Genomic DNA, 144,179 nt, shown 5'->3' on the forward strand with positions numbered 1-144,179 from the left:
AGATTTTAGCCTAAGTTGTTGCAATAAGGTGACAGTCTCCTCTTTGGAACTAGATGAGCAAGGGACAAAAGGGTTTTAATAGTTTAGCCAAATTTATTGCAATAAGGCTACATCTCCTCTTCAAAACAGGATTAGCAAAGGGCAAAAGGATTTTATCATAGGATGCTACATTTGGGATTCCATTATTGCACTATGGGAAGGCATAGAGCATATGTTAGGGAAGAATGGAATTTCATGATTCAGCCCTTGAAGGATATGCGTTTAGATCCATATTTGAATTTGGGAATCTCAACCTTAATTAAGTAATGTGAATTCTAAAGTATACATTACTGGAGTCATAACCAATCAAATAAAATTGTCAAGGCTACCCACCCCTTTTTGCTATTTTCATGGAGGTTTAAGCAGCTCAATTTAAATGTGTCAAGATGTGTGGGACAATAATGGTGTCAAGTTTCTTTCTTAAAGGGAACTTATTGCTAAGTTTGGCCGTTCAATATGTGACTCAATGCTTGTCCATTGGTGTATCCTATTGTTTCTAGAGGGGCACACTTAGCAAAATCGATTGTAAAGGGGGCCTTGATCTACAATGACTTCAATGGCCACACGAGCTCCCTTTAACCAAAATTCATCGATTGCAACTACCCACGTCAATATCTCTGCACAATAAGCTAAACGAGTGATGGGGCCTTAGCACAACAAAAGGCAATGGAGATGAAAATTCACTATATTATGAGTCAAACCTCTAATTCGAAAAAAAATATCTTGCTTCTTGGGCTTATTCCCAACAAAAATTTGTGGACAAGGGATAAAGCACTAAAGTTAGGGTTGGTAATCAACCGTACGAAAATCTAGAGGGACGTCCAGAGGTTCTAGGGTTCATGCATGCTAGTGAGTGACTTCAACATGGTAGAATTCAAAGAGGATCATGCTCATTGCTATGTATTGTTGGGACTTGATGGATCACCCTCCACACTATCTCACACGGGCGGCTTCAAATGGGATCTACTGTTGAGGTGATTCGGACCGTCAGATTCTTCAATTCGAGCAGACTAGTAAATTCGGGGCAACTCTTGTGATTCAATCGTTGCACCAATTCAATTGTTCCTGGTCTACCTGGTGGTGTGGCTATGGATGGCAAGTTGTTGGGGCCTGGTCACAAACTCGGCGAGCAATATCATGCCTTAAAGCACAACCAAAGAAAAGAAAGGTCAGATATAAATGGGTCAGTCTGTAGCAACAATTGATCCATGCAGACAAAAATTTGGGCAACAGGCTTGCCACTCAACTGCTTGGGATGTTGCAAGGCATATTGTGGTTAAAAAAAATTTTGAATAAGCATTGCCTTAAGTACTCTTTACATCGCAAGTGTGCTGCATGAACCATGTTGCTGCGAACCCATCAAAAAATGTCCTCACCTCCATTGCTTCTGGTTGTCATGCCATATTGGTAGCTGTGTATGTTATCAATAGGATCAAATCAACTTTAGTTGGTAGGCTAGAATAGAGTTTAGGTCTAGTTTAGGGCTCTATTTTAGGTAGTAATTGAGTGATTGGTTTGTATAATTCACCTTTACCAGAATGTCGGCTAGCATAACCTTGGAAGACGGATTCTATGTGGCTGATTTGCGAATTCAGGACATATTGAGGCAACTTCCTAATGCAAAGAGCTTGAGAGGATGTCATGTTGTGATCTTCTTGCAACCCAAGGGTTGCAGACAAAAGGGCAAGATGAGAAGAGAGGGCAACTAAGGACCCCGTCAACTCCACCAATGTAAAGTAAACACTCAAGATATGGCCATATGACCAACACCATCTGCCTCTAACAACACACATAGCCCATGGTCGAGATATAAAAAATCAAATGATCGCAAGGCAATACAACTTTGTGGTGGTGCTTGTGTATGTTGGTTAGGATGTCATATAAGGAATAAATTTCATCGCGCATGGCAAATGATCTAGCAAAGCCAAAGAGTTTTGGTCACAATCTGTTGTTGATGAACGTAGTTTTCAAAGATATAGACAACCAGCAGAGTCCCGTAGCATACACAGAGATTGTGGCAAAGATTTCTCAATTCCTGTGTAACAAATCAAGCCCCACAGGAGGACAGACCCTTCAGCTTGGAAAAAGACAGCCTTCGCGATTATTGAACCGGCACCCCGACCAATGATGATCAAATACCTGAGCTAAATCATCCACTGGCAGCGTTGTATACTAGGTCTAGGACCGCAATGTACTCATTTTTTGCCCTTACATTGGGCGTCGACCACATGTTGGGGCTTTTACCCTAGTGTGGGCATTATGTTCAAGCAGTTGCTGGTGCAATAATGGCATAGTTAGTTGGAGCCGTTGTTTGCAATAAATGTCAGCTTAAGCTTCTAGTTTCAAACGATGAGAGGAGGGAACAAATATTCCCAAAATTTTCAAAGACAAGTATAGACATTGAGAACTAGGTCAAGTTTGACAAATTGCTTTCTAGGAAAGGCAAGGTTAGGGGTAGTGTTGTTTAAGGAAAAGGAGTTTTCCTTCAATTCCCCTTGTAAGCTAGTTCATGGGCAATCCTTCAGCTACCCTAGTAAAAAGCTGATAAGAGGCTCACTCAAGTGAAGGCCTCAACCTCAAATCCCTCGAGACATTGATGCGTATTTCAAGTGTGAAGATAATCATTGGTTGGGAAACTTGTACGATAAAATAACAGCAAGTAGGATCTTGTAAAGTAGAGAAACATTGCACAATAGAAACAATTAAAAATTCCTTACAAAGGCCTCCAAAAATCATTCGCACGCGTGAGGAAGGCTTCTCTTAAAATGCAATTTCACCTTGAAAGCCTCTTACATTATGGAAGATATCGGCATGGTTGGGAAAATTCACTATGTTGGAGAAAGCATTCATTTTTGGTGTGAATCGAACAAGAACGTCCTGGCGGTGGTCTCATGGATATGTATGACAAATGTGTTGCCATCACGTAAGTAGAGAGTTCTAACATTTTGAGCATTTTTTAGCAAATGCAAAGCAGAGGTCTTTCTCTATTCAGAATTCATTTACACATGCACCTTTTAAGGCCTGTGGCCTCACACAATACCACCTCCACGAGGTGGTTCACTCAAGCTGAGCTGAGAGACCAGCACTTGTTGCAAATCCCACTTAGCACATAATCTTCAGCATTGTTTACCGAGTTAATCTCACTTCCATAAAATATTTTCATTAAACTGTGGTTGCTACCCATTATATACAACCTCCATTTACCATAATTGGATGCAAAGCTGTGAATGTTGTTTTCCACTTTGCAAAGCGATAATTGTTGTTTTCTGCGAACTCCAATCATTTTAGCACTTCTGAATTCCAATAATGCATTGCGTAGCATCTTGAGAGTCGAAAAACACTTATCCACTTTACTTGTAAGATTCATTTAGCTGGAGGTAGATTATATACCATCAATTCAGTCAGTCAATAAAATCCAATCGTGCTTACAAGAAAATAAAATTAAGGGTGCAGATATTTGAGAGAAATAAACTTCACAGACAGATGTATTTCAGAAAATGAGTCATCACAAACCTTGGACAATGTTGACATTTATCAAAAACTTGAGAGCAAGCATATTCTGCAAGTATCCATGCAGGAAGTTGGCAAGAAGGCCATCACTCACTATGGAATTGCGAGTACTCGGGACTCCAAAAGTGAGTCATGAACCAATCAACTGAAACTGCTGCAAGGAACACCATTTCTTCAGGTAGGCTTCAAAACATATCTTAAAAAAATCTCATCCAAAGCAAGCTATATATGTCATTTTTTGGTATATAAACTTGGAAAAATATCGACAATGCCAAATCGGCTGTAACAAAAATATTGTCTCAAGAATCGATGATAACAAAACCACCAGCCTTAAAGAAAGCATTCACAACAAAGGGCGACAACTGTTTTAAAGTAAAGTGGGTGACAAAGCTGTTTTTAAGGTATCAACAAATTAACAAAAACCACTCTACAAGGTTTCCAGAAGGTATGCTTTTGATGGGGGGCCCTCGATGGAAACAATGTAACCAAACTTGCGACTCCAAAACAAATGGACAAATAGAACAAAGTTGAGAACTTCACTGCCTTCCACATCAGAAAAAATTACAATGCTAGGCATACTACCTGGCACCTTTAGAGGTGATACCGAAAACAAGCCTCGTTGAGCTGTAAGGCTTGCTTGCATTACAATCAATGGGCATACTGCAGATGCATTGCTGCCTGCCTACCAGAAGTATAACTGCATGTAGCCCCGTCTTTAGCAAAAAATTGTTGGGATAATGAATCGTGTCACCAATACCCCCCTCTTGATCGACCCCGCCTGCCACCACGAGAACCTCGAAATGCACCCCGGCTACCTCGCGGGAGTCCTGCTAGTGCACGATTAACAAGAGCGGGAGGCGCATCATCACCACGACCTTTCTTTAAACCTGCACCATTTTCACTTGTGGCAGTTCGCTTTGTTCTGAAAACAAGAGAATACAAGGAGTCAGAGCAGAAAATCTTAGCAGATTGCAGCAAGCCATAGAATCTCTGGAATACCCTGCATTTTCATTGCCGGCCGCAGCAGCCTTCGGAGACTCTTTCCAAGACGGGCTTATTTTCTTGTCTTCATTAAAAACAGGAGATTTCTGATGTAGGGGCTGGTGATTTAAAACAGCAAGTTAGCCTAAAAATGTAGCATATTTTTATAAATCCTCAAAAGATCAGCAAAGTCATTGACCTTCGTCAAGGCTAAAATGTTGTTGCAAGTTCTCAATCCTGCATTTGTCTTCGCTTTTTTGGCACTCTGCACGTGCATACAAACTCAGTTACATGTTGATCAGAAAGTGATCATCACAAACAAATTGAAGGGCACTAACCACTTCATTTTTTGCTGCTTCATCCTTTGCAGCAGACATGGCCTTCCCAAACTCACCAACCCCTTGTGTCAACTTCTTGTTTGTGGCTATAGCCAACTCTTCAACAACTGTTAGTCTGAAGTACAGAGATTATTCAAAATTAATATATGAATCACTCCTTTAAAGATCATAACCCTAGCTCCCCTCAGTGTTCGTAGGTATACTTTAAAAGACAACCATGCGGTTGCAAACGCCAATGCTTCTTTTCCCAGTCCCAAACAAATGAGCTATTTGGCTTTCTAAAACAAGAATAGTGAAGGAGGGAGTTGGGCATACATTTGACTTTTGCATGTGAGCATTGAAATCTTTTTTGGCAATTTAGTTTGTAATGGGTCCTTTCATTTAAGAGCCTCATATGGGTCCTTTTCATTTTAATTGGTTTAGAATACCATCGTGACCTTTGCCTTGTTTCAATTGGTGAGGATTGATTGTGCCGATCTATGTGAAGAAGATTCCATTAGCTAGCATGTCTAAGTTACGAGCCTCTTTGCTTCGTCAAGCTCATAAATGTTATCATCTATTTCAGCATAGCGCTGCCTCCACGTGACCAGACACTTCAACATCAGATACTATTTGCAAATTTCTTAGCTGAACCCCCTTGAGCTGCCGAACTTTCCATCCCAACAAAGATGCAGGAGACCAAGTAAATGTAAGTGATACCTTTCAGTAAAATCCTTGAAAAGCTCTGAAAAATCTTCTCCCAACCTATCAGATGGTTGACCAGTTACAATCTTATAACCACACAAGCTGTTCGTCGTGTTAGAAGTCTGTCAGAGTGACAACAAGGATCTAGATAAGTTCAGAACCTTATCCAGAAGAAGCCCTAAAAGCCGGCCAGTAAGAACCTTTAACAATTCAAGAAATTAAAATTGTGGTATCAGCAGCCAGATAACAATAGACAGAGGCTTTAGGACAGTCACCTTACTGGCAAGCTGATGAAAAGTATAAAGCAGACACTCCACAAAAGAGTAATTGAATTCCTCATTTGTCTTCTTCCTGGGCATGTATTTCTGAAACCGATATATATGTGACAGTGATAAGATTAAGTATGTTTTGTTTCTCACGTCTAATGAACCCTCAGAAACAACCCAAAAAGAAGTAAAACACAAGACCTTTAAAAGCTGTAGAACAGGAGGAAGTAACTGCCTTGCATCTTGTGCAGTCGCGTGTGGAGAGCTTTCGGCAAGATTCTTTAGCAAATCAAGCTTTTTTTCTTCCGAAAGCTGCAAGACCAGCCAAAGAAAAGTGATGGACCTTCCAGAAGTTCTTGTTTGCAGTTCAGGCAATAAGGATGCTTAGGCCGCAATCACGTCTTGAAAGTGACGCAAAAATAGAATCTAGTAAAGAATTTCAAGTAAAAGCTGCTCACCTTGTCAAATACAGGCAGTAGATGTTTGTTGATATAGTTTAAAAATTTGCTATTTGAGGCACCACGCTGCAAATCATTGCCACAATTTTAATAAATCCCTTCAGTTCAACAACAATATAGCACAAGTTGCCATGTCTTACCATATAAATTGGAATAGCCAAATATAAACAGGACATAAGCCTGTCTAAATGGTCCGTATCAGAAACCTATTAAAAAAATCACAACTTAGTCAACATAACTAAATGATATAGCAGTTGACATCGAGATAATTGGTATTTACATTGAACTGTGCATCTAAATCGGCTTGACCCTCTACTATTTCTAAAAGCTCTTGAATCCGTTCAGGCGGTGCGCCCTCCCCAAAAATGGAAAGGCCTTTCAGAAAATCCATGAACATCTTGAATTCGGCTCCTGTTACATCCTGCAAGCTCTGCACATGAAAAGTAAAATTGAGAACATAATGTATGTGTATATACAAGGGATATAGAGAAAGTACCATCTCCCTTACTTTCTTGATTAAGTCTGTTATATGCTTCTCCATCTCTTCTTGTGGTTTCAGTAACTCCGTCTTCAATGGAAACACCTGCCCAACAGAGCCGATAATTACAGACAATGCCGTAATACATGGACTAGTAAGACAGGATAAACATAATGGGCTACGACCTTGTCCCTTATGAATAGAAGTACTTTCTCTCGAACATTTTCATCGGAGCTTTCAATATGCTTGAACAACACAGTCAAGGAAGCTGTCAATGTTAGAAAAAAGTCTTCAGTTATGAGGATTCTGCCCAATGTGCCTTGCTACCCACTCCTGCCTGTCTTCAATGTTGATCGCAAGACAAATTTTCCTCATATGCATGTGCACGAGCGCACCTCTCTCTCTCTCTCTCTCTCTCTCTCTCTCTCTCTCTCTCTCTCTCTCTCTCTCTCTCTCTCTCTCTCTCTCTCTCTCTCTCTCTCTCTCTCTCTCTCTCTCTCTCTCTCTCTCTCTCTCTCTCTCTCTCTCTCTCTCTCTCTCTCTCTCTCTCTCTCTCTCTCTCTCTCTCTCTCTCTCTGTGTGTGTGTGTGTGTGTGTGTGTGTGTGTGTGTGTGTGTGTGTGTGTGTGTGTGTGTGTGTGTGCGTGCGCGCGCGCGTGGGAGCACATGTGAACCATGTTGTACGTATTCTCGTAGTTTGAAAAAATTCAAGATGACCTTTGGAATCTTGACGAAGAACAGACATCAGTGCCTTCTGGACAGCATCTTTCTCCAAGCTCTCCTCTGAAAATCGACATCATCCTCCAATCAAGTTAATACGTTGGAGTTCATTAAACCCATGTTCCCACACAACTACTATTTTTGAAGTTTAAGTTGCAAACACAATCAAGCATACAGGAATTTCTACTAGAAAGAAATTTCAATTAACTTTCTATCCCAGGTTGAAACCATTAGCTGAAACCGCCGCTTGCACATCTCAAAACATATAGGCCCAGAGTTACTGCTAGCCAAGATTAAGGGCAAGAAGACGAACATCGCAAAGCGAGACATTCCCACTCAGGGCCCACTACAACATCATTGCCCAATAGAGGCTAAAAGATTCAATACATGCCCCCCCCCCCCCCCCCCCCCTTTCTCTCCCAAAAATCACACGAACACATGAGCATATATCAACACAAAGGTCTGCAAACAAAGTCTATTTTAGAACTTCAGGGTGCTTGGGGGTCGCCACTACCAAGTAGGCGAGTTCCATAGCGAAGGAGTGCGTAAGGAGATCGTTTCCATTGCATCAATCTGCTGTTTTTCTCTGTTTTCAGCCCATAAACATCGTAGACAGGGCTGATTTATGAGAAGGAACCCAAAAACACATCTCTTTTCTGTGTAGGATTGAAAGAGAGGGTTCTTTCCATAGAGATCAGAAAAGGGCTTTGTGGGGACACAGCCAGATCGGCCCAAGGGTTTCGCACCCTAGGTTTCGGGAGTGGGTCCACACATCTAAGAATGGTCGACTCTTGTGAACAAGTAGTGTAACAAACTCCCAAGTCGGGAATCTGGCACGACGAGAAACTGAAAATCACTTAATACTTTAAATCACAACTGAGAGAGACAACACGGCCTAGCGTAGTTCCATGCCTAGAGGTATGGGCCCCAAAGTTTGGCACCCCTTTTTATATTAATTCTTGGCTCCAAGGGTCCTCTCTCTCTTAGTGCTCCCAAGCCAATATGAGGAGAGGAGACCCTGGCAATTCATTTAAAGGTCTCGTGCCCAAAAGCAATACATGAAAAGCTTCAAGTTCCAAAAGTATTGAACCCAAAAGCATCAGTGAGAAGCACCACAAATCGCAGAAATTCTGTACGTTGTGCAACGTCAGCCGTCGGCGTGCTTTGAGGGATCAAACATAAGCCAGGGACCAGTTCAGTAGACATTGACGCACTAGACAACACATATCCAGCACTTGCACAAAGACGACAACCACTGAATATTCAAATCACATTCACATCACTAATTCCGTCGAGATCTCGGATCATGATCATGATCAATCGGAAACGTACATAGCAATCACATTTAGATCTATCATTGATCTCCACAAATGTTTCGATTGACTAAATCTTGTTACTACCATGTTCATCTCATCTCTCCGGAAAACAAGACCAAAATGCTGCAGTCATTTCGTCTTTCAAACATGCACTCAAACACTATTCACATGAAAGAGCACATGTTATCAGATTCATTTCGGGAATTCCTAGTTCGAAGTACTTCTTTCATAAAGGCTTACATAACGGCATACAGCACAATACTATCAGCCCATCAGTATCCCTGAAATCCAAAGGAAAATCAGTGACTTTATTCTATATGGGTAATCTGTGACAAAGACGACAGCCACTAAATATTCAAACCACATTCACATCACTAATTCCGTCGAGATCTTGGATCATGATCAATCGACAACGTTTATCAATCACAGCTAGATCTATCATTGATCTCCACAAATGTTTCGATTGACTAAATCTTGTTGCTACCATGTCCATCTCATCTCTTCGGAAAACAAGACCAAAATGCTGCAGTCATTTCGTCTTTCAAACATACACTCAAACACTACTCACATGAAAGAGCACATGTATCAGATTCATTTCGGGCATTCCTAGTTGGAGGTACTTGTTTCATAAAGGTATACATAAAGGCATACGACACAATACTATCAGCCCATCAGTATTTCTGAAATCTAAAGGGAAATCGGTGACTTTATTCTATATGGGTAATCTGTGACAAAGGAGCAGAGTAACTCTACTCTTGTGCAGTCCCGTCTGCATCAGATTCAACCCTGCTGATCTCCAAGATCTCTCGAAATAGTCGAAGCTAAACCGAAAGCCTCAAGGTAAAGTTCTAGTATCTAAGGAGTATCTGCTAGGCCCTCCTCCTCCATCCACTTCGCATCCAATGCCGGAATGTTCTTGAATTTAACTAAGAACGCCGTGTCACTTTACCTTTAGCTTTCCTTTCCTTGTGAAGCCAGTATCTGTCATGAGGCTGTGGCCACCACTAACCTTAGTTGTTGGTTCTTTTCCTTGATTTTTATTTAATTTTTGGGACCCTCTTTTTGAAGTCACAAATGGCCGGACATTGTGTGGCCAGTGTGAAACAACCGACAGCCGAGAGTTTCGCCCGCAGTCGGGAAGGGCAGGTCGCCATGAGATGGTTAGGCACGACGGCACTGGAATCCGGGCAATAAAAGGGTGTCTAGGCTCAGTTCAAAGTTAGGCCCCTCGCTACACTTAATAAGTCGGTGGGTACTAGGAATTTAACTCAAAAGAGGCAAAGTGGACACTTGGTGGCTACAGAGCAAATTCCAAGTCAGCATGAAGAGGGCACCCAAAATGAGAGAGGGGGCTCATTTGACTTTAATAAGTGAACTACTGTGTGTGTGAGTAGTGGGTGCAGGTGATCACAGCTTTAATGGAAAGCTTGCCTTCTCCCTTGTCTTATGTAGCGCGATGATTCCGCTCTGGTGCATCTCTCTCCCCCTTTCAACACAAAAATGTCATGCCCCACTCGAGGGCTTTTCATCTGTATGTACAGTTGTGTGGGTTCATGCACGATTGCCAAGGCAAGAGCCTCTTGCACAAGTATTGGATTAGCTAGCTGTTAATCCTCCACAGGTACGGGTGAATTCGGAGAGATCTCACGCGAGAAATCTTGTCAGATTCAAAGGGCAAGTAGCCCTACAGGTGAGGGAGCTCGAGGGCTTGCTACGGATGCGACCGGCACGAGAAACGGAGTCAAAAACAGAAAAATACAGCCTGCTGTGTATTTTTGCGAGTTTAGGGTTTTGACCCTAATTGATCCCTAATACCCCTAGGACCTTCGGGGAAGCGTTGGGATCAATGTACAAATGATTGGGTGCATTTTCAGGACAGAAAACAGAGAATTCAGCGTGCTGCAGAGGAAAGTGCCCGTATGCACCGAGAAAGTCACCTTTGGCATGGGGATTTTGTCTGTGAAGCCTCCTACTGCGGTTATGCTACCGAAATCGGGTTAGAGTAAGCCATTTTCAACCCGGTAAAAGCGGGACTGCGCGTGAGAACTTGCAGGTTTTCTCCAAAGTTTTATAATAATAAAGAAATACCGAACGGGGCGCCAGCCTTTGGGGCCTACACGGTGTCATTGTCTACTTGGTAGCACTCTAGCTGCCAAGCCGTGCTTTGTTTAAAGTGTTAATTCCGGTCAAGGTTTATTTGTGAAGTGTTCCTCTGAGTCGTAAAGTCAAGTAAAGTTATCAAGTAAAGAATCGGGTGAAAGCGCCCTACGGGCCGGTTTCATGGTTCCGTTGTCACAAGGCTGTGGCAACCACTAACCTTAGTTGTTGGTTTCTTTTCCTTGATTTTTATTTAATTTTTGGTACCCTCTTTTGAAGTCATAAATGGCCGAACATTGTGTGGTCAGTGTGAAACGGCCGACGGCCAAGAGCTTCACCCGCGGTCGGGAAGGGCAGGTCGCCACGAGATGATCAGGAAAGTCGGCACTAGAATCCGAGCAGTAAAAGGGTGTCTAGGCTCAGTTCAAAGTCATTTAGGCCCTTCACTACACTTAATAAGTCGGTGGGTACTAGGAGTTCAACTTAAAAGAGGTAAAGTGGACACTTGGCGGCTACAGAGCAAATTTCCAAGTCAGCATGAAGAGGGCGCCCAAAATGAGAGGGGACTGATTTGACTTTAATAAGTGAACTACTGTGTGTGTGAGTGGTGGGTGCAGGTGATCACAACTTTAAGGGAAAGCTTGCCTTCTCCCTTGTCTTATGTAGCGCGATGATTCCACTCTCGTGCATCTCTCTCCTCCTTTCAATACAAAAATGTCATGCCCCGCTCGAGGGCTTTTTATCTGTATGTACAGTAGTGTGGGTTCATGTGCGATTGCCAAGGCAAGAGCCTCTTGCACATGTACTGGATTAGCTAGTTGCTAATTCGCCACAGGTACAAGTGAAGAGAGATTTCACGCGAGAAATCTCGTCGGATTCAAAGGGCAAGTAGCCCTACAAGTGCGGGAGCTGGAGGGCTTGGTACGGATGAGATTGGCACGCGAAACGGAGCCCAAAACAAAAAAATACAGCCTGCTGTGTATTTTTGCAGGTTTAAGGGTTTGACCATAATTGATCCATAATACCCCTAGGACCTTCGGGGAAGCATTGGGATCACTGTATAGGTGACTGGGTGCAATTTCGGGGCAGAGAACTGAGAATTCAGCGTGCTGCATTCTTGCCAGCTTTGGAAAAGTGCCCGTATGCGCCGGGAAAGTCACCTTTGGCATGGGGATTTTGTCTGTGAAGCCTCCTATTGTGGTTATGCTGCCAAAATCGGATTAGAGTAGGCCATTTTCAGCCCGGTAAAAGTGGAACAACGCGTAGGAACTTGCAACTTTTCTCCCAAGCTTTATAATAATAAAGAAATACCGAAAGGGGCGCCTGTCTTTGGGGCCTACAAGGTGTCACTGCTTCTTGGTAGTACTCTAGCTGCCAAGTCGTGCTTTGTTTGAAGTGTTAATTCCGGTCACAGGTTTATTTGTGAAGTCTTCCTCTCTGTCGTAAAGTCAAGTAAAGTTATCAAGTAAAGAATCGGGTGAAAGCTAAAGTCTATCGCCCTATGGGCCGGTTTCAGTATTTGTTCTAGAACGAGAATCTCCTCGCTCTCTTCTACTTCAAGTTGCTCCTTAGGCTCCTTGTCCACTAGCACCTCACCTTTGAAAGGTTTCAACAAACTCACAAGAAAAGCATTATGAATCTTCCAAGTATCTGGCAACTTTAGTCTGGCAAGTATCATTGATCTTCTCTTGAATCTGGAAAGGGCCATAGTATCGCATACTTAGCAATGGAAAAAGCCGCTCCTTCCCTTTTCGTTTCTGTAGGCGTGCCTTTTCAAACCGTAAGAGCACCCAATCATCTTCCTTCGGCTACAAGTCGCATCGATGCTTGTTTGCTGCCTTCTTATGCCATGCCTGAGACTTCTCAAGAGGCTCACGAGCCTTGGCAAAAGCCGTGTCCAGATTTGGAGTGTATTGGTCTGCTTCAAAAATCTTATCCCTTGGTGCTTAGAAACGGTGGTACCTTCTTAGCACCCTCAATTACCTCGAGTGGTGCCTTCCCTGTCGATGAATGATTGTATTGTTGTAGGCAAGGCAAACTCCACCAAGGGCAAATACTTGTCCCATTGAGTCTTCTGATCTAAAATATAAGACTTCAATAAATCCAAAACCACTCAATTGGCTATCTCCGATTGTCCGTCTCTCTGTGGGTGGAGCGAGGATGAGAATTGCAACCGCGTGCCAATGTGCAAATGTTCTCCACATTGCCCTCCAAAACAAACTAGTGAATTGAGAATCTCTGTCTGAAACAATGGACTCAAACATACCATGTAATCGGATGATCGGGCTTAGCAGTCTTCTTTACCAGAATGAAGTGGGCCTGTAACAAGCTTGGACACTCCAAGTGAAGATTCTACCGCGACACAGCAGAGATTCACTTCAAAACAGTTCACAATTCACAATTGATTCGACACGGCCTGGCGAAGTTCCATGCCTAGAGATATTGGCCCCAAGGAATGGCGCCCCTTTCGGTATTTCTTTTTGTATTAATCTGAATTCAAAGTACAAGGGAGTGGGAGGGTTCTCACTCTTAGACTTTGCGTCCAGATGCTCTGCAGGGTGGGAGCCCTGCCCACACTTATAAAGGTTTACAAGGAATGCTATAGCAGAGCCCCAAAAGTTGCCATACTTTAAAAGCTTAAAAGTAAAGCAAATATTCCAAAGCTCTCTCTCTCTCAAGCATTGCGTAGAACTTAGGTAGCCAAAAGCTGCAAATTCAAAAGCTTCTTTCTTTAAAAATCCACTTCAAATAAAGCAACTTATTCCAAAGCCTCTCCCAAAAGCTTGCATAGAAATTCAGGATCGCTTTATTCCGTACAAATCAGCCAGCTTTTCCGTACGTACTGCCACGTCAACTGCCCAGCGTAGAAAGCGCCGTAAATCACGAGATTTTGCACGTCAGCATGTCAGCGGATTTTTCGGGATCTAGCCAGCTGGGGAGGGTGTGTGAATCTGCTGTTGAGCCATACCGTGCCACATCATGCCACGTGACCAGTTTGTGATATACCCCCCTCTTGAAAGCATTGTAATCGACGCCTGCAAAACAAACAGAGGCAATAAACTGCCGTAGCAAACACTGACTGTTAGTACCGACGCACTAGGAACAACACATCTAGCACATGTACCAATCGACAGTCACATCACAGGACATCACTTGACATCACAGGACAAATCACATTCAACAATCATTCCAATCTCAGACCATGATTAATTGGCAACATATTTAGCAATCGCATCTAGATCTACTCGGGACCTCATAGATGCCCGATTAACTAATCCTTATTGCAACCATGTCTATTGAAATCTTTCAGATCGAAATGCTGCAGTCATTTCGTCTATCACTTCTTGCACTTAGACAAGTCAAGAACAAATCAGTATCATATTATCAAGAATTCCAGTTCATAAAGTCATACAGCAGAATATTGTCAGCTCACATTATCCCTAAAACTCAAAAGAGACATCAGTGACTTCAGTATCAAAATCGGAGCAATCTGTTGACAAAGGAGTGGAGTGACTCCCCTCTTGTGCATGCCCACTGCACCAAATTCGCCCAGCTGAGTTTGGGGTTCTATTTTTTAATACACTATGCTAAACCAAAAGCTTCAAGGTAAAGGTTCACAATCTGAGGAGTATCTGTCAGGTCCTCCTGCTCCATCCACTTCGCATCCAATGCGAGATCATTCTTGAATTTAACCAAGAATGGCCTTATCATTTTACCTTTTACCTTTCTTTCTTTATGTGCCAAAATCTGTTCTGGAACAAGTATCTCCTCATTTTCCTCCACTTCGGGTTGCTCATCAGGCTCTACATCATCGGGCACATCGCCTTTAAAAGGCTTCAAGAGACTCACATAAAAAGCATTGTGAATCCTCCAAGTATCGGGCAGCTTCAGTCGAAAGGAGATATCATTTATCTTTTCAGAAATCTGACATCATTTATCTTTCAAAAATCTGGAAAGGTCCATAGTATCTCATACTAAGGTTTGAAAAAAGCCGCTCCTTTCCCTTTTTCTTTCTCAGGCGTGCGTTCTCAAAACGTAAGAGCACCCAATCGTTCTCCTTTAATTTCAAATCGGGACGATGTCGATCTGCTGCCTTTTTGTGTCTTTCTTGAGATTTCTGCAAAGCCTCCCGGACCTTGGCAAAAGCTGTGTCCAAGTCTCGTGTGTACTCATCGTCTTCAAAAATCTTATCTTTCTTGCTTAGGAAGGATGGAACCTTCGTAGCACCTTCAATAATCTCAAATGGCGCCTTCCCCGTCGAAGAGTGTATCGTGTTATTGTAGGCAAATTCCACCAAAGGTAAATAGTTTTCCCATTGAATCTTTTCATCCGAGATGTAAGACTTCAATAAATCTAGTACCACTGAATTAGCATATTCTCTAATTGCCCGTCAGTCTGCGGGTGGAACGATGACGAGAACTACAACGGTGTGCCAATGTTCTCCCAAATTGCCTTCCAAAACAAACTCGTGAATCTAGGGTCTCTGTCGGAGACAATCGTCTCAAGCATGCCATGTAATCTGAAGATCTAGGCCATAAACAGTCTCGCTAAGTGATCCGGCTTAATTGTTTTCTTCACTGGAATGAAATGAGCTTGCTTGCTAAATCTGTCAATAACAGTCCAGATACCATCGTGCCCACTCTGTGTGCTCGGGAGATCAAAAATGAAATCCATTGCAATACTTTCCCGAGGGCGGTTGAGTATGGGTAAAGGGAGTAACAATCCCTGTACTTTATGCCTGTCAAACTTGACCTTCTGGCATACCAAGCAATTGCGTACAAAATTGTCCACGTCCTTCTTGAGTCTCGGCCAAAAGAAGTATCTCTCCACACCTTTCAAGGTGGTAGCAATACCGCGGTGACCCATAAAAGGTGCACAATGGCATTCGGTTAAAACCTTTTCCCTCAACGGCTGTGTAACGTGTCACAAATTGGTGACGTGTCCTGCTTGGGCGACAAAGGACACCCCGGTAGAAAATACTGACATGGCTGCGGATTTCCGAAGGGGCTGACACGTGGCACTGTTGTACGCAATCCCGTGATTTCCGACAACTGTACGGACTTCCGTGGTAGGCGGGCTTATCAACGACAGCTTTTGCTACTTTATGCTACGCAATTGAAGAATGAGAGAGAGAGAGAGAGAGAGAGAGAGAGAGAGAGAGAGAGAGAGAGAGAGAGAGAGAGAGAGCGCTTTTCTTTGCTTTATTCCCTCTCAAGAGAGAGAGAGAGAGAGAGAGAGAGAGAGAGAGAGAGAGAGAGAGAGAGAGAGCGCTTTTCTTTGCTTTATTCCCTCTCAAGAGAGAGAGAGAGAGAGAGAGAGAGAGAGAGAGAGAGAGAGAGAGAGAGAGAGAGAGATGGTGAAAAGCAAAAGGCTTTTGCTTTATTTTTAAAGCTTTTGATTTTCAGCTTTTGGGCTCTGCTTTTAGCATCCCTTGTAATCTATAAATAAGCAGGTAGGCCTCTCACAACTCAGAGCATCTGGACGCGAGTCTGAGTCTAAGTGCCTGCCCGCACTCTTGTACATTGAACACAGATTAATACATAAAGAAATACCGAAAGGGGCGCCAGTCTTTGGGGCCAATATCTCTAGGCGCAGAACTCCGCCGGGCCAGTGTCGAATCAGTTGTGAACTCTGAATTGTTTTGAAGTGGTTATTTGTGCTGTCGCGGGTAGATTCTCGACTTGGAGTGATCAAGTCTGTTACAGTGGTATCAGAGCACGGCCGATTTCTCTTCTACAAGAAATCCGATCCCTATTTTTTTTCCGCGGCACCTATGGCTTCAAGCAAAGATCAATCGACTCCCTCTGCATCCGGAGATGCGAGAAGGGATCACAACGAAGATTCAAGCAAGGAGTATGGCCCGCCTCTGCCTACTCAGGAGGAGCGTCGAGAGATGGAGCGTCGATGATTGATCGGCGACGCAACAAAGATGATGCTCAATTTTGAGAAGGACCCAAAATTTGCAAAATATATGAGCGAGACCTCTTTCGAGGAGGTGTACGCGTAGTCGCGGCAGACCACAAAACCACCCAAGAAACCTCCTACTCCCAGGATGTACACGAAGCAAGAATTAGAAGAGGTGGTTGATGCACGAATTGCTCAGCTTTTTCACGCACAAAACAAAGCTAAAAAGCACGACAAAAAGCAGAAGAAAGGCGCTGACTTCTCGGGTTATTTGGATCGTCCGTCTACTTTTGAATCGGCAAAGAAACAGAAGAAGCGTGTTCAATTTGAAGGAGTACCCAGTTCTTTTTCTTCTTCTTCTTCTTCTTCTTCTTCTTCTTCTGACAGTTCTTCTAGCTCATCTGACTCGAGCGAAGAAGACTGAAAAGGCAAAAAAGCGAAGCAAGAAGCAACACTTCGGAAAGGGTAAGAAAAAAGGCAAAGAAGCCTAAATTTCGCCTCGTGATTAACAGTTCTACAGAGGACTCGTCTACAGATAGTTCGGACTCTGATGACAGCAGCTTTTATGCAAAGAAGAAGAATTTTTGCAAAGCCAACCAATATGACTTTCTGGAAGACAAAAGCAAGAAAGTTCAAGAGTTTAAGGAAGGTGGACAATCAATTAAATTTGACACATTTTTTGGTTATAGAGATGCTTCGAGGGCTTTGTCTTTTATACAACATTTTGACATCCGTTAAAGCACTCTAAGATTCGGAGAGCTGCCTCTTACTTCAAGGGGAATGGTCGAACTTGGTGGTCCGCGCTTCAATTAAACAAGACAGCGCCAATTAAATGGCTGAAATTCAAAAGGCTTTTTATTTCTTCTTGGCTAACTCAAGAGTATGAACGCGATATACGCACTGCTTGGAACCATCTACGGATGACCACGAAAGATACGGTGGACGCTTATTGCGAGAGATTCTGGAGCTCTTTTCTACTTGCCTCTTCATTTAAGAAAACCTCATGCAAGGAGCAGATTGAGCGGTTTACCTTGGGTCTACCTACAGAGATCCGAGATCACTGCTTAGAACAAAAGTCAGCTTCCATTCAAGAGTTAATGAGTCATGCGAAACGAGGTGTTGCCATTCACTCTGGCAGTCTGACCTACCCCACAGATGAGATCATGACACAAAGAGTCGAACAAACTTCGAAAAATGAAAGTAGAAAGAGAAAGAGCAACCCAAAACAGAAAGATAAGGATGCACGACCCAAGCTTACTCCTCGAGAGAGGGCTCTCTACATAAAAGAGGGGAAGTGCTTTGAATGCATGGAAACTCGGCATATCTCCGCGAAGTGCCCAAACAAGGCACCGAATGAACAGGATGAAGAAAGGCCAAAAAGTACCAAAGCAACTGAGAGATGTGGCACAAAAAGCAGATAAAAAGCAGAACTGGTACCACATTGCGTGGGGCCAGAACCGAATCAATGAATGAAAGTACAAACTTTGCCGCTTTTGGGGCAAAGTGAAAGATCATGAAGCTCTTTTGAAAGAGCCAAGGCCAACTTCTTTTCACTTAGATTGGCAGCTCGATTTGGAATTACGCCCGATAGGCTGAGGCCACAGGCGGAGGTAGTTCAAGTGGCACCTGGACGGGATGTTGCCATTACACCGAGCATTGGCAAACTTCGTTTGCAATGACAGGGGTGTTTAGGGCACGAAGAGTTTTATGTATTTGCCTTGGAAGGTTGTGATGTTCTACTCGAAATCCCTTGGTACCACAACAACAACGCCGTGGTTGACTACCGGGCCGAGAAAGCGACTTTGACAAATGAAGAACTCAGAGATTGTACTTGATGAACTTCAGTTTCTTTACTCACTTTTTGCGGAGAGAACAGAACAATGGATGAAGGTCGAATCTGTTTTGACCTGAACAAAAGAACGCCAAGATTTTTTGTCACAAAAATACGGAAGCGTAAACTGACTTTTAATTGTACTTCAGATACTCAAGAGAATTAGAGAGAGAGAGAGAGAGAGAGCGAGAGAGAGAGAAAGCTTGATGTAACCGGCCTGTTAACTTTCCAAAAGGGCGGTAGACTTTACTTCAAACCTTGATTTAGCTTTCACCCATTATTAGTCGTCTATTCTACCTGTACTTTCAAGACACAACACGGGGGAAAGGGATACAGGCTGCTAGAATGCACCTGTATGAGAAGACCGACACCAAATTGGGGCCCCTAACTTAGGCGCCCCTTTCGGTATTTCTTTATTGCTTAAAGAAGGGAATAAACGTTGTGGTTCCCTACAAGCTGCCCCGCACAAACTCGGCTGAATTTCAACTGTTCCAGGCCGATTTCGACAGCATAACTGTACTAGGACCCTTCACAGTCAGTATTCCTACGCATTGAATGACCTTCCCGACGCATACGGATGAGAGAGCCTTCTTCCTATCATCAAACCCTGTAAAGGTCGTGAATGTCACACCTTTGCCACCTTCTTTGTACGGAGTTGGCCTCTCCAACAGCGTTAAATTGTCATATGGCAGTGACTGGAACATGGGAACACTGTTAGGGTTCATTTGTGTTCCCTCACCGCAATTAAGTTGACCTGGAAATGCCATATTTGGCTGCTGATTTGTAATTCCAACCATACCAAAATTTGCCTGTGGCATCCCAAATTGGCCCTGAGTGCTTTGAAATCCTGGTACCATGCCCGTGACACCATACATGGGGTTAGGCATCATCGTTTGAGCACCCCCAAACATTATTCCTGGCATGTAAAACTGATTTCCAGGTACATGACCAACCATGCTCTAGAATACTGATCCACCTCCAAAATAGCCAGGGTGTACTGAAGGTGGCGGGAAGACCTGTTGCATAGCCTGTAGGTTACTTCCCTGCCCATTAGAACCAGCTATAGCCTGCTGAAAAGTGGCTGGCTGAACTGGTACAGCTTAAAAGACTGGCATCTCAGCCACCTGTTCTTGCACCTTAGGCACAGGTTGTGGAGACTGCATGTTCTCCATAAAGTGTACAGGTGTTTCCATTGATTCTGCAGCATGAATTACCTGTGCTTGAGCCTTAACAGGCTTTTGAATACAATCCAGTGACCCAACTTGCTGAGACGGAACAGGAGGTTGCAGAAAGGCTAAAAACCTCAGATTCTGCATTACTTGTGTGAACATAGCCACAGCAGTAGCCAACTGGGTCCTAAATATATCATCATCCGTCTGTGGCGGTCTTGAGGACTCACCCACTTCATGTGGCTGTTGGCCCTGTGAAGAGGAAACCTCTTCAGTCACATCATCTGGTATGTCAGCCATAATTGCAATTCCTTGTGTCTGGGCTATGATCCCCTGTGACTTCAAGCCCAAACTGACCATGGCTCACTTCAATGGGAAAAAGTGAATTAATCCCGTCGATGGAACCATGTAACCGGCATGTTAACTTTCCAAAAGGGCGTTAGACTTTACTTCAAACCTTGATTTAGCTTTCACCCATTATTAGTCGTCTATTCTACCTGTACTTTCAAAACACAACACAGGGGAAAGGGATACAGGCTGCTAGAATGCACCTGTATGAGAGGACCGACACCAGATTGGCCCCTAACTTAGACGCCCCTATCGGTATTTCTTTATTGCTTAAAGAAGGGAATAAACGTTGTGGTTCCCTACAAGCTGCCCCGCACAAACTCGGCTGACTTTCAACTGTTCCAACCCGATTTCAGCAACATAACTGTACTAGGACCCTTCACAGTCAATATTCCTACGCATTGAATGACCTTCCCGACACATACGGGCACTTTGCAAAACCTGGCGAGAATCTGCAGCACGCTGAATTCTCTGTTTTCAGCCCCGAAAATGCGCCAGATCACCTGTACAGCGGTCCCCTCACGTCCTCGAACCTCCTGGGAGTATTAGGGACCGTTTAGGGTCAAAACCCTAAACCTGCAAAAATACACAGCAGGCTGTAATTTACTGTTTCGGGCTCCGTTTCGCGTGCCGGTCGCATCCGTAGCAAGTCCTCAAGCTCCCGCACCAGTAGGGCTACTTGCCCTTTGAATCGGATGAGATTTCTGGCGTGAAACCTCTCCGAATTCACCTGAACCTACGGGGGATTAGCCGCTAGCTAATCCAGTACCCGTGCAAGACGCTCTTGCCTCGGCAATCGCGCATGAACCCACACAACTATACATTGGTCAACTGAAAAGCCCACTAGAGGGGCTTAACATACGACCATAGGGGCGAGAGAGGGCAATGCGTAGCGTGCAGGGCATCACTCCTGGCACCGCACTGTACATAGGAGGGAAAGCAAGCACTCCATAGCTCTTAACCTGTGACAAAATCTGAAAATGAGCCTCTCCCAGCTTAAAATTCAGCACCACTTCTTGTTGCATGAGGAAAGTGCACCAAAAGGTGCCACTTGGCACATTTACAAGCATTTTCCCGTTTCGGGGTTGCCGCCTAAAAATCTCCCAACCGGCTGCCCAGTTGACTTCATGGCAGAGTAAGAAAATGTTCCCTTTGTCATTCCGGAGGTAATGACGTCAACACATTTTCAGGTCCCAAAATAGGAGTTCCCTAAATTTTAGGAGATGCTGCCATTGTATCTTTCTAGGTCATCTGACCTCCTTTGTACATTGCAGCCACACTCAGAACTGAAATGTAGGCTTTGTAGCAAAGGATTCCACTTTGGCTAGTCAATGACCCCACTTTGGCTAACCATAGTCCTTGTCCAGTCTTAGTGCTCTCTTGCCCTCAGGCCTGGACTCCCTCTGGACAGTTCCACACTAGCTATGCAATGCAGGGCAGTTAGATTTCTGGAGGGGTGTTTCCAAAAAGTGAAAATAAATAGATAATAAGAAAGAAATTAAAAAAAAGGATAGATAGTAGTCACACGCTGGTGACACTTGACACTTCATTGGGGACCAGAATATGGGTTGGTCCCCTCCCCCCCCCCCATAGAGAGATTATCCTTACTACTAAGGGAGAATCTTTACAGCACAGGAACGGGGCAATTGCCCGTCCTCTATTCTTTCTTTTCTGCTTCTGATTGAGAGAGTGAGAGAGCTACTCTCAGAATACTGAGAGGATTTTCCTCTGCTATGAGATTTTGGGAAGCTCTCAAAAACGAGAGTCTATCTTCCACAAAAACTCAACGGAAGCTCTTGAAAATGAGAGTCTACCTTCCGCTGTGAGCGGGATGAAAACATACACAGCGCCTCTATAACGACCCGACACACACTCTTGGGAAGATACACACACACACTATGAGGCACCACTCGGCTTAGACAACACAACTGGCCGAGACAGGGAACACACCTCTGGAGTGAGGAGAGAGACTATCCACTTGCCCACTCCACACAGACACACACACACACACCCAAAAAACTCAGCTCAAAAGAGGAGAATTTCTGATGTTTAGATACAATTGAGCTTGGGCCAACACCAATGGGGCAAATAGCTCACACAATATGGGTAAAATGAGCCAGATACAATCACAAACTAGAGCAGAAACTTCGCTCATAGGAGAAACTTACACAGAAAAACGGCAGGAAAAGAGTGAGGAATTTGGCAAAATGGACAGCGCCATCGCGTCCGGAACGGCCCAAAACCCCAGTCTACAATGTCAAAGTGCTCAAATCCGACCTCGGATGAGCAGTTTACGGCCAAAACAGGCTCCAAAAACCCCAAAAACACACCGACGGCTGTTCCTCCTCTCTTCTCCACGTTTTTTCTAGTCTTCTCTCAGTTTTTTCAGTTCCCACACTTAGCTTTATTAGTTGGGCACCCTTGGCCTTTTAGATGACCTCAAACGGACCCCGAACAGGCCAAAAACTGACCTCGCAGTGCATAGTTGTCACCTTTTTGCATCATCCGCACACCTGGCACTCATTTCTTTTCAATAATGCGTCTCGCAACCACGTGAAGTGGCCCCAAAAAGTGATCCTAATGATGACCTTTCTGCATAACTCTCACAAGAAAACACCACTTTGTGTCCCTATTCATCCACGTGCAAATATTGACCCCATTCGGCCTCCTGACGCCACTCGATGCCATCTGCCGCACCTGCTTACCTCATGTCGTCGGCCCGCGGATAGCTTCCTCAAGAAGTTTTACGCGCTACCAACTCCTCCTTATTGTAGAAAAAACACAGTGGTACTGGTAATAGTGAAAATCGATGCACTATGTACACCCTGTCCTACCTGTACACATGTGGGCCCCACGTAACCACCTGGCTCTGAAAAATGGGCAATTCTTTATTTGATGCACCATGCATGTATATGTACATATGCGCAATCCCTTGCTCCAAAAAACTCCTGACATAATTTGCCCATCCCCTAGCCTGCTAGATCATTCATGATCAGCAGCAGCAAAGAGCGATATGAGACTCGCCGCATCACAGGTCTCCTCATCCTTCACCAACATTGCTTGCTCCACAGACAGTTCATCTTGCTCCACGATCATCCATCTAACATGATACAATTTAAGACGCAATCCATTTACCCTTGACTTATGTAGAACATCATCCAGGTTAGCCAGCTGATATGTGCCATTTGGAAAACACTCCACTACCTTGAAAGGGCCTTCCCACTTAATTTGAAACTTCTTTTGGAAGGTGTTGTCCAGCTTACTGTTGTAGCGCAAAACCAAGTCATGCTTCTTGATACCCTTACTTTTGACATTTTCATTTATCTTTGCTAAAGCCCTATCTTGCATCTCCCCATAATGTTCCAATGCACTCATCCTATCCAGCTGAACCTCTTGTAGCTGTAAGAGCCTCTCTTCGAAAGCATCACTAGGCGGCCCAAGCAACTTCTCTAACATCTTGACCGCAGGCAACTCTACTTCCACAGGCAATAGTGCTTCTTTTCCATACACCAAATGAAATGGAGTAAACCCTGTACCTGTCTTCACCGAAGTACGGTAAGCCCATAATGCACTAGGCAATTCCAAATCCCAATTCTTTCCTTGGTGCTCTGTCACTTTCGAAAGAATCTGTACCAACTCACCATTGAATCTTTCATTTAAGCCATTACACTGTGGGTAATAAGGAGTGGTATGCTGGTGCCTAATCTTCATCTTTGCACATAAAAAATCTAGCAGTTTAGCTCTAAAGCCAGGCCCCTTATCTGAAAGTAGCTCCAGTGGCACCCCAAACTTGCAACATATTTCATCATACACAAATTTTGCCACATCCTTTGCAGTGATCTGTTTTACTGCTATAGCCTCTGCCCATCTAGAAAGATAGTCCACTGCCGTCAAAATATAGCTTTTGCCCCTGCTTGTGATAGGTAACGGGCCTATTGCATCAATCCCCCACTTTTCAAACACATCAAACGCCATAATGGTTTTTCGTAGCTCTGGCTTCAACACTCTCTTCCCAAATGCTTGACACCTATTGCAAGACCTACACCAATGGTGAACATCCTTGTGCAAACTAGGCCATACATACCCCTCTTGCAAAATCTTATGCAAGGTGATCTTTAGAGCAAAATAGCCACCACATGCGCCTCCATGATTCTCTTCCAACACTCTATAAAGCTCCTCCCGCCAAGGTACACGTCTCAACACGAGATCAGTCCCTTTCATGTATAAGACATCACCAATCAATTTGTACCTGTACGCTCTACGCACAAAGCCGTACTTCTTAGACTTCTGAATCTCCTTTGGAATGATTCTTGTTACCAAAAACTCCTCTTCTTGATCCAAACTTTCCCGGCCATGATAAAGAGGTAAAGTGGTCCTCAACACAAATAGCTCCCCAATCATGCCTTGAGCTGCTTCATGTGCCTCTCCATTTAGAGCACGTTCAATGTGTCTGATGATCCATGCTTCGAACTTTTTTAACAGGCCTTTAATTCTGAAGCACATTTCCTTTAATGAGGTGTTCTTGCTCTTCCACACACCCAGCACTTGCTTCACCAGTAACAAGGCATCACCTTTTATGCTCAACCTTCGAACCCCATGCTTCAAACAAATGTGTAATCCGACTTCCAGAGTAGCATATTCAGCCTCATTGTTACTATGAGCATCTAATTTCAACCCTCTCTTTCATACTAGCTTCCCCTCTGGATCATAAAGTGCTATACCCCCTGAAGCTACATCATGGCTCTTTCTGTATGAACCATCAAAGAACAACACATGTGCATTGCTGATCTGTGGCACTTCTTCAACTACCTTTCTCACCACCTCTTCCTTAACAATAAGGGGATTCTCCTTGTAGGTCAACAAATCAGCTAGGGTAGCCCTTGTACTATCTTCCACTAGAAAAGAGAACTCAAACTCTTGCAGCTCAATTACCCATTTCTTCACCACATTTGACATGTTAGTACCATTAATTAACTGTGGCAAAAAAGCATAACTCGTCAAGAAAACAAAAGGCCGTGGTAGCAAGTAATGACGAAATCGTCGACAAGCAAATATTACACTGGCCATCACTAGCTCTACTTCCGAGAACTTTCTCTCCGCTACCAACTTCACTCAGCTTGCACAATACACTGGCCTCATATAATGGCTGCCCTTCCCCTTTTGCAATAGCATGGCTCCAATGGCATCATCCCCTACTGAGGGATTTACATAAAAAACTTTCTCCCAATCAGGAGCCTGCATGGCTGACAAACCCCCTAACACCTCTTAAAACACTTCTTCACACTTGTCATCCCATTGCAATGGATCATGCTTTGCCACTTGTTGTAATGGATAAAGAATCTGAGAAGACAATGGAATAAACCTTGCCATGTACTTCACTTTGTGTATAAAGGTTACCAATTGCTTCGTACTCGTAGGTGATGGAAGAAGAATAATAGACTTAACCTTGTCTGGATCAGCCTCAATGCCATTTTCTGACACCATGTGGCCCAATAACTTCACCCTTGGTTGTGCTAGATGACATTTCTTTGGATTTAGTTGTCCTCCACATTCATCATATCGAGCCAATACCATCTGCAGCTTCTCATGGTGTTCAGCCCTACTGCTATAAACACAGAAGTCATCCATAAAAGCTATAACACAACTACCAATGAATGGTTCCAACACCCAATTAGCTCTCTCTTGATAGAAGGAAGGTCCATTTGACAACCCAAATGGCAATACTGTGTAGCAATAGCAGCCCCATGGCGTAATAAAAGTTGTCTTTGTGCGGTCTTTAAGAGCAATCTTCAATTGAAAATAGCCTGAAAAACCATCACACACACTGTACCTCTCATAACCTGCCACTGAATCCAAGATCTGATCAATGAATGGAAGAGGATATGGGTTCTTCTTAGTGGCTGCGTTTAAGGGTTTAAAATTTACACAAATTCTCCACTTCCCATCCTTCTTTGGACTGACTACAACTGGACTCACCCATTCTGTGGTCTCCACAGGGACTATGAACCCTGCCTTCAATAACTTGTCCACCTCTTCTCGCAAGGCTTCCATTTGCTCTTGACCCATCCTTCTTAGCCTTTGCCGCACTGGCTTAGCACCTTCTTTCAGCTCTATATGCATCTCTTCGCCCTTGAACCCTCTGATCTCTTCATATGAAGTAATGAACAAATCAGGAAAACTAGACAACATGTGCAAATATATATCCTTTCCATAGTTGAGAGGTCTCCACTGATCATTTGTGTCATCAATTCATGCTTCTTTGACAACTCAACCTTGGCTTGCATCACCCCTTCAATCACTTCATAAGGCCCTTCACTTTCATCTTCAACCTCATTCGCAAATGCAACTAAACCAAAATCCTGGATTTCTTTGTCCATCAAAAGAAATGCAACATCAGCATCCTCATCACTGCTGGTAGTGCTATCACTGTCCTCATCTGTCACCGTGGAAGAGTCTTCATCACTAGCCTCATCCTCATCTTCATAAAGCTCCTCTAATCATTTCCTTGTGTCCATATTATAAAGCTTCTTGGTACCTGTCTTTCCATAGAGGCTAATCGTACCATGTCGCCAATCTTGAACAGCTCCCACTGCACGTAACCATGGTCTGCCCAGTATAATAGGATATGCTCCCAACCCTGCTGGCATCACATGAAAATCAACCACTGCCTTTGCATCATATGCCTCCACTTCTAAGCTCTTTACAACACCCAAGCATTTTACTTTTTGATGGTTTGCAAATCTGATCCGAAAACTTGACACCCCAGCCACTGTGAGACCCATCTTCTCAACGCATGAGTGTGTTATGACACATATTTGCGCTCCGCCATCCACATAACCTTGTCCCAAATTTTTCCTTTTATGCCACACATCTACTATTGGACAAATGTCTGGTAGCTCATCCATTGCCAACACCTTTACTGAACCTCTCTCTGGCTCTTTCTCCATTGGGTTAACCATCCTCTTCCACTGTCGCTTTAGCTTAGGCACCATCTCTATAAGCTGCCCAAAAGTAACATCTGCCTTCCTGCTCGTCAGATCCTCCTTCAAGTCATAGCTTAATTGACCATCCCCTAGTGGAAAATCTGAAACATGAAACTTTCGACGAGCTCTCCTTTTCCTCTTGGCCTTGACATCCTCGCCTTCATGGCTCTTTTCTTTCTTCTTACTAGGACCTGGGCCACTTCTTCCTTCCTTATCCTCTGTGGTCCTCTTCCCAATAGGCATCACTAATGTATCCTCTAGCTTTGATGCCTTCTCTAAGGTGACTACACTTAGCACTTTTGTCTTTCCCTTTTCCTCCTGGGTCAGTCCATTGGTTCCTTCGTCTCCCTTAATTTCGATGCCATAATCATTTGACCTAGTTAGCACCTGTCTTGGCAATGGATATATGTCTCCCTCCATCCTTGGTGGCTTATCACATTGCGGGCTGATGTATCATGTGACCCAACTCTCCACAATTATAACATGTGGGCGTATGCCTCCAAAACCTACCATTGCTTTGTCCAACACCATTCCTAGGCCTTTCTTCACCTCCTGGCTGATTTGCAAACCTCCCTCGACCTCGATTATTTCCCACTTGACCTAGCATGTTTAGGCTGAGATTCTTCATCAAATCTACCATTTGCCTCATGTCTTGCCTTAGCCCATCATCTTGCACTGTTGTAGTGACCACTGCTCGCATAACCTGAGTAGTAACAGGAACCACTGGTTCGTGATGAACCCCTGACATGCGACCTTGTAAAGACTCTATAGGCTGAAATTCAGACCTCATGGGCAAAGACTCCACCCCTAACTGGCTCATTTTCCTCAACTTCCACTCTTTGTTCCTTGCTACCTCTAGTGCATCTTCATATGTCCTAGGCTTCTTTAGCTCCACTCTCCAACGTATATTCTCCCAAAGACCGGCTAAGAACCTGTCCTTCTTCGTCATGTCAGGCGGGGGTACCTGTGGTGCTAAGGCCTTGCACATTCACTCCCATGCCAATGAAAACTTACGTATGTACGCATCTACTGGCTCACCTTCCTTCTGCACCAAACCTTGTACTTCTTGCCACACTTTGTCAGGATCTTCTATCTTCACAAACTCCACTTCCAATTCATGCCTTAGATTGTCCCAACTCAATCTTACAGATGGATCCGCTGCACGCAACTCCTCTTTAAATACCTTGGACCAAACTCGTGCATCACTCTTCAAACAAATTTAGAGAAGGCGTAACATTTGCGTAGGGTCATGAATCTGGTTGCTAATGTAGGCAACCTCCATCTTTTCCAAAAATTCTTCCACATCTTCATCACTTCTTCCATGAAACTCCGGATAAGAGAAAGCCATGGCTACCCAAGTTTCAATGCTTTGAGAACCCCTTTGAACACACGTGCAAGAACCCAAAACTTTTGACTACCCAATCCCCAGAAACTTCAATGGAGCTCAACTTTAGATAAGGACAAACACATGTACATCAAATGAGTTTTCATAGTTGATCATCGGAATTACAACAGGCAAAGGACATTCCAAGATCTCTCGTAATCTTCTTGGCCCAAACATAAAGACTATGCGCTGCTGGAAAAAAATCTTCCTCGACACATGAACATTTATCTGGATTCTTTGAGTTAAATAAAATGGAGTGAATTGAGGGCCATTTTGATCATCCATTAAAGCCAACCATGAAGCTCCCAAGAAGGCACACCTGACTTAACTTCTGATTTTGCCAAAATTTCAATAGCATAACAGCATAAATGGCTCAAAAGACCAAAAAACCAACCATCATAACTTGGAAAAATTTTGGCAGAGTTTCCCCAGAAATAGAGCAGTAGGAACCCAAAATATAGACTGTATATGTATGCATAAATTGTCAACAATAGAACCCGAGCATCAAGTAGGACTCACTAGTACATAGCCTATGGCGAGGTCACAAAAAGGGTGCTCCAGCTACCTGTATCACCGAAAGGATCTCTACATTTGAGAATCCCCCAGCTCAATAAAAACCTCACGCTATCGACCCTCACACGAAGGCTAATGCAAATCGCGTATAGTCAAGTCTCAGAAATGACTATCTTCCAGACCAAGTCTCAGAAATGGCTGGGACTGCCAAATACAACCAAGTATGGCTCCACAAATGCGTACAATGGCAGTTTCCACAAGTAACGTACAATCCAGCAAACAATGCGCTCAAACAGGCGCCAAGTGATGCATACCCACAACAACTGCAAGTGACACCACTGCTAGTATATCACTGTACTCCAGCTACCTGTACCTGTGTCAATCACCTGTACCTGTCCCTGTAACCTGTAACCTGTAACCTGTAACCTGCAACCTGTAATCCCGAAGCTCGAAGCAGAAGGTACTCGAAGAAGATCCTCCGTGGGGGCGCCAAAAGAATGTGAGCGGGATGAAAACATACACAGCGCCTCTATAACGACCCGATACACACTCTTGGGAAGATACACACACACACACTATGGGACACCACTCGGCTTAGACAACACAACTGGCCGAGACAGGGAACACACCTCTGGAGTGAGGAGAGAGACTATCCACTTGCCCACTCCACACAGACACACACACACACACCCAAAAAACTCAGCTCAAAAGAGGAGAATTTCTAATGTTTAGATACAATTGAGCTTGGGCCAACACCAATGGGGCAAATAGCTCACACAATATGGGTAAAATAAGCCAGATACAATCACAAACTAGAGCAGAAACTTCGCTCATAGGAGAAACTTACACAGAAAAACAGTAGGAAAAGAGTGAGGAATTTGGCAAAATGGACAACGCCATCGCGTCCGGAATCCCAAAACCCCAATCTACAATGTCAAAGTGCTCAAATCCGACCTCGGATGAGCAGTTTACGGCCAAAACAGGCTCCAAAAACCCCAAAAACACACCTGCGGCTGTTTCTCCTCTCTTCTCCACGTTTTTTCTGGTCTTCTCTCAGTTTTTTCAATTCCCACACTTAGCTTTATTAGTTGGGCACCCTTGGCCTTTTAGATGACCTCAAACGGACCCCGAACAGGCCAAAAACTAACCTCGCAGTGCATAGTTGTCACCTTTTTGCATCATCCGCACACCTGGCACTCATTTCTTTTCAATAATGCGTCTCGCAACCACGTGAAGTGGCCCCAAAAAGTGGTCCTAATGATGACCTTTCTGCATAACTCTCACAAGAAAACACCACTTTGTGTCCCTATTCATCCACGTGCAAATATTGACCCCGTTCGGCCTCCTGACGCTACTCGATGCCATCTGACGCACCTGCTTACCTCATCTCGTCAGCCCGCGGATAGCTTCCTCAAGAAGTTTTACGCGCTACCAACTCCTCCTTATTGTAGAAAAAACACAGTGGTACTGGTAATAGTGAAAATCGATGCACTATGTACACCCTATCCTACCTGTACACATGTAGGCCCCACGTAACCACCTGGCTCTGAAAAATGGGCAATTCTTTATTTGATGCACCATGCATGTATATGTACATATGCGCAATCCCTTGCTCCAAAAAACTCCTGACACCGCTAACTATGTCCCTTTTTGCATAATCATTCTTGCAACAAAAACAATGGAGAAACACGCAAAATGCACGCACATATGCTTGCTGTAATTTTCTGCACATAACCTGAAAATGTTACCTGAGCACCTTCCAAAGCCGAAATAGAGACCTTTTTCGCGATGGAATCGCACCAAACTTTGTGTATGTGTAGTGTAGGTAGAGAAGAACAAGATTCTATGTGTTTTGCTGAAATTCACCCTAAAAGAGATGATTAGGGGCTGAAAACATAGAATTTACAGCCACCACACTCTACAAAGAGAGTGCCCGCTGCAACTTCTCGCGATGAAACTTTACCAAAAGCTGGCTATGGCTATGAGAACCCTTGTTCTAGACAATGGGAGCACGAGGCCACCACATATGTCGCAAGGGGCTGCTCTCAAGCTTCCATGGAGGGCTTCAATGCATAGAGCATACTCACAATAGGGGGGGTAGGAGCACTGTCAACACTGAGAAATGGGGGAGGGGGTGCTCCTAAATAGCCATCAGGGAGAGGGGGCGCTAGGAAGAGAGAGAGGGTGAGAGAGGTAGTTTGCATTGTTGAGTGTGCCACTTGGCACACTTAATAGCTTTAAAAACCCTTCAACTTTCACTTTTAAAAGTCATTAGGCTATTAATGAAATGTGCAAATTAACTCACAACTGCACACACAGATGCTACTAATGAAATTGTTAGCTGCTCCCCAGCGCAATGCCGTACCGACACAACTCTGGCATTACCTGTTCGCACTTGTCCGGCCATTTGGTCCAGCATAGACAATTTAAAATAATTTAATTGACTTATCCTAAGGCCGTAAAATAATTCAGGCCTTAAGGTTATTATTCTAAGGACCCCATCTAATTCTTGTGCTTGCACTAGCGCGCGTATTTTTCTGAGCCTGAAATCTCAGGCTACTATCTATCCGTTCATTGAAGACCCAATTTCCCAATCACTAGGGCTTCAGGGTATTTTCTGCTAGGGTCTCTCTGAGATGCTCTGGCCCAAACTTGGACGCACCTGAGGTCCCAGAACTGCTAGAACTATTCTGTTGTGTACACAACTAATTAGATAATTCTTTTCTCGTAAATACATTAATTATTTACAAAGTCTGACATAGTTACATCCCTCTTGGTTCTAAACAGTTGACCTCAACTGTAGAACGTCAACATAACTGTGCAAGATGTTTGGGTAGTCCTTAAGATCGGACTCAGTCATCCACTTTGCATCTAAAGGGGTGTAATTCTTAAACTTGACTAAATACTTTCGATGTAGGCTCCTCGACTTTAGTTGTCTCTCCGAGTTTAATATCTGTTGAGATTGAAGGATTTCCTCAGTCTTGTCGACTTCTGGAGGATCTTCTTGTACTGGCGCCACTGGAGGAGGTCCAACATATGGTCGGAGGAGACTTACATGAAAAGCATTATGGATGCGCCAGTGAGAAGGCAAATCCAATCTGAAAATCACGTCATTGACTTTATCTGTAATTTTAAAAGGACAGTAAAATCTATGGGAAAGTTTTACAACTTTCTCTTTTCCGACCCGCTTTTTCAATCAGCAGGACATATTGCCCTTTTTCAAGATTGAGATTCCTTCTATGCTTATCTGCTTTTCTCTTCTGTTGCTCTTGAGTACGAAGAATCGCTTGCTTTACTTGTTGAAGGGCAATATCAATATTGCGCACAAATTCATCTGCGGCGAAGATGTTTTCTTTGGTAACCATAATAGGAAGTAAGAGTGGCTTCCCATAAATAATTTCGAAGGGAGCTTTACCAGTTGAGGAATGGATGGTATTATTATACGCAAACTCAACTATCGGTAAGTACTGTTCCCATTCGGATTGTCGTTCCGAAACATAGCACTTGAGAAGATCTATAACAATGGCATTAGCGATTTCGCTTTGACCATCTGTTTGAGGATGATAAGCTGATGAAAAATCAAGCTTGGTTCCCCAGTTTTCGATCAATGCTTGTCAAAACAGACTAGTCATGCGGGGATCTCTATCGCTGACAATAGTCTTTGGCAATCCATGGTGTTTAAAAATCTGAGCTAGAAATATTCTAGCCATGTGATCAGCTTTGATCGTCTTCTTTACTGGAAGGAAATGTGCTTGCTTACTGAATCTGTCTACTATAGTCCAGATTGCATCATTTCCATTCTTGGATCTAGGAAGATCTGAAATAAAATCCATGGCAATACTTTCCCATGGCGTGTTAGGCACAGGGAGTGGTTGAAGCTTGCCATAAACGTTATGTCTGTCATATTTTACTTTTTGGCAGATTAAACACTCACGTACATGTATTTCAATGTCCGCACGGAGTGTTGGCCAAAAGAAATACCTTTCGAGGACACTAGTGGTAGCAACAATTCCCTGATGCCCGACATAAGGAGAATTATGTGCTTCATCCATCACCTTTTTTCGTAAAGGATGAGCTATGCATATTACTTGTTGACGATAGAGCGTATTATCCCTAATGGAATAAGGTGGCTTTGAGTGACCAGCTTGAAGATCTGCCCAAATTGTAGCGAAGTCTGGATCTTGAGAATACATCTCAATGAGAGATTCTAGTTCCTCATGATAAATTGTTGTTAGTGCATTGATCTTTGGACGCCTGGAGAGAGCATCCCTCATTTGCTTTTCTGATTACTTTCTCTGTGTGAGAAAGTAGCGAAGACTTTGATGATCTGTCTTGATAATAAAATCAGCTCCTAACAGATAGTGTTTCCAAATGGAAAGAGCATGAATTACTGCCATTAGCTCTTTCTCGTATATGGAAACATGCAACTCTGCATCTTTAAGGCGCAGACTTTCGTAGGCTATGGCGTGACCCTCTTGGTTCAAAACTGCTCCGACACAAACTCTAGATGCATCGCAGTATACCTCGAAAGGTTTGCGAAAATCACGGACGGTGAGAACAGGTCCGTGACTGAGTAGATACTTTAGCTTTTCAAAAGCTTGTTGTTGTCTAGACCCCCAATGGAATGGAATGCGCTTCTTAGTCAGGTCATGGAAGGGACCTGCTATCGCGGCAAAAGCTCGAATGAAACGCCGATAATAGGAACAGAGGCCAAGGAAACTTCGTGCATCATGTACAGTAGTTGGCGTAGGCCATTCTACAACTGCTTGAATCTTATCAGGGTCCATTCTCACCTGGTTGTGAGATACTATATGGCCCAAATAGTGGATTTCTTTTAAAAAGAACTCACTCTTCTTAGCATTCACAAATAATTTGTGTTTGCGTAATTCTTCAAACACTAATGCGAGATGCTTATAGTGTTCATCTTCCGTCTCTGAGAAGATTAAGACGTCATCAAAGAAAACACCTGTAAAGCTTCTATATGAGTGGAAGATTCTATCCATCATTCTATTGAATGTGGCTGGTGCATTAGTGAGTCCAAAAGGCATCACTAGAAATTCATACAACCCGAAGGTTGTTCTAATGAAGTCTTATGCACATCCTGAGGAGCTATGCGGATTTGATGATAACCGCTCTTTAAGTCTATACAACTAAAGATACTTGCTCCTTGTAACTTGTCAAGAATGTTGTCAATCCGAGAAATTGGAAATCGATTCTTGATTGTGATCTTGTTTAGAGATCTATAATCTATGCACATGAGAAATGTGCCATCCTTTTTCTGTACTATTTTTCTGTACTAGCAAGACAGGTGAACAATATGGAGAAGTACTAGGCCTTATTAAGCCCTTCTCCAAAAGTTAGTTAACCTGCTTGAGAATTTCCTCTTGCTGCATTAGACTAACTCGATAAGGGGGCTGATTTAGAGGAGAACTTCCTGGGATCAAATCAATTGTATGATCCTCAGGTCAAGGGGGTGGGAGTTCATTTGGAAGTTCATCTGCAAAACAATCTTTATAACTTTCTAATAACTTAAGTCTTTTTTGCTCTAAAGAGGAAGAAAGTTGTAAAGCAGACACATCTCTCTCTCTCTCTTGCAAAAATCAAATACGCTGAAACACACTTTTTCATTACTTTCTTGATGGCAATGTGATTGGCGATAGGGATACGCCAATCACCTGCATCTGCAAGTACAAGATACTCCTTTCCTTCATGATCAAAGGATAAGGTTTTCTGAACATAGTCAGGAATGGGATGCATCTTGTAGTGCCAAGGCATTCCCAAGATAACATCACATCCTTCAAGTGAAGCTAGTAAGAAAGACTCTTGATCTTTGTAGTTATCGACCTTTAAATTCAGCTTCCCTATGATTGGAGTAGAGTTAGAGTTCTGTCCTTTGAAAGCAGATTGTGCTTGAATAGAAACTCCAAAACGGTTGGGCTATAAATTCAGATCATCGGCTAACTTAGTAGAGATGAAGTTGTTTGTACTGCCAGGATCAAACAGAATAAGAGCCCGTTGGTTATTGATGCTACACCATGCTTTGAGAAGAGCTCTTTCTTTTCCATCCTTGGTTGTATTTCCCTGTACATCTGGGACTGCATTGGACGAGAGTGGTTGCGGAGTTTTGGTAGGACAATCACCCTTCATATGTCCAACTTGTCCACACTTGAAGCATCTTCCATCGTTGATGTAGGTTCTCAATTCAGCACGAGAGAGTATCTCCCTTTCTTGGGCTGATTTGGCTTTGCTTCTGCTTCGGAGGCGGTTCGTGTCTTCTGTTGAGAAGAAGTAGAGGTAGGCTGCTCATGGAGAGTCTTCTGCTTGGCATGATAAGTGCTTTGCTCCATCTTCTTGGGAGTACCCTTGTCATGTATTCCACCAGCTATGCGAGCTGATTCCATAAGTATCTGTAAGTTACCCCGAGGGTAAAGCTTCATAGCCTTTTGCAAGGCTTCATGCAATCCTGCTTCAAACTTGCGCATCTTTTCCGAATTGTCAATCTTCTTGAATAAAGTGATTTTCAAGAGAACGTCCCAAAACCTATCCACATAGCGTGGAACAGTTTCGTTCTTTGACTGTGAGAGTCGATCCCATTCTTTCTTTACCTCTTCCTCATAGTCTGGAGGAAGGAACTGTGCGTAGAACTCCTTGAAAACAGTCCAGTCTTGGGGTTTGCGATCTTCCAGGATAAGGGTTAACCACCAACTACTGGCGGTGCCTTTCAGGTACATATTGACATGGCAAAGCTTGGATCTTTCTTTAAAATTCCCTTCTGCAAATGCAACTTCAAATTGGCGGATGAAAGCCAAAGCTTTGTCATTATTATGCAGTCCATTGTAGGTGTCGAATTTCACATCTTTGTCTCCCGACTTGAATGTTTTCTGCCTGTGGTGCTTCTTCATATGGTGCTCCTTCTTTCTATGCTTAGACTCCTTGAGTACAGGAGTCCTTTCCCTTGAATGCACTTCTTGCTGCAACAGATCGTCCAGAAACAAAACAAGTCCTGTGGAGCGACGATGTCATCCAGATCCTTCATGAAAAAAAACTGAGGAGAATCAAGAGGATCCTGCTCTTGAACCTTCGGGTTAAACCACACATGTCGTTCTGGAGGTTTCCTCTGCCTCTCGTGCATGCGGGAGGTTCCAATCAAAGGATCTTTCCTTGGTTCTGGTACCTTTGGGTTCTGCGGGATTTCTCCCGACCCCATCGGCATTTTCTCCTTCCCTTTCTCAAGAGTATGGAGAATCTTTTGGACTTCTGGATGGGAGAGAGCTTTTTGTAACTCTTCCACCTGCTGTTGAAGGAGAGAGAACTCTATCTCGCATCCTCCCATTTCTGCAGTCTGCCAAGAGTCGTCAATCCCGTAAGGAAGAGAGAGATGACCTTGCTCTGATACCACTGTCACAAAAATACGGAAGCGTAAACTGACTTTTAATTGTACTTCAGATACTCAAGAGAATTAGAGAGAGAGAGAGAGAGAGAGAGAGAGAGAGAGAGAGAAAGCTTGACACTTGATTGGGGACCAGAAGATGGGCTGGTCCCCCCCCCCATAAAGAGATTATCTTTATTGCTAAGGGAGAATCTTTACAAGCACAGGAACGGGGCAATTGCCCGTCCTCTATTCTTTCTTTTCTGCTTCTGACTGAGAGAGTGAGAGAGCTACTCTCAGAATACTAAGAGGATTTTCCTCTGCTATGAGATTTTGGGAAGCTCTCGAAAACAAGAGTCTATCTTCCACAAAAACTCAACGGAAGCTCTTGAAAATGAGAGTCTACCTTCCGCTAACTATGTCCCTTTTTGCAAAATCATTCCTGCAACAAAGACAAGGGAGAAACACACAAAATGCACGCGCACATGCTTGCTGTAATTTTCTGCACATAACCTGAAAATGTTACCTGAGCACCTTCCAAAGCCGAAATAGAGACCTTTTTCGCGATGGAATCGCACCAAACTTTGTGTATGTGTAGTGTAGGTAGAGAAGAACTAGATTCTATGTGTATTTTGCTGAAATTCACCCTAAAAGAGATGATTAGGGGCTGAAAACAGAGAATTTACAGCCACCACACTCTACGAAGAGAGTGCGCGCTACAACTTCTCACGATGAAACTTTACCGAAAGCTAGCTATGGCTATGAGAACCCTTGTTCTAGACAATGGGAGCACGAGGCTACCACATATGTCGCAAGGGGCTGCTCTCAAGCTTCCATGGAGGGCTCCAATGTGTAGAGCATACTCACAATAGGGGGGGTAGGAGCACTGCCAACACTGAGAAATGGGGGAGGGGGTGCTCCTAAATAGCCATCAGGAAGAGGAGATGCTAGGAAGGGAGAGAGGGTGAGAGTGAGAGTAAGAGAGGTAGTTTGCATTGGTAAGTGTGCCACTTAGCACACTTACTTAATAACTTTAAAAAGCCTTCAACCAAGGTTGCATCCGTACGTACGTACGGATCCGTACAGTACGGTACAACCGTATGGTACGGTTCCGTACGTATAGATAGGTAGTGTACGTTTTTTTTTTTATTTCCACAAATTTATTTTTTATTTTTATTTTTTTTAGGGACATCTTGCCATTAGTATCTAGATTTTAGACGTATTCAATCAAATACAGAATGGAGAGGTAGTAGCGGGGTATTCCATTCGGGATGGCTACTTGATGAAGAAAACGTTGTTGTGCGTTTCACAGCCGTTGAGATTGTTTTTAGGAACCAGATTGAAACAGTATCTAATGGATGTTTGAAGTAGTATCTATGTCTATGCTCTATGTAGTTCCTAGTATGTATAGGCTAAAAAAGGCTAAAGTCACTATTCTTTTTGTTGTTACAAATGTTATGTACTGGTCACATACCTTAAAGGCCGATTCGTACAGAAGTACATACCTTACGTACTGATTACGTACCGTACACTCCGTACCTTTCCACCTTGCCTTCAACTTTCACTTTTAAAAGTCCTTAGGCTATTAATGAAATGTGCAAATTAACTCACAACTCCACACACAGATGCTACTAATGAAATTGTTAGCTGCTCCCCAGCGCAATGCCGTACCGACACTGCTCTGGCATTACCTGTTCGCACTTGTCCGGCCATTTGGTCCCGCATAGACAATTTAAAATAATTTAATTGACTTATCCTAAGGCCGTAAAATAATTCAGGCCTTAAGGCTATTATTCTAAGGACCCCATCTCATTCCTGTGCTTGTACTAGCGCGCGTATTTTTCTGAGCCTGAAATCTCAGGCTACTATCTACCCCTTCATTGAAGACCCGATTTCCCAATCACTAGGGCTTCAGGGTATTTTCTGCTAGGGTCTCTCTGAGGTGCTCTGGCCCAAACTTGGGCGCACCTGAGACCCCAGAACTGCTAGAACTATTCTGATGTGTACACAACTAATTAGATAATTCTTTTCTCGTAAATACATTAATTATTTACAAAGCCTGACATAGTTCCATTTTCTCCACACTCATGCCGATTGCTTTTCAGAGTGCCTGCCAGGCAAGTTACCATCCACTCGTCCTGAAGATCATACTATTGATCTGATATCTCGAAGCACACCACCGAACCGGCCACCTTACCGTGTAAGCCGAGCCCAGAACGAAGCGATTATAAACCAAGTGAAAGACCTCTTGGAAAAGAGTCTTGTCCAGCCTAGTACTTCACCGTATTGCTCTCTAGTGTTGTTGGTTTTGAAGAAAGATGGATCTTGGAGAATGTGCATCGATTATAGAGTTCTCAACAAAATCACCATCAAGAACAGATTTTCGATTCCTAGGATCGATGATATACTCAACAGATTACAGGGATCCTCGTAATTTAGTAGGATTGATTTGAAGAGTGGATATCATCAGATCCGAATCGCACCGGAAGACGTCTACAAGACAGCCTTTCGGACTACTTTTGGGTTATTTGAGTTTTTGGTGATGCCTTTTGGCTTAACCAATGCTCCTACGACATTTAACCGGATGATGGACAGGATTTTTCGAGAGTATAGACTATTTGTTGGCACTTTCTTTGACGACATCATTGTTTTGTCCAAGGATGAGGCACAACATAGAGATCATTTGCTTCAAGTCTTTCAGGCATTACGAGATCACAAGTTAGTGATTAATGCAAAGAAAAGTGAATTTTTTTCCTACCAAAGATACAGTTTTTGGGACACATTGTGTCAGCAGCAGGAGTGCAAATGGATCCGGCCAAGATAGAGACTATCCGTGATTGGCCCGATTGAAGGATGTCCAGGAAGTTAGAAGCTTCTTGGGACTGTGTTCGTACTACAGGTGGTTCATTCGAAAGTTTGCACAAGTTGCTTCCCTTTTGCATATCTTGACGCAAAAAGGAGTCCCTTTCTCGTGGGGACCCACAGAGTTGACTACCTTTCAGACTTTGAAAGAGAAATTGACTACGGGACCAGTTTTGACTTTGTCGGACTTGCAGAAGTCGTTTGAAGTATATTATGATACTTGTGGTCGTAGTCTAGATACCGTCTTAATGCAAGAAGGCCAATGTCATTGCCTACAAGAGCCAAATTGTTCTCAAGGCCAGAATTGACAGCACAGATTTGTGAGAAAGAGCTTTTGGCGACTATCCATGCTCTTATTCAGTGGCGACATTACCTACTCGGAGCCGATTTTACGGTTTTCACAGATGATGGGAGTTTACGCTGCTTCTTGTCACGGAAGCAGCTATCAGAAAAACCAGATGCGGTGGGCAAACATCTTGTCACGATTTACTTCCAAATTGTCCATGTGCAGGGACAGAAGAAATTGGTGGCAAATATTTTGTCCCGAAAGCCGTTGGTTCTGGCTATTTCCGCGATACATCATAGGCACTTCGAGGATATGGTCGGTCAGTACGCCACAGAACAGATTTTGCAGATGTATTCAGTTGAATACAGAAAGGGGAGATAGTAGCGGACTATTCCATTCGGGATGGCTACTTGATGCAGAAAACCATGTTGTGCGTTACACAGCCGTTGAGGAAAAAGGTTCTAACCGAATGCCACTATCCGCCTTTTACGGGTCATCAATGCATTGCTACCACCTTGAAAGGGGTAGAGAGATACTTCTTTTGGCCGAGACTCAAGAAGGATGTGGACGAGATTGTGCGCAATTGCTTGGTATGCCAGAAGGTCAAGTTTGACAGGCATAAAGCACAGGGAATGTTACAGCCTTTTACCCATACCCACCCGCCCCAGGGAAAGTATTGCAATGGATTTCATCTCCCGAGAACACCGCGTGGACACGACTGTTTATTGCCCAGGTCTTCAGATTACATGGCAGTCTTCAGATTACATGGCATGCCTAAGACGATTGTCTCCGACAGGACCCCAAGTTCACAAGTTTGTTTTGGACGGCTATTTGGGAGAACATAGGCACGCGGTTGCAGTTCTCGTTCCACCCGCAGACTAACGGGCAATCAGAGATTGCTAATTCAGTGGTACTCGATTTGTTGAAGTCTTCTTTGTTGGATCAGAAGACTACTTGCGAAAGGTTTTTACCTTTGGTCGAATATGCCTACAGAAACACGATTAACTCTTTGATGGGGAAGGTGCCATTTGAGATTCTTGAATTTGCTATGATTCCTTAGCACGAAAGATAAAGATTTTTCTTTGAAGCCGACCAGTTCAAGAGTGACTTGGTCCGGAAGGCTTTGCAGAAATTTTAGGAAAGACAGAAAAAGGCATCAGATCGCCATTGTCGCGATTTGAAATTGAAGAAGAATGATTGGGTGCTCTTACATAATGGGAAGGCACTCCCGAGAAAGGAAAAAAGAAAGGGAAAGAAGCGACTTCTTTGAAAGCTTAGCATGAGATAGTGTGGACCTTTCCAGATTTTCCGAAAAGATAAATGATACCTCCTTTGGACTGAAGCTGCCAAAATACTTGGAGGATTCACAATGTTTTTCATGTGAGTCTCTTAAAGCCTTTTGAAGGCGATGTGCCCGATGATGGGAAGCTAGATGTGCAACCCGAATTGGACGAAAACGAGCAGATACTCGTTCCAGAACAGAAATTGGCACAGAAAGAAAGAAAGAAGGTAAAGCAAACTGACGGTTCTTGGTTAAATTCAAGACCTACTTCGCAATGGATGCGAAGCGAATGAAGGAGGAAGACCAAGCAGATATTCCTCGGAATGTGAATCTTTACCTTGAAACTTTTGGTTTAGCATAGTCTACTCAAAATGGAACCCAGAATTCAGCTTGGCCGGAGATCTAGTGCAGTGGATTTGCACAAGAGGGGAGTTACTCCGCTCCTTTGTCAACAGATGCCTCGATTTTTTAATCCTAGAGTCACTGATGTCTCTTTGAGCTTCAGGGATATTGAGAGCTGATAGTATTCCGCTGAATGACTTTATGAAATGAAATTCCGAAAAAATATGAAACTCACTTTTCTTGACTTGTTTAAGTGCAGGAGCTGATAGACGAAATGAACTGACAGACGAAATGACTGCAGCATTTCGGTCTGAACGATCTCGAATAAACATGGTTGCAATAGGGGTTAGTCACTCGGACATCTGTAAGGTCCAAAGTGGATCTAGATGCGATTGCTAACAGCATTGCCGATAAATCATTGTCTAAGATCCAAATGAATGTTGAATGAGATTTGTCATGTGATGTCCTGTGATGTCTAGTGATGTCCTGTAATGTCGTGTGATGTGACTGTCGATTGGTACATGTGCTAGATGTGTGTTCCTAGTGCATAGGTACTAACAGTCAGTGTCTGCTAAGACAGTTTATGGCTTCTGTCTGTTTTGCAGGCGTAATTGAGGGCGATTACAATGCTTTCAAGAGGGAGGTATGTCACAAATTGGTGACGTGTCCTGCTTGGGCGACAGAGGACACCACGGTAGAAAATGCCGACGTGGCTACGGATTTCTGACGCGGCTAACACGTGGCACTGTCGTACGGAATCCCGTGATTTCCGGCAACTGTACGGACTCCTGTGTTTGGCGGGCTGATCAGCAATAGCTTTTGCTGCTTTAAACTACGCAATTGAAGAAAGAGAGAGAGAGAGAGAGAGAGAGAGAGATGGTGAAAAGCAAAAGGCTTTTGCTTTATTTTAAAAGCTTTTGATTTTCAGCTTTTGGGCTCTGCTTTTAGCATCCCTTGTAATCTATAAATAAGCAGGTAGGCCTCTCACAACTCAGAGCATCTGGACGCAGAGTCTGAGTGTGAGCGTTTGCCCACACACTTGTACTTTGAACACAGATTAATACATAAAGAAATACCGAGAGGGGCGCCAGTCTTTGGGGCAAATATCTCTAGGCACGGAACTCCGCTGGGCCAGTGTCGAATCAATTGTGAGCTGTGAACTGTTTTGAAGTGGTTATTTGTGCTATCGCGGTAGATTCTCGACTGGAGTGTCAAGTCTGTTACATAACGCAAACATCGTTTTCTTCATCAAGTAGCCATCCCGAATGGAGTATCACGTTACTACCTCCATATTCCGTATCCGAGTGAAAATATCTACAAAATCTGTATCTGTGGCACACTGATCGACCATATCCTAGAAGCTCCTATGATGTATCGCGGGAATAGCCAAAACCAACGGCTTCCGAGACAAAGCGTCTGCCACCAAGTTCTTATGTCCCTGCACATGGACAATCTGGAAGTGAAACTGTGACAAGATTGACAAGATGTTCGCCCACCGCATCTGCTTTTCCGATAGCTACTTCTATGACAAGAAGCAACGTAAACTCTGATGATCTTAAAGACCGTAAAATCCGCTCCGAGTAGGTAATGTCGCTACTGAGTAAGAGCATGGATAACCACCAAAAGCTCTCTCTCATTAATATGTGTTGTCAATTCCGGCCTTGAGAACAATCGGCTCTCGCAGGCAATGACATGGCCTTCTTGCATTAAGACCCCACCCAGACTTCAACCACAAGCATCACAATATACTTCAAATGACTTCTGCAAATCCAGCAAAGTCAAAACTGGTCCTATAGTCAATTTTTCTTTCAATGCCTAAAAGGCAGTCGTCTCTGTGGGTCCCCACGAGAAAAAGGACTCCTTTCTGTCTCAAAATATGCAAAGGGGAAGCAACCTCTGCAAACTTTCTAATGAACCGCCGCTAGTAAGAACATAAGCCCAAGAAACTTCTAACTTCATGGACATTCTGCAAATGGGGCCAATCATTGAAAGTCTCTATCTTGGCCGGGTCCATATGCACTCCTGCTGCCGAGAAGATGTGTCCCAAAAAGTGTATCTCTGAGCTCGGCTCACACGGTAAGGTGGCTAATTCGATGGTGTGCTTCCAAGTATCAAATCAATGGTATGATCCTCAGGACGAGCTGATAGCAACTCGCCTGACAGGACCTTTGAAAAGCAATCGGCATGAGAGTGGAGAAAATCTTGGCGTTCTTTTTTTTTTTGTCGAGGTCAAAACATATTCGACCTTCAATCATCATTCTGTTCTCTCCAGAAAATGAAGTAAAGAAACTGAATTTCATCAAGTACAATGGTTGTGCCCTTCATTTGTCAAAGTCGCGTTCTCGGCCCAATAGTCAACAACGGCAATTGTTCTTGTGGTACCAAGGGATTTTAAAGAGGACATCACAACCTCTTTACGTAGAAGTCCTCGTGCCCTAAACACCCCTAACATTGCAAACGAAGTTTTCCAATGATCGGTGTAATGGCAACATCCCATCCGGGTGCCCCTAGAACTACCTCCACCTGTGGCCTCAGCCTGTCGAGCGTAATCCCAAATCGAGCCGCCTATTCAAGCGAAAAGAAGTGGGTCTTGGCTCCTCCATCAAAGAAAATGAGGGCTTCCTGATCTTTCACTTTGCCCTAAATGCAGCAAAGTTTTGTACTTTCATTCATCTGATTCGGTTCGGGCCCCACGGAATGTGGTACTAGTTCTGCTTTCATCTGCCATTTCTTCCACGTTCCTCAACTGCTTTCGAACTCTCTGGCCTTTCTTCATCTTGTTCTTTCGGTGCCATTTTAGGGCACTTCGCGGAGATGTGTCCTTGTTCTCCGCATCCAAAACACTTCCCCTCTTTAATGTAGTTGGCTCTCTCCCGAGGAGTGAGTTGGGTCGTGCATCCTTATCTTTCTAATCTTGGGGTCTCTTCTTCTTTCTACTTTCATTTTTAGAAGTATGTTCTGTTTTCTGCGTCATGATCTCATCTACGGGGTAGGTCAAACTGCCCGAGTGAATGGCAAAGCCCCGTTTCCCATGACTCATCAATTTTTGAATAGAATCTGACTTTTGCTCTAAGCAGTGATGGATCTCCATAGGAAGTCCCAATCTGATCTTTAAATGAGATCTTCTTAAATGAAGAAGCGGGTAGAAAAGAGCTCCAAAATCTCTCGCAATATGCATCCAAGGTATCTTTCTTGGTCATCCGAAGATGGTTCCACACAGCTCGTATGTCGCGTTCGTACTCCTGAGTCAAACAAGAAGAAATAAAAAGCCTTTTAATTTCAGCCATTTAACTGGCGCTTTCTTGTTCAATAGAAGAGTGGACCACCATGTTCGAGCATTTCCCTTGAAGAGGTAGCCCTCCGAATCTTGGAGTGCTCTGAGTAATTACCTCCAAAGAAAGCTATATCAAACTGCTATATGAAGGCCAAAGCCCTCGAAGCATCTCGAAATCCATATATATAGATGTATATGTATATATAGATATACATATCTGTATATATACATATACATACATACATACATATATATATATACATATATATATATATATATATATATATATATATATATATATATATATATATATATATATATATATATATATATGTGTGTGTGTGTGTGTGTGTGTATATTAGAAAAGACATGCGCACAATAAGTTGACATAGCTTACTTGACTAAAACTTAAAACAAGTACTCAACTTTAAATAAAAAAGGATAAGACATCTTAAAAACTTAATCTTAGAAATCAAACTTCACAACAACTTCTAAAGGAACAAATTCTTCAGTCCTAACGCAAGCTAAATACGAAATCGAAAAATGAATACTACTACAAAACATACGAAGAAAATGCTGCAAATAACCAAAGAAGTACAAAGATCAAAACTTGACAATATGTAACCTCAACTTCGCTGCTTGTCTAGACAGGAAGAATACGATATATCCTCTCGCTTCAGTATTAGATGATAAATTCTATTTATCCAAGTATATTTTATATTGTTATGCGCTCTCGTTTCTGACACTGCAAGTTGGTACAGCTTATTCTGCATCTCTGAGTAGGATTCTGACCCTCTTTGTCCGTCCTTTAGGTCATGCCACGTCATCACTTTGTGACATACCCCCCTCTTGAAAGAATTGTAATTGTGGAGTACACCTACAAAACAACATAAGCCAAAAACCAGCTCAATAGACACTGACTCTAAGTACCGACGCACTAGACAGCGCATCTCGAGTACTTACACGAAGACGACAACCACTGAACATTTACATGGCATTCACATCACTATCCGCGTCAAGATCTTAGATAAGAATCATGATCATTGTAACCTATTTAGCAATCACATCCAAATCTCACCGATCTCTCGCGGATGTCTTGATTGACTAAATCTTGTTGCTATCATATCCACATCACTCCTCAGGTGAGCAAGACCCAAATGTTGCAATCATTTCGTCTTTCAAACATGCACTCAAACACAACACACATGAGAGAGCACATATAACAAATTCATTTAAGGAATTCCCATTTCAAAGTACTTTTCATAAAGTCACACAGCAAAATACTATCAGCTCATCAGTACCCTTGAAATCTCAAAAGAAATCGGTGACTTTATTCCATCTTAGTAATCTCGGACAAAGGAGTGGAGTAACTCCCCTCTTGTGCAGTACGCACCCCACCAGATTCAACCTGCTGATCATCGGTAACTCTTGGAATAGTCAAAGCTAGACCAAAAGCCTCAAGATAAAGCTCTAAAATCGGAGGAGTATCTGCTAGGTCCTCCTCCTTTGTCCATTTTGCATCCAATGCCAAATAGTTCTTAAAACTTGACTAAATATCGACATATCAGCTTACCTTTCACTTTCCTTTCCTTGCGAGCCAGTATCTGTTTTGGAATGAGAAACTCCTCTATCTTTTCCACCTCGGGTTGCTCCTTTGGCTCCCTATCCATAGGTACCTCACCTTTGAAAGGTCTCAACAAACTCACATGAAATGCATATACTTTCATAAGTTCAGAATAGTCTGAACTCACGAATTATAAGAGGGACTAAAGCACTCATAAAACTATAAAAGCAAGGGACGCAAGAAAAGAAAAGAAAAAACAAAAACAAACAAACTAAATCACTTTGTTTGCTACGAAACAAAACTAGATAAATACGAAACATTATTAACTTAAAAAAGTTTTTAGCAAAGGCATGCGTAAAATAAGTTGACGCAATTTACTTGACTTAAAATAAGTACTCAACTTGAAGCAAAAAAGGATAAAACATCTTAAAAACTTAATCCTAGAAATCAACTTCACACAACAATTTCTAAAGGAACACCTCAAGTAAGCTGAATATGAAATCGAAAAATGAATACTACTACAAACCTACGAAGAGCAAAGAACCAAACTTGACAATATGTGACCTCAACTTCTCTGCTTGTCCAACCAGGAAGAATAAGATTATCACCTCTATCATGCATAGCTTGGACAACAGCTATGACATCCCTACTCACGTCGTCAATGCCCAAGAGTAGATGCAGGTTTGTATAGAGGTCATTCATGCTTTGAATGTACTCTACAAAACCAACAAGCAAAGTTTCTATCACCCTCCGGAGGTGATGGGCATACTCAGCCATGATAAAGGCTAGCATTTGTCAAGCTATAGTAGAAATACTAGAAGCGCTAGAGATCAAAACAACAACATGAGTGTTATTAAGTCAAACAATAAGTGGGCTTTTTAGCCCCAACTTCTATTGAATTTACTACTGATTATCTTGAACATTCCAAAGAAAAAACATTAAAAATAAACGTACTACGATGCAAAAATGAATGAACGTTCGTTTTTCATGATTCTTTTGAATGAGTATCCTTTTTTAACTAGTAAAGAAATAAGATGGCAAGATTGAACAACAAAAGCAAATTTACTCGAACAAAGACGAGAAAATCTAAATAGCTGAGAGCAAATGACACCGTACTTAGCTAAAAGAGATATGTTCGAAGAAATGTGAGCCATACGGATGATATTTAGAATGGCATATTCTGGTTCAAGGCGCTTTTATCATAGATATCTACTTCTAATCCCAAGGGAGTCTGAAAAATCTTAAGGTCTAATAAGGCACAACAATCACTATTTGTGATACAGTTAAGTTCACAAAACTCCTTAGGATAAATTCCTGCGCCTACAAAACTCGAATTCAAGTACATAAAATCTTGAAAAGAAGGAACATCAAGAACAAAAAGGTCATCTACAAAGCGTCTTACATTGCATAACTTGTGCAAAAATATTGCGCAAGTGTTAGCAAGGACAAGACGCTCCATAAAATCAAACTCATAAGTAAAAAGATAGAAATTAGCAAGAAAAACAACACAATTGGTGCCCATAGGGATACATTGTTTGCTTGAAAAGAGAATCACCGATGGTTATATATAAATTGTCCAGAACAAAATCTAAAAAAGATATAATGTCAATGTCATCTACAATCCTGGTGAATCTCTTTCTTCCTTTGTCTACATCTACATTCTTACTTTTCAGCACTATGAATCTTCCAAGTATCTGGTAACTTCAGTTTGAAGGATACATCATTTATCTTTTCTTGAATCTGGAAAAGGCCATAGTATCGCATACTCAACTTTGGAAAAAGTTGCTCTTACTCTTTCGTTTCTGTAGGCGTGCCTTCTCAAACCGTAGAAGCACCCAGCTATCTTCCTTCGAGTGCAATTCATGTCGATGCTTCTCCACTGTCGCCTTCTGTCGTGCTTGAGACTTCTCAAGAGCCTCGCGCATCTTTGCAAAAGCAGTCTCCAGATCCTAAACATACTGGTCTGCTTCAAAAATCTTATCCTTGGGGGAGGAACCTTCTTAGCACTGTCGATGATCTCAAATCGCGCCTTCCCCATAGACGTATGTATTGTGTTGTTGTAGGGAAACTCCACCAAAGGCAAATACTTCTCCCATTGAGCCTTTTGATCAGAGATGTAAGACTTCAATAAGTCCAAAAACACTGAATTCGCTATCTCCGATTGCCCATCTGTCTGAGGGTAAATAGAAGACGAGAATTGTAACCGAGTAGCAATATTCTCTCAGATTACCCTCCAAAACAAACTAGTAAAACAAGGATCTCTATCTGAAACTATAAACTGAGGCATGACATGTAGTTGAAATATTTGTGAGACAAACAGTTTAGCCAAATGGTCTGCTTAACCGTCTTCTTAACCGGTACAAAATGAGGCTGCTTGCTAAATCTGTCGATGACTGTCAAGATGCCATCGTATCCACTCTGAGTCTTGGGAAGATCAAAAATGGTTTTACTTTCCCAAGGTCGGCTAGGTATAAGTAAAGGTTGCAAAAGACTTGTTGCCTTATACATGTCAAACTTGACCTTCTGGCATACTAAACAAATGCAAACAAACTCGTCAACGTCCTTTTTGAGCCTCATCAGTAGAAAAACCGTTCTACACCTTTCAAGGTGGTTTCTATGCCACAATGGCCTGAAGTAGGTGGACAGTGGCACTACGTCAAAACCTTATATCCACAAAGCTTGTGTAACAAAAGTTTTTTCGCATCAAATAGCTTTTCTTGAGAGAATAGTACGTAACAACTTCCCCACTCTGTAATTGATCAAAGATGTCTACAAAATCCGGACTGATCTACCATATCCTCGAAGCTGTGGTGATGAACTGCCGAGATAGCCAAAACCAAGGCTTACGAGACAATGCATCCGCCACCACATTCTTCTGTCCCTGATTATGCATAATCTGAATGTGAAATTGGGACAAAATGTTTGCCCACCGCATTTGCTTATCTGAAAGCTATTTTTAAGATAAGAAATAGCGTAAGCTCTTTCTCATAAATATGTGCAACCTGTTCTAGTTTGGAAAACATTATGCTCTCATAAGCTATCACATGGCCCTCCTGCATTAGGACCGCACCAAGACTGCGATCACAAGCATCACAATATACCTCAAATGGCTTTTGCAAGTTTGGCAAGACCAACACTGGGCCATTTGTCAACTTCTCCTTGAGAGTCTTAAAGGCTGCAATCTCAGATGGTCCCCATGTGAAAGGAATGTAACAGACTTAGACACTCCAAGTCAAGAATCAACCGCAGCAGCACCAAATAACCACTTCAAAACAAGTCACAGATCACAATAGATGTACACTGGCCCGGCGGAGTTCCGTGCCTAAAGATATTGGCCCCAAAGACTGGCGCCCCTTTCGGTATTTCTTTTTGTATTAATCAATCATCAAAGTATAAGAGAGCAGTTAGGGTTTCACTCTCAGACTCTGCGTCAAGATGCTCTGAGAAGTGAGGCCCTCACCACTAATTTAAAGATTACAAGGGATGCCCAAAAGCAGAGCCCCAAAAGCTTTTAAAATAAAAAGCATCAGTTCTCTCTCTCTCTCTTAGAGAGTCTTTTCTCTTTTTTATAAAAAAAAAGCAAAATTCGCGTCGCTCGTCATTTTTTTATTTATTTTTTTAAAATATCTGCCTCCGCGATTTCCAAAAATTAGGGTTTCTGGCAGAAATTAGGGTTTTTGTTGTCCGCCACGTCATAGCTTTGTGACATACCCCCCTCTTGAAAGCATTGTAATCGACCGCGATTACGCCTGCAAAACCGACAAAAGCCATAAACCGTCTTAGCAGACACTGACTGTTAGTACCTACGTACTAGGAACACACATCTAGCACATGTACAAAATCGACAGTCACATCAAACGACATCACAGGACATCACATGACATTCAACATTCATTCGGATCTTAGACCATGATTTATCGGCAATGTAGCTAGCAATCACATCTAGGTCCAATCGGGACCTCATCGATGTCCGATTGACTGACCCCTATTGCAACCATGTCTATTCGAGATCAATCAGACCAAAATGCTGCAGTCATTTCGGCTATCAGTTCCTGCACTCACAAGAAGTCAAGAACAAATCAGTATCATTATCAGGAATTCCATTTCATAAAGTCATCCAGCAGAATACTGTCAGCTCTCAGTATCCCTGAAGCTCAAAGAGACATCAGTGACTTTAGTATCAAAATCAAGGCATCTGTTGACAAGGGAGCGGAGTGACTCCCCTCTTGTGCATCCCACTGCACCAGATCTTCGGCCAAGCTGAATTTCTGGGTTCCGTTTGGAGTAGACTATACTAAACCAAAACATCGAGGTAAAGTTTCACAATCCGAGGAGTATCTGCTAGGTCCTCCTCCTCCATCCACTTCGCATCAAATGCAAGAAAGTTCTTCAACTAAACCAAGAACCGCCTTCGGACTTTACCTTTCTTCGTATCGTTATGTGCCAAAATATGTTCAGGAACAAGGATCCCCTCGTTTTCTTCCACTTCGGGTTGCTCATCAAGCTCCCCATCATCAGGCACATCACCCTTAACAAGGTTCAAGAGACTCACATGCAATGCATTATGAATCCTCCAAGTATTTGGCAATTTCAATCGGAAGGAGACATCATTTATCTTGTCAGTGATCTGGAAAGGTCCGTAGTATCGCATACTAAGCTTTGGAAAAAGCCTCTCCTTTCCCTTTTTCTTTCGTAGGCATGCCTTCTCAAAACATAAGAGCACCCAATCATCCTCCTTCAATTTCAAGTTGCGACGATGGCGATCCGCTGCCTTTTTCTGTCATTCTTGAGACTCCTGCAAAGTCTCGCGAACCTTGGCAAAAGCCGTATCCAAATCTCGCCAATATTCATCCGCTTCAAATATCTAATCTTTCGTGCTCAAGAAGGATGGAACCTTCGCAGTAATTTCAACAATCTCACATGGCGTCTTCCTCGTCGAAGAGTGTATCGTGTTATTGTAGGCAAATTCCACCAAAGGTAAGTTCTTTTTCCATTGAGTCTTCTGATCCGAGATACAAGACTTCAATAAATCTAAAATCACTGAATTGGCAATCTCAAATTGCCCGTCACTCTGCAAGTGGAACGATGACGAGAACTGCAACCGCATGCCAATGTTCTCCCAAGTTGCCTTCCAAAACAAACTCATAAATCTGGGGTCTCTGTCGGAGACAATCGTCTAAGACGTGCCATGTAATCGGAAAATCATCGTGATCCTTCTGTGTTCTTGGGAGATCAAAAATGAAATCCATTGCAATACTTTCCCAGGGGTGGGTGGGTATGGGTAAAGGCTGTAACAATCCCTGTGCCTTATGCTTGTCAAACTTGACCTTCTGGCATACCAAGCAACTGCGCACAAACTTTTCCACATCCTTTTTGAGCCTCGGCCCATAGAAGTATCTCTCTACCCCCTTCATGGTGGTAGCAATGCCGCGGTGACCCGTAAAAGGTGGACAGTGGCATTCAATCATAACCTTATCCCTCAACGGTTGTGTAACGCACAACATAGTCTTTTTCATCAAGTAGCCTTCCCGAAGGGAGTATCCAACTCTTGTCTCCCCATCCCGTATCCGTGTGAAAATATCTGCAAAATCTGTATCCGTGGCATACTGATCGACCATATCCTCGAAGCTCCTATGATGTATCGCGGAAACAGCCAGAACCAACGGTTTCCGAGACAAAGCATCTGCCACCACATTCTTTTGTCCCTGCACATGGACAATCTAGAAGTGGAACTGTGACAAGATGTTCGCCCACCGCATCTGCTTTTCCGAAAGCTGCTTCTGTGACAAGAAGTAGCGCAAACTCTGATGGTCTGTAAAGACAGTAAAATCCGCTCCGAGTAGGTAATGCCGCCACTGAGTAAGAGCATGGATAACCGCCAAAAGCTCTTTCTCATAAATCTGTGCTGTCATATCCGGCCTAGAGAACAAACGGCTCTCGTAAGCTATAACATGGCCTTCTTGCATCAAGACCGTACCCAGACTACGACCACAAGCATCACAATATACTTCAAATGACTTCTGCAAGTCCGGCAAAGTCAAAATAGGTCCCGTAGTCAATTTCTCTTTCAATGTCCGAAAGGCAGTCACCTCTGTGGGTCCTCACGAAAAAGGTACTCCTTTCTGTGTCAAGGTATGAAAAGGGGAAGCAACCTCTGCAACATTTCGTATGAACCGCCTGTAGTACGAACACAGTCCCAAGAAGCTTCTAACTTCATGGACATTTCTCAAGTCGGGCCAATCACGGATAGTCTCTATCTTGGCCTGATCCATTCGCACTCCTGCTGCTGACACAATGTGTCCCAAAAAGTGTATCTCTGGTAGGAAAAATTCACTTTTCTTTGCATTAATCACTAACTTGTGATCTCGTAATGCCTGAAAGACCTGAAGCACATGATCTCTGTGTTCTGCCTCATTCTTGGAGAAAACACTGATGTCGTCAAAGAAAGTGCCAACAAATAGCCTGTACTCTCGAAAAATCATGTCCATCATCCGGTTAAATGTCGCAGGAGCATTGGTTAAGCCAAAAGGCATCACCAAAAACTCAAATAACCCAAAAACTGTCTTGTAGACATCTCCTGGCGCTATCCTGATCTGATGATATCCACTCTTCAAGTCAATCCTGCTGAAGCACGACGATCCCTGTAGCCTGTCAAGTATATCATCGATCCTAGGAATCGGAAATCTGTTCTTGATGGTGATTTTGTTGAGAGCGCTATAATCGATGCACATTCTCCAAGATCCGTCTTTCTTCAAAACCAACAACACTCGAGAGCAATACGGTGAAGTACTAGGCTGGACAAGACCCTTATCCAAGAGGTCTTTCACTGGGTTCATAATCTTTTCATTCTGTACTCGGCTCACACGATAAGGTGGCCGATTCGGTGACGTGCTTCCAGGTATCAGATCAATGGTTTGATCTTCAAGCCCTCTGAAAAGCAATCGGCATGAGTGTGGAGAAAAATCTTGCCGTTCTTTTGATTAGGTCAAAACATGTTCAACCTTTATCCAGCGTTCAGTTCTCTCCCAAAAGAATGAGTAAGAAACTGAAGTTCATCAAGTACAATCTCTAAGCCCTTCGTTTATCAAAGTCGCTTTCTCGGCCCGGTAGTCAACCACGGCGTAGTTCTTGTGGTATCAAGGGATCCTGAGTAGAACGTCACTCGCGTGCCCTGAACACCCCTGTCATTGCAAACAAAGTTTGCCAATGCTCGGTGTAATGGCAACATCCCATCCGGGTGCCAGTCGAACTACCTTCGCCTGTGGCGTTAGTCTGTCGGGCGTAATTCCAAATCGAGCCCGCCAATTCCAAGTGAAAAGAAGTTGGCCTTGGCTCCTTCAAAAGAGCTTCCTGATCCTTCACTTTGCCCCAAAAGCCGCAAAGTTTGTACTTTCATTCATTAGATTCGGTGCAGGTCCCACGCCATGTGGTACCAGTTCTGCTTTTTTCTATCTGCCTTTTCTGCCACATTCCTCAGTTGCTCTCGAACTCTCAGACCTGTCGTCGTCTTTATCATTCTGTTCTTTCTGTGCCTTTTTAGGACACTTCGCAGAGATATGTCCATGTTCCCCGCATCCAAAGCACTTCCCCTCTCTGATGAAGCGAGCTCTCTCCTCAGGAGTAAGCTTGGGTCGTGCATCCTTTTTCTCTGGGTTGCTCTTTTTCTTTCTACTTTCATTCCCATAAGTCTGTTCGGCTCGTTGTGTCATGGCCTCATCTGTGGGGTAGGTCAGACTGCCAGAGTGAATGGCAAAGCCCCGCTTCGCATGACTCATCAACTCCTGAATAGAAGCTGACTTCTGTTCCAAGCAGTGATCTCGGATCTCTATAGGTAGACCCAAGGTAAACCGCTCAATCTGTTCTCTGAATGAGATCTTCTTGAATGAAGATGCGGGTAGAAAAGAGCTCCAGAATCTCACAATAAGCATTGATTGTATCTTTCTTGGTCATCCGAAGATGGTTCCAAGCAGCTCGTATATCTCGTTCATATTCTTGCATCAACCAAGAAGAAATAAAAAGCTTCTTAAATTTCAGCCATTTAACTGGCGCAGTCTTGTTAAAAAGAAGCGTGGACCACCAAGTACGAGCATTCCCCTTAAGGTAAGAGGTAGCTCTCCGAATCTTGGAGTGCTCTGAATAGCGTCCTCCCGCGAAAGCGATGTCAAACTGCTGTATAAAAGACAAAGCCTTCGAAGCATCTGAGTATCTTGAGAAAGTATCAAACTTGATCGAGTGGCCACCTTCCTTAAACTCCCGGACTTTCTTGCTTTTATCTTGGAGAAAGTCATACCGGTTGGCTTTGTAAAAATTCTTCTTGTTCGCATAAAAGTTTCCGTCATCGGAATCTAAGCTGTCTGTAGACGAGTCCTCAGTAGAACTGTCAGTCTCTGGGCGAGATTTAGCCTTCTTTGCCTTTCTCTTGCCCTTTCCAAAGCGTTGCTTCTTGCTTCGCTTTTTACCTTTTCTGTCTTCTTCGCTCGAATCCGAGGAGCTAGAAGAACTGTCAGAAGAAGAAGAAGAAGAAGAACTACTGGGTACTCCTTCAAATCGAACACACTTCTTCTGTTTTTTTTGCCTTGTCAAAAAGTCGACCGACGACCCAAATATCCCGGGAAGCCAGTGCCTTTCTTCTACTTTTTGCCGTGCTTTTTGTCATTCTTTTGCACGTCGAAAAGTTGAGCAATCCGTGCATCAACCACGTTCTCCAGTTCCTTCTCCGTATATTTCTTGGAGGCAGAAGGTTTCTTGAGAGCGGGTTTCGGGAGAGGTGTTGTGGTTCTTTGCCACTCCATCTGTACCTCTTCCAAAGAGGTCTGGTTCATATATTTTGCCATCTTCGGGTCCTTGGCAAAATTGAGCATCATCTTTGTTGCATCGCCAATCAATTGACGACGCTCCATCTCTCGTTGCTCCGCCTGAGTAGGCCGAGGCGGGCCATACTCTGTCTGAATCTTCGTTGTGATCCCAGCCCGCATCTCCAAATGCAGAGGGAGTCGACTGATCATTGCCTGAAGCCATAGGTGCCGCGGAAAAAAAAAAATCGGGGATCGGATTTCCCGTAGAAGAGAAATCGGTAGTGCTCTGATACCACTGTAACAGACTTGGACACTCCAAGTCAAGAATCAACCGCGACAGCACCAAATAACCACTTCAAAACAAGTCACATATCACAATAGATGTACACTCGCCCGGCGGAGTTCCGTGCCTAGAGATATTGGCCCCAAAGACTGGCGCCCCTTTCGGTATTTCTTTTTGTATTAATCACTCATCAAAGTACAAGAGAGCGGTTAGGGTTTCACTCTCAGACTCTGCGTCCAGATGCTCTGAGAAGTGAGGCCCTCACCACTAATTTAAAGATTACAAGGGATGCCCAAAAGCAGAGCCCCAAAAGCTTTTAAAATAAAAAGCATCAGTTCTCTCTCTCTCTCTCTCTCTCTCTCTCTTAGAGAGTCTTTTCTCTTTTTTTATTAAAAAAAAGCAAAATTCGCGTCGCTCATCATTTTTCAAAGAAAAAAAATTCAACCTCCACGATTTCCGAAAATTAGGGTTTTTGGTAAAAATTAGGGTTTTTGGTAGAAATTAGGGTTTCTGTTGTCCGCCACGTCATCACTTTGTGACAAGGAACCCCTTTCTAGGTCAAAACATGTAGAGGAGAAGTAATCTCCGCAAATTTTCAAATCGACCGCCGGTAGTAAGAACGCAATCCCAAAAAGCTTCAGACCTCATGAACATTCTTCAAATCTCGCCAATCTCGAATGGCGTAAACCTTGGGCAGATTCATTTTGAAAGACGATGTGTCCAAAAAAGTGAATCTCTTGTAAGAAAAACTCGCTCTTCTTCCCATTCACCACCAAACGATGCTGCCTTAGTGCCTGGAAAACCTGTAACAGGTGGTATCAATGCTCTGCCTCATTCTTGGAGAATGAGGCTCTTTCTCATAAATATGTGCAACCAGTTCTAGTTTGGAAAACATTATGCTCTCATAAGCTATAACATGGCCCTCCTACATTAAGACCGCTCCCAAACTGCGACCACATGCATCACAATATACCTCAAATGGCTTTTGCAAGTCTGGCAAAACCAACATTGGGCCAGTTGTCAACTTCTCGTTGAGAGTCTTAAAGGTTGCAATCTTAGATGGTCCCTGTGTGAAAGGAACCCCTTTCTATGTCAAAACATGTAGAGGAGAAGCAATCTCCGAAATTTTCGAATCAACTGCCGGTAGTAAGAACACAAACCCAAAAAGCTTCGGACCTCATGAGCATTCTTCAAATCTGGCCAATCTCGGATGGTCTCAACCTTGGTCCAAAGTTACTTGGAACGGGGAGCTCCGGAACCCTATCAGAACCGGGAACGGGAACGTCGGAATGGTCCACTAAAAAAAGTTGAGATCAGCCTCTAAACAACCTATAAGTTAGTAAACAACTATAAGCCAAGCTTCTAACATCTAGTTGCACAATTAGAATCACGTTTAGGCATGTTTCAACATGTCGCTTGTGCGTGTTAGTGGTTGCCAATGTAAATTGTAATGAGACACCTCATAACATACTAAGCGCATCACAGATAACATCATCTAGGAAGTGCAAAGTTCAATAGACAAAAAGATGGAGCAAAAAGACCATGACTATACGTTCAAGCGTGGCTTATAAGGCCATCCAAGGCACTACAAAAAGGTGAGCACTTAGAACTCAAAGAAAAGATAAGAGTCGAGGCTCAAGAGTCAAGACTAGCCACTAGGGACTCAAGAGCTCAATACATAGATGCCAAAATGCCAAAATGAAAACATGTCAAGGCTCAAGGACCACAAGAGCCACTAGCCTACCAGTTTGTAGTGGTGGAGATCATGGATGACATCCTAAACCTCATCTGCAACAACAGGCTCGTCCGCATCATCCACCTCACGCACAACTCCTGTAGATCCACTTGTCACGTGCGCACTTCACTTGCGTCACGTGGACACGCTTCTGCCATGGTTTAGCATAAGTCATAGCCTAACTTAGGACTCAGCCCGGCACTTTGTGAGCCTCTAGCAGGACGTGCATGCCTAGGCCGGTCACAGTTGCATACCCTCTCTTGCACAGTCACTTAGCATGAGCATTTTTAAGAGCGTTAAACCCTTTTTGCCAAAGTACACATTTTTTCACTTATTTATTAATAAGTGACTTTTGTTGAAAAGGTAGGTAGGTCAAATTGCTTAAGATCTATAAAAGAAACCCATTGGGCACTCAGTAGAAGCAGAAGAAGTAGGGACACAGAAAGGGCAGGCACCGCAGCACACCCGCAAGCACCCTCAGGCTCCCTAGCGTTTTCTCAGCAGTTTAGCCCAGCGTTTTCAACATCAGCAAATCAGCATTTTCAGCCATCAGCCCTTAGCTTCGCAGATCCTCCCCGTCCCGTGGCAAATCCTTGCCACATCGGCCAAGCAAAACCCAGATCAGCCTAGCGTTTTCAATTCCAATTAGATCAACCTAGTGTTTTGCATTTTCAGCCATGACAGCCTGGCGTTTTTGCATTTCAGCATTAGTGCAACTCGGTGGTGGCAAATCCAAGCCACAATAGCGCAGCAGTAGCAGATCCCCAACAGAGGCCTAGCGTTTTCAGTTTTCAGCCTTGACGCCGTCGTCATCGACACCATCGTCGTCGTCGACATCGTCATCGTCATCAGAATCCCTATCTTGACGATGACACCTTCGTCATCGTCATATTCATTTCCCTCATCATTGAACCTTTGGAAAGGACTCCGGAACCAAACCTCGGTCCATCAGCATCGGTAACGTTTTCACCAGAGTCAATGTTTGGGGAACAACTCTTGCTACAGCAGGCAGAGTCAGCACTATCTAGTATAGAGCCCATGCTGATATTCGGCAATCGTAGTAAGGCTAGACATGACCCTTACACGGTGTTTGCATCGCCAGCAGTACCCACGCCTGAAGCTCTGATACACTGTCACAAGAACGGGCACCACGTGCCAACGGAAAAGAACAGACTAAACAAATTTAAGCACTTCACATAACAACTGAACCGAAAGAGATAGAGAGTGTACGACACACGAAATGGGAAGTGGCAGAGTTCCACCCCAAGAGAGCACTGGCCAAATCCTTGGCGCCCCTTTTGGTTTTTCTTTATATTGCTTGAACTCGGTACATTGCTAGTACTCCATCCTCTGCACCTTCACAATGAAGCGTGCCAGAGAATGAGCCCTTGGCTCATATTTAAAGGCCATTGGCCATGAAAAGCAGTTACATGAAAAGCTTTCAAACTCAAAATCAATTGGTCCAAAAGCTACCAGCGCGTTTTGTAGAAATTGGTACAGCTACCACGTCATCAACATAAAACTCAAAAATCCGCCAGCATGTCAACATAATTTTCAGACGTCCGTATAGTTGCGACGTCATCATCTTCTACCCAAAGATTTTTGTGTGTGTGTGCGCGCATTGGTCCTGCTTTATTTTTAGGTCTTTAGGTCACTTGGGCCCCATCGGACGGGGTCCCATAAGTTGGTGGGAACTTCTTCTGCTTCTTCTTCCTCTACTGCTGTTGCTTCTTAGGGTTTAGGCCCCTCCGCCCGGATGTGCAGGTTGGCTCCGTTCTTCAATGGCTTGACACGTCAACAGTTTGTGACATTGGGTCTGGTGAACAGTTTGCCCTACCGAAGCATAAGGGAGTTTATAACTCAAAATTCTTCCGTGCACAAGGAACCAAGCAACCAAGCATTTAAAGAAGTTGCACATCACCTAGCGCTATCAAAAGAGAAGCCTAGCTTTTCCAGTTTTCGCATCAGCCTCAACGTTCTGTTGGGAATCGCCATATCAGCACCAACGTTTTCGAATCACCACCAATGTTTTTAGATTAGTACCGACGTTTTCGCATCGACGTCAACGTTCTCGGATCGTCTCCAGCATTTTCAAAACACCAGCCAATGTTTTCAGATTTAAGCCCCTTTCCATCGTCAATAACGGCTTGGATCTGCCTTCACCGTCTTCCCACTACGGTTCAGTACTTCGATAGCCCCCCTCGGCCATTCCCTCACCGGCATCGAGTGCTCCATTGCTGTCCATCATCGGCATCGTCGCCATCTGCGTTTTCAGCCCTTCATTCCTCACACACTGGGAGTGAAATTCAGACCTATACCTGGGGAGGGGGGGGGGGGGGACCCTTGGTGGCCATCCGCAATCCCACATCGAGAAGGATCCAAAGGTGCATCAGATCAGCCCCGGTGATGCCTCGCCATGAGGAGTTACCCCCGTGATAGTCATCGTTTGTCAATAGAGCTGTACTTGAGGTATTGCATGTGTGTCCATTCCATTTACGCAATAAGAAGCAAATACCACATCGGCAACGGTATGGGGGACCCTCGAGACGGTTGGTTGGGAACCCATCAAGTGTCATTCTCCTCTCTCTCTCTCTCTCTCTCTCTCTCTCTCTCTCTCTCTCTCTCTCTCTCTCTCTCTCTCTACACATCTCTACCCCGCACTCTCTCATTCCCTCTCTTCAAGGGAAAAGTAAAAGGAACCATCATTCAAGCCAAAAGGAATCTCTAATGCAAGGAAAGAAAGAAAACCTAGATCTTCACCCTTTCAATTCTGCTGCACCTGACACGCTGGCTGATCTCCTGCCTTCGGCTGAAAACTAAAAACAATGGTACAGATGGCTGGATCTGTGATGGTACGACGAGGTTATGGCTAAAAACTTAAAATGCTAATATTGATGGCTTGTTCTGGTGCAAAAACGCCACAAATGTAGAGGTACTGTGGGTACTCGGTGCTGGTACTGAGGGTATTGACTTATGTTTGAGAAGCGACCCCTAGGGTCACTTATATATGGGATTAAAGTTGGGTCGGGCAATGCCAATAAAAATCCCACAATTTCTAAAATTGTCACTTATTAATGAGTCGAAAAACTCACTTGAAAGAGACAATGGCTATGCTCATGTGAAATCAGAGGGTATGCAACGAGGGTATGCAACTAATCTAAAGTGCCTGGATATGCAAGTCCTACATACAAGCTCACAAGGGTGCCAGAACACTTCCTAGGCTATCCTAAACCCTAGAAATAGGAGTTACCTTGTCCACATGCACATAGGGTTAGATGTGCACGTGATAGGGAACGAAGGGAAGGGGGTTTCCTCACAAAGTAACGGCTTGGCACACCTGCATCAGAACGGACAAAGTTGTGTAGAGTGCAAGGATCCTTTAGCAAAGTCCTTCATCTTACATACAAAATCCTCTATTGATATCTATGAATCTCTTGCATATCTATTCCTTAAAAATCTTATTAGGTCATATTAGCTCCCTAAATCCCAAAGCCCTATTTTAAATATTTAAAGACCTTACACGCCTCCACTCTTTGTTCATGAGACCTTGATGCGCTCATCTTTCAATAAGCCCTCCAACACATAAGACGTGGATAAGCTTTCAAATTTTTTACGACCACAAGTTAATTCGACATTAAAAACCCCCTTACGTACATCCCTTTATTTTCCTTGAGCGCTATAATTATTGCTTTTTATAATTGTGAGAGTGTTGGGCTCTTTGGTACTCCATGATTAAAGAGGAGGAGAAGCAAGGAGGAAAGGATCATTTGGTCATCACTCACCCAAATTGCGCATTCAAAAAATGGGTCGACCAAATTATCAGAATTTTCCATAGTGTTGTACAAGCTGACTTCGTGAAAATAAAATATGAAAACTTCAGATGGTTTGAGAAGCAACATGCTCCAATTTCCGAGCACTAGATTTTGATGGAATTCCACGAGCCATGACAACATAAATCATACCTGCAAGGAGTAGCTGACCGAGAACATCAGCTATTTTTGGTAGATGGCGAGGCGTATCTTTACATAACAATGGAAGACCTCGGATTGCCTGCACTCGTATCTGTAGAAAACTTGATCGACATGAGTCTACAATTTTATTTGGTCGTATCAAGAAAACTCAAAACACTTGGAGAATCAACCAAATATAAGCTCAATAGTCATGCTCTTTAACACCCAGTTTGCCAATGGTAACCAGTACTACTAGAGGCATCTTGACCAAGTTGCACTTGCAAGCTTTAAAGCAAATAACTCTTGCCCCCTCTTAACTCTAGCATGACATCCACGAGAGCATTTTCACTTCTAATGGGACCTGTACAGCAGGTTTCACGACTTGACTAGTCACTGCCAAACATCATTGGGCTTCCACAAAAAACTGAGCTTCACGAAAATGCACGGGTACACATGATAGGCCATTATCATTTCCACTCCAACAGTCCATGCACAATTTAGCTGTATACTTTCATGCCGGTTCATTATCAACCTCCAGAAAGTTCGATGTTAAAAGAACTATAAGAAGGTCTGATATTGTTTTCCCAGATCGATAGAGCACCCAGCTGAAAACATCTGGTCTGCCTTTCCAATTTTATAGAGATAGAAAAATCACAGATAACTTATCCTCAAGCAATAACTGATGCAAAAGACATGAAAGACTGAAAGATGAAAAGTTGAACTCTAAGGATCCTATATGCCAATCATATTGAGATGCCCCAACCTTACAATCAAACCTGACCCACAGCACTGATCCACATAATTGAGTGATTCATAGGGATAACTATTTAAACTAATCAGAACTTTTGTGTATGTCTTTTACCGCCCAGCTTGTCGTTGCTTCTCGGAAGGCCTCCTCATATGAACTCTCAAGGCCTTTAAAGAAAGCAGCATTCAGACCAATAAGCCACAGTGCTGGAAGATCTTCATCAGTAACAAAAATCCTACTGAGATAAAATCCCTGCCCCCTCCATTAATTTGATATGTTGGGCGACGAGTGTGTGTTTTTCCTGGACTTCATGCACTGTTGAAGAATCAATCTTTACTATTGTCAGAACAATAAGTCACTACCATGGGTAAGTTATGATCATGGAGCCCATCAGAAAAACAACCCTTCTAAGTATGTGTTGTCCCTCAACTAGAGCCACCTTTCCATGACATGTGAAATTAAGCATCACACGAGATCCTCCGAATTCTTTGCCACAGCATTGTGACTTTAGAGGCTACAACATCAGGGGAGCGTGGGTAACTCTTCCACTCATTGCTTGCAACAAAGAGTACTATCTGGTAGAGATGTCCCACCCAAAAATTAACCCATGCATTATGAAACTTCTGCATCTATACTCTCTGGTAAGCAGAGGAAGAGCTGGTCACAAGAAAACGTATCCTGCTTTCATGTGGGAAATCTCAGTGTTTTTAGAACCACTTATGACTCGAACCCTCCAGATTATTGCACAGAAATGAACAATTTAGCCATTCCAATCGCAAGAAGTTGAAAAAATTGAACTTCGAGGAGGCCAACAATCTGCATAGCAAAGCGTCACCCTGGAACTTCTTCTGCCAATGCCTTTACCATGCTCGTAAGTTTCGCTATGCTGTCTACAAAGTTTTCTCTTGTAGCTTGTTAACGTTACTCCTCTAACAGTTTCGTATATGACTGAAAGTGTTCTGGCATTAGCGAGCTCCAAAATCATCCTCTACTACGTCTCAAAGGCAGCTCTTGCTTGCTGACCACTTAACTAAATTCACCCCACCGAGGAAAAGAAGACTCACCCCTAACTCATCTTCTTCGCACAAGTCCAGCTGTGCATTGATGGCTTCAGAAGAAAGACTGGGAAAGTGTTTTAAAAAGCGCGGGATAAGTTGAGCAGCAAGCTGCTTACTCTTGCTGCTCCCCTTGGCTGCTTCTATAATTCCTAGGTAATCGCTTTCATCCTGCGAATGAAAAGGAGAAGGTTTCAGAGTCCATGGCAAAACAAACTGCAAAAGTACGAGCTTTTACAAAAAATGGCAAACACCCAAGGAAGAAATGCAGACAAGAAGCATGTCTTTTGATAGATATGCAGGTGCAAACTGAGGCATGCAGAAATCCGATGTACAGAACAAGCAAGTGACATGAAGAAGACCATAGAGGAGCTCGCCACGCTGCAAATTGACGCTCACCTTTGTTCCTGAAGCTTCTGCAAGGCGCTGTCCATACTCGTAAAGCTTCTCAACAGCGGCTGCTTCGTCCGGAGGATTCATGGGAAAGCAAAGCAAAACACAAGACGAGGCTCTGGTGTAGCAGACTGGAGCTAGGGTTCTCGTGTTGTCGAAAGTCGAAACGCAGAAGTCTTAGGAAGATGAGTACCTGTGAAGTTCCTGCTATAAATTAACCAGCTCGCACGAAGGCGAGGAACGTAGGTACTTCGTTCTCACAAGGTGTGCGTGTGACAGGGGGGGCGGGGGGTCTTCCGCAAATGGGTTCGGTTATTCGATGTGTTCGAATCTTATTACTCAGTGCTGCCTTATCAGATGGCATTTGGGCACGCATGGTTTTTGGGGCTACTTTGGTTTTGATAATCTCAGGATTGGATTTAGGGCTACTTTGGTTTTGGTAATCTCTGTAACATTTAATGGCCTAGTAACTTATGTGTAGCGGAAAATAGCATGAACATAGTGAGCATTTCATTAGAATAGATTCCTAATGATAATAACAAGAGTGCTTGGGTGGAGAAAGCAACAAAAAGCATAACACCTAGTTAGATAGCATGAACAATACTTCAAAAGAGAGAGAAATTAAGCAATTGACAACAGTTGAGGACCGGATTTGCATGGAGCCGGTCCCCCCTCCAAATGGCTTTGTATTATGGTTTCTCCCATCAAGAGAGACATTTTACAATACAATGTTCCTTCAATACTAACTCTCTCTCTCGTTGTCGACCCCCCTTGCTAATTACTCATGCTAGCATCCTATTGGACCTCCCCAGGCTTAGCCAATGACAATTAAGCAGCATAAGTGATAGCCTTCTAACATGTGTCCCCCTTTCCCCTTTTGTGAGAGCTTTAGGTAATTTAATAATTCAATTAAACTCTCATTGGACCCCTTTGCCTCCTGGCCAATAGGAATCATCCAAGCCATTGGGCTGTTGAATGCTCATTGGTCCCCTTGGGAGACTGTCCAATAGTCTTCTAAAGAGCTTAATTCTTATTGATTCTTTATTAAGTATTTTTAAATTAATATAACTAGATTTACTCTAGCCTAATTCTCATTGGTCCACCTCCAAGGCCATCCAATAGGATTTGAGTACACCTTGTGGGCATCTGGGCTAGGGAGCTGACATGTGTCCCTCTTTCCCCTTGTGTACAAAGGGAGCTTGTGTGTGTGTGTGTATGAGTTTCTCTCTCATCCCCTACTTCTTGGGCTCGCCCCCCCCTATGTAGGGCTTGACAAAGACTTTTGGGACACACACAAAGCATCCAATTTTCCCTAAAGTTGACCTTTGGACACAACCTTTGAATTTTGGAACCTTAGCATTTTGGAAGTCTTAATGGGCTAAACCTTAAGGTCTTTTAAGCCCATTGTTGCACATAGCTCTTTTGCAGATGGCCCCCCCTTTGGATCCCTATTTTCCCTCCTTTGGATCCCTAATGTGGCCGGTCTGCTAACTTAACTAATATTCTAGCTTTTTCTCCCCTGGCACTTCCCATATTAAATGATCAGTTTAACATGAGAAAATCATTTAGGAGAATTAGATATTGAGTATTATGACAATCTTAAGATTGGATAATACATACATTGTTTTGTCTCCTCCTTTAACGCTAGAAAAAATCCTTCAACCTTCTGAAAATAACTTCGCTCGATGAGTTTATGCTCTACTGCCTCCTGGTGGATAAATGTATCGTACTTTGTGTTTTGTGGCTTTGGTGTGAAGCGTCTCCAGCTACTGGCCTCAGTTGAGAACAATTTTGAGTTGCAGAGGCAAGGTGCACTCAAGTGTGTGTGACAAGCCTCTTAAAAGGCAATTACAAAGCTTTTAAAAGCGAAAAATGAACATGGGCACACGAAATAGCTCCACTAAAAATATTTGCACGAAAAAAACTCTGACAGGCTACACATAGTGTGTAGGCTGTGGTGAGTTGCATGTCTTTGAATTTCTAGAAATAATAGCGCACTGATTGCAGGATTGTTGGGCCAATCGAGTGGTGGGTAGGTATAAGCGGGGCCATGGGGCCTCATATAGAGCAACAAGAAAGTAGCTCCAAATCTCGACAAGCCCTTGATTTTTGCGCACAATTATTGCAAGTGTGGGCAGTGTGATGAGAGAGAGGATAGTGCAATGTGTTTCAAGGTAGTCAGATGATGAGTTTACCGGTGCTAGTGCATTGACACATATGTGGGCTTGTGTGCGCACAAAATTGGTAGTTACTTTTGATTTCCAAAGCTCACATGAGCTGTGTTGGCCGGTTTGTAGGCTTGTGTGCTTTGCCTCCTCAACCCTTTAAAAATAAAAATTAGTGTGTAAATCCTCTGCACCTTGAACCCCCTTAGCTCGTGAATAGATGCAGCTACCAACCTCGCTAATGATGGGATTAAAAATTAATGAGCTTGTTAAAAACACAATGAAGACTAGGAAGGGGATTATGTAGAATGACCAATGCAATGCAACTACACGCTCATTATTGGCAATAACCAATCTTAATTAGCCTCCTATTTAACTAGAAGAGGAGTGGCTCAAGAGTCTTGCTCATGAGCATGCCCTCACTAGTTATTAGAATGCTAATTAAGTAATAAAACTACTGATGGGAAATAAGTAAGAGAGATTAAGTGCAATCAATCAAGTCTAGGTGTGAGCTATCGCCTCTGATACCACATGAAATGTAATTGGATTATAGCGGTCGAAACAAGAGTGAGCCATTTGTGGTTGCGTTAGTGTGTTAATTACACAAGATTAGAGAGAGAGAGAGAGAGAGAGAGAGAGAGAGAGAGAGAGATTAATGCTAATACAAATAGCAAAACATAGACTCGATTAATGATGAACTAGATGCAAATGGTGGATACAAAGTGGGTAACAATGATTGGGATATGAGTGGATACAAAGTATGTAACTTAGGCTTCTTTTATAGAGTAGGGAGAGAGCATCTGATGGCATAAGCGATGATGTCAAAGTGTCGGCTTCCAAAGTAAAGGGGGTTTCCACTAGTTGGTTGTGCGGATGTGTCACACACCCTAAAACACACGCAGTATGAGGGTTTTGGAATAACATTGGAAGGCAATACCTTAGCATGGTTTCAAAGTTTAGAATCTGGGAGTATTCATGACTTAAGAACAACTACTGACACACGAGGGACAACTTAAATGGGGTGTCATAGAAGGCAATTGGATAAACGATGAAAAATACAATTGTTAGTATAGGCCAAAGCACAATGGAGATGTACAATGCATACCCGTGGAGTCACAAGGACAAAAACACTGCCTACCTAGTGGGAATTCAAATTCCCTTGAGTGGATACAACCTAAAGAACAAGTGAGCAAACAAGCCATGGTTCCTGTCATGTCCTATGGAGCAAGTACCTCTTCCATGCCAGTTAACGAAGATTGATATATGCCTCCATCTAGGGTAGAACCAACCCATCGTATGCCTATCAAAGAGAATCCAGTTGGGCATCAACTAGAACGAAGGGTAGAGGTTTGTCATAATTGCATAGCCCATGATCAATGGAAGAATGAGTGTAGAGAATTGAGCCACAATTTGGTACCTCGTATTGTATATTGTCAAGGGACATCACTTTCTAGAAGTTTATCCAAGAAACCCAAACAACCATAATAAACCAGCATTGAAAGTGGTAGAGTCAATTCCATCAACGTCAAGTGAGGGTGAACCAATAGTGCCTATGAATGTTGTGATGAGAGCTCAAAGAAAGCTTGAGAAACAAAACAATGTTGAGAATATTGAGGGAAGTAAGAAGTCGTCACACAAGCTATGAAAAGAGCAAGAAGGCATACAAACTCACTAAGAAAGCGGAAACAAAAGGCACAAACTGAAGAAATGGCTAAAGAATTTTTTTAACAAAGGCAAGAGCGAAACTGCAAGAACAAGGAAATGAATTCATACCCATTCAAATGATTTCACTCGTAAACATGATTGAAACTAAAGTAGAAAAGGAAAGATTACGAGAAAGAAGGTTGAATAAGAGAATGGAGAGGAAAGTTTTGTTGACTTTCCCAACCAACGAGACAAATGACAAGAAGAATATGACATGATGCCTATAGTGGCAACGATTGTGAATGAACCTTCTTCACCTTTGGTAATATCATGAGGATCAAGACTCAAATGATGAAATCAACATGCATCCATACATTCAAATAGGCTTGGGACATGGTTAGCTCATTTATACTTTGAGACATTGTCAGGCCAAGGGCTAGGGCTAAGGTCCAAAACTCACAAGCTAAGAGCCTATATATGGCAAGGTTTGGTGGAGAGTGGCATCTGCAGTTACTCGGTGTCTCATATTGGTATCGACTTGCTAAATATGGCACCCCTAGATCGCATGTGAGTTCTAGCCCTTGGCATGACATTTACTCCCCCCTAGGAGAAGCGTTAATGTCCTCGAAAACACAAGTGTGATGTCTTCGTAAGAGCATTAATGTTTTCCACATTGGCATCCTTCACTTGGGCCAAATGTCCATTTGACTGATACATGGTGTAGTAGGAGGTTCAATGAAACCAAGAGAAACATCTCGATTTTCCAAATTGTTGTCCCTTTGCAACCGCTCGTATCCAAAACTGGATGAATACAATAGTCTGTACACTGTGGACTCAATTTATAACTCACTTAAGTATTGTAAACGAGTTACCACAAGTAAGAGGTGTCGAACTGCATAACCAAGTTTTAGACTTTTTGAAGGTAAATAACATGCAAGAATACCTTATCGCAACTTTCCATATAAGTAATATGCTTACATAGGTCATCAACAGCGACCAAGTCCTTGACTTGCTGTCGTTTCTCAATAATAGGCTACCTCATCAGAACTGATGATCAAGGTTGAAAACCTGGCAGTAACATGCACAAACTAAACCTAGTCGCAACATGCTTTGCATCATGATGAGCAAACTCCAAACTGGAATGGTACTCTTTGCCAGTTGAGTTGCTTCTTGCTAACATATGCTCTTAGCATATCCTTTAGCACTAGTTAAATACTTACCAATTGTCCGTATGTCTTTAGACGAGTGGTAATATGTATTGCTGTTGTTTTCTCCCCATCCGTTTTCAGAGAGTCCTCAAAAAATGATTGGTAAATGTGGGTGCTCAATTACTCGCAAAATCGTGGTGCAATCCATATAAGTGATACAAATTGTGATCAACCAACTTGGTTAAAGAGTGAATTTGATTCAAATAAATGTATACATTTTAGACGATCTATCTACAAATACCCATATTGAGTTCGTACCTCATATGGTTGTCGATAGATCCACAATAAATCTCATAAAATAGTGTACCTATGGTGCAATATGCTTCGTAAATTATCTTGTCCATGAATTTGCATGTCGTTTCAAACAAGCTTGCATTAAACACTAGGGCCCATAATACCAAGTGTGCATGCATTTAACACAAATTTATCCGAACTTGCATTTCCATGACCAAGCCTTCCACGATAACTACGTGAAAACCTTTCATCAAAAGTTGGATCATAATCGAATGTGAAAACTCAATCACATCTAGATATCAACAATGAAACATTTTCATTAACTGAACATAGCCATGCTATATATGTAAACAACCATCCGTCAATGTTGTTTACAATACTTGAAACCTCAAGAAGTCTGTACTTAGTACCCTACAATTTCTAGCCACTGAAATTGCTCCTGATACTATGTGCTCAAAATGGTCCAATAAATAGATGTGACCAACACCTAGGGACTTTGTCGCGACACATCATTGGAAACATGTACCAACGTCAATTCCAGAGACTCATATTCTCCACGTGCGGAATTTGTCTCAGAAAATGATGTCGAAAATAGCGACATCCAACAAGTACAATGTAATGGAATTGGCCTATTAGCTTGAGAGCAACGGAAATTAATGAGAATACATTTAAGAAATTACTTTGTGAGCGTAGCGGGTGAACATAGTTGAAGATAACAACATAAACATAGCTATTAGTTAATCTGGCATGAACAATACTTTTGCAAGAGAGAGAATTTAGAGAACTGACAATAGTTAAGGATCGGATTTACGTGGAGCCGGTCCCCCCTCCAATAGGCATTCGTATTATAATTTCTTCCATTGAGAGAGACTTGTTACAATACAATCTTTGTGTTCCTTGTGACCTAGGTGATGCAATGAAGATGGAAAGATTCATGCATCACAAGTATAACATAAACTTTGAAGAAAGCTTTCACTATCCCAAGCCTCAGTCCCAAGACCTCAAACACCTTCGAAGGTGGAGAGAGCTAGAAGGGAATGAGGGTAGGGAAGAGGAAGAAGAAACATTTCATAGGAGAAAGAATTGGTTCCTCACTTATCATAACTCTTCTTGCTAGCATACATAATAGCATAGTAATGAAGATGGAGAATATGGCAAGCTTAAGCATTGAAGCATGGCTCTTGGTTGGATTTGCACTCCATAGCCAAGTGTGTTGGTGTAGGCTCTCAACCTCTACTTGCTTGGAGAAGGAGAGGGAGATCTTGCACTTTGCACGATGCATAATGAGAGTGTGTGTGAGTGTGTGTGGGAGAGTATACCCCCTAAGCAACCCCCTAGCTTGCTTTGGTCGACCCCCCCTTGTAGCTCATGCTTGAAGCTCATTGGACCCCTCCAGGCCTAGCCAATCACAAGCAGGAGGCATTACAAGCAACAAGGGTAGCCTTGGGACAAGTGTCCCCCTTTCCCCTTTGAGAGAGAGGACTTGATAAATGCAAAGACAATTAATTAAATCTCCTAAATTATCATTGGACCCCTTGGGTGGCCAACCAATAGGCTTAGGCATACCATGGGGGCAACATGAGGAGGAACTTGACAAGTGTCCCTTATGCTTTCTTTGTACCAAGTATGCCTTGTGTGAGTGTGTGGGTGTTCTCTCTCATCCCCCCTTATGTAAGGCTCGCCCCCTTCTTGTAGGGATTGGATTTTTGACTTTTGACACCTCGAGCTTAGGCCCAGTTCCCACTACAAGGTTGGCCCTTAAGCACTTTAAGATTGGGTTGGGTTCTCACCTCAAGTACAGCCCTAGCATCTCAAGCACCTCAAGCATCTCAATCACCTCAGTCATCAAGCACCTCAAGCACCTTAAGCTTGGGCCGGGTTCCCACCTCAAGCACCTCAAGCTTGGGCCGGGTTCCCACCTCAAGCTCAGCCCTACCTAAGGTCAAAGGACTTTTACACTAACTATTGGAGGTCTTCAATGAAGCTTACCCTAAGGTCTTATGCTCCATTGGTTAACCTTGCTCTTTAATAGACCATCTCTCATTTGGGCCCCTTTACCATTGGCCCCGTGTTGAGATAGATCTATAAGCACATGTCTATATCTTAACCCTTGTTCCTGTTTATTCTCCCACAACAAATGATCAGTTTGATATGAGAAAATAATTTGGGTTGGTTCGACACTTGCTAAACCAAACTCCGTGAGTTCCTAGACCATGTTTCTCACCTTGTGATTAACAATGTGTACCCAACAAAATTGTACCATGTAGGCCTATCATTGCGAAGTGCAGAAATTGCTTGGTACACTACTTTACCAAAGTAGTTTTGCTCCATCATGACTTTGTCATGTGTCTGACGAGAAAAATGGAAGCAAGCATTGCAGCATATACATCCCATTTTGGAAACACTGAAGCAAAGTATATACAAACAGGAAAAAACAACCAAAGTACATACTGAGACTAAGTTAGAAACATATTGGGGAGTACCAAAGCCCTGCTTCAAGGTGCCCAATACTGACACAACCTATCAACTAAACACTGAAGATAAATTAGTGAATAGACACAGACAATTACCTGATGATCTTTGCTCTCATTTTGGCAATCTAAGACCCTAGTGCAAATTCCAAATTATACGACGACCACCCCTTGTGGCAGATGAGAAGATCTTTCCTTGAAAGTACAAGTGTGAAGGTTCCAAAAGCTGACCATCAACACTTATTGAGTGATTTAGTAATCACAAGCTGGGTATTACCTCAAAACTATGCTCCTATTGACACTCTCAGTGCTATAGACAAAGCAGGAGATTCAATCAAGTTGGAACCATATTTATAATTGGATCGTTGCTAGACTTGAAAGTCTATAATCTTGGGTTCTTGTAGACAATCATGCTGTAAAAAATGCATGCTTCATTTATATACCTTGGTATAAATAAGCCTATACGACTTAAGAATAATAAAAAACTCAACTTGATATTCTCACTAGAAGTACGTATTGCTAAAGTGACACCCAAAAATGTTTTTGTCTAATTGTACATCTTATTGAGAAGTAGAACAATACTTGCAAATTATGCATCTTGTACCTGCTTAGCTTGATTATCGTTGTCCTTGACCATATAGGTTTGTCTTGATTGGTGAAAGCTCGGGAAAACTTTGCATGAAGTCATGTCCTAGCAAAAATGCAAACCCAGAACACAAAAATAGAGAGACTCTTGTCGACTTCTCAATCTATAACAAGTGGTCGGCCATGTCGAGTACCTTTGCCGCCTTTGTAGCTTTCATAGCTCAGTTAGCTAGAGCATGCGTTTAGGAAGCAAGAGGTCTTGAGTTCAATTCTCAATGAAAGCAAATTTTCAATGGGCCATGATGAGTACCTTTGCTGCTTAACTTGCCTTACTACAATTGGATGACTTACCAACCTGTGAGGCCTTGCCTTTGCATGTTACATTTCCCGTCTCGAGTGCGGCTCATAGCCATTGTGCATCTTACATGATCGATGAAAAACTCCATAGTGCACATTGCCTTTGGTGTAGCTCCCTCTTGTGGTAGCATAGCGGCCCCACTTGCAAGACCGTGCATAATGCCATAACGATCAAACACATTCTCAATAAAAATAAAATTCAATTGTGTACCTCATGACATACTTGTGCCGACTTGCCTTGCCGATCGCCTAGCTTGTGTGTCCGTGGAAAAATCCCATCTTTTCCCTTGCAAGCTCCATGCATCACGATTTTCCACCAGTGCCATGCCTTGCATCAACATGGGTTTGGGGATTGCCTAACGGCTATATCCCTCCTTGAGAGACGGTGGGATTCCAACTTGTTTGCTCTGCATGCCATGCATGGTCAATGCATGCTGCCTTCCCTCGATCCTCAACATTTGCATGCTTGTTTGCAATTTTGAATCGATGAACTTTGTCGATTTCGGCCATGCTGAGGCGGCCTTGCCCAAGCTCTTCGCTTTGTGACAAATCAGACGCTCTCAATTTTTTTGCACTTTGCATTCTTTGCATGCTTTTGTCGTAGCTTGCGAGCTGGTGTGCTTTTCATGCCTTGATAGTGAGCATGTGGCGGGTAAAAAACACTTTTACCTGTTATTAGTGATGGCGGTTGATTGCGCAGGCTTTCAAGCCTTCATAGCTCGCCATGTGCTGCTCCTCTCGTGGCTATGCAAAAATGGTTTTCTCTTCTCTCTTCGAGTGCATCTTTCAAGCCCGGGCCTTGTTTGGTTTGATGCAGGTTGGTCGAGCATGGCTCTCACCTTAAGAGGTCGTTTCCACAGCCTCTATCGGCCTCGCATTGAGATGATGGATTTATTCATAACGGGTCCTTCTCTTCCTTCCTTGCACAACCCCTAGCTCGCCATGGACCAAGAGGGAGAGGGATAAAAAAGGAGAGCTTTGCCTCCAAGCTTCCGAGAGAGAGAGAGAGAGAGAGAGAGAGAGAGAGAGAGAGAGAGAGAGAGAGAGAGAGAGAGAGAGAGAGAGAGAGAGAGAGAGAGAGAGAGAGAGAGAGAGAGAGAGAGAGAGAGAGAGAGAGAGAGAGAGAGAGAGAGAGAGAGAGAGAGAGAGAGAGAGAGAGAGAAGCTCCATGCTTCTTTTTGCTTTACCCTCCCCCTTCTCCACCTCGTTTTGACACAAATATGAGACACTAGGTTAGTGTACATGCCACTCTTTTCATTTTGACCTTATCGTTAGTTGGTAAAACTTGGGATAAAAAAATAACCTATGTGGATGAGGATGGAGAGGAATGTATCAAGCTACATGGCAACCCTCCTCACTCACATCAAGTTATGATAGCTTGAAATGGAGCTCAAAAGTGCATAGGAGATGATGGATACATCTATGAGATGCTTCTAAGTGATGAGATTCCACCACCTTGTAGGAAGGGGAGGGCTACACCCAAGACCATCACTCGACGACCCCTTTAGGAAACATTATTGGCAATTCAAGAATAAAGAGACAAATAAAATGTAGCTGCAAAGGGATTTTGAATATTTGGAGAGATTGCAAGAACTTGAGAAGACACATCCTATTCAAAACTATCCAGTGGTGCCTCCCATGGCTCAAAGCAATGGAGAATCAAGCAACAACCTGGAACCATTACCAATTCAAGAGCCTCAACATCAATTTCCAAAATGTCAAGGAAAAGGGAAAATCAAAGTTGCAACAACTCAAGTCAAGGTTAGCAGTCAAAAACTTCATCAAGCGATTACGACTTCTTCATTGCCAAGGCTCATGGTTACAAGAGAATAATTTTTCAATTCTTATAAACATCCCAAGAGACAAAAGACTATAGCGAACATGACTTGAAGGTTTTTAGAGTAAGCAGAGCCCGTCTAAGCAAATCATGGCTACACAGATCAAATACCAAATGAAATCTATCTAGGACAAGGCAACAAATACTATCGGATTATCAATTTATAAACGTGTTACAACTTACCTCTGATAAAGACTTGGAAAGCAAAGAAGATGTAACTATTGATGAACAAGGAGACATTTATAAAGAATTCTTTCAACCAAGGGAAGAAGTTGATTCGACACAATCACATGTAATTTCAACACTACTAGAGATCCCCATGGAGACAAGCACATTGCCAAAAGCTTCCATACACATCTACACAACCAAATGTAGCACAACAGACACAAGCTCAACCTCCCCTGCACAGTCTATGTGATAAGTTCACAGGTGTTAAAAAAAAGCCAATCTATCAACCAAAGTACCCATCATTCAATTTAAAGAAGAGGAAGAAGAGCCAAGTGTTGGTTCCCTTGGATTTGTAGATCTAGTTTGGGGTACTAGCAAGTCAACCGCACCATGATGATATATCCACATGATGAATCATGTCAAGGCAATCATTGCAATCAGAAGGATACTTCCAAGGAAGCATGAACATATGGGTTTCCCGGGGGATTCACCATGGAAAACTTATCGTACCACCTAAGTGCAGGGAAGGGTTTTTTTTTTTACAAGTTACATAAGCATATAAGTTAGGGGCATGCCCCCAATAATCTATTTCCCAAGCTTAAAAATAAGGGAGGGGGGTATTATATTTATGTGGGGGGGGGGGAGAGAGAGAGAGAGAGAGAGAGAGAGAGAGAGAGAGAGAGAGAGAGAGTGAGAAAAGGGAAAAATGAGAGGAAGTTTTTGTGTTTCAAAATCATGGCTTCCCAAAAGAGTCTACCCTCGAACTTGTGAGTCAATAGGTACAAAGACACATGCAAGAACCGACACTACTCTGAGGGTGCATCTAGTTATCAACAAAAGTGGTTCCTTAGTACGTTGCCAGTCACTATGCTACACACTCTTTGACTAGTTTTACTCAGTTAGATCATGTGAGACCTAAATTTTATATGTAAGATAGGGGTATGATAGTTTTCTTCATTGAATCTCGTATAAGCATAGAAAGGGGGGTATTATATTCCCTAATATGAGTCGTAATATACATTAGGAAGAGAATGGGGTATAGGAGGGCCACTTTATTTGGCAGTTTAAGAAAGTCAAACCTTTAGTATTAAGAAAGTAATCAAAGGATAGCTTTTGAATTCAAATAGGCAAAACAGCTAGTTTATTTGAATTCAAGGTTTCCCCCCAAAATGGAATTTAAAATCTACTGGGTAAAACCATATCATGTAGCATATCTATGGAAAGAGCTCGACGTGTAAATGGCAGATCTATGAACTCCCCTCAAATTGGAGATCATATGTGGGAGTTATGGAAGACTGAAAATCATAGAATTTTCCACCTCCCTGTTGGGGGGAAAAGTACATCCTTCTTACACATCTCTTACACACCCACCATTCTTGCACACATACATAATGATATCCAAAAGACAACAATGGATGGTCCTAATGAATCTACTTCAAGCACAAGGATTTTATGAGGGTAAATCTTAATTATGGTTAACTAAAGTAGTACCACTAAGAATAGTTATGTAGCACAAGGCTTCACCCAAAAGTAGCCAACCACAACCAAGGGTGACACAACCTCTAGGTGGATCCCTTGTCATCTACTACAAAACCAAGGCTTTTACAACAATAAAGCCTAAGGTCCATCGAGTCAATGGTATGATAAGGCACTTACAAAATACAGCTAGACAAAGACCAAGAACAAAGTGGATTCCCAAACCACTATTGGGGAAACTTGGCTATAGAGAACCAACCCACATCTATAGCCTCTTCTAAAAGAAATAAATCAAAGACGCAAGAAGATAAAATCCTTAAAGACCTTAACAAGTTTCAAAAGGCCGTTAGGCACTCTTCTTTTGTTTCTCCCAAGCACTCACCTTGCATGAACAAGTACTTAAATTCCCAGTGCTCAACTTAAATAAGAGCGCATACCAAAGGCACTTTTTTCCCATTTGGTTTTTTTCCCTTTGGTCATCTACGTTTTAAACCCTAGTTTAAAAAATGTCCCTATTCTCATGCACATATTCCTTCTACATAGTACAATGAGAATAAGGAAGCTCAATAGAAGACAAATCAGATTTGGGAGGTACATGTCTCAACTATACTATGCCAAGAGTTGATATAGGCTTCAAGATAAAAAACAATGCTCTGTTAAGGAGAATGAGGAATAGAAGAAGAGGTAAATAAGATCAAATCCAAAGCCAAGAGGTGCATTTCAGAGACCACAAGCCTTGCATACTTCCTACAGAAAATCTACAACTTCAAAGTTCTCCTACAAGTATCAACAGGTTCCAAATAGCTCAAACAACAAGTCGAAGCTAGAAAAATTCAATTTGATTAACTTGTACAACATGGCATTACTAAAACTTTGCCATAAAATTTGGGAGATTGTATCATTAGATGCCTCTACAAGATAAATCAAGCCCATTGCCGTCACTTCTTGGGTTAAAATGGACATGAAAGTGTCCGACACGGCTACCAATCAACATTTTAAAGATGTCAAATCAAAACTGCTACAAGGGGCAATGTGTGTGTAACTCTCATCACAAACTCTCACATCCAAAGGTTTTGCACCTTCCTAGCTAGACCACAACTTTCTGACATTATATACAACTCATAGTTAAGTTACTAGCTATATGCCTTTTGAGTTGATGTATAGTCGACTACCCATGGAAATACATTCCATGTGATTCCCACACTGAATGTATTTTCCATGGGAGGGTGTGATTCCATCCTCCCATGGAATGCATTTCCTTGTGAGGATGGAATGAGTAGGGAAGATCTTATTGCTTTGAACGTACAACAATTAGAAAGAAGACCTCAGGATATTGAGATTGCAATAGCATGATGAAAAGATTCAAGGGTAAAGAATTAGACCCGTTTGATAAAAGGCATAGGCTCATACCTAAAGATATTAAGGAAGGGGATTGGGTGTTGGTTACATAGTTCAAAGAGATAGGTTGGCCCTTATGTTGTTAAGCGTGTGCATGGGAGTGAAAATTTGCATGAGTTGGACTAGACAAAAATGAAGATTCCCATTGCTGGAAAAAGGACCAAGTTGTTCAAAAGAAGAGGTGATAAAGACCCTTTGATTCACAAGAAAGTCAAAATGAAGATCATGATGGAAATGCTATGGATGAAGATGAAGGAAGAGAGGATGGTATGTTAGACTTTATTGAAGATGAAAATGAGATTGACATGTATGTTGACTTAAATGAAGATCGAACCTGCAAAGAGATACATTAGGGCCAAAAATGGCCCAAAAAGGGTTGTGTAAGGAATTGGTTAACTTGAAAGGAGTTTTCACACTATTCCTTTCCATTTCACCTCAATTTTTATCCTTCCGCAAGTGAGACTTGGCAGCAAATAGAGGTCTCGTCTCTTTTGAATGACTTCATTCCCCCCTCTCTCTCTCACTCTACTCACCTTCACAAGATTTCCCTCTGCTCTGGATGGAAAGATCCACTCACCTTCATGAGATTTTTCTCTATTTTGATAATGCTAATAGCTCTACTAGTGTTGTTAGCTCCATTAAACCCTCTACTATACGCTCTTCGTGTTGAAGTTATAGCATCCCAAGTCTCAAACCAATGGACTGCCAGACCCGGTCCATCCGCCCAACCTCCTTTTTATAAGCTTCCAGCCTGCCTGAACCCGTTCCCACTGGCAGCCGGTCCCCTGGCCGAGTCCGTGACCCCGTTGGTTTGGCCCTTGGCCTGACATTACTCCCCCCTTGGAGAAGCGTTTTCGTCCTCGAAAACAGAAGTGGGGAATTTCTTCTAAAGAACACTAATGTTTTCCCAAGTGGCACCTTCCGCAGGTCGATCTTTCCACTTGACTAAAGCTTGACTACGTACATGTTGACGAGTACGTAGTTCATGAAAATCTAAAATGCGTTCAGGTTCATGCGGTTGAATGGGAGGTTCAGTGAAATCAACCAATATCCACACCTTGGAGTATGCAGTATCATGCTCGCACTTACCTTTGAGAGATTCCAAAAACTCACTCCGCAATTCCGTGAAAAGGAGAGAGTTGATCTCTGGCATTCGGCTGAGAGCATCAGCCACTACATTGTACCGCCCTTTGCGATATCGTAGCTTGGCATCATACTCCTGAAGAATCTCAGCCCACCTGGCCTTGCGACCCTTCAAATCACTTTGTTGTATAAACCACTTGATGCTTTCATGGTCAAACACAATCTCGAACTGTGCACCATACAAATAATGTCGCCATGTCTTTAAAGCAGACACTATTGCATAGAGCTCTCGTTCGTAAGCAGAGTAATTCTGTTGTGCTGAATCCAGCTTCTTGCTTTCAAATGCAATTGGCCTTCCCTCCTGCAGAAGGACTGCTCCAATCGCACGATTACTAGCATCCATTCCAAAACGAATGGCTTTAAGGGATCCACAATAGCCAAAACAAGAGCTGTGGCTAATGTGTCCTTAAGTTTGTCAAAACTTTGCTGTTGTTCTAATCCCCACTGAAAGGTCTTGCCCTTGGCTTTTAGCTGATCTGTCATGGGAATAGCAATATGGGCATAGTTTTTAACGAATCGACGATAAAAACTTGCAAAGCCCAAAAAAATATGGAGTTCTTGCACATTTTTGGGAGAGGGCCACCTCCGAATGGCATCCACCTTGGATTGAACCATGTGTAACCCTGCAGCCGAAATAACATGCCCCAAGTAGTGAATTTCCTCCTTGAGGAAATCACATTTGGATTCCTTGGCATATAACTGATTTTGGCGTAGCAAATGAAACACTTGTTTCAAATGTGCTAAGTGCTCTTCCTTAGAGGCACTATATACAAGAATGTCATCGAGGAAAACGATAACAAACTTTTCCAAGTACGGTCTCAAGACACTATCCATGAGTGTCATGAACGTAGTTGGAGCATTGGTTAACCCAAAGGGCATCACCAAAAACTCATAATGTCCAAACCTTGTTCGGAACGCTGTTTTGGGTATATCAGCAAGCCTGATGCATACTTGATGATACCCAGATCTTAAATCAATCTTTGAAAATATACGAGCGTGGGTGAGCTTATCAAATAGCTCATCCACTCGTGGCAATGGGTACTTGTTCTTAACAGTAACCGCATTTAATCCACGGTAATCTATGCACATGCGCATACTACCATTCTTTTTCTTCACTAAGAGAATGGGAGAGGCCCATGGTGAAGAACTTGGTTGAATAAATCCTCTACTGAGATAGTCAGCAAGCTGACGTTCCACCTCAGCAGCCTCAGAATGACTCATTCTATAAGGCGGTTTACTCACTGGCTTACTGCCTGCAACCATGTCTATGCCATGTTGCACAGAACGTGTCGGTGGTAGCCCTGGTGGTAAATCATATGGGAAAACATCCTTGAATTCCCTTAAAAGTTCCTTTAATTCATTAGCAACATTTGCTTGTTTTGAATTAGTAGGCATAGCTGGAAGAGGAGAGAGAGAAGAATGCGGCGTTGAGAAAGTTTTATTCAAAACATTATCAACATTAGAAACATCATCCACATTGGAAATAAAATGGCACAGTGAGTAACACAAAAAGAGTTCTTCTATTGCATCATCAGAAGAGAGCTTCATAAGCTCAGCTGTACAAATAAGTGGTGAGGAAGGTACATCCTTCTCTCCCAACAACAGCACGTGCACACCATTGGATTCGAACATTAGACTATTATGTTCATAGCTACGTCTAAGTGATAATCCTAAACTATGCAACCATTCACGACTAAGAACCACATCTGCCCTCTCCATATTCATGACTTGGAAATCCAAAGAGGTACGGTATCCTTGAATTTCCAGAGGTACATCTTTAACCTGAGTTTCCCATATCTCAGCATCATGGCCGTTAATCATTGTTACCTTGTAGCGATGGGAACTCGAGTTTTGGGGCAATTTGAGTCGTTTCACCAATTTATAATTGATGAAATTGTGCGACGCACCATCGTCTACCAAGATCCGCACCCTGTGCCCTTGGATAGAGCCATGCAAATGCACCAACTCATGTGGTCCGAAAGTCTGCTGCCACATGGAGGCCGTGATACAACACTCATGCACCGCCTCGGTGTGTGTTACTTCCACATTAGCAAACTGGGAAGAGGATTCAAGAGGTAAAAGCTGCACCATGTGCACTGCTTTTTCCTTCCCCTTGTCTTGAGCAGCAGATTTCCCCTTGGGACAATCCTTTTTGCTATGTCCAGTTCCCAAACATTTAAAGCACAACTTTTCTTTTTTGGATTTCTCAAACTCTTCGGTTGAGAGAGGACCTCTAGACCCCTTGGGCTTTTTGGAGGTCTCTGATGCAGCAGATGCAAATTTTCTTTTATGATGCACATGATGTGGACGTGTTGAAATAGGTGTAGTGTCATGCACATGCGAACTATGCAATGCCGGATCATCGGGATCATCATGGATGTGAGCTTGCACTATTGCTTCCTCAAGTGTTTGTGGATCCTGGGTTTTAACGTGCTTCTTAAGCTCGGGATTTAACCCACGGATGAACCCACGTACCTGCTGAAAGGTGTCCATCCCTTCCAGCTTGAGGATCACATCCCGATAATGGGAAATATATTCCAATAATGTTTTATGCTGGCGCATAGAACATTTGTCCCAGGCGGTCCAATTTCTATCCTTCTCATTAGTAGGTAGAAATTCCTTCATGAAGACAATCTCAAAAGTTGCCCAAGTCTGTGGTAGGATGCCCTTCTCCTTGAGAGACATCCACCATTTGTAGGCCTTGCCATTCAAAGTCAGACTTGTCTACAGTGCCTTGGCTGCATCCGAGGTACGTCTAAGGTCATGAATACCATCCCACTTACTGAGAAAAATATTCATAGTGTCCTTGTTTCGCTCACGCTCTTCTCCCTGAAAAATTGGTGGCTTTGTATTTTTCAACAAATCGTCCAACTCTTTTTGGGTCAGAGAGTGCAGCGGTCCCGAAGGAGGGCCTTGCCCGGCACCTGGCCCTTGGCTTGGTGTGGAGCCGTGCTCCTGATTTTGCTGACCAGCAGGGCCCGTGGCCTGCTGCCGCATATGCAACTTAATCAAATCGGATAATGCTGTGACATTCTGATTTAATTGTGCAAAATTCGTTTCAAGCACAGTCATGCGTGTTTGCAATGCACGGAAATCTTGCATGTCCAGCAACTCATACGCATCGTCTGTCATCGTTGTGGCACGATTACCCTCCGTGAGAGGAACCGTCCGCGTGGCATCGGCAGACGAAACGTGTTCGGACTGCTCGAAATCGAATGCATGATGCATATCTATGTCCGAATCCATGCTGTGGACGTACTGTGCGAGAAAATAAAGGAGAATACCTGAATTCCAATGAGCTCGTAGCCGTATGCGATAAGGAACGGTATAATTACGCCTTTGAGAAGAAAGAACACCGACTTCGAAAGCGAAGTTCAATCCAAGACCACTACCAGCTTGACAACAACGAGCAAAACTGCAGTGGATGATTCTTTCAAAAGCACGGAGCAAATTCGAGTTGCGAATAATCTGGTTTGCGTCGTATGCAATACACCAGATAAATTTGAAAGTTGCCGACAATTTGTGCAGCCGATGAAGAAGTTGAAAACAGAAATCAATGTATAGTCACTGCCGAGGTGGCTGGCATCGTATGCAACCACCAAATCGGTTGAAGCTTGGTGACCAATTTACAGTTTGTTGAAGCTTCACAAGTCGAGTTTCAGCAAATTCGGACTGCTGAACGTATACCAATCAACAGAAATTGGTCTTGATTGTGCCCATCGAATCGGCGATGAGAGCAGGAGAAGAGATGTTGGCTTGCCGATTAAGGGAAGGTGGGTCGAACCCCTTGGAATGGCCACTAGGGTTGGCCAAGTGTGGATGGCAAACCCTTAGGGGTTCTTTAAAAAAAAAAAAAAAGATTCTGTCTGCAGCAGAGGGCGAGCACTCCGTGATGCAAGATGAAGGCCTAGCTCGCGATGGCGAAGGAGTTTGGGGCCCGTCCAAGCACGGAATGTTTCTGTATTTCCCCAGCGCTCCCAAAGAGCTCAACTCCGACCAGTTTGGTGCTGCTAGAGATTTGCTCCTTTCCCGACTTGGAGCTCTTGCACGCCACGGCCTCGGCTTCGTCTTCCTCTTCCCTTTGAGGTTGCATGCAACATGCAACAAAAGTAAAAACGTGCCTCAGTTCTAAAGATAGCCTGAAGCTCTGATACCAATCTCAAACCAATGGATTGCCAGACCCGGTTCATCCACCCAACCTCCCTTTTATAGGCTTCCAGCCTACCTGAACCCGTTCCCACTGCTAGCCGGCCCCTGGCCGAGTCCGTGACCCCATTGGTTTGGCCCTTGGCCTGACACCAAGTGAACAACCCAATGTGATCCCAATATTTATTTTGGCTTTAGGTATTTGTTTTACTTATTTGTCAAAGTCTTGGGTAGGGAAATTTACTAAGGGGGTACTTAAGGACACCTAAGCTAGTATACTCTCCATTGCTCTATAGTGCATCATAAACTTTGACATGGTATAAGAGCCAGGTGGAGAGAATCAACACCATTGAGGAGAAGAGGAATAGAAGGAGCAACAATGGGAGAACTAGTGTTGTTGAAATGGATCCATCTGCGTTTTTTTTCGATGGCATTTTGATCTGCTACAAAACTAGAGGCATTGCCAAAATTTGTGTTTTGAAATGCACCGCAAAGAGAGGGTTGATGCACATGAGCAAAGTGGGTTGCATGAGGGTCGGATCCTTCCATGCCATAGTTGCATAGCATTTTGAAATGCCATCGGTTAAGGACCTTCAAAAAAGGGCATTGATAGGCATGTGTTTTCTCTAGAATGGAGTCCTTTCCTAGCATTTTGAAACCTATAGGGAAGGAGGGCTCTAAGTGATGAACTTGGTGGGTTGTTTGCGAGGCTTAGTATGTTGCATTTTGAAATGCTAGCAAGGAAGAGCAATAGTTAGCTACCTTTGAAAGATTGGTGTGCAAAGGTGAATCAACACCAACTATTGGTTATGGAAAGTGGATTGACTAGAGCCTAGTTAGCAACCTATGCATGTATTAAATTGTCAAGGAAGTCATCAATTTGTTTGGCTCAAGCCTGTGAAGCCAAAGGCAAATGCATGAGCTCGCTAGAGGACATAGGCAAAGGTACACTTGACAAGGATGGTAGTGCAAGTACTCACTTAGGTTTGCCTCAGTACCCATTAGGTCGGAGAGCCACTGTTATAAATGTAAGATGATTCTTTGTTTGGCTCGAGAATGTGAAGCCAAAGGCAAAAGCAAGAATTGACAAGAGGACAAGAAAAAGTCAAGCTGGATAGAGATAATGGTGATGAAGATTTGATAAAGGAGATTGGCATGGTACATGTGGTGCTGACCATAGTGGCCATGATGCTAGATGTCTAGTCAAATGTGGCAATTATTGTAACTAGCTTGAGCCAAGGAAAGGCTTGTGAGCGACATAGAGGGGCAAAATAAGCTCCCTACAAATGATTTGGACCCATGTGTTGGATTTCAAGTTATCTGTGTTTGAACCTGTGGGTTAGAGTTCATGGCACATGCATTTGGCAAGGAACTGACACGACATATACAAAACACTATAGATGTGATGTAGACAATCCATTATTGTTGGCCCATTATGGACAGGATGTTCTTCAAAGTTCATTGTCTAGGAATGTTTGGATGTGACGTGTTCACAATTCACGAATGGGGATCCTTGGATGTGGCATGATCTACAATTCAATTTTCTATGAGGCAAATGGTGCTCAAGATGGCATTCTTCTCAGGTAAAAAGATCAGTGGCTGCTTCATCAAGGTGGATCCGATAGTAGACGTATTACTAGGGTGCCCATGGTAGCTTCTTCATTGACTTAGTCTTCATACACATGGCCACTATGATCTATAGAGAGGGTGTTAAAGGTATAACATCTCAAGGGAATAGCCCAATGTGATACCAATATTTATTTTGGCTTTAGGTATTTATTTTACTTGTCAAAGGCTTGGGTAGGCCAATTTACTAAGGGAGGTACTTAAGAGCCCTCTGGCTAGTAGTATATAAGCAACACCTTGCTCCCATTCTAAATCACTAATTCATTGCCTGATTGGTTGGTTTAGTAGTCTCTCTCTCTCTCTCTCTCTTGTGTATTCTCCCCATTGCTCTATGATTTCTCATCATCGGCTTTGACACTTCTCTCCTTGCAATGAGTGATACATCTTCCATATGCAATCAAAAGTTCCACTTCAACTTTAAGCTCAACCAGGAGTATCCCACTACGGGGAGTGTCTATCAAAGACCACTTACAAATGGGAATGAAGCTCAACAATTTTGCAATGAGGGAAAGAAGCACATTAACCTATGGACAAATGATAGTTTGTATTTTCAGTGGATCCGAGAACTAGAAGGTATCGATATTTTGACACACCCCATGATTTGATGAGATTTGTTGGAGATGGGGTTGATGGTCTACTAGGATATAGTTCTACGCTATCTCAATCACACATTAACCATGCACAATACATTCATTATCTTTAGAATACCTTGTCTTTGAATGCAACAAGAATCATATATCTTTAGAATACCTTGTCTTTGAATGCAACAAGAATCATATATCAAAAATGTCAAAAAATAAAAAAGGGTATCTATATCCCTAATGAATAGAGCATTGGACTATAGTCAACGTAAGATAAATTCCCAACATAAGATGGATTCCTCCCCCACAAAGCTCAAGTTCTAGTAGAGATCCATGAAACGTTGGAGAGGGGGAATGCAAACACAACCAAAAACACTCATTGATTGCCTCTCTATAGCCCAGGATAGTCACAACTTCCCAATTCACTCTATAATACCTCTAGAATGACATAGTTTTCACAATGCACACCTTATATTGCACAAAAATGAGCATACACACACCTTGAGAAACCAACACCTACACAATACTCACAATACTTCATTCAAACATCCCACCACCACACAACACGCTCCTCTTTGCACCACCAAACACGGTCTGAAAACCACACACACACCAACACCAACAAAGAGTGTAGAAACGATGAAGAAGAGATAGACAAAATGGGGAGATTGACAATAGGGAGCAATCAACAATTGATGTTTGAGAAAAAGGATGTCTACAATGCTTCTTCTCTTTCCCATTTGAACTCACAAAATTGTTGTCCCAAAACGGTGGATGGGGGGAAAGGGGAACACAAACAATCTGCCTCTCTATAGCCCAGGATAATCATTGCACCCCAATCCACTAGAGTTCACCTTCAAAACTCACAAAACTAACAACACACCCAACCAAATTTTGTCTGTTTACAACCATGCCACAACACACACCATTCTCTCTTTCTCTCCACTCACATAGCCCCGGGGAACACACATCTCAGACACTGGCACCAGATGATTAGAACAGAGTAGAGAGAAGAAGGGGGAAAAGGGGAAGAAATGGCAATACAATCTGATAGGGTTTGCTTCAATTATGGTAAAAAAATCATCTAAAAATAACATAAAAACCACAACTACTACAAACGTCTCGCCACAACACCTTCGAGCACAAAAAAAATGGGCAATCTTTGGCTTCACCTCTGTGCAACTCTCCTCACTGGAGAGTGGCAAGAAACCTCCACTTGATAGTGCCCTTGTGTTGGTTCCAAAGAAATCCCAATGCTCCTCCAAACCCTACCTGAAAGCTTCTTGTTGAGCTCACAAAAAGACAACCCCAAGAGCTTCTTCGTCTTCCCCAAAAGAAGCCTCCCAAATGAAAAAAAAATTGTGCCCCTAAGTACGTGGGCCATTGCCCCTCTATTCCTGGCGAGCCTTCTATTTTTGGACTCCCCTTTGCCTGTGAGCCCACTCTTTGCTATTCCCGACATTGCCTTGAGTTCCAAGCCACAACATGAACACCCTCTAATGTGAGTATCACCCCTTAGGAGAGGCACCGATGGTGCCGTCAGTGCCCTCTGACTTAGCCTTCAAAATAGATTGCGTGGAAATGCTTCCTCGCGAGGCCTCCACATCATCATTTGAATCTGCGCCGCCATCAACAGCTGCTGCCAAAACTTAGCCACCAGAGCCATTTAGAACTGCCAAGGACTATGCGTAGCCGCCAACAGGCATCACCCACGTGCTCCTCAGCACATTAGGCAAAATTTGGACTCACAAAGGGGCCCTTTAAGGAGTTTGACTTTACCTCTCTCTACCAAAACGGGCGTATGGATAAATTTTTGCAAATAAACTCCAAAGTTGGCGGAGGTTTGACAGTTAGAATTTCCTCTCCAAGCTCTATCTACTGATATATAGCACGCCATGAGATTCCTCATATTTTAGAAGATTCTTTTTTTGATTCACCTATGATGTGAATAAAAAAAAAGAATCTTCTAAAATATGAGGAATCTCATGGCGTGCTATATATCAGTAGATAGAGCTTGGAGAGGAAATTCTAACTGTCAAACCTCCGCCAACTTTGGAGTTTATTTGCAAAAATTTATCCATACGCCCGTTTTGGTAGAGAGAGGTAAAGTCAAACTCCTTAAAGGGCCCCTTTGTGAGTCCAAATTTTGCCTAATGAGTTCACGCCATAGCTCACAAGAGGGTAGCTCCCTCTCCTTCGATACGATGAGGCCATGCCCCACTATACGTACCCCTCTTATTTTGGCCCCGTTTTTGCATATGGGACTACCAATAGGCCATGTGGTAGATCGTCACCGCTCTGCCCGCGAGGGCTTCAAAGAATCTCCAAAAAAATTCATAAAACTCATTTTTTTTTCACCCCACTTCAATGCTCTGCAGTTTACTGCCCAAGGGTTGGATGATCGAGCCGTAAAAACCCAATGAAAGCCCCCATTTTTGACTTTGTACCGTGCCAATCTCTCCACCTTTTGTTCTCCGCATGGCCTCAAATGACGAGTACCAAATCTGCAAAAATCATCAAATCCCTCCCCGCTCACAACCGTCGCCAATTTCAACAAGTTGTAACTCGACGGGCGAGCCGTCACTTCCTGCTAACTTCATACGCTGCATATTTCACATACAAACCTTGTCAAGTCTCCAAAAACCTCAGATGGCACATTGATCGAGGTGACCAAACTGGCACAAAACTGGCCCTTAACAAAACTTCACCTGCTAATATCTTGACATCCTGGATTTCAATTGACAATCTGAAAAGATTGACACTCTACATGATGAGCACTTCATATCCAAATGTTGCAACTAGCTTTGACCATCTGGCATCACTTTCCCTGTCCGTCTCAGATCTGCAATGCACTCCACTTTCAAACCTTAATATCTTGCACTCTGTAGCTTCGTTTGATGAGCCATCTGCACCTGCTCCTTCAACACTTCAAGATCTACATCCCGAAGCAAAAAGCCTACACCTTGAGCATCCTTCACTTTCCACCATGATTAGCCCATTCTTGAGCCCATCTGGTCTAGGAAACCACATAAAGCATTCATGATCACTGCCACTTGCCTGCTCAGGCCTTCCACACCTACTTTAGCACTCTGCAATGCATATGTTAGCATACATACCACTGCTTGTGCCCTCTACTAGGGTCGACACACTTTGGCTGCACCAACAACATAAAGGTGGAGCCCCTTATAGGGGCATAACTTTCCTTTTTTGCACACTTCTTTTTCTTCAAACACGCGTTTAATTTCGTGAATGCCTGCCTGCACATGAACCTCTTTTTTAGACGCGAGTTGTTCTTATCGTTGCATGCTGTAAGACCCCCTATTTATGGAGGGCGAGTAACGGTGACTTGGGGCCCAAGTAAGCGCCATATCGCTTTCAATAAAAAGGGGAGGGGCCCGCATGCACCCCCCTATGAGCTAGGTCCAAGGCCACATCATCAACGCCATCACACAACGCTGCATGGCACCATGGCACCACCATCAACAATGCACGGTTGTCGTTGCTACCTACAAATGACCAAGGAGCACCCACGCGTCCTCGCACAAGGACAGAGAAGGCATCGCCATAGCCATGCACTCCAAGAGCTCTCTCTCTCTCTCCCCTATTTGATGCACCACATGAGGGGACAACGCTCTAGCCCTTATACACTTTGCCAGCAAGCTCTCCCTTTGCATATGGGATCACTGTGCTGCCATGTGGCAGTCTCAAAAACCCTCACCTTGTTGAGGTTAAAAAAATCCCCAATTACATATAAAAAACTTTTTTCTTTTGCCATCTCCTATCCACTGCTCAATGATCCAATTGACCTTTTGTAAAAACACACTTGAAGCTTGGGTTCCCACTCTGACTTGCATCACTAGCTTTGCATTTTGAGCTCATTGAAACCTTGAATGATGTGCCCAAAATCAGTAAAAAGTCATATGTGCCTATCTCCCCGGCAACTGCTTCCAACTTCAACTGGGTTTATCCTGGTGCCCACAACTTCGATGCCATGCCGTCACTTCGAGTGGGCTCCCCATGTTGTACTCCACCTCTGCAAACTCTGGTGAGCTCATAAAAACTCTTGATGGCAGACTTATTGAAGCAACCAAATTGGCCCAGATCTAGCCCCCTACAAAACTTTAATTGTCCATAACTTGGCCATTTGAATTCCGATTGTCGATCCAAAAAGACTGACATGCACTATAAGTTGAGCACTTTAGGCCCATACACTCACATCTCCTCCGGTCAACCATTTGCAATTGTCTTGCATGGCGGGGATTGGCTAACCACTTCTACATTTCAACTGTCATAACTTGGACCCTATAGGTCCAAATGACGAGCCGTTTGGACCATCTTGGGGGACACTTTGAGGATCACCTCTAGAACTTCATTTCTCCACTTTAAACACTTTGACCAACCACCTTTAATAGGCACCTTGGCAAGGTACATTGGCCCATAAACCACATAAAGCATACACATTTGCTACCCTTTGCCTGCCCTTGACTTTCATATCTGCTTTTTCACTAGCAGGTACATATAACATCGCCTTGCACACTTGATAGCATTGACCAACTTTAGCTGCACCATCATTGCAGAACCCCCTTGTTGAACATTTATCTTCAACCAATAACATCTTTATCGAGCTTTGGAAACAACAAAACTAGGAAACAATGTGAGCTAAACAAACAACCGCTACCATATGTACAAAGTCCTATTCCTGATGTAGATAACTTCTGTTTAGGTGGGTTGCCCAACCCCCTTGATTAACACTTGATGCATCGTAGGCACCAGCTCCCTTTCAAAGTATAGCTTGAGACACATAATTCACCCTATGTTTAAGAAATTGACCATTCATCCTCATCAATTGGTGTACCTATTGGGAAAATCTTGATGTACCTTGTATGGTCCTATCCACTTTTTATTGAACTTCTTCTAGAATCTAAAGTCAAGGTAGCCCTCATAGTTCATCCCCAAATCACCCTTCTCTATCTGTTTCTTTGTCAGGTGCTAATTGAACTTTGCAACTCTTTTCTCTTTCTACTTCACATAAAAATCCACTGGTGCTTCTCTATCCATCTTCAAGGATTCAAGATTGGTAATCTTGTCCTGCAAAACATCTTGCTGAGCACTACCAATCCACCACATACCTTTCAATGCACCCAATTGACCATGCACATGCAACACCCCCTCTTTGCCATAGAACAACTTATATGGGGTAAAGTTGGCAGCAACCTTGTAAGAAGTCCTATAAGCCCACAAATACTTGTCAAGATTAGCCTCTCGCTCTCCTACCTGTTTGTACATGACAACATGACTATTCTATACATTAGTGCCCAATTTTCCCTAGACTCCATGCTAGATGCCCTTGAAAGCAAGCTCTTGCCACTTGATGAATGTATCACTAACACTATCGTACCTGTGTGTGGGGAGGTTCTAGCACTAGAGCAATTTCACATGCAAAGTTCATCGATGCAATGAATTCATGAAACAACTTGGATGCCAAGGGCAATTATAGAGAAGGTCGACAAGGAGCAAGAAATAAATTCTATCCTACTTTCAAATATTTGGTGAGCATCTTGACTATCTGTCCATTAGTACTCTCAACCAAACCCATTCCAAGTAAGGTTATGCTTCCCCTCCCCTCTTGTCAATTGGAAAATCCCAAATCTTTAAGCCTCTTCTAGCTATGTGATTAATCCTCTCCATGGTGGTAGAGATAAGCCTAAACCCCATTTTAAAGGATATTTTGCTAATCATTCATATTGCATTCCTCACAACACTGGCATGTCTACTCTTAGGAGTTCCACATTTTACTCTTACACTACCATTCATTGAAGGGTTCTACTCTTGCATAAACAATCATCTATTCTTGCATCATCAATCAAAGAAAGTGTCAAGATTATTTGCCTTTAGATTACAAGTTGGTGCATTCCAAAGTTTTCTATTCTAAATGGCCTTCTTGCATAAACAACACCATATACAACCAACACACTGCCGGCATGAGCCTCGGCAAAAATCTCAATAGGCCAAAAAGCCTAATGACAAAAGAGCATAATGGCCAAAAGACCCAAAACCCTCACGTTTACATTCTTTTATAGGGGTGTCTCTAGGAGACCAAAAAAAGAAAAAATGGGTGAGCTCTCATCTCGTGCAGTTCTCTTTGAGTTCCTTTTGGAATTTCCCTTGCATTGCTAGCACTTGGTGAAGGAGTACGAGCGGAAGTGCGACGCGAGAGAGAGTGCGAGAAGAAGAGCACGACGATATGGTGAACTCGCTCTACTGTAATGTGTAGAGCATAGTGAGTTCTTATTAGGTTTTTACAAAAGAATATGTGTACATACCTGGCGGCCCGCCCACTTACCTGGGAGACCACATTGGGATTTATACCCCAACAACCTCCCACTTTATACCCCAACAACCTCCCACTTAAAGTCCAGTGTGAGAGAAGCTACTATACAAGCTAATATACAAGAGATGTAGAGAAGTGATGTACTACCCTACACCTAACTGCTTGCGAAAATGTGCAAAGCTCTCTGAGGGAAGTCCTTTTGTAAGTAGATCAACAGGATTTTCTGTGGTGTGAACTTTGACAAGCTGAAGTTGCTTATCCTCGAGCATTTCCCTGATGAAATGATACTTCACATCCACATGCTTTGTCTTTGAGTGATAAACTGGATTGCGAGCCAATTGTATAGCACTTTGACTATCACAATATAACACAGGCGTCTCTTCTTTGATTCCCAAATCTGTTACTAGTCGATTAAGCCAAATTGATTCTTTGCATTCCTCTGATGCTGCAACATATTTAGCCTCTATAGTAGACTGAGTAACACAATCTTGTAATCTAGAACTCCATGATACTGCTCCACCAGCCAATGTAAAGACATACCCTGACGTAGACCTTCGGTTGTCTAAGTCACCTGCATAATCCGAGTCTGTAAAACCCTTTACACTTAGCTCCTGACTCCCATAGCATATACGCATACTCTTTGTAGCTTTCAGGTATCTCAATATTCCTTTCACTGCCTCCCAATGTTTCTTGCCTGGGTTTGACATGTATCGACTTACTATTCCCACTGCAAATGCAATGTCTGGGCGAGTAGCAATCATTGCATACATCAAACTACCCACTGCAGACGCATATGGAATCTTATCCATTCAGCCTGTTCTTCCTCAGACATAGGACAATCTTGTTTGCTAAGTTTCACATATGGTGGCAATGGAACACTCAATGCCTTTCCCTTCTCCATATTGAAACGTTGCAAAACCTTGTCAATATACTCTGTTTGAGATAACCAAATCAACTTTCTTGATCCGTCTCTCTCAATGCGCATACCAAGTATATGACTTGCCTCACCCATGTCTTTCATGTCAAACGATTTTGCCATCTTTGACTTCAAAACTGAAATTTATTCCAAGTGCTTGCCAGCAATCAACATGTCATCCACATACAAAATAAGGATCAGCCAACTACCATCCTTAGCCTTCTTTGTATATAGACAGTGATCGAACTCACTACGTTTGTAGCCTTGAGAAAGCATAAACTTGTGGAATTTATGGTACCATGCCCTCGGTGATTGTTTTAAGCCATAAAGACTCTTTAACAACTGGCATACCCAATCTTCCTTGCCTTTCTCAACAAACCCTTCTGGCTGCTGCATGTAAATTTCCACATCTAAATCACCATGCAAGAACGCTGTCTTGACATCCATTTGGTGCAACACCAAATCTAATATGGCAACCAATGCAAGAAAGCATCTCAATGTAGTCATCTTGACCACCGGAGAGAAGACTTCATCAAAGTCAATGCCTTGTTCTTGCTTAAAGCCCTTGGCAAAAAGCCTTGCTTTGTACTTTGGCCGACTATCATGAGCGGTGATCTTATACCTGTAAACCCATTTACAAGGTAGAGCCTTTTTGCCCCGTGGTAATTTAACTAGCTTCCATGTCTTGTTTTTATGCAGAGCTGTCATCTCTGACTGCATGGCCAATTGCCAATTCCCGGAGTCCTTCATTTGCACTGCTTCCTTGTAACATGAAGGCTCATTGCAATCAGTCAACATGACATAGTTCATAGATGGAACAAATCTATCAGGAGGTCGCGTGACACGTCCAGATCTACGCACAATAGGTGGCTCAGGCTCAGCCACAACCTGTGGTTCCAATCTATCCTGTCCTTGCTCCTCTTGAGCCCTGACATTTTGTCTTGCACGTGCAGGTCCATCTTCTTGGAAGACAACTCTTCTAATCTCCTCAACCCTCTCTGGTTTAGAATGATATTTGGATTCATTAAAGTGAACATCATTGCTGTGGACAACCTTTCTGGATTCGGGATCCCAAAGTCTGTACCCCATCTCACCAGAATTACCATAGCCTAGAAAGATGCACTTTCTACTCTTTGGCTCAAGTTTGTTCCTAAATTCCTTTGGAACGTGAGTATATGCCTCACAGTCAAAGACTCTGAGATGCTTGTATGAGGGCATTTTGCCTAACCATACCATCTCTGGCACTGAATCCTTCTGCAAAACCTTGCTAGGAGATCTATTTACAAGATGAACAGCTATTGATACAGCTTCAACCCAAAACCCATTTGGCAGTTGTGCATTAGACAACATACTTCTGACCTTCTCTTGTATGGTCCTATTCATCCTCTCAGCAACACCATTTTGAGGAGGATTGTAAGGAGCAGTAAGTTCACGTTTTATACCTTTTGACTCACAAAAGTCCTGAAAGGCCTTTGAAACATACTCTCCACCATTGTCAGTGCGTAAGCATTTAAGCTTCTTACCACTCTGATTCTCCACAAGTGTCACAAACGTTTTGAAAACACTAAACGCTTCATCCTTGTGCTTGAGAAAGTAAACCCATACTTTCCTCGAGTAATCATCTATAAATGTCATAAAGTAAGAAGCTCCCCCTAGAGATAGGTTAGGCATAGGTCCACACAAATCACTATGAACAAGTGCCAACTGTTTATCTCTTCTACTGCTTCTATGCTTATGCGGCTGCTGTGTTTGCTTACCATACAGACAATGTTCACAGAATTCAAAATCATTAAATGAAAAGCCAGGCAAATAACCAGAACGAGACAAGATTTCCATTCCCTTCTTGGACATATGTCCTAACCGGCTATGCCACAAAGAAATGTTCGGCTGCTCGGTTACATTGATTACATTTTTAGAGACATTTGATACATAAATCATGTAAAGTCCTCCAGAATTTACTCCATGTGCTACTGTCATAGAACCCTTGGATATCTTCCACACGTTCTGTCCAAAAGTGGTGACGTAGCCAGCATCATCAAGTAAACCTATGCTGATCAAGCTCTTTGTAATTGCGGGAACATGTCTCACATTCTTCAGCGTGAAAGAAGAGCCATTCTGAAACTTCAATTGAACATCTCCAACACCTAAGATCTCACATGTCTGCCCATTGCCTAGTCGAACATGATCTTTAGTGGTCACATAAGAGGTAAACCACTCCTTGTTTGGAGACACATGAAGTGATGCCCCTGAGTCTATAATCCAGTCACTCAGTGCATTTCCATCAGATGCTGTAAGAAAAGCTGAGTCCATTGTATTCTTCAAGAAGTAGATGTCTCCTGACACTAGACTGCCATCCTTTGCAACTGTGTTTGTCACATTTATTTCTTGAATCTTCACTGAGGACTTGTTCTTCTCACCATGGTCTTCAGCTTTCTCTTTGCCTTTTTCTGCTTTCCAGTCTCTGCAGTCTCTTTTCATGTGACCCTTCTTGCCACAATGGTAGCATTCTATGTCACTCTTGCCTTTAGCACTGCGGGACTTGCTACGAGACTGATTCCTCTTTCCACCTTTGTACTTTTCTTTGGTCCTTCCCCTGACAACTAAGGCTGTTCCTTTGCCTTTGTCCATTGTCTTTCTATTGGTTTCTTCAGTAAGCAGACTTCCTTCTACACCTGCTATGTTCAAACCATCTGGAGGTGCAGAATTACTCAAAGCTGTGCGAAAAGTGTCCCAACTTTCCGACAATGTGATCAACAGGAACATAGCTCTAACAGTTCATCAAACTTGACACCTTGAGCTGACAACTGACTATGGATTGTGTTGAATTCATTCAGATGATTGGACATAGGTGTCCCTTCTTTCATCTTCAAGTCAACAAGCTTCTTAAGCTAGTATACCTGTGAAGCTGCACTCTGCTTCTCATAAAGATCACTCAGCTTTAACCATGCTTGATAAGCCGACATCTCGTCTGCTACATTGAAGTAAACGCTTTCTGCCAAAGTCAGGATAATGGTAGAAAGTGCCAATTCATCCATTTCGTTCCATTCATCTTCGTCCATATCTTCTGGTTTTATCCCCTTGAGCTTTATAGGTTTTATCTGCTTCTTTTGTACCAACACGTGCCAAATCTGCTTTTCCACAATGGGAAATTGGTTCCATCCAGCTTCTTGATATTGTAAAGAGCAGTGTCCTGTGATCCAGCCATAGCTACGCTTCACAGTAGTTTACTTTCCTAGGAAAAATTCGATAGAGTTTCCCCTGTAAACTGACCTCTGAACCAATATCAACCTGTCAAATGAACCAAGAAAGCTTCAGATTCTGCATAAATTTCGGCAGAGTCTCCTTTGTAAAATGGCTCTGGTGTACTCAAAAACAGACCAAAAAACAACTCAAAAATATTGTCTCTTTGACACTGTAAGCTGCGGGTAAACCTATCCTGCACCTGTACTGTCTCTCACTGTCCTGTCACTTTCCTGTAAGCATAGACTGTGACAATGCCTCAATGGCAGTAAAGCAAAGATGCAATCCCAACTGTCTAACTCACAGCCAATACATCCTAGCTGCCTATCTAAGGGTGCTCGAGGGATCGCTCCAAGACCTGTATCACCGAAAGGATCTCAACATTCGAGAATCCCCCAGCTCAATAAAACCTCACTCGACCCTCAACAAAGGCTGCAGTAAATCTGACAGTACATAGACTTCCCACAAAGTCATACATCCACAAATTTCCCACTGTATGCTGTAACCGCTGCGGCGGTTGTTTGCTGCGTGACTCACAGCCAGCAAACCCTCAACAAACATACATCATCTCTGACAATACATCCCATGTGGAAGTACCTGCAATGTCAGGATGAAATCTGGAATATCAAGCAGCAAACACAAGCTACCTGATGAACTAGTGGATGTCGCCTACAGTCTGTGTGTAGATGCGCCCGTGTCGTATGTGACACGCCTCCAAGAACTGTGAGCCGTCCTTCGATGTGTAGACAGCCACAAATCAGCACTCTGGGAGTGTCGATATCCTCAGCACCTGTAGTCGTAGGCCGAAAACCCCAAATTTGCAGAGTCGGATCTGCACCCGTCGAGACCACGTAGTCGAAAATGGCCCGCGCAGATCTCTGTCGAAGCCGAACGGTGGCCGAGATGACCTCAGAATGAAATTCTGAGCACACCAAGCCCTTTGGGCTTACCCACAGGAATTGGGGCCGTGTCTTCGCCTGTCAAATTTTACTCCAATCTGAGTTGGTAACTGTAGCCTCCTGCAGTGCTGCCCCGAGACTCGATCTGAGCTCTCATACCAGTTGAAGGAGTACGAGCGGAAGTGCGACGCGAGAGAGAGAGAGAGTGCGAGAAGAAGAGCACGACGATATGGTGAACTCTCTCTACTGTAATGTGTAGAGCATAGTGAGTTCTTATTAGGTTTTTACAAAAGAATATGTGTACATACCTGGCGGCCCGCCCACTTACCTGGGCGACCACATTGGGCTTTATACCCCAACACTTGGCACACTTGATTTTTTTGGTAACTGCATGGTACCTCTCTCTGCTCAACTTGGCCGCCCGACTCCCTTTGCATAGCCCTTTGGGAACGCCCTTTTCTCTCTCTTTCGTCACCTCTTGCAGGTGGGATAGGCCCCTTGACTTGCCCCTTTGACACCTTAGAACTCCCTCTCTCACTCCTGCTGCATGTGGCGGGATTGCCCCCCTTGGTCGGCTTTGGGACTCGCCTTCTCTCTTCTGTCATCTACCGCCGCGGGACCCCTCCCCTGGGTGAGCAATAGCGACCTTGCTATTGAGGGGGGGCTGGGGGGTACTCCTTTACCTTAAAAAACGTTTGCCCCCCTTAGGCGAGGGCACAAGCCCTTACGATCGAGCCACGTCAGCACACCAACCGCCCAACCAGCCCCAGCGGCCAGCGGCTACAACCCAGCATGCGCCGCCACAACCTTCCAAAAATGCCGCCACCGCCCCTGTTGGGCAGCATGCCACTACACAGAGCGCCCCACTGGGCACGCCATCGCCAAGGAGCTCACGCTCGCCTCACACATCTCAATAGGGTGCCACAATGCAGCCTTTATACCCCTGCATCTCCCCCGGGTCCATTGCCTATGGGATTAACCCTCATGCCACGTGGCAGTCATGGGCCCCTCAAGCCTCCAAGGCCCTTGCAAAATTTCAAAAACACTCTTATAAAAACCCCCATGCAATTCAACTTTTCCCCCCGCTTGTCCTGCCTACCAATTGGCACCTGGTGATTCATTTGTCAAGCCGTAAAACCTGGCCACAACTTCACATGATTGGCTCCGAACTTCTCCAGTATTATTGCACTTTAAGAATCCCTAAGACCCCAAACCAAGGCTGAAAAAACCGAGAAAATTCATCTGGTCAATTCCGGGAAAATACACCCAACTTTTCGGCTTCTGTAACTTCTTGCTCCTGGTTTCGTTTGACGTGCAGTCAACTCTTGCTAGCTCCATACATTACACATCACCTCCTCGAACTCTGTTGCGGTCCAAAAAACACCAGATGACACACCTCCCCATGTGGTCAGCAGGTGGGCACCAACCTAGCCCCGACAAAACTTCAACTCGCCATAAACTGCGATCCGTAGCTCTGATCTGCAATCTGAAAAGATGGGTAGGCTCCATAAATCAAGCACTACACACTTGTACATTGACATCCACTTGGGCCACGTGTCCCCAGCTACCCTGCCCGACAAGAATTTGCAACACACTGAACCTTCAAACTCCAATAACTTGGGCTCCGTAGCTCGGTTTGATGAGCCGTTTGGACCTGCTCCTTCAGCACCTCAAGCTCTACATTCCTAGACCCAAAGGCTGCACCTTGAATCTCCTTCACCTGCTCCCCAAATTAGCCCCTTTTGGAGCCTTCCTTGGCCTATAAACCGCATCAGTCATACATCTCCGTTGCTACCTGTCAGCCCATGTTTTGCTAGCTACTTCAGCCCTTTGCCATGCATCTGCTAGCATGCACATACTTGCCCATGCCATCTTCTATGGTCAACACACTTTGGTTGTACCAATGTTTCATCACATTCTGTCATAAAGGTACATGGATTGCGATCCATGTTCCTTTGTCATAGATTGAGACCAGACTTGCACCATAGCTAGATCTAGTCACAAATAGCCTAGTGATTAAAAAATAAATAAAAAATTGGACTTAATTTGAGGATTCTGCAAGCAAAATTGATATTTTTTGCCAAAAGCACGATAAAATTTTGTCGAGTCTAGATTTTTGACTAACAGAGTAGCTGTAAACTCATAGCCACCAAGTGTTTTTTGTACAAATTGCAAGGGCTAGAGTGTGTGGCTGAAGGTGGTTTTGATTCAAGAATTTGGGAGCCACCAAAGAGGAAACATGTCAGGGTTTTGCAATAGTCTTTTTCATGAACTTGCAATCAAACAGAGTAGAATCCATGCTATACAAGACCATGCTAACCATGTTCCCATATAAGAGAGTGTGAATCAAGGGCCATTTCTGACCTTAGAGTCAATAATCCCGAGGAAAGTCTATCTGATACTTCTTTAGAGAGATCTTACATCTACATGGTTGAGGGTCTCAAAATCATAAGCTTCAAAGAGGGGACTAATATGGGTGCAAGACCATCACAACTTGCACCAACCATGAAACTATTGCACTTAAAATATCAATTTGAAAATGAACAAAGCGCAAAAAATTGCAAAGATGGTATGGATTGCTACTGTGTAAAGTTAGAAGAAAGACCTAATGAGTTCAAGGACATATTGCTTGTTGAGTATAGTGGTGATCAATACTTTGATGACAAGGGTACACTGTATCTACTTGTGCAAAACCCCTAGATTGTGGACAAATGGGGATTGATAGGCACCAAGGACCAAGTTGACGTAGAGCCTGAAGACAAGCCACCAAAGCTAGACATTCGTAATGCAAAGCTAAGGCGAGTGAATGAGATGATTCGAGTCAACACAAATAACACTCGTGTGGGGTTGCATAAATACAACAACAAAGAGAAAATGTTCTATTATAAGTGTGACAAACCCTTAATTGGAGAGTTGTCAAAACAAAAAGGCTTATATGTTTTCACATATACAGAAGGCAAAGATACCAATGTAATCATGCTTGATAAGTATGGGTGAAAATACTTTGCAGTGGGCCGCAAGGAGCTAGAGAAATATACATACTTTGGGGTACCATTCCATCACTATTATGTCACTCCTAGAAAGTTCAGACCTATAGTCTAGAAAATGAGGCTAGAAACAAAAAGAATGAGTCTTGATGGAACCATGGTCAAAGAATCACTCAGTCGATCGTAGTTTTTAGTACCAAGACTGATGGGATCCTTGAGCTCAAGGGTTCCAATGACAACGCACTGGGCCAGTGAAGCTCCAAAGACAATCCACACCATGATAGTCCCATAAACCTGGACTAAAGCGAGGGATGTGCAACCAGATGGGAGAGTTGCAAAGAGAACTACAACTAGAGTTCCAAATGGGGGACTATGAAGCTAGAGATATCATTTTAGGAGAACCTATAGCTATGAGAATGGTTGTGAAAACACAACGGATGTGACCTTATCAAGTGGCAAAATGTGTTCTCAAAAGTACAATGGGTAAGGGGATCCATATGCACATGTTTCACTCTTTATGCAAGTCTTGAGAGCTGAAAAAGTAGTGGATTTTCATACTTAGTACGAAGGATTTGGGTTAACTTTGGAAGGAACAACCTTGATATCATATATGGTTCCATCCATTGAATAACATAGTTTTTGCAAACATAAAGCAACTTCTTCGAGAGTTATCGGTTCAAAAAGGGCAATCAAGCACAACACAACTTCCCAAATCTACACTTTTAAGCAGAAAGAGAACAAAAAGGTCAAGGAAGCTTTGCTTCACTTCAAGCAATACATCAAGAGATGTCTTGTTGGAGAGTTACCAATTATCAGTTCTCTTTATTGAGGGCTTGAGAAATGAAAAAAAGGACCTGCACTTGAAAGCGTACACCACATTTGAGCAAGTCACAAGAGAGGCATTGTACCAAGTTGACAATTGTAAGGTTTACGACGAGGTATCAGAAGACGTGGACAATACTACCAGCAGTGCCTCTTCAACCACAAGCAAACCCACAACAAAGAGAAGTAATTAGACTTCAAATGCACCAAATTTTGATCAGATGGTCAAGTGATCAAGAGAAGGAACTAGAGCTATCGACAAAATTTAAACCTACTACAACAACCACCTATAGTAGCAAATGTACCACGAATGTTGAAGTGGTGTGCGATCGAGTAGAAGTTGATGGGAATGGGATCGTGCTAGCTAGGGTGGATGAAAGAGAAACACAAGTGAGTGTGTGTAGGCTAGATTATCGCTCAAGCAAATTAGGTTCCAAGATGAATTAATTTGGACTCATAAACACGATCTTGAGTAGTTGCTAAGCCATCACAAGCTCACCATAAACAAGAGAGATGTAATGCAAAATGGAATTGGTTTATTAATTCATGAAATGAGCTTTAAGTAGCTCTATAGCCTTGCACCAATACATGTGGGATAATTCCACCTCTTCTCTCCTTGATTCCCACTCTAGTACTCTAGGACAAAGCTCATACCTTACAATCCTCCCCTTGACGTTTGGACTAGGACAATACAATCAAGGTTCTTTATCCCACTAAGGATGACACATGGTGTCCAGTAAGGATGTCAATACAACAAGAATCCTCCCTTTGAACTTTGGGCTACAACTTGATGAAGAAAGACAACACTCCAATCCAGGAGCAAAGACAACATACATCCCCAGTTCTAGGAGAGAAACAACATAACACTCCAATCTAGGAGCCACACTCCAATCCAGGAGCAAAAAAGAACGCTCTAATCCAAGAGCAAAATCCTCAAAAATGTCTCCTTCACTCTAATCCAAGAGCACCTTCGTCTTCTTCAATGCTTCGTCTTCAATTGCTTCATGGTCTTTGTCTTCATATTCTCCCCTCGAACAAGTGCTTCTTTCCTCCTTTTTTTGTGCAACCAGGCTTTATTGAAAAACCAAATGCAATGCAAAAATACTGATGTAAAAGAACTGCTAATGTGGATGCTAATGATGATGTTCTCGATTTTCCCTCCCCTAAAAGTGAATTTTTGCATGATGCCTTGGAGCGGTCTTTGCACTTGGAGACACTCAAAGGCCAGTGTATGGATTCTGTACAATAGCACAATGACATTATCCTCCTTAAAGATGGATGTAGTGACATACATCGCAAAAAATTGTGCTTGGCTGTAAAGTTTTTGGAGTTAAATGAGAGGGAGAGAGAGAAAGAAAGAGAAAATTCCTTTGATTTTGCTCCTCTTCACAAATTTCGATCTTTGCTTTGCCTTGGAGTGCGAAGCTTTGAGTAGCTTGGCAATTTGAATGCTCTTTTGAAGCTTTGATAGCCTTTGGAAAGCCTTCTAAACTCCTCTTGTTGAAGCTTGGAAGGATTGACCTTTGATACCTTGAAGTTTTTGGAGTGATTGGCCGCCAGGCAAAAGTTCCTTGGGCAAGAAGCTTGAAGCTCTAGTGCTTTTGATACAGCTTGTGGGATCAGGCCCTTTGTTGTGGTTCATCAACACAGAGAAAAAATGGTTCATCAAAATACTCTTATCCTCTCATAACTCGGATTTAACATTCAGAAACAGTAATATGAGACAGAGCATATGGAATGAGAGAAGAAGTAACTCAGAATAGAAAGTAAGAGTGCTTCATTCATCAAGAACAAATACAAATATCTTAGTACAATCCGCTCTTCACATCATACAGAACCGACTTATATAAACTTTTCCAAGAAGTTATAACAACCTCAGTCTTGATACAGTATAACTGTAAAATATCTGATTGATCAACATCCGACTGACTACAATCCGTCTTACTACATATCCGATGAAGCATATTCGACTAACTAGCAAAACAAATCTGACTAACTACTAAACTGACATACTAATACTCCTGTCAACACATGGCACGCCCCGGTGGTGGATTTCCTAGAAATCCGACTTGAATCCACATATCTCTTGATCAGAAAGAGATAGACAAAATACTGAGTCTTTACCACCCTTAAATTCCAGATCCTTGTTTGGCAACATCTTCAGTAAACACTTCATGGACAGCTTGATCTTTAGTAAACACTTGATCTTCAGCATCTGTAACAACTGCAAATTCCTGCTGAGGTGCACTCTCCATTAAAATATCACCCACTGCCAAGTCCTGCTGAGGTTCATCCTCCACTGAAATCTCTTCAACATTTGACTTCTAAACCTGATCCTCACCTTGCAAAGTCTGAACAGAAACATCCACTAACTTCTTTAATGCAGGACCTGATCCAAACATATGTTCTTCCTCTTTATGCAGCTCTTTTCCTTTGTCATCGTGCAACTGCTCTAGATAAATCTGCTTCTCTTTCTTCAAGTGTTCCACTGTCTCCAACAAATCAGCTTCATAAGAGCTGACAAATCCTGCTTTCACAACTTCATAAGGATATTTGACAATTGAAGTCAATCTCTCTCTCATGGCCTTCCACACATCTTGCATCCCATCTACTAACTGCTGCCTGACCAAATTCAGATCTCCTTCTTCCATAAGCACTCCAGTGACATTTACATCCTCTTGAGCCAATACCTGCTTCTCTAATTCCTGTAAAGGTTTCAACCTCTGTTGAAGCATCTCATTTTGTACCTGTAATTCTGTATTTCTGAAAGACATCTGATCCAATTCAAAATTAACTCTACTTTCCAAATCTTTTGTCCAATCTTGAAACATACCCAAGGACTGTTTAACCTTGGCTACTTCCTGTTGATGTAGCTGTAATTGAAGCTGCATTTCCTGCTGATGTCTTTCTTTCATGTCCACTAGTTTCGATTTCAGAGCTTCCACTAACTTCGGCTGCTGCTATGGCATGATTTTTGAAACATCAGAATCTGCTACACTTTGTAATTGCTCTTCCATCTGCTGCTGCTGCTGCTGATTAGTGACAAAGCCCTCTAAAGCCTTAAGAATTTTAAGAGCTGTTAGTACATCAGAAACCCTAATTTTAGACTTTGATGTAGAACTTGGACCAGCTGTAGAAAAGTCCAAGGTTTTGGCTACTTCATGCATAGAAGCATCCAATTTCATCTTTTTAGGCATTGTGAAAGTCTTGCCTATAATCCTGCTTGGTGATTGGGCATCAACCTCCAGATTTTTCAATAAATCACCCATTAGTGAATTATGTTCAGGACTAGCCAATACCATTTTTGCCTCTTCCTCAGTATAACCTACAGCAATCAAATCTTGTAAAGTCTGCAATTTGTCTTCACCACCTGTAGTGATAGCTGATTTCTCAGATATTTTAATCTGATCATGTACTCGAGTTGACTCAAGACTAGGAGTCATAACAGACACTGAAATCTCTCCCATTTCCACTCTTTGAGCAAAAGCAAATAGAGCTAAAAGAAAGGCTGATAGCCTGCTTGCTGCATTGTGTCTTCCTCTTATCCGGGCTGAAAATCTCTACATGAATTCTGTTGGGGTATAGGCGCCAGTGCCTTGCCTGGCCACCCAGAGTCTGGGCACCCACTGACTTATATACCTTATACATAGCATAAGTGTATAGGGGGCTGCTCACTCTTTGAGTCTCCCCACCGATATCTGTGTGTCGTGTGTCTCCTTCTCTCTCTCACTCTTCGTCTACGGTGCTCTCCGATCCCCTTTAATTGGTATCAGAGCGATAGGTATGAGAGTGTAGATGGACGGCTTTGTGATGAACTCGTCGGCTATGGCGGAGAGGTCACAGATCTCAGCAAAGAAATAAAGGAGGCTTGTGGACAGTCATACAGAGGCTTGTAGGAGAGCTCTCAGGAGCTTTCTAGTGCTCACAGATCAGTCCACAGTTCCTCTACAGATCAGTCCACTGTGTACAGCATTTTCCCTCTTCTCGGCAAGCTTTGCAATGGCTATAGATTGGAGCTTGGAGCTTCCATAGACATGGAAGCATTGTGAGATTGATGCATTCAGCTCACGCATCAAGGTGGGAAGTGAGTTTGAGCTTTTCTATGAGCTCAAAGAAAGCACAGAAGAAAGTCGTTCAGTTTTTGACAGTTTGACAACAGTCTACTATTTTGCTCATAACTTGAGCTAAAAAGCTCCGATTCCAAAACTTTTTGGTTCAAAACGGAGCTGGCTTCAAGCTCTACGACTTTGTAGAAGGAATTTTTTTTTGATTCAGACTGCAGGTGGGTCTGGAATTAAAAACACAGAGACTGTTTTTCAGGACATTTTTGAGCTCTGTTGTTTTCTTTGCTGCAGACAGCTTACCCGTGCACACTGCAGGTAGCAGGCACATATGAGGTGTTACAATATCGGGTTTGACTCCCAGGTACAGGTTGAGTCTAGTACTCCCACAGGTGTTGCCAGTTGCAGTTGAGTGGTTCTTCTGCAGTGTTGTGGCTTGCATACATGGTCTTTGAGCGGGGAATGCTCTATGTATGCTTATGCGATGAGCAGTAGATCTTGTAAGCAAGTGCAGAGGTTGGTTGTGGATGATATGTATGGTCATCTGTGATACTCTTTGTGAGCATTTTTTGGACACAGGTTTGCAAAGCTTATGCATGTATGTTGAGTGTAGTTTGATGCGCATTGATTGCTCATTGTATTGAGCTTGCAGGACAATGGTTATTTTGTGTTGATAGCCATTGTGCGTCGAAACTATGGCGAACTTTTCCCAGGAGTTTTATGCGCATCATTTATGCGATCTAGGTAGAGATTGCGGGTTGCACTCAACATTTGTGTGTGGTGTTCTCTGCACAGGTGGGAGATTTGTGCGTGTGTATGCATCGATACCGCACAGTGTGGGCTTGGTGATTAGCTCACGGTTTGATAGGCGTACAGTTATCTTGGTACACTCACAGGAGTGAATATTGTGATGTATGCTTGTGTGGCTACGAGCTAGGTAGCCGGATTCGAGTCATATTGACTTGTGATTTTGTGCAAGATTTTGCACGGTTATTGGTGCAATTTTGCATTAGGTTTTGACCCATATTTGCAGACTTTTGTTGATGCGATTCGAGCCAGTTTAGGGCTGATTTGGTTGACATTTGCTACTTATTGTTGGTTGCTCTTTTGCGAGCATTATGGTTGATTTTTCATTTGACTTCCAGTGTTATGGTCTGACATAGTTTGATGGTGCAGATTTTGTTTCTTGGAAGGAGCATATGCTTGTTGCATTGGTGGATTTGGGGCAGGATAAATCCTTGCGTGGTTTATCGGAGAAGCCCAAGTCTATGCGTGATGATGATTGGCAGGATCTTGATGAGTTAGCCATGTCTACGATTCGTTTGCATCTGGTTGAGTCTGTTTACTGGCATGTCTCGAGGGAGACTGCAACTCATGCTTTATGGCAGAGTTTACATGCTATGTACGCGACATCCATGTCTACAAGGGAGTCTAGTCCCACTTCTATGTCCATGGGAGAGATTGGTCTCACACGCAAGTATCGACGGCATAGAGACTTGACATGTTGGAATTGTGGACATAGAGGGAACATTAGGCATCGATGTTTCAGGCATTTGAGACAAAGGAGGCGACAGATGCGTGATACAGATTTGGGCATGACAGATGCTAGTGAGATTAGTACGGTGGTTACTGAGTATGCTTGTGACGACGATGTCACATTTACATCTAGCTTGTCTTCAGACGATCTTATGTCTACGGATTGCATATCGGATTGCACATTGTCTTCACATTGGTTACTAGATTCAGATGCTACATTTCATGTCATGTCGCATCGTGAGTGGTTTAGCACGTTTTCTAGTGGGAGACTTGGTTGTGTGCATATGGCTGATGGTGTTGTGTATGACATTGAGCGTGCAGGAGACGTATGTTTGTCCTTGCCCAGTGGTATGAGATTTACCCTGCGTCATGTGCGTTATGTGCCATATATGAGACGGGATTTGATCTCAGTCAGACAGTTACGGGATAGTGGATGTCGGGTATTGCTGCTTGAACGATCTTTTGCCTTGCATTTGGGTTCGTTAGTGATTGCAAGAGGTGCTAGAGTTGGCACATGGTACCCATTGCACGTAGTACTGGTGCGAAATGGACTAGTCTCAATCTTGTTATGTCATAATAATCAATATCTAATTCTCCTAAATGATTTTCTCATATTAAACTGATCATTTAATGTGGGGAAGTGCCAAGGGAGAAAAAGCTAGAATATTGGTTAAGTTAGCAGACCGGCCACAGTAGGGATCCAAAGGAGGGAAAATAGGGATCCAAAGGGGGGGCCATCTGCAAAAGAGCCATGTGAAACAATGGGCCAAAAAGACCCTAAGGTTCAGCCCATTAAGACTTCCAAAATGCTAAGGTTCCAAAATTCAAAGGTTGTGTCCAAAGGTTGACCCTAGGGAAAATTGGATGCTTAGTGTGAGCTCAAAAAGTCTTTGCATATCCCTACATGGGAGGGGGCGAGCCCCAAAGCTAGGGGATGAGAGAGAAAGCTACACACACACACACAGGCTCCCTTTACACAAAGGGAATGAGGGACACATGTCAGCTCCCTAGGCCAGATGCCCACAAGGTGTGCCCAATTCCTATTGGAAGACCCTTGAAGTGGACCAATGAGAATTAAGCTAGAGTAAATCTAGTTTAATTAATTTAAAAACATTTAATAAAAGAAACCAATAAGAATTAAGTGTCCTAGAAGACTATTGGGCAGTCTCTCAAGGGGTCCAATGAGCATTCAGGAGCCCCATGGCTTGCCTGATTCCTATTGGCCAGGAGGCAAAGGGGTCCAATGAGAGTTTAGTTTAATTATTTAATTACCTAAAGCTCTCACAAAAGGGGAAAGGGGGACACATGTCAGAAGGCTATCACTTATGCTGCTTAATCCCTATTGGCTTGACCTGGGGAGGTCCAATGAGGCAAAAGCCAGCCTAACTTAGCAGCTAGGGCTCGCCCAAGAGAGAGAGGGGGCTGATTTTTGCTTGGCATTGACACACACACTCTCACACTTGACCATGTGTGAAGGGAAAATACTCTATCTCCTCCCAAGCTTTAATGGAGAGCTCATCACCTACTCCAAGCTTGTGAGATAGAAGCCTACATCAACACTCTCTTGGCATGTGGATGCAAATCCAACCAAGAGCCAAGCTTCAATGCATGCTCACCTTCTCTACCAAGCTAATTACTAAGCTAAGCTATGCTAATATGAGTGATTATGTGAGGAGATGTACTTCTTTCTCGTAAGATACTTCTTTTTCCTCTCAATCTACTCTCATACCCTGCTAGCTCTCACCATCTTCGAAGGTGTGTGAGGTCTTGGGTCTGAGAACGGGGATAATTCAAGTTGTGTTTGATTAAGTGTTTTGCTTGGTGTATGAAGCTTCCATCTTCATTGCACTAGCTAGTCTTGAAGGAACACAAAGAATTGTATTGTACAATGTCTCTCTTGATGGGAGAAACCATAATACAAAGCCTTTTGGAGGGGGGACCGGCTCCATGCAAATCCGGTCCTCAACTGTTGTCAATAGTTTAATTGCTCTCTCTTTTGAAAGTATTGTCGATGCTATCTAACTAGGTGTTATGCTTTTTGTTGCTCTCTCCACCCAAGCACTCTTGTAATTATCATTAGGAATCTATTCTAATGAAATGCCCACTATGTTCATGCTAATTTCCGCTTCAAATAAGATTTTAGGCCATTAAATGTTACATTGGTATCAGAGCTCAAGGTTTCTCTTTTCTTGCTCAAGAAGGGAGGTCCTCAAGCTAGCTACAAATGGTTGGTATTATTAATTGCCTGTGAGTAAGTAGAATAGGGATTTTTCAGCCTTGCAGTGCGCCTGCCTTTGTGCAGTTAACGGGGCATCACCGTCGAGAGCTATGGTCTTAATAGTGGAGTCCTACGGGGCTTGCCTACGGCTTAACCACTATTGAGCTATTAGAAGCTTGACAGGAGCCGGTGCTGTTTTGGTGTCGAAAGACCCTCTCTTCTATTCCTTGCAATTAATGGTATTCGAGCCGCGGGTACAGTAGCTTGAGTGCTTTTTCTAAAGGGGTAAAGAGGAGTAGCAACTAGGGCTTGAAGTGCCAAAGTACACCTAAAAAGTTTACACCTAAAAGTTGTTAGAATGGCTGACAATATTAAAGAGAGTGAAATTAATGTTGATAACTTTGATTTTGCTCATGAGCAAGCTACTAATGATGCTTCAATGCTTGTTAATTATCTTGTTTCTAGGCTTCAACAAGCCATGGGCAATCCATCTCTCCAAAGTGAAGTGCAACGGCAGCTCCGTGCTCACGGGATTCTCCAAGCTCATCACCATGACGAGAGAACACCTAGGAAGCCTCCTTGTGAGACTACCAAAAGAGGTCTCTCTCCGATTCGGGAAGAAGAAGAGAATCCATATGAAGGGCTCAAGAACTTACTTCTTGATGATGCATCTCCTTCCCAAAGGAGAACTCAAGAGCCCCCACCGAAGGAAAGAGAAAGAAGCGAGTCTCCCGCCACCTCGTCGGAGATGGCTCCACGAAGACGGTGGGCTAAACGCTCTCCATCACCACCAAAGCGGAGAAGACCATCACACTCTTCTCCACGCCATAATTCAAAGAGGGATGATAAAAAGCAAGAGAAGAAAAAGGCGAGAAAGAGGACACCCTCTTCTCCATCTTCTTTATCCTCTTCCTCTTATGAAAGCTATGGTGAAGACGACAAAGATCAAGACAAGAAAAAGGCGAGAAAGAGGTCACCCTCTTCTCCACCTTCTTCAAATTCTTCATCTTCTGAAGAAAGTGATGGTGCAACTTTTGAACCATCAAAAAGAAGAGGCCATAGGAAATCCTATGCCGCATGGAAGAGGTCGTCCAAGCTGAAGAAATTCAAAGAGGGAGGGAAGAGCATCTCTTTCCTTACCTATGATGGTACCTTTGGTGCTACAGACAAAGTTTTGGCCTTTATCCAGCAATTCGATGCGGCGTTTGGAGATGAGGGCTTCACGGAGTCCTCTAAGCTACGCCATGTAGCTATGCACTTTCAAAAGTCCGCCAGACAATGGTGGTCTAGCCTACGAGCCAACGGTGAAGCTCCACGAACATGGAAGGCTTTAAGAGCTTCCATTATGAAGCAGTTTTTGGCCACCGATGCCAAAGACAAAGTACTCACCGAATGGCGAAGCTTAAAGCTCTCTCCCAATGAATCCATCCACAAATATGTAGACAAGTTTTGGGACTTACAACTCAAAGCCACTGTCTTCAAAAGGTTGGATTTTGGAGAGCAAAAGCAACAATTTTGTGCGGGCTTTACCGAAGAAATGGCGGAGTATGTCAACTCCCAAAGGCCACGTACCATATCGGCGGTAATACACCATACTATGGTGGCCTCGCGAATCAATTTCCAAACGGGGGGTAAAAGAAATAATAAACCCCCGGAAAACAAAGGTTCCAATGAGCCTAAGGGGAAGGACAATGTCCAAAAGTCTCCTAAGGGCAATTCCAACAAAGCTAAAGAGAAGGGAGTTTACAAAGGAAAGAATAAACTCTCTCCTGAAGAGCTTGAGCGTTATCGTAAAGATAACCGGTGTTTCAAGTGCGGCGAACAAGGGCATGCGTACCGCGCTTGTCCCCAAAAGAACAACCGCCAAGATCCTCCTAGAGCTTCTTTGGTTGAAATCCAAGAGGAGGAGATTCACCAAACTCACCACAAAGGATCTCCTCTATGCCATGCTTGGGGAAAGGTAAGAGAACATGATGCTTTTATTCTCTTTGACCCTGGTTCTACTCACAATTTCATATCTATGGAGTTAGCCACCAAGCTAGGCATACAATCCTACGAGATGGGAGATATCCTACCCGCAGACAGTGCCTTCAAGGGGCAAGAAGCTTCAGTCACTCCCTTAATCGGGAAATTGAGGCTTCATGTCCAAGGCTATGTGGACAAAGAGGATTTCTTTATCTCTCCTCTCAAGCATGAGGATGTAATCCTAGGGGCACCATGGTTTGACCGTCTGGCTGCCCATGTTAAATTTCCTGAAAGGAGAATCTCCTTTAAGTTCAGGGAAAAGGACATGTATATAGATGCTAGGGAGATGGGTAACACCATCCCCATTGTACATACACCAGCTTTCAACAAGTCAATAAAGAGCTCTATTTCCGTGTACATGATTTTTGTTAAAGATTCTCAAAATGAACCTAATGCTTTAGCAAAAGAAAATAAAAGCAACCAAAAGGAATTAGAGTTATCCAATTTTCTCAAGGGGTTTCAAGATGTCTTTATTGACGACATCCCTTGTGAGCTACCTCCTAAACGAGGTAATGACGACCATGCAATTGAACTTCTTCCAGGAAGTTCACCGCCTAACAAACCTCCTTATAGAGTTTCTCAAGCTCAACAAGAGGAGATTATGCGGCAAGTGCATGAGTTAATTGAGAAGGGCATGGTTAGGCCTAGCTCATCTCCATTTTGCTCACCTGTGCTATTAGTGCAAAAGAAAGACGGCACATATCGTATGTGTGTCGACTATAGAGCACTAAATAGGATCACTATCAAGAATAGGTTTCCCGTTCCACAGGTAGAAGACCTATTTGATAAGCTACAAGGATCGACCTACTTCAGTAGGATTGACCTAAAAAGTGGCTATCATCAAATAAGGATAGTTGATCAAGACATTGTAAAGACCGCATTTCGTACTACATTTGGTCTTTACGAATACATTGTCATGCCTTTTGGCTTGACTAATGCACCAGCCACATTTAACCGCTTGATGGAGAAGCTGTTCAGACCTCATCGAACCTTCACTGGAGTGTTCTTTGATGATATTATCATCTACTCTAATTCATTAGCGGAACACAAGCAACACCTCCAGGTAATATTTCAAGTTTTAAGAGAGAATAAACTTTATGTTAATCGAAAGAAAAGTGAATTTTTCTTGCAAGAGATTCAATATTTAGGTCACATTATCTCTCAAGATGGAATCCAAATGGATCCATCCAAGTTAGAGGTAATAAAAGGATGGCCTAAACCAAGGAATCTTCATGAACTAAGAAGCTTTATAGGTATGTGTGCATACTATAGACGCTTCATAGAAAAGTTCTCACAAATTGCGGGACCATTACATGACCTAACAAAGAAAAATGTTAGGTATACGTGGTCTGCTAAGGAGAACAATGCTTTCGAAAAGCTTAAAGAAAAGCTTATCTCTCAACCTGTGCTTACACTACCGGATCTCTCAAAACCATTTGAGGTCCAATGTGATGCTTGTGGTGATTGCCTTGGGGCTGTTTTGCTCCAAGAAGGGCACGCCATAGGCTATGAGAGTCGAAGGCTCGACCCTGTTGAGCAAGCTCTAGGCATATACGAAAAAGAACTCCTTGCAGTTCTACATGCCTTAGACTCATGGAAGCACTATTTATTGGGGACTCCTTTCATTCTGCGAACGGATCACCAAAGTCTTAAGTACTTCATGACGCAGACCAAGCTCTCCGACAAACAAATGAGGTGGGCAAATTTCCTTTCGCAATTTCATTTTCATATTGCTCACATTGCTGGCAAGCATAATCAAGTAGCCGATGCACTCTCAAGACGACCGAGAGTGAATGCGGTTTCCATAGCAACTCACAATGATCTATCTTCAATGATAGATGAGTATGCTATTGATCCCGATTTTAGAGATGTGATTTCAGCCCTTGCATTAGGGAAGAAAGAAGAACCATTTACTTTACAAGATGGTTATCTTCTCTATGGCAATAGACTATGCGTTACTAACTCACTACGTGAGAAAGTAATGTATGAATCTCATGCTCCCCCATATGCGGGGCATAGAGGGATTCAGTCTACCCTAAAGGGAATTGAAACATATTTCTATTGGCCTACCATGAAAGTGAACATACATGAGTATGTTTCCAAATGTGTGGTATGTCAAAAGACAAAATTTGATAGAGGGAAGCAACTTGGATTGCTTCAACCCTTGCCAATCCCTAATTCACCGTGGGAGAGCATATCCATGGATTTTATCTTTGGATTGCCTAAGTATATCCATGGGAATACGGGAATATGGACGATAGTAGACAGGTTCAGTAAACAAGCTCATTTTATACCTGTCAAAAAGACTATCAAAGCCCATCAAATGGCAACCCTCTTCATTTCACAAATTTTCAAGTACCATGGATTGCCAATGTCCATAGTGTCGGATAGAGATCCTAGAATGACCAGTAATTTCTGGAAGGGTCTCTTTGAGAATTTAGGAACAAGGCTAAACTTCTCTTCGGCCTATCATCCACAAACTGATGGCCAAAGTGAAATAGCTAACCTAACTATTCTCGATCTACTAAAAGCCTATGTAACGGAAGTAGATCAAAGATCCCAATGGGAGAAGTACTTACCCTTAGTAGAGTATGCTTACAATAACACTGTACATACTTCTACAGGAAAAGCACCTTTCGAGGTAATTGAGGGAAGATCAAAAAGTCCCTTGCTACTTAAGGTACATGGGAAGATCTTCGCTGCAGATGAGTATAGCCGAGACCTACAAGAATCTTTCCAAAAGATTAAGGATGCTATCTCTATCTCACAGCAAAGGCAAAAGGCTGCTGCTGACAAGCACAGAAGAGCCCAAGCCTTTAAAGAAAACGATTGGGTCTTGTTAAAGTTTCCCAAGGCTCGATTAAGGCACACGACGGGCAAGAATCCTACGGGCCACCAAAAGTACTATGCTAAACTAGCAAAAAGGTACTATGGTCCCTTCCAGATTCTTAGGCCAATCAATGAGATGGCCTATCAACTTAAGTTGCCCAATCATTGGCTCATACACAATGCTTTTCATGTGAGCCTTTTAAAGCCTTACAAAGGAGAGCCACCTCAAGAACCAACTATTGAAGACCCACCGGAGATTGAAGACCACGAGGAGGTGCTGCAGCCCGAGTCCATTCTCCGACATGAAGACAAGGTATTAAGAGGCGGTAAGACTATCAGACGATATCTTATTAAGTTTAAGAATTATCCTTTTGAAGATGCTAGATGGATGCAAGGCATACAATTAAAGGATAACCTAAACCTTGTCAATGCTTACAATGCTTCCCAAGAGTAAGCAAATGTACAAAATGTTAAAAATGAACAAAAATTTTTGTCTTATAAGACTCTCTTTTTCTTGATTTGTGCACAAAAATGAAGTAGTATGCATGCTTAGATCAAGTTTGTGGAGACGACGTCTCCCAAACACCAAGTAGAGCTTGTCACTCTACTATGGAAGACTGATAGGACTAATGTGCAGACATGCTTGCGGCAGCCTCAGGCTCTCAAGCGCCAAATGGACTAGTCATCCATTATGGAATGATGTCGTAGGGTAACATAGGGATCCTCTACCCGCTAAGAAAAGGACTCATGCATATGCTTTATCTTCTCTACACCATAGTCGAGGACGACTATGATTTCAAGAGAGAGGTAATGTCATAATAATCAATATCTAATTCTCCTAAATGATTTTCTCATATTAAACTGATCATTTAATGTGGGGAAGTGCCAAGGGAGAAAAAGCTAGAATATTGGTTAAGTTAGCAGACCGGCCACAGTAGGGATCCAAAGGAGGGAAAATAGGGATCCAAAGGGGGGGCCATCTGCAAAAGAGCCATGTGAAACAATGGGCCAAAAAGACCCTAAGGTTCAGCCCATTAAGACTTCCAAAATGCTAAGGTTCCAAAATTCAAAGGTTGTGTCCAAAGGTTGACCCTAGGGAAAATTGGATGCTTAGTGTGAGCTCAAAAAGTCTTTGCATATCCCTACATGGGAGGGGGCGAGCCCCAAAGCTAGGGGATGAGAGAGAAAGCTACACACACACACACAGGCTCCCTTTACACAAAGGGAATGAGGGACACATGTCAGCTCCCTAGGCCAGATGCCCACAAGGTGTGCCCAATTCCTATTGGAAGACCCTTGAAGTGGACCAATGAGAATTAAGCTAGAGTAAATCTAGTTTAATTAATTTAAAAACATTTAATAAAAGAAACCAATAAGAATTAAGTGTCCTAGAAGACTATTGGGCAGTCTCCCAAGGGGTCCAATGAGCATTCAGGAGCCCCATGGCTTGCCTGATTCCTATTGGCCAGGAGGCAAAGGGGTCCAATGAGAGTTTAGTTTAATTATTTAATTACCTAAAGCTCTCACAAAAGGGGAAAGGGGGACACATGTCAGAAGGCTATCACTTATGCTGCTTAATCCCTATTGGCTTGACCTGGGGAGGTCCAATGAGGCAAAAGCCAGCCTAACTTAGCAGCTAGGGCTCGCCCAAGAGAGAGAGGGGGCTGATTTTTGCTTGGCATTGACACACACACTCTCACACTTGACCATGTGTGAAGGGAAAATACTCTATCTCCTCCCAAGCTTTAATGGAGAGCTCATCACCTACTCCAAGCTTGTGAGATAGAAGCCTACATCAACACTCTCTTGGCATGTGGATGCAAATCCAACCAAGAGCCAAGCTTCAATGCATGCTCACCTTCTCTACCAAGCTAATTACTAAGCTAAGCTATGCTAATATGAGTGATTATGTGAGGAGATGTACTTCTTTCTCGTAAGATACTTCTTTTTCCTCTCAATCTACTCTCATACCCTGCTAGCTCGCACCATCTTCGAAGGTGTGTGAGGTCTTGGGTCTGAGAACGGGGATAATTCAAGTTGTGTTTGATTAAGTGTTTTGCTTGGTGTATGAAGCTTCCATCTTCATTGCACTAGCTAGTCTTGAAGGAACACAAAGAATTGTATTGTACAATGTCTCTCTTGATGGGAGAAACCATAATACAAAGCCTTTTGGAGGGGGGACCGGCTCCATGCAAATCCGGTCCTCAACTGTTGTCAATAGTTTAATTGCTCTCTCTTTTGAAAGTATTGTCGATGCTATCTAACTAGGTGTTATGCTTTTTGTTGCTCTCTCCACCCAAGCACTCTTGTAATTATCATTAGGAATCTATTCTAATGAAATGCCCACTATGTTCATGCTAATTTCCGCTTCAAATAAGATTTTAGGCCATTAAATGTTACATGTTACAACCATGCAGAGAGCGAGAGACCCGGACAGTCTCTTTTGCTCATGGGTTGCAGGGTGCTTTGCATGGAGTGCAGAGTAGTGAGCTCGTTGTGCACATAGTTGGGACATGACTTCAGCAGTCACACAGAGAGGTGACAGAGTCAGACATGCATGCTTTGCTAGTGACTCAGCAAAGCAGAGAGTCAATTGTGCGAGATACTACTATGCAGGATAGACAGGTAGAGCGGTCTTGCTCTAGTGAGTCACGACAGGAGGACATTGTGCAAGAGTCTATGCATAAGGAGTTAGAGCATGAGAGCTCTAGTGAGTCACATCAGATTGACTGGTCATGTTTGCAGTGGATGATTGCAGAGGAGGCTGAGATGTGAGCGATTATGCAGTCATTCCTTTCTATGCTCGACAGTGAGCATATGTCTTCCAGTAGACACCTAGAGCAGTTTGTTTGCTCTGAGGTTGCACGACAGGTTGATGTGTCTTTTGCGGACAGTCAGGAGATGAATGTGACTGACACACCTTGTGAGTTAGAGATGCCTATTTCCAGGGATATATATGTTGATGCATGCTCCGTAGAGCTAGCAGGGCCCGCTAGCATTGCATCGGCATTCGGTGGTCTCATGTATGAGATGATGATCTTGAGACCAGATATTGCAGCTGCAGTGGGAGCATTTGCAGTTGGGGTTGTCAATCGTTTGTTGACTGATGATGGCATAGTGCACGAGGGAGATATGCAGGTATTGCGTACATACTTGCAGTACGTGTGCAGTACATCTGGTGGTGTATGGACTTACACGGGAGCATGACAGCCGGATGCACACGATCACAACCAGCCAGTGGACATCGGTTGAGAGCGGTTTTCTCTCGCCTTTTGTAGTCTTTAGACTAGGTTCTCTTGCTTAAAGGCACACTTGCCTTTAAGTGGGAGGTTGTTGGGGTATAGGCGCATGTGCCTCGCCCGACCGCCCAGAGTCTTGGCGCCCACTGACTTATATACCTTATACATAGCATAAGTGTATAGGGGGTTGCTCACTCTTTGAGTCTCCCCACCGATGTCTGTGTGTCGTGTGTCTCCTTCTCTGTCTCACTCTCCGTCTGTGGGGCTCTCCTATCCCGTTCAAATTCTCTCATACACCCAATGAGCCCAGCTAAGTTTACCCCCATTCTCAGCAAAACATAATGGTGCCCAATTGTCTTTAGACATGTAGTCATACTTGGCTAGAAAACAAACCCTTTCTAAGAACCACTTAAGTTGTTCTCTTCTACAATAGTCCACATTCTTTAACATGAAATACTGTCTACCCCCTTCCCTTGGACCGAACTCTTTTTTCAAGTCCTCATCAGAACATTTGGGTGTTGTAGTTATAGAGGTGAAAGGAAGTTGAAATACGTGTGCAACCACACCCGGACTGAGAGTTACCTTTTTCAATAGCGCTCCTCGGGTCTTCCTTAATAATTCCATTTGTGTCTTGGCATAGATGTTTGCTTTCCATTGACTCCAGGGAAGTGTAGCAAACTTATTCCAACTACCTTCATCCATCTCTCATTGCGTTCTGCCTAACAGTCAATCTCCACTTTAAAATCTGTGAACGGCTCCATGAGGCGCTGCAACATCTTGCTAGAAGATAAAGGAGCTGTTTCCTCTTCTGGGAGCACTTCAACATCATCCTCTGGATCAGACACATCCACTCTGAGTGTGACACCCTTCCTGAGAGGGCGCAACTTACATGCATCCCCCTGCTCATCATCTGGCGAAGGTTTCATCATTGATCGTGATTTTGCTTTAGGCATGGTGGGCGTAGAAGGAGAAGAAAGCTTAAAGGGCTGCTGCGTATACATGCAGGATCGGCTTACGTGATTCACACAAGCGTGGCAACGTCTAAAAGGGTGTGATGTGATTACTCCCTCCCTCACTCTTATGATAGCGCTTAGTGGAGAGCACTTTGCACACTCTTCCATGCCAAATTTGAATCCTAATTTTTTAAAAAATAATCCGATAAGTTGCAATCTGATCCAGTATATTCCGAGCAAGCAAATTCCGAGCCAGTGAAATCCGACCCAGTATCTGACTGAAATCCCTGTATTATCTGATGAAGGCCCATTAGTAACTTGTTCCACAGTATCGGGAAAAATTCCACCAATAACTTCACAGAAGGCAGCATTTGGCACAGTAGGTTTAAGCCATTCCAAATGAGGTGGCTTTCCCTGAAACTTCTTTAACCTAAACCCATGACAGGTTTATCCACTCTAGTGCCAAATACATCTGCCACAATGAATGTTCCCTGACCTAAGTCCTTCATAATCTGATATGGTCCTTTATATCTCAAGTTCAGCTTTCCAGGATGAGGACCCAACCTGGAGTTGTATAGCATAACCCAATCTCCCACCTGGAAAACTTTGAATTTGACATTCATGCTTATCCAAGCTTTCCTTCTTCTCTGAATCACCTCTGGAATGTATGAGCTGATCAACCTGTCTTCCTCCAGTTGCATTAAATACCTGCTTCTATGCTGAACTGATAACTTTGGAGTCATTTTCTCAGCACTAATTCGGAGGCTAGGTACCACAAACTCCATAGGGACCACAACTTCAAGACCATACACTAATCTGAAAGGAGTCATACTTGTTGTTATCTTAAAGGCTGTTCTAAAAGACCATAAAGCAGAATCTAGCTTTTCATCCCAGTCTTTCTTATTTTCTTGAACAATCTTCTTCAGAATTTTAATGAGTGTTTTAATGGAACTTTCAGCCTGTCCATTGGCCTGGGGATGATAAGCTGTAGATTTTTTGTGCATAATCATGTAGGTTTTAGTTAACTCAGAAATCACTTCATTCAAAAAATGTGTCCCTCTATCACTGACCAATTCAACTGGACAACCAAACCTGGTCATAATGTTGTGATACAGGAACTTTGCTACACTTTGAGCCTTGTTATCTTTTAAAGCCACAGCTTCCACCCACTTAGTGCAGTAATCAGTAGCAACTAAAACGTATTTGCACCCCCTACTAGTTGTAGGTTTTACTGGTCCCACACCATTTCTGAAATGGTCTCAATGGTAATATAGGATGATCTGTCATCTTGTCCTTAGAATCAAGTTGACCAAACTGTTGACATACCACACAAATTTTTGCATAGGAATGAGCATCCTTCAATATAGTAGGCCACCATAAACCAGCTTGTAATATCTTTTTTCCTCTGATATCCCCTGAGAAATGACCTCCTGCTGCTCCAAAATGAGCTTCTTGCAACATAGCTAATTGCTCAAAATCTGGTACACATCTCCTAATTACCTGATCAATCCCTTTTCTATATAAAGCTCCAGCAAAGGTCTTCTAGTGAGAGAAAATTTCCTTCTTTGATCTGTTGCGAACTCAGTTGGCATGATACCATCAATTAAGAAAACAAGCATTTGATCATACCATGAATCAGTAATGGAACTCTAAATTTCAAATAAATTTGCATTTGGTAACTGATCCTAAACTCCTATCAGTAGTCCTCCTGTCTCAATCCGACTCAGATAATCAGCTATTGCATGCTCTTTTCCAGGTGTATGAACAATGATGAAGTCAAACTCCTGTAACACTAACATCCACCTTGCTAACCTACCTGTAAGTAAGGGCTTTTTGATAAGGTAAAGCAAAGCTTGGTGATCAACATGAAATATGACTCTATTGCATAGGAGGTAATGCTTGAATTTATTCAAAGCATAAACCATCCCTAAGGCTTCCCTCTCAGTTACTGCATAATTCTTCTTAGCAGAGGTAAGTACCCTATTGGCATAGTACACAGGTCGGAACCACCCCCTGGTCTTCTCCTGCATTAACACAGATCCAATAGCCACATCCGAGGCATCAACAAATACATGGAATGGTAGTACCCAATCTGGAGGTTGTAATATAGGAGCAACTGACAACATTTTCTTTAAAATCTGAAATGATTTCTTTTGAGGTTCAGACCATACAAAGTCTACATGCTTTTTTGTTAAGTGGGTAAGAGGCATGCACACATTGGCCAAATATATGATATACCTACTATGCCATTTGATTTGTCCCACAAATCTGCTCAATTCCTTGACATTGGTAGGTGCTTGTGCTGATTGAATTACTTCAATCTTCTTCACATCTATAGACATTCTTTCTTGAGATACCAAATGACCCAATATCACACCACTTTTGATAGCCATTACACTTTTGTAAGGATTTAAGGATAATCTGAACATCTGACACATGTCAAAACATAACTTCAGATGCTGAAGGTGTAAATCTCGTTGACCAAAAACTGAGAAGTCATCCACAAAAACCCTCATGAAATCCTGCAAATAAGGCTCAAATGTTTTATAACCTGTAAAATTGAATGATGGTGGCCCATTCTTGAGACCAAAATTCATGACTGTAGATGCAAAAGCTCCCCAATCTATTATGAAGGTTGTTTTGTTTGATCCTCCTCAACCAGGTTAATCTGATTATACCCTGAAAAACCATCAAGGAAACTATACATTTCTTTCCCTGCTACTGCATCCAATATAGCATCACAAAAAGGCATTGGGAAAGGGTCTGTAATTGTGGCTGCATTTAACTTCCTGTAATCAACACATACTCTAATCTTCCCATTTTTTTTTGGTACCACAATGATCGGTGATAATCAAGTCAGCTCGTGAATAGGTTTGATAAATCCAACTGCCAATAACTTGTCAATTTTCTACTTGACCTGCTGTGCAAAATTAGGGTTCATCCGATATCTTTGCTGCACAATCGGAATTGCATCTTCTCTCAGATTAATGTGATGCTGATGCAGTTGTGGATCAATACCTTTAACATTTGAGTAATCCCAAGCAAATACATCCTTATACTCCAACAACAACAGCTGCATCAAATCCTGTAAAAATTCTCCATCCACATAAATGCTGACTTTGACCATCTTTGGGTCATCCTCAGTCCCTAAGTTCAACTCTCTGAGTTCATCCGGTTGTACTCTTTTAGAGCCACCAAACCTTTTATTATAAATCTTTTCTACCATGTGTCTGGCATCTCTTTCCTCTTGCTGAACTTCCTCTTTGGTACTGGAAGATACACTTTGATCCATCAAATTTAATATGTCGAATCCCTGAATTTCCTGACCCATAGCAGTTTCAGCAACAATTTCTTCAGGTTCCTATTCTTTCTGCAAAATACCTTCAATGTCAACTTCAAACACTGGAACAATAGTCGGATTAGCCTACAAAAAGGCTTCCTCCTCATCATCCTCTACTTCTTCAACAAGACTAATTGATTGAGCAAACAGTGGCCTTTCTTTGCCAGGAATGTGCTTTCTACCCAGCATAGGAATAGTGATTACCTGTTTCCCCTTAGTAAGAACCACTTAATTCTCACCCCAATCTTGTTTCACATTAGCCAATCTGAACCAAGGTCTACCCAACAACATCTCATAGGAAGCATCTCCTTCCTTCATTCCGAGCACAACAAAATTTACTTGAAAGTGCATACCTGCAATCTAAATGGAAGAATTCCTTAAAATCCCTATAGGCTGGACCCTCCTCTCATTAGCCATTTTAACCTGGAAAGGTGCTAGTTCCAACTTTCCTAAGCCCATTGTGAGATAAACTAACTCAGGTAAAATATTGACTCCAGATCCTCCATCCAGCAATACCTCTTTAAATATCCTGTCTTTCAAAGTCACCTTAATAACTGGGACCATGAAATCCACATCAGAAGGATGAATGGTATTCACACCTGGTTCCCCTTTCTGCTGAGTCGGCATTTCATAGTGCTTCCCCAACAACTTGTGCAATAACCTTTCCTTAAATGCTGGTACTATGGAAAGCATTTGATCCAAAGATAAGTTCAAGGGAGAGTTAATAAGTACCTCAAACCAATCTGGTTCAGATACCTCAACTTTCTTTTGCTGTTGTAGTGGTTCATCAGAATCGGAATTCTCCTCCAAAACCTGACGCTGCTGCTCCTTTTGAACATGTTTATGCACCTGATCTCTTACTCCTCTTTGCTACTCCTAGTCAATTGGACCTTTGGCCTTAGACCTTGTGACGGACAATACATCAATCCTTGGCTCCAGATGCTCTGGATGGTTGCAATCAATCTCCACATTATCATATTCCTCAAGCTGGTCTATTGATGCTGATCCAGTATTTGGCCCCTGATAGATTGGAATATCTATAATGATGACATTAGCCTGTGCCTGTGGTTGATTTTGAGGAGGTTGTGGAGGACCTGCTTGCTGGTTCTCCTGATTAAAAGGCACTATCAGAATACCCCTTTCCTCTCTATGCTTTACCCACAATGCACATCTGAGACCTACCCAATGATTAGAGTCACCACAATAGACACAAGGCATTACCCCTTGGGGTCTTCTCTGATTATTATCCTGATTTCTACCAGGTCCTCTCTGATTCCCCTGTCCTAATGGTCTTCCTCGGAATAGAGCCACCTGATTTTCATCTACTGAAGCATTACCTGACCAGTACCTGAAGATGGTTTATTCCTATGTTTAGGATTGTACCAACACTGAGCAGTGGTATGCCCATCCTTCTCACAAATTTCACAAAACCTCTTGTTCTTAGGAGCTATAACTGAATATCCAATACTCTTCAATTGCTGGATCAGATTAACCTCAGCACCTGCCTTGTCCTTCTTTTTCTTAGTAGGACTCTTTTTCTTCTTTGTATCCTCTTCATCAGAGGAACTCTCTGAATCCGAGTCAGCAGAAGAAGATGTATCTGACTCAGAACCCGATTCATAATTCTTGGCTCCTCTTTTGCTAGACTTGGCCATGCCCAACCTCTTCTCAACTCTAGATGCAGCTTGTACAAGGTTATTAAATCCTCCTGCAATGTCAATGCTAGCTACTACATTTTTAATCCCACTTCTTAAACCCTTCAAAAAATAACCCGCCAACATTTCATCAGTTGGTCGCTCATTTCCCTGCAGTCTTTCAACAAGATTCTGAATTTTTGAGCAAAATCTTCTACTAGCATTGTACCCTGTTTGATACGACACAACTTTCTTAAAATATCAGTAGGAGTTTTCTCCTTTCAGAATCTTTGTGAAAAGGCTAGACTAAGTCCGATGAAGCATATCCGACTGACTAGAAAAACAAATCTGACTAACTACTAAACTGACATACTAATACTCCTGTCAACACCCTTAAAGGGTCTCAAAGGCTTGAGATAGCAACCTCGTGGGACTGAGCTCTTGAGGGAATTGGAGGTTGGATGCCTTTGGAGATCCCCGTGGGAAGGCGGCCTTAGCAAAGGCAAGTAGTTGGGTCAGAGGCCCCGAGCAGCAGGGCAGGGCAGAAAGGCGGGCAGAGGCACCGAGCAAGAGCGCCAAGTCGACAAGATCTCATAAAAGAAAACATTCTACTCGTGAAGTTCCCCTTGTGGACCCCACCAAGGCCTCAACTACAATTTGGCGTAGTAAACAGATCCGCCCACGTTCCCTCAAAATAGGCCATGCATTTGAACTCAAGACCCCACATATACTAAATGTAGCCTATGCTCTAGCCACTTGGCCACATGCCCTTGTGTGCCAAAGTCTTTCAAGAGTAGATTATATGAATTTGCTTTGGTAGAGTTGCACACACCTAATTATAGCATCAAAATGGTGATTAGCTTGAGGGAGCTCCCGGTGTTGGATTGGAGAGATTGAGGGCTCTACGGGAAGCTATCAAGGAGCACTTCAAATTGATGTGGGTGATGCAAGAAGAAAATTAATTTGATGAAACTATTAAAGAGGCAAACCATGCAAAAGTCGACACAAAAAAGCAATCTAAATGCAAATGTCAATTAAGGAAAACACTAATTTGCTACTAACTGTGAGTTTCTCTCATGGATGAGGGTAGTGGCTCACAATGAACTTGCCCAAAATCCATGAGATTCACAATGCGATTGTGTAGCTCATTGCTACTAATACTTAATGAAAAAGAAGAAAAATCAAGTGTGTAATTAGAGGAATTAATTAGAGAATGCTAATCACTAACACATAAATGCATTACAACAATCCTAGCTAGAAAACCATGTAGCTCTGACACCACTTGTGTCAGGACAAGGGTCCTACGGGGCAAGGCCCAACCTAGGGGGTCAGGGACCTAGGCCAAGGGCCGGCTGGACCAGTGCGGACTGGGGATCCGCTTAGGGCAATAGCTAGGAGCTAGCCTATATAAGGGGCGGTAGGGAGGAGGATCCCATGTTCAACTACCCTAGGTCTTATATTGGTATCAGAGCTCAGGGGGAGGAAGGAGAAGAAGGGTGGAGGGCATGGAAGCACGGTCTCGTGTCTCTTTCTTCTCTCTCTCTCTCTCTCTCTCTCTCTCTCTCTCTCTCTCTCTCTCTCTCTCTCTCTCTCTCTCTCTCTCTCTCGTCATCAATCGGAAGCCGTGTGGCATGGCGTGTTGAAGGCGGTGGACAAGCTTCACGAGGAAACCCTGCTGCTGCAAGGCGGGCATGGCCCCTTGAGTAGAGGCTAACCGAGCGGGTTTGGGAAGCGAACAGCACCGCGGGCAAGCCCGCTTAGCAGGAGGAAGGGTCGAAATTCGACCTGCACCGTACAGGGCATGGAGAGCATCAATGGATGCGCACGGGCCTGTGGAGCAAAATTCGCTCCTACTGCACGGTCGTGAGCTCACCATACAGGCGAAGACGAGCAAGCCTCTTGCCTGTGCAGTCGGCCGCCATGGCTGCAGGAGGTCTTTCAAAAAAAATTTAATTATTATTTTTAATTTGGGCGCCCTAATTTTGGGTACCCACACCTAGTTAAGGGTCACAGCCCACGGCAAGGCCATACCCAGCCGATGAGGGAGAAATGAAGCTGTTGTGAAGGTAGTAGATGGGAATTTTCCGAGGAGCAGTCCATGGGGATGTGTAAGGTGAGGCTAGGAGGTGGTAATTGGAAACATTCAACCCTTCCTTGCAATTGTCGAAGGTTGAACAAGGGTTCAGACTTCATGACTTGCCTGCGGTTATGGTATGGATTCTGAAGATTTCCACGACAAACTTGAGAAACGTTTAGCATGCATGCTCATGCATCATGCAAAACTTCGACGGCTCGGCAAGTCGAGTCGCATGATTAACAAGGTATGCATAAATTTTATGTTTGATTGGTCAATGTTTCGAATGCTGCATAGTTATATCTTGCAATAGAAGTGAGCACACATCAATCACTCCAAGCAAGCATCAAGCACTCCAAGCACGCACAACTTGGGACAGTTATTTGAAGCATTCACATAATGTTGCCCTACATTATTGGCAAGGGCCAATAATTAGCAAGGGCCAATAACTAATAATTGGCAAGGGCCAACTATTAGTTGCACACCCACATCAAGCACGGCTTCTTCTTTCAGTCAATCATGTTTTTTCAGATATATAAACAATAGTCTGTATGACTTACACTTTCATGTATAGTTGCTGACATGTACGACATGTTATGCACTTACTTTGACCTTGGAGTACATACCACTATTTTACGATGATGCGACCTAGACGGTGAGCTCATCGGGCAACATGTAAGACAGTTAACCATAGCTTGTCTAAATGCCACTAGGCAATGAGTCTATGTCTACAACTTTCATACGACATCACGTCTACGGATTACAGTATCCTACAAGGATTACAAACATATTCTTATGTTGTTGGAGTCGATATGACAAGCTCTCTCAAGGAGCTTCAAGAATGCATGGCATGTTATTTTCAAACGCTTGTTGTGACTTACGGTGCAATGATGGTCGTGGCTCATGGTAAAGTCACCTACTCCTTGAGACTATCCTACTGACACCTATTCATCTTCGTTCTATATGTATATGATGGTTAGGAAGCAATGGCTTTCATGTCATGGTATGCTTCTCAGTTATCCAATCGGAGTCATACACAAGAGGTGTATGAGCTGATTTCACATGCTACGCAGTTTGTGAGCAGCTTACGTTCTTTTATCTATCCAGAGTACTTTGAACTTACTGCCATGGATGCCATGTCTTTGTGAACATATGCATACTCCCAGTTGCGAGGTCTTCTAAAGACTACAAGTCATTTCTGACATGTAAAGTATGTTCTGTTTGTATCTACGAGACATAACCTATGAATTAAAGCATACTCTTCGTCACAAGGTGGGTAGAGTGGTCACACAAGGTGTATGATCTACTGGAATACTAGTAGACCATTGTATGTAACATGTTGCTTGGGATTTTCTTGCTTGCATGAATTGGTATCCCTCCTACTCGCATGACAAGGCATACTCTATGAATCGGGCATGACCTCGTATGTTGAGTAAGGGTACATCTTTTTTCATGCATGAAGATGCTAGCTCGCCTGTGATTACATCTATTATGGTTTAATTGCTCCAGAGCTACAGGACACACTCCTACGAGCATGTGTTAGAAATTTCAACAAGGAATATGCACGACATAATATCAGTGGTTGTCCAATTGAGACTTTTTAATACTTTGGTGAGACACGCTTTCTCCTTTGTGTGGGAAAAAAGAGTTGTGTTTAACTCTCTTGTCTTCGAGATAACCTCTCATCAAGCAAAATTTGTATGCTAAGTATGCACCACATATAAGGCATGCGGGGAGTTGTAAGATGCAACACTAGAGCTACTTGAGTTGTTGTTATTTCTCGACTTGTGCAAGACACAACTAGGTTTGGGAAGCAAGGCTTGTCCGACTTCAAGCTAGGCTAGGAGCCATGAACTTCTCTTGTGAATATCTAGTTGGTTCACTACACTGTTGGGATTTAAAGAATGTCTACCCTCATTTTGCACAAAGTTGCAAGTGTAGTATACGCTTGAGGTGTTTTGTCCTTACATGCAAGGCATGAGGATCAGTTTCATCAGATGGATGACACTTTGTCTTGGTGGTTCTTTTACCATAGTTTTGACTATAAGTTACACTGTTGTACGTCACTAGGATACGAGTCTCATGACTATGAGTCATTCCTGTTTTCTTGTGAGGTGTTTCTCTTCTCAATGCCTCATAGATAGTGTCCTTTTTCTATACCATAGTTCAAGGCGAGTACGACTCTTTATTAATATTGTTTTTATGTGTAAACAATCTATACGACTTACCACTCTCTTCTAGGTAGTCCTAGTCTGGAGATCAAGGTCACGGCATCTTGTCTATAGCATTCTATAGCCTCAGGTGGTTATAATGCTTTGTGGTCACGATACCACTGTTTTGGGGTAAGACCCGGCGGGTGATTGTTACATCACCCCATAGGCATTAAGGATCACAGTTTCCGTAATCTCCCACACGCGGTAGCGGACGGACACACTTATCAAGTTGATTCTAATCAGTCTTTACACGGTTTACTATGTTGGTTACCGTTATCTGCTAGTTGAGCAGTTTCTCTACAAAGAGTCTTACCAAGGGGTTTGACTACGTAGATTCTAATTCAAGGGCTTGGATGGCAAAGGCAACACCCATGGTTCCCAGTGAAATGCTGTTTGTTTTTTCAGGTAAGGGACGTGCTCCTCTCCATTTGAATACAGGTAAGTGTACCTTACGTTCAAATCTCCAGGCACGCATCTATTGATTTGGTGTTATTCCATTTTTAGTATGCTTTGCTTGGTTTTTCAAGACGTATACGTACGCTTGAATGTTACAGATGCATGCCAAGGGCATGTCAATGCAACGTATTTTGGGCCAAGTGTCCAATCTATCTTTCTGCCTTCTGCGGTTACGAACCTACTTGTAGGGTTCAATTTGGCACATGTTGTCACATGGGATACAACATGGTCTCGGAACTCAAGGAGTTTGGTTTAGCCAGTGTGGAGCAAGATAATGAGGGTCCCTCTCACTCCCGTCGTAGAGTGTTTGTAGTTACCTCCACACACAAGTACATCTTGTACTTGAAGGATGTTCTTTTTTACACATCCTTACATGAGACATATTCCACATGTGGCGAATATGAGTCTCTGGACTGACACTGGAGCCATATATTTCAATAATGTGTCACGAAGAAGTCCCTAGGTGCTGGTCACATCTGTTTTCTAGACCATTTTTAACACGACGTATCAGGAGCAATTTTGTGGCCAGAAATTGTCGGATACTTAGAATGACTTGTTAAGGTACAAGGACTGCTAAACAACATTACAGATGGTTGTTTATACATATAGCAAGGCTATAAGTTGTTAATGAAAAAATTTCATTGTCTGTACCTAGAAGTGATCAATGTTTCACCTTCTATTGTGATTCAAACGTTTCAACAAGGCTTGCAAAGGAAATAAAAGTATTTAGTTTCTTTTCAGAACTCTTTACATTCCTTTTAATGTGTGCTACGCGCATCGCATTTGCCATAAGTATTGGCAAGGATCATTATGGATATATAGGTTCGGGTTGGTTTTTGCTAAATGCATGCACACAAGGTGTTATGGGCCCTACTGTTTAGCAAAGGCTGATTTGGAACAACATGCATATTCCTCAGGTTGTTGCTTATGAAGCATTTTGCGCTCTATGTGCACTATCTCTATGAGATTACTTTTGGGTCTACTAATCACCAATAGAGGTCATGGCTCGGTTTGGGTGTTTGTGGATTTTTCCAAGTTAACCATGATGGTTATTTCGGACATTGATGATTTCTCACCAGTGTTATACACTACTGTGATTCCCCGTTTACCAGTCATGTGGGACGACTGTTTGTAAACCGTGAGGAAAACACACCTCAGTACTGTCAGTTATCCAAGGAGATAGGTAGATTACAAAGAGTAATCTTGTGCTAAAGGAGCTGCTAAGAGCATACGTTAGCACAACGCATTTCTGAATAGATGATTTTCTCCCTATTGTAGAATTTGCTTAAGTACGATTTTTGACTTTGAACACCTCTTGTGGTGGGGTTGGAGATTGTTTCAATAGTTTCATACGTCAAGGACTTACCAGGTGTGCTAACAAAGTATGTTGGCAAGTAATCTTCATAAGGGATGAACGTGTAGTTCTTTGTGTTCCAAACTATTCAGAATTCTAACAAGAGGACACTCCCTATCTATGAACTTTTCAAGATACATGAGTAGGAAATCTGGCTCACAACTACATGGAAAGTTATGCCAAGGTTTCCTTGCATTATTCCAGTACCTTCAGAAGATTTGAAAACTGGTTATGGCTTTGGAAAACTCTTAGTTGTGGTTACTGCTTTACAGTACTCAAGTGAGTTATAAATAGAGTTACCATTTAGACCCAAGTCGTTGCAAACGGAAAACAATGTTGAAAATCAAGATGTTGCTCTTGGTTTCATTGAACCTCCTCATTGCACCAATTATCGGTCATACAGACAACTGGCTCACTCGTGGGACGTCAAAAAAGAGAACATCAGTATTCTTAAGAAGATATTACTACTTGTGTTTTCGAGGACGAAAACTCTTCCTTAAGGGGGAAGTAATGTCAGGACAAGGGTCCTACGGGGCAAGGCCCAACCTGGTCAGGGACCTCGGCCAAGGGCCGGCTGGACCAGTGCGGACTGGGGATCCGCTTAGGGCAAGTTCTAGGAGCTAGCCTATATAAGGGGCGGTAGGGAGGAGGATCCCAGGTTCAGTTACCCTAGGTCTGATAACTTGATGGGAATGGGATCTTGCTAGCTACGGTGGATGAATGAGAAACATCATGCACACAAGTGAGTTTGTGTAGGCTAGATTATCACTCAAGCGAATTAGGTTCCAAGATGAATTAACTTGGACTCAAAAACACGATCTTGAGTAGTTTCTAAGCCACACACATGCACCATAAACAAGAGAGATGTAATGGAAAATGGAATTGATTTATTCATTCATGAAATGAGCTTTAAGGAGCTTTACAGCCTTGCACTAGTACATGTGGGATAATTCCACCCCTTCTCTCCTTGCCTCACACTCTAGTACTCTAGGACAAAGCTCACATCGTACAGAAGTATACAAATTATGAGACAAACGAGTGCTTTTAATACAAAAACTACGTGAGGGAAAGGTCATATGGACCTCCAAGGGTGCAACCTTTGCTGCCACCACCGAGGTACCAAATAGGCCCGAATAATATAACACAAGGGGGAGACAAGCCTCAACCTATGTTGGGCCAATAGCCTCTTTTATCTCAAGACAACATGAAAAATTTTGTCCAATATATGCAGCTTGTAAAAGCACTCATGAATCAACAAATGTTGCCACCAACTTTGTATTATGAAGAGCTATTGGACACTTATGGAAGAGAACCTGAGGGTTTTACGTATGGTGCCGAGATGATGACGAGGGTTATCCTTCCTCGGTAAGCTCATATGAGGTTGCAGAACCTTCATACATTGCTTAGCCAATGAAGAATCATTATAAGATGGACGATAACATGCTCATGTTCATAGTGTATTAGAACTACAAACCTAGAGGGTACCCACCTAGGACAAGATAGCCAATGGAGGCACAACAAACCGCTCAACTGGAAGGTCCTTGCTATGGATGTGGAGATAATCATTGAGCAAGATTTTTTCGAGACAAGGGTGAGTGCACAAAGATTTTTGGGTTTTTTGATGGTTGTGCGATAGACCATTTACTTACAAACTGCCCCAAGAATCCTGAAAACAAAGGAAAAGTGACGATGAATGTCATTGGAGTTTTGGTTTGTTTGAGTGGATCAAAGATAGAGCCAATGATCCTTATCAATGTGGTAACTAAGGCTCAAGCTCAAGAAGATGGAAGAAACATGTCGAATAAGGACGAGCAAAAACTAGAAAGAGCGATGTCTTCTAAGATATTATCTGGTGGTTCAGTCTTAGTTGACAAAGTACTAAAATCCTTGCAGGCTCTATTGCAAGCATACGAGCCTAGATTGAAGACCAACCGGACTTTGGAGAAAATATGGTTGACATACCTGCATCCTGCAAAGAAACATAGAGATTGGAAATGTGCAAAAGGGTCATAGAGACTGCTCAAGCTCTAATGAAGCGAGAAACACCAAACATCCCCAAACAAGAAACTTTGTGATAACACACCAAAAAGAGAGGGGAAGTGAGCGCAAGGGAAATGAAGTGATTGAAGAAACAAGACCTAAAATTGAAACACCATTGGATACAAGGGTAGTGTCAAACACCACTGATGACGTCAAGTCACAAGGAATGATGCCCATTCTAGAAGTGGAGGAGCCATGACCACAAGCTTTATGGGAAACAATTAAGAATTGCAAAGATGGTAGTGTGACTTTGAAGGCTGCACCTATCAGAGATCAATATGGATCATGAGTTTTATCTGGGAGATATAAAATCTCTATACGATGATGCAAGAATGGAAGTATGTGCAGAGAGCAAGCTCCAGACGTTGAAGAATCTATTGTCTTTTATAGGGGAGCACAAAACAAAATCAGAGAGCAAGGTTGTTCCCTCTCAATGGAAGCCAGTTCCAAAATTGATGGACACCAGGAGCCTCCACAAACTTATGTTGGCTCTTATATAGTGCGTGATCACTCTCTCAGAGCTTTTACAAACTAGACTGAATTTATGGGGTGAAGGAGGAAAATTTTTGGAAAAGATGGGGCTTAAAATCCCTCATCAAGAAATTCCCATAGATGAACACATGGGTAAAACTCTACTAGAGAAACCAAAGGCAAAACCTGTGTCGTAAACAAGGTGGGTGACTACTATGAACCTTGCCACTAGAGCAACAGGGAGTGAAAACCATAGCTATACTTGATAGTGGGGCTAGAGTGGTCATAGCTACAAATAAATATGGGAAAACTGGGGGAGACCAGCTCTCAGAAAAACACAAATGAAATGTTAGGAAATAGGACGTAGCTAAGTAGATAATTGAGTAGTTTACTTAATGGAGAGATAATTTTCACACGTGAGAGATTATAGAGTAGAGTAGAGAGAGAGAGAGAGAGCACACACAATATACGTGGTTCACCTAATGTGGGCTATGTCCACGGGAAAGCAGCCACTCAATGGCTTTAGTACTTCAAAACAAGAAGTAGATTACAAAGGGATTATACCCTTTTGGAGCTCCCACCTTGCTTCACTCTTACCACCTCACACCAACTGCACAATGCACCACAATGCTTCACAATCTATTTTTGTGTGTAGAGGAGGCCTCCTTTTATAGGCCAAAAGGGTTGCCATCTCTCACTGAGAGGCAGCCGTGTGTAGCCGCCCTTGTGTTGACAAGTCCAAATTGGACCCTCTAACCCGTCCATGTGTGACCGTCCCTGAGAAGACAAGTCCGCCTTTGAAATCGGCCATCGGCCATTGACTTTCGACCATCGGCCACCGGCCATTGACTACTGGCCACCGGCCAACCGACCAAATGATCGGCCGTCTTTCGACCACTATTCGATCGCCGTCCGGCCATAGCTCAAAACTCGCCGTGAAAATTTTGGTTTTCGGCGAGTGATTTTTCTTCACGCACAATGGCTTCTCCTCATAAGGGGGGACTTACAAATGTGCGGTTTTATTACAAAAATTACAAGGGGTAAATCAGGCTCCATCTTAACATGAAATTGCAACTTGCATGTGGATATGTAGAGAGGCCTGTGGGTATGCTAGAACAGATCAAAGTATCCTCATGCAACATTGAGTACGAGCATACCTTTGCCATAGTGGATTTTGGAAGGAGCAACAAATTTGATGTCATTTTGGGGCGTCCATTTATGTGTCATCTCAAGATGGTGAAAGATTGGGGCTATGACCATCTCTACTTGTGGCATAAAGATGTTACAATGAGACTCAACATCAAGGACCATAGCTTCAAAAATGTAGGCCAACCTCCCGCAGAAGAATTTGACTCAATTACTATCTCTGGAAAGCAAATGCCTGCTTGGTGACACAAAAAAAGCATATATTTGGATGTGTAGAGCGTCTGAATGTGAGAGCCCAATTAAAGAAGATTGCATTCTAGAGAGGTTAATAGGGAAGATAATGACTACTTTTGTGAGCCATTCCTGAAAGATTCGTTTGATCCTTTTGGATGGGACCAAATACTAGCTACTCTAGATGTATGCGTGAAAAAAACAAGCCTTTCTGATTTCATATTCCTTGGGTAGGAAACTAGCCCTATTTGAGGCTCTTGGTGGGTGCTGAAATTTGATTGCTATGGGACTTAACCCTTGCTGCTTACCTACCATATTTATTACCTGGGTTTTCTTCCCAAAAAATTGTCATTTGTCTTGTTTTTTCCCTACATACTTCACACTGTCGTCCTCACTCTGCCGTCCCTCATAACTCTCTGAGACATTTCCCTCTCCTATCCCCTCTCTCTCTCTCCCCTCCCTCTATGCACCAATTTGTTGCCTGACCTACTGGGCTACCCCTTGAAGTTTGTGCTTCTATGCTCCTTTGAGGGATGAAAGGTTGCTGGATTCTTGGGATATGGAGCATTATGCATGGTGCCCAAATGGACCCATCATGATGATACTACATGGGTGCTTTTCTTGGTCTTAAAATTCTATGGTGAAATTCATTGGCCGACAAGCTACCTATTTAGCCAAGGTTGGGGTTTTCTCTACCCTCACCTAGCCTTCTTTTACTATTCTATTTTAGTTTAAACATGTTGAAAGTAAGAGTAATTGATGGTGGCTTCTCTGAGGGCTTAATTATTGCAACATGGGGATGGGTATGATGGCATATTAAATGATGGTCAGAGTGCCAACTTTGTGGTTGAACAACCCTTTTACCTTGATCTTTGTGGATATACCTACTCTTTCTCAGGTGCTCTCTCATTATCATCCTAAAAACTAATAAACGGTTGTGGCTTGACATCATATGGTTGTAACCTGCTAGCTTGTTTTTAAAATGATTACCTGATAGCTTCAAAAAACATGACTTAGCTAATTTGTCCGCTTTTGACAAATTTTGAAATATATACATAATGTCATATTTTTAAAGACTTGATGTTTGTCCAAAGAAGCTTTTTGAAAGATAAATTTTATCCCTTAGGTTAATATTTGGAGAACTTTGTTGCTCAATGCTTAACAAACTGTAAATTATGAATGGGTGAACCCTTTTGAACTTTGTATATTGGTGATTATGGTGGGGCACATCTGAGTATGATATGGTATAAACTCTTGGAATTATTGTTGGTGTCTGTTTAATATTGTGTATTAGGATCTTTGCCGAAATAGATTTTACTGCAAAAGCTAATTTCATAAACTCAAGCTTGGGAACACACTCACTTGCATTTGTAAAATTCTGCTATATTGTTGGATTTTTGGAAAAGCCTTCAAAGACAGGATTGGGTACTATGCTTAAATTGGGTAATTATTTAATTTAAACCTAAATAATTCCATAATTAACTCAATGATTGTAGTTGCACTTTTTGTTGGGGTTTCTGCCAAAAGGGAAGGTACTACTCTTGTAGATTGCATAATTGAAACTAGGGATCATTTACATTGTTGATTTTGAAATCTGCTCATCTGATGTGAAGGAGATATTTTGTTGAGTTTTTACTACTATGGGTTGCTCAATCTTAGAGTCTTTCTGAGTATGGAGTAGCTTTACTGGTTTTTTCGTGTTTATACTTCACTGATTCTATTTATACTTTACTTTGCTGGTTTCTTTTGTTGTGATTATACTGTTACCATATACATGTGGTAGTGATGTGTGTGAACACACTAGGACCGCCGGGGCATTTTTTCCCTCTTTTTAGGAGGTTTTTCCCCCCGAGCATTGTATATACGCCCATCACTCTAGGGCTATCTATCTTTCCATTGCACACTAAGTAACCCACTCTCTATTGTGTGCCTTGAGCTTCCTTCATCTTCTCCAAGCTGTGTGTGTTTCTCTGCAACCCTAATTCCAACAATTGGTATCAGAGCAGGTTACGTCCTCTCGGGCTTAGTCGCCAGCTGATCCAACACACGCCTACTCACTTTCTCCGATTACAGTGAGGTTTGGCGAGCGTTTGGAGGTCGACAAGTATTTCAGGGGAGCTCAAAAAGCTTAGTCTGCTCAGATTTCTGGTTCGGGCTCATTTCGGCATCCGTTTCCACTACAGGTAGGTCTGCACATGCAATTTTGTCATTTTGTGCAGAATTTCAGTCAGTGCCGTTTTTTGCAAAACAGGTACCTTACAGTCTTCTACGGTTTGTGTTATAAAGCACATGTTGTTCCCCCTCTGTTTCTCCTATTTTCGGGTAGTTTTCACATCAAGTACAACATTTACCATGGTTGACAACAACACAAATGTCTTCAAGATGTTTGCTGCTGAGGAAAGGTTGGATGGGGACAATTACCCTATGTGTGCTTATATGATGCAACACGTTCTTGTGTCAAAGGGCGTTTAGAATATTGTGCAGGGCATTGATGTACGTCCTGGTTCTGAGGATGTAGGTGACGTTGAGGATGTTGCAGGACTTGCTGCGAGGATTGCTGCTATTAGAGTTGTTTTGCCTACGGTAGAACAAGCTCGTTGGGATGTAAAGGATGCGCAGGCTCATGCATTGATTGCATCGTTTGTGAAGCGCACCATTGTTCCTCACATTCGTTCAACAAAATTTGCAAAACAGGCTTGGGATATTTTGGATGGTCTTTATGCAAGTCGCAATGAGGCTAAAATTGCTTGCTGCGTAAAGAGCTGGAGTCGAAGATTATGCATGAGGAAGATGATATGGAAACTTTTCTTGCTGGTGTCAAGGATATCAATGAGAAACTTATTTCTATAAATGAAGTCATTTCAAACAGTTCCCTTGTGTAGACTATTCTTGATGCCTTACCAGATTCTTACCAGACTTTTGCTAGTACTTGGAGACTTATGACCCAAGGAAATCCAGAAGTAATCAAGTTTGATGCATTACGCACATTGTTGTTGCAAGAGTCACTTTCCAAAAAAAATAGGACTAGACAGCGTACAATTGAATAGGCTTTTATTGCTTCTCAAAGAAAGGGTGGTAACAGCAATGCAACCACTTCTTATGGTTCTGCTTACGAGTGGCAAAACTTCTATTTCCAATGCTTCTACTGGCAACACTTCGTCTGGAAATTCTGGTGATAAGGGCAAAAAGAAAATGTGTTGCCATTATTGTAAAGCTAATGATCACTTAATCAAGTCGTGTCCTAAGTTGAAGGCCAAAGAGGCTAAGAAGAAAGAGGGTGGTTCCACTGCAAATGCTGGTTCCACTACAAATGCAGCCATTGTTGAGTCTTCTATAAAAGGAGACTATAATGCTGATATTGACGCAGAATGGGCTTTTAGTGCAGAGTGCACTTACAATCCTGCTGTCCATGATGCATGCTTGTCAGCTGCTGCAGATTCACATGTGTGGTATTCCGACAGTGGTGCTACAAAGCACATTACCTCACATCACGAATTGTTCACCTCTCTCTAGTCTGTCCCGCATGGGAATTTAGTCACTTATGCCAACAATGCCTCTTATCCGGTTCAGGGAGTTGGAAAGATTGTGCTTACTGCTGCAAATGGCAGTTCCTTCACACTTGTTGATGCACTTTATGTACCTGGGATCAAGAAGAATCTCTTGTCTGTATCCGCACTTGCTAGACTTGGACTTGTAGTCAAATTTGTGGATGACAGATATACAGTTCATGATCTCAGTTTTGGTGATGAAATTGTTGCATCTGGCCTTTTGTGCTGTGGGCTGTATAAGCTTACTTTGTATGACAAGTGTGGACAAAATTTTGCAAATGCTGTTGCAGATTCAAGGGCTATTTCAGATGCAAAATTTGGCATGCACGTTTTGGTCATCTGAATTTTTCCAGTTTGCTGCGTTTACAGAAATCTGATATGGTTGCTTCTTTGCCGCCTCTTGAAGCACCTAGCAAACATGTTTGTGAAGACTGTATTTTGGGTAAGATGTAGCATACTAAGTTTCTAAAGGATGGTTCAGTTCGAGCCACATGCAGGTTGCAGCTTGTGCATAGTGATGTTTGGGGGCCCTTGCAAACTCCATCCTTGGGCAAATACCCGTACTTCATGACTTTCATTGATGATTACTCCAGGCATGCATGGGTATTTGCTTAAAGCAAAGTCCTAAGTTTTTATGTGCTTCAAACAATTTTTGGCTATGACTGAAAATGTCTTGAAATGTCCTATGGGCACCCTTTGTTCCGATCGAGGGGGGGAGTATATGTCTCATGAATTCAATGCATTTCTGGCTAGTCGAGGGATAAAACACCAATGTATAGTGCCTTATACACCTCAGCAAAATGGTGTTGCTAAGAGGAAAAACAGGTCACTTACGAAAATGGCACGATGTATGGTCAAAAGTCAAGCTTTGCCATATCCCTTTTGGCTTGAGACCATCATGTGTGCCACTTATGTAACAAACATGTGTCCTACAAAAGCTGTGCAGTCTATTACTCCATATGAAGCATGGCATCATAGAAAGCCTTCTATTGAGCACATGCGTGTTTTTGGATGTTTGGCATATGCTTTGGTGCCACAAACACAGCGTAAAAAATTGGATGATAAGGCTGTCAAATGTATTTTTGTTGGTTATAGTGCTGAAAGCAAAGGTTACAGGTTGTATCATCCGCAAACAAAACGTATTCTGGTTTCACGGGATGTAGTGTTTGTGGAAGATTCTGTTCAGCCCTTGCTGTCATGTACTAGAGACAGTAATGTAAGCTCACAGGACATTTATGACACTTTATTGCCTCTTTTTGGTGGTGGAAATACGAATGTAAGTTCCAATGAGGCAGTCATGTACTAGAGACAATAATGTAAGCTCGCAGGACATTTATGACACTTTATTGCCTCTTTTCAGTGGTGGAAATACGAATGTAAGTTCCAATGAGGCAAATGGACAGCCTATGGGGGTTTCGTTACAACTCAGCCTATTACTGATGCAGATGTACATGATGTACTTGATGAGGAAAGGGCTGAAAATGAGCAGGTTAGAGGTATGCCAAAATGGCTGGTGCACACTTTTCGTGACAGTAAAATTGGATGCACCTCTATCTAGTCGTACTCGTTCAGTCTCTCGCCATGCATCTTATGCATCAGATTGTTATGCTTTAGCTGTGTCTAGCTTACATGATGTTGAGGACCCTCTCTCTTTTGATGAAGCGTAGAATTCAAAAAATTGGATGGCTGCCATGCAATCAGAATATAATGCACTTTATGTGATTTGCCTCCTGGCAAAAAGGCCATTGGTACAAAGTGGGTTTACAAGTTGAAACGCAAGCCAGATGGTGAGATCGATCGCCATAAGGCTCGACTTGTTGCAAAGGATTATGCATAGCAAAAAGGCATAGATTATGAAGAGACCTTTGCTCCCACTTGTCATATGACTACTGTGCATTTTCTATGTGCATTGGCAGCTCATTTTTGTTGGGATGTACATCAATGAGACATTGTTACTGCTTTCTTGAATGGTGACATATTTGTGGAAGTTTATGTAACGCAGCCTCGTGGTTTTGTCATATAAGGACAAGAGGACAAAGTGCGCAGATGTAAGAAGGCTTTGTATGGGTTGAAGCAATCTCCTTGTGCTTGGTATGAGAAAGCTGACACTCATTTGGTCAAACGAGGCTTTCGTAACAGTCAAACAGAAAGCACATTGTATGTAAAGCGTGAGGGTGATGTACTTCTCATTGTGATTCTTTATGTCGATGATTTGCTGATCACTAGATCAAATGAGAGACATATTGCTGAATTTAAGGTTGATTTGAATGCTACTTTCAAGATGAAAGATTTGGGGTTGTTGCATCATTATTTGGGCATACAGTTTAAGCAGTGTGATGGTGGTATTGCCTTGTGTCAAAAAAGTTACATAGAGACATTGCTATGTAAGTTTGGACTTGAGGATTGCAAACCTATTGCCACTCCCATGGAAACAGGCTTTAAGTTGAGTCTACATGATGTTGGCGATCTTGCTGATGTCACTCTTTACCAAACTGCTATTGGCTGCCTCATTTATGTATGCAACACGAGGCCGGATATTTAGTTTGCAGTCTCACAGGTCAACAAATTTATGCATATCCCAGGGTCTAAGCATTGGCAGGCTGTCAAGAGGATTTTCCACTACCTTAGTGGCACTTTACATCTTGGCTTGTTTTATCCCAAGGGGGGATCATTGCCGCCAGACTTACATGCTTTTTTGGACTCAGATTGGGCTGGTTGTTTTGACACGCGAGTGTCCACAAGTGGTTTTTGTTTCATGCTTGGCAGTTCATGTATATCATGGTTGAGCAAGAAGCAACCTACTATGGCCACTTTGAGTTGTGAGGCTGAGTACAGGGTAGTCTTCACAGCTACGGTTGAGTGTGTGTGGCTCAGACGCCTTATGACTGATTTGGGTGTTGGACAGGACACTGCCAACACTATCTACACTTACAGTCAGAGCGCATTGGCAGTTGCCAGGAACCGAGTTTTTCATGCTCGCACAAAGCACATTGAGGTGCATTACCACTATGTCAGGGAGAGGCTCTCAGCAAGAGAGATCAGCTTGGCTTATGTGCCAACACATGACAACCTTGTAGATCTTGCCCCGTGAGAAGCTTGAAGCTTTTCGCAAAGCTTTGGGCTTACGCCCCTTTGTGGACTGATCATGTCCTCAGGGCATGGCACTTCCCTTTACTCATGTGCCAGCTCTCATTCACCGCATCACTCCAGGGGGGATTTGTTACCATATACATGTGGTAGTGATGTGTGTGAACACACTAGGACCGCCGAGGCATCACTCTAGGGCTATCTATCTTTCCATTGCACACTAAGTAACACACTCTCTATTGTGTGCCTTGAGCTTCCTTCGTCTTCTCCAAGCTGTGTGTGTTTCTCTACAACCCTAATTCCAACATATACTAGGAGTATTTGTCCGAGTATAGGTGCTTTTCTATACCAAGACTTCACCATGAGATTTTTGATATGGGTGGCCTGATTAATACAATGCTAGTGTAGCTTCCTTTTGCCTGGCTATACTAAGATTTCTTAAAGACTGATGTAAATGATAGTCTTTACTACTGTATCCCTGGTTATAATACTGTCTTGCACCTCACCAATGGAGTTGGATGGGGATAAAGATGGCCTATGTGATCCTAGGTTATCCCACTATCTAATTCCTGGCCGATGAATGTTTCTCTACTAATTCCTTGTAGCTTTGGACATAATGTAGACCTTTGAAAAGCCTAGTGGTTGGATAGTATATGTAGAGTCATTTGGATCACGCTCATCTTGGATATTTGTAATAATTGACCAACTAACATGGATGATCCTTGCAATCAACTATGGAGATGTGAGCTGAACATAAAAGCTGTATTTTTAGACTACTGAAATCTAAAGGAGATGGTAAAGTATGTTTGAGATTCTTTAAGCTGTGTTATAGGGGTTATCTAAAATCATTGCAATTACATTCTTCACCCACAACATCCATGAAACATGAAGATAACCTCCATAACAATGTTCAAAACGCTTTCAGACTCATTTAGAATGTAAACAGAATTATAGGTAACACAAAGGAAACATTCAGGACATTAACCAACATCCTGCTTCATCTTCATCATCATTCCCATGTTACAAAACAACATTTCGCCCCGACAAGGCGTCCAAAAAATGAGAGTAGTTACAAGGCAAAAGTCGCATCCCTTAAAACATGCCTTTTAAAGTTTCAGACATCAATCAGAACTCTGATTAGTCCATCAGTTCCCTGAATGCATCCTGATCACTACCTGACAATTTACTGATTGCCCATTACATAAATATCCTTCTTTACTAACTTAACTAGGTAACTTGTGGTCAAGGTCCCCCCTTTTACACCTGGCACACCCGGTGGCATCAAAAAGTTACTTTTTGAGGACCTGAACCCACAGTTCCCTTGACTCTTTGCATTGCATCTTCATCCACTTTTCTTAGCAATGTCTGCTAAGAACTCCTGGGTAGTCATCTCAGATTCCTTCACTATAATCTGCAACTTATTGTCAGCACACTCTGCAGTCGCACTTTCATTTACTCCCTCCTCAGATACCTGATCCTCAAAGTTAAGTTTTGTTGGTTGAAAATTGTGCTTGATTGGACTGTCAGGATCAGTCTCCTCTTTAGGGCTCTGAACACTTTCCTCAGCAACATCTTCAGCTCCTCTGCACAGGTCTGCTCAATCCCTTCAAACAAAACATTTAAATTTTTATTGTCAGGGGTTGTCTCCATCTCCTCACAGGGCTCCTCCTTATCCTCTTGCACTTTGAAATCTTCAGTGCTCTGATCAGCTTCCAACTGTTTCTTCAACAACAGATTATATTTTTCTTGCAAATCAGTATAATGAGTCTGCAGTAGCATATACTCCTCTTTGTTTTCCTCTTCAACAAACTCTTTATAGGGCTTAGAAGACACCTCCAATAGTTTTTCCTTCATTTCAGCCCATATAGGTTCCAAATGCTTCTGCAGCTCCATCTTCATGGTGTCAACATCTGTCCCTGACATAAAACAACCTTCAATTTCCAGCTCATCCTCTGCACACTCCTTAATCTTCTTTTCCACCTCTTTGCATGCTGAGACTCTGTCAAGTATAACTTTATTTTCTGCTTCCAATGTCACATTCACAGTGGAAAACACTTCAAGTTGTTGATGGAATATACTGTCCCATTCCATCATCCATTCTTTATATATCCTTGCACTGCTCTCCCTTCTATGAACCTGTTCACTGTAGAAGTTCACTTGCTTGAGAGCACACTCCAAGTCAGACTCTGTGGATCTCAACTTTTCCTTGATTGCATCCACCTCCTGATCAGACACTGTTTTATTTTTCATCTCAAACTTCAAATCTGCAACTTCTTGCTTCAACTTTTGATTATCACTAATCAAAAGATTAGAGTTAATTTTCTGCTGTCCAACATAATCTCCAATCAGATTCACAGATTCCAAGCATCTTGCATAAGGAATGTCCTCAAAATTACTATCAGCAGTCTGAACCCCCTCTGACTGTTGTCCAACTGGTTCCTGATCTGCTTCTGAAGCCATTTCTGCAACTTTTCTCTTTCTGATCCTAAGCACCTTTTTCACTGATTTGGAGCCTGATGGTGGCAAATCTATTGGGTTAGGCTTCTTTAAATTTAGTGTATCCCTGCAAACTTCATGTGAATAACCTGCAGCCAGTAAGTCATCATAAATTTGTTTGACCCTGTCTTGTGCATCATCCTCCTTAATGTCCTCCCTTTTCTTCTTTCTTGTTTCAGAACTTCCTGCTGGGTGTCTGACAGTAGCCTGAACACTGGCAGTAGCCCCCTGAAGATGATCTGACTGTATATCCCCCTCTAACAAACTCCTTAGCACTGCATTATTTTTGACATAACTGAAAATAGCTGTGATTAATGGACCAATCTTCGTGGACCTCTGAGTCTTCCTCTTATCTTTGCAAAAAACCTCCGAATGTAACGTGTCATACAACATATTTGCCCAACCAAAATTTCTGCCCTGCTCTGCCGTAGATATAATCTCATAGTTCTCCCTAGATACATATTCCAACTTGACCAGCAGCAAAAATATCTCCAGAAACCATTTGATTTGCAATCTCTATCCGGGTTAGCCACATTTTTAATCAAGTAGTATCCTCTTGTGCCCTCACACTTGCCAAATTCTCTATCCATAACCTGTTCCGATGCCCTGTCAACGTGATTTTCTTCTCCTTGCTGCAAACCAAACACTTTGGACACTAACTCTGCAGATAAATACACTCCATAGCCAACCAATCCATTGTTCTCCACAAGATTTCTTACATGCATTCCAACTTCTGTCGTGTGCCTCCACCTACTCCAAGGCAACCTTGCATACTCCAACAAATTGATTGATTGCAGCCATTGTGCATGAAAGCCCTTCGAATGCGGAATGTCCACCTTAAAATCAATGAACTGATGCTCGATGGTAACGCGTTCTCCCTGCTGTCTACTAATCGGTGACTGCATAAGAACCTCCACATCCTCATCAGTGCGAACATCCGCACCAGTGGAACTTGTAGACTTACGAGACCGGTTGCTGGTACGTGTTTGCATTCTCGTAGCGTTAAAGAAAGCTTGACTTCGAATGAAAGACTGCGTTTTGGTCGCCTGTGGTGAAAATGATGCACTTCTTTCCTTCACCTCTCCTCGCAAAGCACAAGTTAATGATGTTGCGTGTAAAGTTTTCTCACAAGTCGAAGTAATCAAATCACCCCCATTTGTATTAATCATGATAGAAGGTCGGCAATCTATTGAAAAAATCCCAATTTGACTCAGTTGACCATCGCTTGGTGGATTTCCTTGAAATGGTTTGAGTCTGAATCCATTAAAAGTTTTGGGGATCAGAGCTCCATTTGCATCCTGCAAAATATAAGTCGACCGCCCAATCACATGTGCAATCTCATAGGGCCCAACATATCTCAATTTAAGTTTGTCTGTTCGAAGACCCAATTTGCTGTTATACACCATCACCCAATCCTTTTCTGTGAAAGTTTTGTATTTAATGTTCCTCTGCATCCACACTTGACGGCGTCTTTGCACAGCCTCCGCCATGTAAGCACTCAAAAGTCTATCTTCATCCAACTTCAAAAGTGCCTCCAATCTGTTTGGCAAAGACTCTTCATCTGACAACTTATGGTCAATAGCTATTCTCAAACTTTGCACAACAAACTCCATCGGGACAATAGCCTCCAATCCGTACACCAACCTGAAAGGTGTTTGACCTGTTGTCACTTTAAAAGCAGTACGATAGGCCCATAATGCAGAATCCAATTTAGTATCCCAATCCGTCCTGTTCTCCTCAACAATCTTCTTCAAAATCTTGATCAGGGTTTTGTTGGTACTCTCCGCTTGTCCGTTTGCTTGAGGATAGTAGACAGTAGACTTCTTATGGATAATGAGGTGCAATTCAGTCAACTGTTTGATTACTTTGTTGATAAAATGCTTTCCCTGATGAGAAACCAATTTAATCGGGCATCCAAACCTGGTCATAATATTCTTGTACAAAAACTTTGCCACACTCGCCGCTGTATTATCCTTCAGAGCAACAGCTTCCACCCACTTTGTCGCATAATCTGTAGCAACCAAAATATATTTGTTTTGTGTGAACTTAGCAGGAGGATTAATGGGTCCCATAAAATCTAAACCCCATTTTTGAAATGGTTCCAAAGCCAACACTGGTTGCAATGGCATCCGATCAGCCCCCTAAGGTCTTCCATCTCTTTGGCACACCAAACATTGCCTGCAATAATGATAACAATCCCTGAAGACAGTTGGCCACCACAATCCAGCTTGCAAAAATTTTCTAGCAGTCAATTCTGAAGAAAAATGTCCTCCACCATTCCCCAAATGAGCTTCTGCAATAACTGCAGCTGTTTCATGATTCTGTACACATCTCTGAAGTATCTGATCAATCCCTTGTTTATACAACAATCCTGCAATAACTGTGAATGGTCTGCTTCTTAACACAAGTTTCTACCTTCTTTCAGAACTCATCTCTTCTAGAAATAACCCTTCAGTTAAAAACTGCAGCATATTATCATACCAGTCCACTGTCAGGAAGCCAACAGTCGCCTGAAACAGTCCTGCATCTGGAAACTCATCAATTTCAGTCGGCAACTCTCCATTTTCAATTCTGCTCAGATAATCATCAATGGCATGTTCTTTTCCCGGTGTATGCACCACACTGTAATCAAATTCTTGAAGTAAAATAATCCATCTCCCAAGTCTACCCGACAACTGCGGTTTCTTCACCAAGTAAATCAAAGCTTGATGATCCACATGAAACACAACTTTGTTTGCAAACAAATAATGGCGAAACTTCTTGAGAGCATAGACCATGCCCAAGCCTTCTCTTTCTGTAACTACATAATTTTGTTCGGCATCTTACAGCACCCTACTGGCATAATACACGGGTCTAAACCAACCTTTTTTGGATTCCTGCATCAATACTGCTCCAATAGCAATATGACTTGCATCCACAAAAATATGAAAAGGCTTCTCCCAATCAGGAGATATCAAAATTGGAGCAACCACTAACATCTTCTTCAACAATTCAAAAAGCTCTCTGTTGATCAGGACCCCAAATGAATACTGCATCCTTCCTTGTTAATTGTGTAAGAGGAACACACACATAAGCCAAATACCTGAGAAATCGGTTGTGTCACTTGACTTGCCCCAAGAATCTCATTAATTGCTTCAAATTTTTAGGAACTGGTGCCTTCAGGATAACTTCCACCTTCCTGGGATCAATTGCTATCCCTTCTTTTGAAACAATGTGTCCCAAAAGAATTCCAGAACCAACAGCAAATGCACATTTCTCAGGGTTAAGAGAAAGATGAGCTTCTCTACATTTCTCCAAAAAAAGCCTCAAATGCTTCAAATGATCCTCTTTTTTGCCAAAAACACTGAAATCATCCATAAATACCTTCATAAAAGTTGTCAGGAAGGGTGCAAATACAGCCTGGACCCACTTCTGAAAGCTAGGTGGAACATTCTTCAAACCAAATCCCATCACATTATAAGCAAAAACTCCCCATTCAGTAATAAATGCTGTCTTGTCCCTGTCTTCAGGCGCCATACGAATCTGATTGTAGCCACTGAAGCCATCCAAAAAACTATACATCTCATGTCCAGCCACTAAATCCAACATTGTATCGCAGTAAGGTAACGGAAAAGGATCTGTAATTGTTGCAGCATTCAATTTTCTCCAATCTACACAAACTCTGATCTTGCCATTCTTTTTCGGGACAACCACAATAGGAGATAACCATGCCACTTTGTCAACTGGATATATGAATCCCACAGCAAGTAGCTTATCTATCTCCTCCTTCACTTGTTTTGCATAAGTCGGATTCAAACGATACCGCTGCTGAATAATGGGTACTGCATTAGCCTTGAGATTGATTTTATGCTCACAAAATGCTGGATCCACTCCCTTCAGATCACTGTAATGCCATGCAAAAACATCCTTGTATTCCGCCAATAAAACTTGCAGTTGATTGCGGAACTCCTGATCCAAATTCACACTCACTCTGATTATTTTTGGATCCATTTCTGTACCAAGATTCATGTCTTCCAAATCATCTTGCTTTACCCTTGA

General features: G+C 42.8%; 1 protein-coding gene across 2 annotated transcripts; it reads right to left on the reverse strand.

Annotated features, from left to right (window-relative positions):
• Window positions 1-3,774: 3,774 nt before the first annotated feature.
• LOC147427880 (apoptosis inhibitor 5-like protein API5) lies at window positions 3,775-63,261 on the reverse strand. 2 transcript variants are annotated; one of them, XM_086496338.1, is made up of 16 exons: window positions 62,963-63,261; window positions 62,573-62,734; window positions 60,773-60,872; window positions 7,471-7,536; window positions 6,940-7,022; window positions 6,785-6,859; window positions 6,557-6,706; window positions 6,417-6,482; window positions 6,277-6,342; window positions 6,020-6,130; window positions 5,828-5,917; window positions 5,568-5,674; window positions 4,869-4,983; window positions 4,730-4,795; window positions 4,549-4,649; window positions 3,775-4,471 (listed from the first exon to the last, which is right to left on the reverse strand). In XM_086496338.1, the coding sequence occupies exons 1-16, from the start codon at window positions 63,041-63,043 to the stop codon at window positions 4,297-4,299; spliced, it is 1,614 nt and encodes a 537-aa protein (XP_086352464.1). In that variant the 5' UTR covers window positions 63,044-63,261; the 3' UTR covers window positions 3,775-4,296. The 2 variants fall into 2 exon arrangements, with proteins under 2 accessions (XP_086352464.1, XP_086352465.1); XM_086496339.1 differs by lacking the exons at window positions 62,573-62,734; window positions 62,963-63,261 and adding an exon at window positions 61,623-61,740.
• Between the last annotated feature and the right edge of the window lie 80,918 nt (window positions 63,262-144,179).

Source organism: Adiantum capillus-veneris, chromosome 23, assembly GCF_014529385.1.
Source record: "Adiantum capillus-veneris isolate H3 chromosome 23, ASM1452938v2, whole genome shotgun sequence".
NCBI lineage: Eukaryota > Viridiplantae > Streptophyta > Polypodiopsida > Polypodiales > Pteridaceae > Adiantum > Adiantum capillus-veneris.

Bases quoted from the DNA above. Each gene is read 5' to 3' on its own strand.
- LOC147427880 (XM_086496338.1), bottom strand. From the start codon at position 63,043: ATGAATCCTCCGGACGAAGCAGCCGCTGTTGAGAAGCTTTACGAGTAT. The intron at 6,343-6,416 runs GTAAGACATGGC...AATGATTTGCAG, and splicing joins TGGCTATTCCAATTTATATG to CGTGGTGCCTCAAATAGCAA. The intron at 4,796-4,868 runs GTTAGTGCCCTT...ATGCACGTGCAG, and splicing joins AAGCAGCAAAAAATGAAGTG to AGTGCCAAAAAAGCGAAGAC.